Source organism: Micromys minutus, assembly GCF_963924665.1.
Source record: "Micromys minutus genome assembly, chromosome: 12".
NCBI classification, from domain to species: Eukaryota; Metazoa; Chordata; class Mammalia; order Rodentia; family Muridae; genus Micromys; species Micromys minutus.
In genome coordinates this window covers 13,333,751-13,467,211 of record NC_137981.1, presented here as the reverse complement: position 1 = coordinate 13,467,211, position 133,461 = coordinate 13,333,751, and the positions used below count along the sequence as shown (strand labels likewise).

The following is a 133,461-nucleotide window of genomic DNA, read 5'->3' as shown; positions in this document are numbered from 1 at the left end:
ACATGTATGTAGTAAACTGGCTCTCAGATCCCCTGGAACTGGAATTGCAGACAGTTGTGAGCCACCATAGGGGTTGGGAATTGAACCTGTGTCCTCTGCAAGAGCAGCCTGTCTCCAGACACAGCAGTTTTAATTTTAAAAACTCTACACAACCCTAGCTTTTTGTAGTTTCCAACACCAGGCAAGCTCTCAGTGCAGGTCCCTGATCCATTCATTAACCGTGGTTTGAGGATCTGAGTCATTTAACTTCCCTTCTCCAGTTTTCCATCCAATCGAATGGGCTTTTATCGTACTTCTCATCTGCTAAGGTTATGGAGGAGGAATAATTCATAAAAGGAGTTTGGCGTTCTGTTGAATACATCACACGCATCAGTAGTGAACGTAGGCAGGATGGGTTTATGTTGGACTATTTGGAGACATTGACCCATCCGGAAAGAAGGAAGCTTGTGTCCTCCACTGAGCATTCCTTTGTCACTTGTCTCCTGCGTTCCCCTACATAATAGCTCGTTTCTAAATTTGCCCGGCCCTTTCCCTGCCTCCTATGCTGTACTCCTGCATGATCTCAGGCTAGCACTTTATCTTAGAGGCTGGCTTCCCAAACCTGTCATTACCAGGGTGCCTAAGAGGCCATCCCTCCGCCACTGCTCCACTGCTTTCTGCAGTTCGAAGAAAAGAACACAGCAGAGAGAGAGCTTGTGGCCACCGAAGGACAAACTTGAGTTTTGCAGGCTGGCCTAGTAGTCAGCCTCCTTGTTTGATCAGCCTTTATCTTCTCTGACACCATCAATAAGTCCCCCCTCAGACCCAACTGAGAGGGAAAAAAAATACTCTTCCCTACAGGCTAGCTTCCCAACCCTTTCATCAACTCTGAATTCAGTGCTATAGGCTGGGAGGTGCCGGGGATAGACATGTTGGCCCATGGCTCCCACGCCCTACTTCCAATCTGGACATCTTCTTCCGATGGAGAAGGCACTGTGCCTCAGTCTCCCCAGTGGTGCTCTCACACATGCGCTGCTGACTTGGCTCCCAGGTTCTCTCCAGCATACCCGAAGGTGCCAGATGCTCTGGGCTCCTCAGGTTATGACTGGCCAAGTTATGTTCCTGATTGACTTCATGTCCTAACCAACCCACTCTGTCGGGGTCTAAGCAAGAACAGAGAAATCACCAAATGTCTGTTGGCTTCAGTATCAACCACTGGGCTGGTGAGATGCTAAGGTGCTTACCACCAAGTCTAATGACCTGAGTTAGAGTCCCAGGACCACAGAGGGAGAAAACTGAACAAGTTGTCCTCTGATTTACACATGCATCCCATGGCAACCCTTAGCCCCCAACACAATAAACAAATAAATTGATGTGTAATAAGAGTAATTTCTGTTTGCCTTTTGATGGCTCAGTGTGTCTTCCCTGGTTTGTTAATGGGAACCTATTTACTTAAAATATTAACCTAACATGCTCAGTTTTTGCATTAAGTTTAGGGAAATTTGATTTAGTAAATAATAATCGTGTGACTAAAAGTTTCTGGGAAGAAAATCATTACAACCGCAGGCCAATATCTAACTCTGTTTCCTTAAGACTTGGTCCCTGCCAAGTCCCAATCCCTCTCCCATGGTTCTCTAGCAGCCCCATTACTGATAAGTAGCCTGGTCTTTGTGGGGATGTCCTGATCCCTTCTTTACAACGCAGGGCTGTAATTAGCTGATGAAGCCAGGCAGAAGGCCTGGGAAAGCTTCCTGGTAGAGTACTTGCCCTCCATGTGTAAGACCCCGGGGCTAAGCTTCAGTATCACAAAAAGAAAAGCTAAAAGAAGAAAATGTGTGTGTGTGTGTGTGTGCTGAAAGCGGACATCACCTTGAAAGTAATGGCTTTTTCATTTCCTCTGCTAGGGGACAAGGAACCCTGTGCGCATCCAAACTCTCGCTTCTGTGTCCCGGCTCGACAGTGCCCCATCATGGACCCAGCCTGGGAAGCACCAGAAGGTGTTCCCATTGATGCCATCATCTTTGGAGGCCGCAGACCCAAAGGTAAACAGTATGTGAGCACTGAGGTCCCACCTTCCTGTACTTAAAACTCACAAGACTGCTCACTTGAGGCCGACAGCTGCTGTCTGGCCATGTCTCCATAGTGAATGCAGAATGGGCAAGGGCGTGGGGTCTGAAAATGGAAGAAAAAGGTTGCCCATAAGCCTGTTCACTGGTGTTCCAGGGGTACCACTGGTGTATGAGGCCTTCAGCTGGCGTCATGGAGTGTTTGTAGGTAGCTCCATGCGCTCTGAGTCCACGGCAGCTGCTGAACACAAAGGTGAGTTTACACCATCCTCTGTTACCTACCTGCCTCCCGCTGTCTCCCTTTCTCCCATCCCTTCTCCTTACTTTTCCGGAAGCTACTTCCGAACTGTAAATTCTTACCCAGCCTCTGCCAGCTGGACACAGGGCACTCTTCCCTTCTTTCGAAAGGAAGATTCCTTACTCACCCTCCTTCCTGTCCTAGGAAAGATCATTATGCATGATCCCTTTGCCATGCGACCATTTTTTGGCTATAACTTTGGACACTACCTGGAACACTGGTTGAGCATGGAGGGACGAAAAGGCGCCCGGCTGCCTCGCATCTTCCATGTCAACTGGTTCCGGAGAGATGAAGCAGGCCGCTTCCTGTGGCCAGGCTTTGGGGAGAATGCTCGTGTGCTAGACTGGATCTGCCGAAGATTAGAAGGAGAAGACAGTGCCCAAGAGACTCCCATTGGGCTAGTCCCAAAGGAAGGAGCCCTGAATCTCAGTGGCCTCAGAGCAATAGACACAGTTCAGCTGTTCTCCATCCCCAAGGACTTCTGGGAACAGGAGGTTCGTGATATTAGGAGCTACCTGACAGAGCAAGTCAACCAGGATCTGCCCAAGGAGGTGTTGGCTGAGCTCGAGGCCCTGGAAGAACGTGTGAAAAAAATGTGACCTGAGCCCTAGGCTACCAAGAAAGAGAACAGCACTCCCATCTGGGTAGAGAACTCCCAGGCTCACAGAAAACATGAACAAGTTGACATTAAAATGTGTGGGTGTTGGGAGGCCAAGCTACAGACCTCCTCCCATACTGTCTGATAAGAGATGCTGCACACTTTTATACATGTGTGTTGTTTTCACTTTCCAATTGTCCCCAGGCTTCCTTCTAATCAGTAAAACCCAATCCCCCCGACACACACACAAAGGCCACGGGCCACACCAGTGTTAGAGTTAGTATTCTTGTCCCACGAAGACATGCAGAAGCCTCCTTCTCCAGAGGAAGCCACTCCAGAACCAATTCCTCCTCCTGGTTTCCTCTCACTTGCCTGGAACCAAGAGCCACACTTTTTATTTTTTACTTGAGACAAGGTCTCATGAAGATCAGGCTGGCTTCAAACTCACTGCAGCTAAAGATCACCTTGGCCTCCTGATCCTCCGCTCCCTGCCTCTGATAATTGTGCTACCAAGGCCAGACAGCTAACGATTCTAGAACACTAACTGTATTCTAGGCACATTGACAGTGTACCATTTTGCAGCTCAAAATACAGAGTTGGAGTGAACAAAATGACATGTCTTAAAAACCTAGCACTTGGAAGGACCCTATCACAAGTGAATTATATACAGTGACCCTGTCTACAAAAACAAAAAGCACAAACCAAAGAATGGTCCCACATCTTTGTGTATATGGGCAAAGGGGGTTATTTTATTATTTAAATTAAGTTCAGAGGGAAATGGGAAATAGGACCAGGGAAGTGGATTTGGTCAAACAACATGGATAAAATTCCCAGTAATAAAAATATGAGGTGCTTTTTAAATAGGCAGTTGGAACAGTGGCTAAGAGTGTGCACTGCTCTAGAAGAGGACAGTAAAAGAGTGCAGCAGCCACCTGTGCCTGCAGCTCCAGGAGATCTGACACCCTGACCTTCACAAGCACCTCACACGCACGCAATTAAAGTGAATCTTTAAAAAGAAAAGTGGCCTGGAGGTGTAACACAGTGGCAGGTTCCATCCCCAGTTCAGCAGAGAGCAACAGAGCACAGGCCAAGTAATTTGTCCGATGCAAACTGGGAAGCAGGTAGAGCCACCTCCCCGGGGAATGTACCCGACTGCACAGCCTCACCAAGTGGGACAATGACCTGAGCAGGATGGCACACACCAACCCCATGCCTCATGAGGATTCTGCACAGCCAGGACTGTGCAGAAGTACCCGACTCTACATGATACTAACCCCTGGAATAAAGTTCAGTAGTAAGATAACTACGTGAATTCTGAAGTCAATTATGAGAAAAGTAACAAAACAAGCAATGAGGAACTGGAAAGCCCAGTGACTGTCTCCTGCACTTTCAGGGTACCAGAATTCAGGTCCTAGCACCCGCATTGGGTGGCTTACAGCCACCTATAAGTCTGGCTCCAAGATCTCTGGTCTTTGAGGGTGCCAGCAATGTGTAGCATACACTCACATAGACACATGAATTTAACTTTTTTCCATGTATCAATGTAACTACCTGAAGGTGTGTGCACCACGTGTGCACTTGCTGCCCTGAGGGTCAGAATTGGCAGTGGATGCCCTGGACCTATGAGACAACATGGCTGCTGGCAACTGAACTCGAGTTCTGCTCGATAGAGCAAGAAGTGCTCTAAGCCACTGAGCCGTTTCTCCAGATCGTTCATAAAGTGTTAGAAAATAAATCAGGAGCAATGATCCCACATGAACTAGAACATTTGCTAAGGAGAACTTCCCTGCTTAGGAACAAGATGAATATATGAACTTAGAAAAAGAAGAAAAGCTTCAAATAAAACGGGATTCCTGGGAAACCCCTCAGAAGAAACAACTGGATGAGGAAGTGCTGAGTATTCTCCAAGAAAATTCTAGAAAACTGGTCAGGGAAGGAAGGTTTACTAAAGGTCAGGTGGACCACAACATAAACATAGCAATTGGATCCGCAACACATAAAAAGCCAGATGATGGAGAAGGCGGGGAAGGCTGATCAGGTCCTGATATAGCAAGGTTATAGCAACTGAGTTGAATGGACTGTAAGGTCCTTAAGGATAACATCATAGAAGAGCTGAAGGGCCAGGTGTGGTGACACAAACCTCTAATCTCAGCAACCATGAGACAGAGGCTGGAGACTCTCAGAGTTGGAGGCCAGCATGGTCTACAGAGCTAGTTCCAGGTCAAGGGCTGAGACCTAGTCTCAAAAATACAAAAACCTGAAGGATTTTTAATGCTTTCTGGCTTTAGCACAAAGAAATGATGTGTGAGGGGGAAGTTCGTCCTAATTTGAACATTACCCAGTGCATATATGTATCTAAACATGATGCCTCACAAATATGCACAACCTTGTGTCAAAGGAAGCGGTATGATCTAACAGTCAGGTCCTCATCTTCATAAATAGCAAGGGTTAACTGACACAATGCCTTTTGCACACAGTGGTTCTACCCCTTCATCTGTAAAATGGGGACATGCCTCAGTGTTGTCGGGATGTAAAGCACTCCAACTAGCAGTAAAAGCCAAAGCAACACTAGACAGTTAGCTACAGCTGCTCTCCACTCCAATGACTGGAGCTGGCCCTTTAAGTTTGTAGCTGACTCTGCTGTTAGAGGAAAGGAGCAATGAAAAGAAAATGTAGGAGAAAGGAAGATTCAGAAATGGGACACTGCAGGAAAGAGGCAGGGACTGGGGTCCCAGATACCTTTTGCATAGCACCAAGGTCTTAAATATGATTAGACTTAAATATTTTTGCCAGTAAAACTGGCCCACATGGCCAATAATAGATAAATAGAACATGATTAGGATATTTTGAGTTTTAGTCTTGTTTGTTTGCTTGCTTTGGGTTTTGTCTGGCATTTGTATGTTTGCTTGAGACAAGGTTTCCTACACCCCAGACTGGTGTCACAGAAAACGTGTTACAGAAGCTATCAGTGACTTCCTGATCCTCCTGCCTCCACTTCCTAAATGCTGGAAATGCAGGTGTGTTACCAGCCTTGGTTTAATTCTGCCTTCCTCCTCTTTTCCATTCTTCCTTCTTTTCGGTTTTGTTTTGCTTGCAATGCTACAAGTGAATCTAGGGTCCCAGGAATGCGGGCAAGCAGCTTCCCACTGACTTACATTCCAGGGTGGCTCTGTGAGGTAGGGCTCACTGTGTCTACACTGGTGCTCTCCGTGGGATGCCTCGACTCCTAAGGAATTACAGGAATATACGCAACACCCAGCCAACAACACATTGTATGGAAAATAGATGTAGTCAAATAAACTATTATAATCACCCTTGAAAACATTACCCAGAGAAATAGAACTTTGGCAGATTCCAAATGCCCCTGTCTCTGTCGAGCCCTTCCCTCTTGCCACAGAGTTACAATAACCATTTCCTTGCATGTTTCTAGTTTTCTCACCCAAAAGTGGACACTTCTCCACTATGACTTAGCCTGTTTATAAATTGTAAAGAGTTTGGGGTTGAAGCCAGCACCTTGTATGGATGCTAGGACATGTTCTACACACACCAACATCTTCAGCCATTGCTTGCTTTGTTCCCGAAGACAGGGTCACCCTACACAGCTTTGGCTGGCCCTGTTTTTGCTATGTGGCTGATCTCAGACTATCTTCCTGCCCTCCCTTCCAAGGCTGGAACTATGGCTAGGTTCCACCTCGCCCAGCGTTGTATGTGTTTCGTATGTAGATGTCTCATCCCCTCCTTCCTTTTCAAGTTAGCCACTTGGAAGGATCTAGACATGGATGCTGACTGCGTAATTAGTACACAAATATCTACAAAACAGACGTCCTGGGGCCCTGCTGTCAGAGCTGGGATAAGATTTATAAGGCATGCTTTCCTTAATCTTCTACTTGATACATGAACAACTGTTGCTTATTTTCCTTTATCCGCCATCTTTAAAATGACTTAGTCTCCTATTATCTTTGGTTTATTTGTTTTCTGAAACAGGGTCTCATATATTCCAACCTGGCCTTGAGGATTTCTGGTCCTCCTGCCTCCTATCTCCAGAGACAAGCCAAAATCACCGAACTAGGTTAATGCAATGACCAGGTTAATGCAATGACCAGGTTAATGCAATGACCAGGTTAATGCAGTGACCAGGTTAATGCAGTGCTGGCAACACCACCCGCAGCCTTGTGCCAGGTAATGCTGTAACCAACTAAGCTACATTCCCCTGCCTCCTGCCTTTCAAAAGGATAGCCAGTTACTTATAACAGCACGCACACAATGAACTTCTAGATTTAAACACTGCACTAAATAAATTATATGTACTAATGTTCAAGTCTTCCTACCTTTGCCCTTGGAAACTTGGCTGAGCCGTTTTAACAAGATTCTAATAGCTCCTGCCTGTTTCCCTGCTGACATGGATTGTTGTACAAACATCTTGTATATTTAATACCCCAGACCTGAAATCAAGCTGCTAAGAAACTGGAATCTTTCAGTAGGAAAAAGTGTGTAAAAACTACAAGCTCCTGAGCATAGTGACACATGGCTCTAACCTCAGACACGACTGTGGAGAGCTTGAGACAAGCCTGACATGGTGCTCAGCTCTCTGGATGCTGGGATTACAGGAACAGGAACCAGAAACCACACCCAACTTTGACTTGTCTCAAAATAATTGATCAGAAGGCTGGCAAGATGGCTCAGTGGGTGAAGATGCCTACTGCCAAGCCTGAGTTCAATCCTTGAGACTCACATAGGAGAACCAACTCTCCACATTCACACACACATACACACCACACGCATATATGCACACACACATTCACATGCACCTAAATAGCAAAGCGTGTAAAGATTAGCAACTAAAACATGATCTGTGCACTATGTTCATAGAACTGTCATTCTTGCTAGACCTTTCCAGTGCTAGGGAAAGATAAAATACCTGTGTTGACTACCTTCCTATTGCTTGACAATGCATGACAACTTACAGAGGACTGTATTTGGGCTTCCAGTTCCAGAAGGATAGTTCATGATGGGGGCTGGAGGGATGGCACCCCCATGGTGGTTCACAATAATAACTCCATTTTCCTGTTTTTTATCTGATCTCAGTGGATATGAAGTGTGCATGAGGTGTGTACATGTATATGTGGGCAAAATATTCACACATAAAATCAAATATGCAAACAGCTGGTGGTGGTGGCACACTCCTCTAACCCCAGCACTCAGGAGGCAGAGGCAGGAGGATCTCTAAGTTCAAGGCCAGCCTGGTCTACAGAGCAAGTTTCAGGACAGCCAGGGCTACACAGAGAAACCCTGTCCTGAAAAAAAAAATCAAAAGAAACAAACAAACAAAAACAAAATAATAAGAAATAAAAGAGTCCATGATGGGAGGAGAATGGAGGTGTAATCACTGGAGCAGGAGATGTGAGCTCAGCACAAAGCAGGAATCGGCTGGGGAGTGGGGATGGCATGGCTTTGGTGAAGATTAATTCTCAGAGCCAGCCTTTAGTGATTTACCTCCAATGAGGTCACAGCTTCTTCTCCTTTTTTTTTTTTTTTTAAAACCCTGAAGAGGTCTCCTTTGTCATTGTAATTGAAGCACTGCTAATCACTCTTTTTACCCCTTTAAAAGCACCAAGTTTTGGTCAATCTTTACCATAGTGACCATCTTTGGCTTCAGTTTGACAATTTCACACAATATGCCTCCATCTCCACCTCCCAGAATCAGTACATCTTTACCAGTGTGTCGTCTTCTTCACAGTGCCCATGATGGGCCACGTATATGCCAAGTCACTCTCTGCCAGATTAACACCCCGCTGGGGGTGACAATATTCCCAAACTGCTTTGACTGTCGAATTTTAATGTTCTGATGAGGTGAATCTTCATCATACACCACTATGTCCTACTCAGCCATCAGCAGTCGGCCAGTGCCTGTCATCGGCCCCTCCTCGAACTATGGGTGCTAATCGCTTCACCTGCCAGTACCGTCATGACTCAATTCTTTCTTTTTTTTTTTCTTCTATTTTGTTTAAAAGGCTGTCAGTTTCCTGTTTGCCTTGCACATCACTGTCGTAACTCTGAAGGTCCATGTGGATAAATTCTCAAACTGGCAAAGCTGCCATTCTTTGTTTGTGTAAGTTGCTACATCCATGGTCCTGCCAGGTGCGCACTGACTGTCATCCCCTGCTCCTGAAGAAATGGACGGAAGGCCTTTCAATCGTGACCTGAGTGTGCTGTGCTTTGCTGCTGCTATGTGGGGAGATGACCTCAGGCAAGCGTGTCAGGCTTCGGGCTGGTGGGGAGTGCCAAGGCCACACCTTCTAAACCTACCCAAAGAGTTTCACCAACAGGTCACCAAGTATTCAAATACCAGAGATAACGGGAGACATTTATTATTCAAAGTACTACAACACTTGATAATCTTATGTACTTCCTGTCCAGAATAAGGGCTAATAGACTGCTCAGGTGGAGCGCACCTGCAGCTGCAGCCACTGGAAGGATGAAGTATAAGGGCTGCAAGTTTGGGGCCACCCCGGGCAGTTCAATGAGACCTTGTCTCAAACTCAAAAGTAAAAAGAACTAGATATGTAGTTCAGTTGTAGAATACTTGCTTAGCATATGCAAAGCCCTGGGCTCAAACCCCAGAAATAGGGGTACAAGTTTTACTCATGCACACACACACACAATTCTTTTTTATGTGGATAGCTGGTCAGCCTGCACATGTATCTGTATACATACATATCAGAACCGGATTTACAGATGGTTGGGAGTTGCCATATGGATGCTGTGTCCTCCCCAATGCCCCCAAATCTAATTCTTAAGAATGTAAGACAACTTGGAAAGTAACTCAGTTGGTGGAACTCTTCCCTAGCGTGCATGAAGCCCTAGGTTCAACCCACTTCTCTATAAAACTGGGTATAGTGGTACCTAACTTGTAGATCCCAGCATTCACACATGAGAGGTGTGGAGTTCTGGGCTATCCTCAGCTATATAGTGAATTCCACATCAGCCTAGGCTACAAAACAAAAGAGCCACAACATGAGAGTGTTAGAATGTTTCATCACTATCCAATTGTTTTCTAATAAACAGAGTTTAAAGTCCCTAGATAAATTAGCACATTTCTCCCCTTCCATCTTACACAGGAAATTCTTTTTTCTTACAGGGTGCAAACACTTGTGTGGCCATCAGTCAGTTCAAAGACTGAGCTCCTACAATCACCAGGCTTCTGTTGCAGTGAGAGAGAGGCTGTGAAGGACCATCCCCCAAATGAAAACTTGCCATCCTTTCTCCCAAAGACCAGGTCACCCTCTAGTGGAGCTGCCCAAGGGGAAAAAAAAAAAAAAAAAAAACAGGCAAACCTGGTGGAACAGGAAGTTAACCAACTGATATTTACTTAATAATTAGCCAGCCTGATCTTAAAAAGGGTGCTGAAAGAAGAGAAACCTCTCCGTGGTTAAAGTGACTTAGTGTAACTGGGGACAGCGAAGCTGCTCAAATTCAAAGCACTTTACAAACTCAGCAAGCATTGAAAGGCCAAGAACACGTGTGGGGGTGCCACCATCTCCTCCCTGCCTTTTATATACAGATTATTAATTTGTTGATATTTCTCCTCTTCTTAGCACTTATAGATCTTACTTAAACCTAGTCATAGTGTGACTCTGTCATCAAAACAGGTGAATGAGGCTGGGAAGATGGCTCAGTCAATAAAGTACCAGTAAGAACACCTGAATTCTGGTCCCCTGTACCCACCTGAAAAGTTCCACACCGCCCATGTCACATGTCTGAAATGCCTAGGCTAAGAAGCAGAATTCCTTTGCTGGCTAGTGACTATGGCCAATTAGCTAGCTCCAAATTAAGAAGCCCTGTCACAAAAAATAAGTTAGTAAAAAATTTTTAAAGACATGAAAGTAGGAGGGGGCTTGAGGGGGGATATCAGAGGGAGGGGGAACAGCTGGAGTGTATGATCAAGATATACTATATATATGTATGAAATTCTTAAGGAATAAATAAAAGGTACTTTAAAATAAATAATTTGGAAACTTTTGAAAAAGACACCAGACATCCATTTCAGGCCTCTACACCAACTGATACACATGTCTACGTGCACCAGAACACACCTGAACACAAACACACTACACATATACATACACGTACACAAAGATAATAAGGAAAATTTTTTACAGACCTCTTTTCTGGACCTAATCATAATGTTTTGTTCGTGTTACACCTTTCTTATCGTCCATTTTATTATTTAGTCACATAATGATTGGATTTTTTTATTTTAAAAATTAATTTTTTTATTTGGTGGGTATGGGCTACATGAGATGCTGTTTCAAAGGCAGGTATGTGTGTGGAGTTCTGAGGACGACTTGTAGGAGTCCATTTTCTCTCAAGTCTTAGTAGTAAGCACCTAGCAAACACCCTTATCTGCTGAACCATCTCACTGGCCCAAACTTGGTTATTTTTATATTTTATGAAGAACTGCAGCAGCATTGGGGGGTTGTTGTTGTTTAGGGGGAATTCACACATGCAACGGAACCCAGTGTATTCTCCCATACAAACATTCCTAACCCACTACGAAATTCATTTCAGTGGCTACCAGGTATTTTCATATCTATACAAAACTGACCATAATTTATTTAACCAACCTCTTATTGTATATTTGGATTTCTTTTATTTCCAGCGTTCCACTGTTATCAGCAATTGTTAGGCAGAACACAAATATGCAGGTCCAAGTTTGATTACTGATAGCAGTAGCACTAGGTCACAGTTCAGGGCTATGAGGCCAGCTAGGACCAGTTAAAAAGATAAAACATCTCTCAGATAAGACATTCTGAAAAGGTGCACCAATAGAAATAAGACACTTATAGGCACATTTGATTGGCAAACAAATATTTTAAATGAAGTTAGTAAAAAGACAATCAAGAAGTCTGTATTTGAAGAAATAAGAGAAAACGGAAAAATCACTGGTCAGCTCTTAAGAACGAAATACGTGTAAGAGGATACGTGAGCAGATCAAGGAGTGAAAGAAGTCTGAAGTGTGGAAAAATGGCGACTGTGAAAATAGCCTCAAGTAATCAGTTTAAAAATATCTGCAGAACTTGTAAGATTCGAGGAGTAATAAGGAAAAACGCTTTCTAAAATGATTACAGACATTCCAGGCCAGATAACCCAGATACCTAGGAATCCTGAAAGCTCTGTGTATGTTAGAAATACCTGTCCACCACATAATTAATGGAGACCAGCCAGAGAACAAACTGCTCGGCGCTTGTTTACAGCTGAGAATTTTAAGGTAGTGACAACCTATGGACAGTTCAACCATCGTCAGTGTGGATCGGGAGAAAATGTTGGGGTCTCCGGCTTAGAGACCAGGGGACACCTTCACAAGACCTGTCACATGCTCGTCCAAGGAGCTGAGGTGTCCTCGCGATGGCCCAGCTCTGGGACAAGGCTGACATCGCCGGCCTCTCTGCACCCCGGCCAGGGAAACCCAAGTTACTCATAAACCCGCAGGAGGCGGCGTGCTACTGAAGCCTAGGGAAGGTCCGCAAAGCCCAGACCCGGGCAGCGCGTGCGCACTACGCAACCGGAAAGGCTCCGTGGAGGGCCGCGGCATTTAGGGAGCGTCTGCAAAGACCAGGAAAGGAACCCAGGGGTCGTCTAACAAGACCGTCACGGGTAAGCAGGTACACAGAAGGGTGGAGAGGCCTGGGTTCCACCGGTGAGGACTGCTTTCGACAGGCCGCTGGCGCCACAACCAGGGAAAAACGGTTAAACTGGGGTTGCTGGGATCTGAGGGAATAAGAGCAAATGGGCACCCCGGAAAAAGAAAAGCACCCGCGGGCCAAACGACCTTAAGGGACCACCTTGCAGTTCCGCTATCTCTAAATGCAGGCCGCAGCCAATTCCAGTCCGCTACGACTCAACGCCCCTCTTGGGTTAAGCAATTTCTCCAGCCCACCTATCAATCACCGGTCGCGGCTGTCCAATCAGCGGACCAAAGGGCGGGACTTCGAGGAGCGTCGAATGACGTCATCAGGCCTGGCAGTCAAAAGCGTGACGAACGAAGCTCGCGACAGAGGATCTGTTAGCCGGCGCCTCCGCGCTAGTCGATGTAAACAGGGCCTCGCCCCTGTGGGTCCTGCGACTGCTCCTGGCTGGTGGGTGATCTCGCGTGGGGCGGTAACCCCCAGACGCCAGGGGAGGTGCTTTTCCACTTTCCCTCCCCTTGTTGTACACACCCCCGGTGCACCACGTGAGTGTGAAGCTAAACTGGAGGGGGGTGTTAGGCTGACTTCTAACCTCATTGGCTGTTGCTGCTGCCGGCCCTCTCACGAAATTTCTCTGATTGGTCAATAGAGGGGGCGTCGGGGGGTCTGAGTTCTAACGCTTCTGGTTGGTTGTGTAAGATTAGCTAGTGAGGTGCGTTCTTCCGCAAGGGGTTTTGATTGGTCAGTCAGAGAGGTTATCTGAGATTCGGCCACCCCGGGGCCGGGGACTTTGATAGGTGAGTTTTGGTTAGGAAAATGGGAAATCCTTTTTCAGGGACTCTCATTAGTACGGTAGGATTGCACTCGAAGTTTCATGTGGCTTTCTTTGCTTCACAGGATTGAGGAAGGTTTATGTTCCCGAAACCTTGGGAGCTGTCATAGCTAAAGAGAAGGAAGTCTCAGTCTCTCCGAGGGGTCACCCCTCTACAGATAGCTTCTGCCCCGTTTCTGGAAACCCTGGTATTTCTAGAGCAGGATTTGCTTTCACCAAACCCAAGTTGGAGACAGGAGGAGTCTGTGCACAGGACATAAGGATGCTGTAACCAGAACATGGGATCACGGAACAGCAGCAGCGCAGGATCCGGGTCCTTAGAACCCTCCGAGAGCTTGTCCCGAAGAGGGGCTGGCCTGCGTCGTAGTGAGGAAGAGGAAGAAGAGGATGAAGATGTGGATCTGGCCCAGGTACTGGCCTATCTCCTCCGCAGGTAACTTAAACTCTGCTGTGACACTAAATGTCACCACAATATCTTGACCTCAACTTCAGGCAGGAAAAGCGCAGAGGATAGAGAATGTATTGTCCCAGGACAACGGTTATGTTTAAACAAAACGACCTTTCCCTGTTGGATGTCCATACTCTCTACAAAGCTCCAGAATGGTTCTTACCTAGGGCAAATCACCAACACTCTCTCGGTTGAGCCTCTAGGGGAGCCTTTTTGGCTGTGACAGCACAGATTTAATCTGTTTTCCAAGAAAATGAAACAAGAAAAGAGAGAGGGATTATGGAGGAAAGGAGAGCTGTGAGAAGAGGTGGGAAGGGAGTGTTAAAGCACTTGCTATGTGAGATGAAGCCATGTGGATTTACTTGAAAAACAAGTTTACAAGTTTACATCGTCCTTACTAGCCCAGCTCTTAAGAAAAGAATGCCCTGAAGGGGGTGACCACCAGGAACTGACTGAGAATGTGAATACCTGCCTTTGTTTGCTTGCCTATGGTTCCTTGGGAAAAGTTAAACCTAGTGTCCCCTCAGACTCTGTTCTGTGCTGTTTTCCTACAGCGACAGCTGTGGGGGTTGTCATTGTCAGCTTGACAGGGTCTGGAATCACCTAGGGGACAGCACACCTAGGAAGGATGGATTGTTTACCCTCTCTGAGCAGACCTGGAAGGGATTATGGCGATTGGGTTCACTTAAGTAGGAAGACCCACACTGAATGTGGGTGGCACCATTTCCTGAGCAGTCTGAGACTGTATAAAAAGGAGAAAGGTGGGCTAGATGGCTCAGCGGTTAGAGCACCGACTGCTCTTCCAGAGGTCCTGAGTTTAATTCCCAGCAACCACGTGGTGGCTCACAACCATCTGTAATGGGATCTGATGCCCTCTTCTGGTGTGTCTTAAGACAACGACAGTAAACTTACATATATAATAAATCTTTAAAAAAAAAAAAAAAAGAAGCCACAATGTTAGCTTCTAAAAAATAAAGGAGAAAGGCAACATAACTATTCATCCCGCCCTCTTCCTTGTTGTGAATGCTATGTAGCCAGCTGTTCTGGTCCCTGCTGCTTTGACTGCCCTGCTACTACAGGCTCTGCCCTTGAGCTATGAGCCAGAATAAGCCTTCTCACACTTAAGGTGCTTTTGTTGGGGTATTCTTATTACAGGAAAGGATGCTAAGAAGTAAAGATGAAAGTGCTCTCCTAACTCTTAGCTCTTGAACTTGGGACATAGCTTTGTCATAGAAGCTTACCCAGCATGCACTGAGTCCCTGGGTTCAGTCCTTAGCCCTGGAGGAAAATAATATTTAGCCCTGAGAGAAATCAAGTTGGTAGGTCAGTCTTTATAACATGTTAGAACTCTGTGCTCTTACTCTTAAGAGATCAAACTAGTTTCCTACTGTGTCTTTTTGTGTGTTTGTTTTGTTTTGTTTATTTTTGAGGCAGGATTTTTCTGTGTAGCCCTGCCTGCCCTGGAACTCACTCTGTAGACCAGGCTGGCCTCAAACTCACAGAGATCCACCTGCCTCTGCCTCTGCTTCCCAAGTGCTGGGATTAAAGGCATGTGCCACCACTGCCTGGCCCTATAGGAAACTCAAAATCCAACTTCAAAATGAGAACCAAATGTAGATAGCCAGCCATTGACTCCAGCCAGATAGCCATTGGTTAGGTGGGAGAAGGGATCCTCTCCTTTATAATGGGGATCTCTCCACAGAGGCCAAGTGAGGTTGGTGCAAGGAGGAGGTGCAGCAAATTTACAACTCATCCAGGCTCTCTCGGACTCAGAGGAAGAGCATGACAGCGCCTGGGATGGTCGCCTTGGAGACCGATACAACCCACCTGGTAAGAGGAGAGGTAGTTAATGTTTTTTTAGGTTTGTGTTTCCTTTCCTTTTTTAAATTATTTATTTATTTTATGTATACGAGTACATTGTAGCTGTTTTCAGACACACCAGAAGAAGGCATCAAATCACACATTACAGATGTTTGTGAGCCACTATGTGGTTGCTGGGAATCAAACTCAGGACCTCTGGAAGAACAGTCAGTGCTCTTAACCAACGAGCCATCTCTCCAGCCCAAGGCTGGTTTTCTCTATGGCTGGCCCACCTTTCAGGTGTCCCAGTTTGCCTGCTGTTGCTTCTTCAGGATCTTTAGAAGAGCAGTCAGTGCTCTTAACCCATCTCTCCAGCCCCTTATGTTTTGTTTCTAAGACAAGGTCTCTCTGTGTCCCTGGCTGTTCTAGAATTCTCAATATAAACCAGATGTGCTTTCCTCTGCCTCCCGGGTGCTGGGATGAAAGCCATACATAACTGACACTCTAATCTTAATGTTGGAAGATGTTCACTAGACCTTTTTACCTTTAAGTGAGTCAGTCTTCTCACTTGGCAGGTTAAACAGAAAGAAGAGCATTCAGGAGACGAGGGAACCCTTGTAGCCAACCACACCAAGTGGGCACAATTTTGCTAGCTCATGTCTGGGCTGGAAGTCCTATAACAAAACTTCTTTTTTGGTACTCACAGTGGATGCAACCCCTGACACTCGGGAGCTGGAATACAATGAGATCAAGACACAGGTGGAATTGGCCACAGGGCGGCTGGGACTTAGGAAGAGTGGCCAGAAGCATAGCTTTCCTCAAATGTTACACCAGGTAGGCTTTCTGCCTCTAGTCAGCCTGGCAGCTGACCTGTTGAGGCCATTAGTTCTGCTAGCCCTTGAAAAAAGGAAGTAAACTTCCAAGGAAACCTCAAGTGTGTATTATCACCGATAATAACCTCAGGTGTATTATCACCTGCATCTTGGTGCTGCGGGATGTTTGCTCTTGTAGCAAGAGAAATACCCTTGGAAGAGGGGGTGGGTGACTACAGTGGCCCTCCAGTTTTGCTAGCAGTATTCTCCAATCCCTTTCATTTAGAGAGAACGGGGCCTCTGCCACCGGGGAAGCTTCTCCCTTGGAGAACAGTCTCGAGTGATGTCTCAGTGAGTATGGCGTTTGGTGGAGAGACTCTAGGGGCCAGCTAGACCTTATCTCCTGTACTTGGAAGGGTGCAAGTTAAAGGTTTCTCAGAAATATTAAGACTAGTTTGAAGGGGGCTGAAGATGTGACAGTAAACAAAACAGGGAAGTGTAAAGGATGACGGAACAGACAAGGGATTATCCAAGGCTAAAGGGATATTCTATATATGCTGCATTCCATCCTGAGTTCTCACTCATAGTCCCCTGTCCTCCCTTTCTCTAGCTTCTTACCCAATGATCTAAGCTTCACTGATACCTACTCTCAGAAGGCTTTCTGTGGCATCTACAGCAAAGATGGTCAGATCTTCATGTCTGCTTGCCAAGGTACTAGATCCCAGTCTTATTAGCTGCCTTAACCTAAAACAAAATAGTTTCAACTAGACTAGAAAGCCTCTGACCGAGGGAACTCAAAACCTGGCTTAGAGATGCTTGACCCTGAGAAGGCGTATCGAGGGAGAACTCAGATACATCAAGCAAACGAGGTCTGATGTAGAAGGCTACAAGGAAGATAGTCCATAATTTTGCCTGATCTACTCTCTGCAGATCAGACAATCCGACTGTACGACTGTCGGTATGGCCGCTTCCACAAGTTCAAAAGCATCAAGGCTCGGGACGTAGGCTGGAGTGTCTTGGACGTGGCCTTTACTCCTGATGGAAACCACTTCCTGTACTCCAGCTGGTCTGATTACAGTGAGTGTGGACCCCACCTCAGCAGCGTCTCCAGCTTAGGACCTGAGGCCTCTATGTGTTCTCTTCTGAGATAAGATGCCATGCTGTGTCCTCAGAAAATCACTCCCAAAGTGCCCGACATCCGGCCATTTGCTTTCTCCCTTAGTTTCACTTCTATTCTCTTTCCCTCAAACCTGAAGAATTCTTGTCTCTCTTCTCTTAGTTCATATCTGCAACATCTATGGGGAAGGAGACACACATACTGCCCTGGATTTAAGGTATTGGCTTTCTCTTGTCATACTTATCAGAGACTTCTTCAGGAAGGCTTTCCAGGAGTACCTCTTGAACAGGAGCTCCCACCTAGATGAACAAGTGCACCGCTTGCAAATTTCTCTGTGTGGCTTCCTGAGAGCACTACCTGTCCTGTGAGCTGTAGTTTACAGGCTTACTTCTGGGTTCTCAGAGGTGATCTGCATGCTAGCATGGGTTGGTGGGCCTTCTGCATCCCCTTCTTTATCATCTTTATCACGTGCTTGAAAAAAAAAAAGTGAAAGGACATCCACTTAGCCTAGCTCCTCCTTTGCTCCCTCTAGGCCAGATGAACGTCGCTTTGCTGTCTTCTCCATCGCTGTCTCCTCAGATGGACGAGAAGTACTAGGAGGGTGAGCATTGTGGGCAATGTCTACCTTGATTGGTGAGGTAAGAGTTCTGCCAGAGGTAGTTTCTGCTGTTACAGAGATTACAGTACCAGCTGTGGAAAACAACTTGCTTTCTCCAAGGTCAAGGTTTACGAGTTGCTTCACTCTTGCTCACCAGTTCCCTGCACAAGGTGGCAGGTCTCAGGCCTCCTTGAAAGCTAAGCTGCTGCTCTTTCCATATGTGAAAGAACACAAGAGCTCACTTCTTAGTTGAGTCCCTCAGCAGGACTCTCCTGAGAACACAGAACATAGTCTTGGCTCTACAACCCTCTTATCTCATTTCTTACAGAGCCAACGATGGCTGCCTTTATGTCTTTGACCGAGAACAAAACCGACGTACTCTTCAGGTATTTGTGAAACAGAAACCTCTTCCTGATCTTTGGCCTATTTTAAAACTAGAGAAATCCTAAAAACCCTTAGCTTCCTGCTCCTCTAGATTGAGTCTCATGAGGACGATGTGAATGCAGTGGCCTTTGCTGACATAAGCTCCCAGATCCTGTTCTCTGGGGGAGACGATGCCATCTGCAAAGTGTGGGATCGACGCACCATGAGGGAAGATGATCCCAAGCCTGTGGGTGCGCTGGCTGGGCACCAGGATGGCATCACCTTTATTGACAGCAAGGTAGGCAAAGAACAAGACTGCATAGCCAGGCTCTTAAGGTTCTGGTGGCCCAGAAGGGTGTGACTGGACTGGTGTGGAAACTCAAAAGTTCCTTTTTAGAATGTGCAGGAACTGGAGTTTAGGAGAAGTGTTTAAACCAAGAAACACGAGTGTCTTCTATACTCTTCAGTCTGCAAAGACCAAGGCAGGACTTACAAGATGGGGCTAGAAGGACGGCTCAGTGGTTAAGGGCACTGCTGCTCTTCCAGAGAACTCAGATTCAGTTCCTAGCACACACAGCAGCTCACACAGAGCACCCATACCCATGAAAGAAATAAATCACAAAAATAGAAAACCATTTAGTCCAAGTTAGAATGGAGAACATAGCTGGTACTGTGTGAGCGGCATTTTCTCTCCCTCAGTGACACAGATATAGGCAGGATTAGACCAGATTAAAAGTAGATAAAGGCAGGCTTATTAGGAGGCAGCTCTTGGGTGGGTTCATCAGTCCCGCAGGTGGGAGGTCAGTGAAGTCACACATCCAGGCTAAAGAAAAGGGGTTTTATAGAGTGTAGGCGAACAGTGATGATGCTCCAGCTAGGAGCTGGGATTATGTCCATACATGGTCAAATCCTGAGTCCCTATGCAGGACTCTTGGATGGGTTTCTGGAAACACAAAGACTAGCTTCTCCAAGTGAGTTGGGGATTTTCTCTGAACAGGCAGGGTTGGGGAAAGGAGGGAAAATGGGGTTTCCCAGCTGGTTCAGGATTTCCAGCCTAACTCTGGACAAGAACCTGGAGATAAGGAGATCTAAAGCAGAACGTCAAAGGTGTGCTCATCCGGATGATTCAGAACCTCAGAGCAGAGGAACTACGCTGACAGGCACAAGGCCTGGCGAGCTCGTGCATCTGTCCATTCTTGGATTCACAGGGCGATGCCCGGTACCTCATCTCCAACTCCAAAGATCAGACCATTAAGCTTTGGGATATCAGACGCTTTTCCAGCCGAGAAGGCATGGAAGCGTCACGACTGGCTGCCACACAGCAAAACTGGGACTATCGCTGGCAGCAGGTGCCCAAGAAAGGTAAGGGCCAGAAAGAAGCTACGGCCTGGGGTCGAGAGTCAGCTGTGGCTGACGTTCTTAACTACTAGAATGGCCTGGAATGGGCTTGGTAGGTTGTCTGTTGCCAGGGAGTCCTGGAGCCCTCCCCTCAGTCTTTTCTTTTAGACCTTTTATGGGTTAAACCATGAAAGGGGTTCCCAGGCTTGGGGTACATAGGACCCACCAACACAAAAGTATTTTAGTGTCATTGACATTGTCAACTCAGCAGGGCCATATTGGTGACTTTTTTCCGCATGGGAAAGTCAGCCGTTTACGGGTGGATAGCCAGTTGTCTTTGAGTGTTGATCTCCACTCAGAGCTAGTGAGTGGCCCAGGACAGTTTAGCCACTTACTCATCTAAGGCTCACCTCTAAAACCATGTATCCTTACCCAGCCTGGAAGAAGTTGAAGCTCCCAGGTGACAGCTCCTTGATGACCTACAGAGGCCATGGAGTGCTTCACACTCTGATCCGATGCCGATTCTCCCCAGCCCACAGCACCGGGCAGCAGTTCATCTACAGTGGCTGTTCTACTGGCAAAGTGGTTGGTAAGGATTTTGTGAGAGCAGGCCTTAAGAGGGGCAGGCATGTTTCTCTGGCATTTCATCTGTAACTCCAGTGAGCACTTTAACAACAGCTACAAGTAAAATTTGATTTAACTTGGAGCAGGAAGGGCTTAAACAAGGAACTAGGAAGCATTTCTATGCACTTTAATTAAGAAAGGGAACACAGAATTCTAGTTAATAAATAGATTACCAAAAACATAATTCTGGTTTCACCTAGTCAAGGGAAAGGATCACAGATGAAAGGTGGGAGGGCCACAGAGGCAAGCAAATGGCAAAAGGAAAGCATTGGGTTGCTGGGCATAGGAACTCATGCCTGTGATTCCACATTAGAAGGTGAAGGGTTACCATGAGTTCAAGGTCAGCCTGAACTACATCACAAATTTGGGCCAGATCAGCTATAAAGCAAGGCCATCAGCTATAAAAGACAGCATGAATAGTAAATGTCATGGAGGCTCTGAAGCAGGAGGAACACACCAGAAAGATGTAGGCTAAGGAGATGGGTCAGGCAGTCAGGCATCTGCTGTGCAAGCATGAAGATCAGAGCTCAGGTCTCCAGACTTCACTCGTGGTGATGCAGTGAATCCCCAGTGCCCAGGGTTGGGGCAGATACAGGAGGGTCCTGGAACCTGTAGGCCAATCAGTCTAGTCAAATCAGCAAGCTACCAGTTTCACTGAGACTCTTTCTCAGCCAGGCAATGGTGGTGCACGACTTTAATTGCAGCACTCAGGAGGCAAAGGCAGCTGAATCTCTGAGTTTGAGGCCAGCTTGGTCTATAAAGCAAGTTCCAGAACAGCCAGGGCTACATAGTGAGACCCTGTCTCCCCTGATTTGGAGAAACAAAGTAAAACAAAACAAATAAATAAGGAAAGAAGGAAGGAAGATGCATTCTCAAAGCAAAGTAGAGAGTGATCAAAGAGTAGCTACCATTGACCTGTGGTCTCCACATGTACACGCATTCACAGTGTGTACACCTCCTCACACTGCACACTGACTAGAAAAGCAGAGATGTACCTGCCAGACAGTAAACAAAGTGCACACATTTACGCAGGCCGAGAGTCGCTGTTGGTACCTTCCATGCCTTGCTAATAGTGTTTTATCTTATTTTTATGAGACAGGGTTTCTCTGTATAGTCCTGGCTGTCCTGGAACTTAACTATGTAGACCAGGCTGACCTCAGGGATTTACCTGCCTCTGATTTCTGAGTGCTGGGATTAAAGGCATGAGCCACACCTGACATTGGTACAAGTTTTAAATTTCTGTTTTTCATTTTATTTGAAACTGAACAATGATACCTAGGGCTAGCCTTGAGCTCCCGACTCCCCTGCTTTTACCTCCCTAGTGTTGAGATGACCACCATGTATTTTTTTCACAGTAGTCTTTGGGATTGTAGCTAAGGGTCAGGGATACCCACATCCCATTCCATACCTTCAACCCAAGGGAGGAAGTGGAGCAAGAGAAGGAAGCAGGGAAAGTACCACCCTCTGAGGTGGTGTCTGCTCCATGGGCAAGTAGGATGCTGCCAGAGAAGCAACTCAGTGGTACCACTGTGGGGACGAAGGGGCATTTGAAGTTCCTCCAGCAGCCCTGTCTACTCTGGCTTTTCCTCCACAGTATACGACCTCTTAAGTGGCCACATTGTCAAGAAGCTGACCAATCACAAGGCCTGTGTGCGTGATGTCAGTTGGCATCCCTTTGAAGAAAAGATTGTTAGCAGTTCGGTAAGGTTCCAGGGGTTGAGGGTGGGAAGACAGTGCATGCCATGCCTGGAGTTAGGATCTGGGAGGGGCATCTCCTGACTACTTGCCACTTTTGCTCTGCAGTGGGATGGGAACCTACGTCTGTGGCAGTACCGCCAAGCTGAGTACTTCCAGGATGACATGCCAGAGTCTGACATGAACAAAGTCTGTTCCGGTGGTCCTGCTCCGGTGCCCTGCCCATCTGTGGCCTTTTCCTCACCTCAGTAGATCTGACCTCCAGTTTTGTATAGGGTGAACTCTCAGCATATTCTCTGCCTCCTCCTTTCTTTCCCCTTCTGGGGAGTATGTGGAGGAACTGCTGACATTGGGTAGTGAGAAACAGAAACCCAGAGTCTGTGTCCAGCCTGAGCCTGGACTACCTACCCCCAAACTGGGCAAGTGGTTTGTTTTCTCACGCATTCATACCCAGTCTGCTTGGATTTCTATCTCTAGCCAGAGTGCGGCAGGACATCCATTATCTGGGATGCAGCTTCTGCCAACAAGAGTCTTGAGTGTTTTTAATCATGTTCTGATGGTAGACGTTTGCTCATAGTGTAGACACTTGAGGTCTGAATAGACCCATTAGCAGTACCCTTTGCCCAGTTCTTCACACTGAGAGTTAGACAGACCAGTCAGGGCCAAGTATACAGGCCTTTCTTCCTGAGGTTTTGAGGGAGGACAGGATGAGTAGGGAGGTGTTTCCTAAGCACCCTTCTGGGGTGGGAACTATGTCTGCTCTCATACTTGGACTTTGAAGCGAAGAAACTGTGGTCTGAGAGGTATGGGTCTCAGAAGCTCCATGTGGCCCTAGTTGCCATTGGATCCCGTCATTGCTGGTGGCCAGCAGCTTCAACAGGAGAGGATAAAACAGGGCTTCTTTCACCTTCTCTCTGGCTGTGGCTTTCCCAATAAACTGTCTGTGGGAAACTGGCTCCACGTCTGTGTCACTTTCCCTTTCTTCTATTTGGGGTCTGTTGTCTTCTCGCTTCAGGAAAGCAGGGTTAAACTGGCTGTGGCTGTGGCAGTACATACTGTCACCTCCTTACTTGAAACCAAGGACAAAGGGATCAGAAGTTGAAGGTCATCCTCAGTCATACATAATCAATGTGAGGCTAGACCATGTTACATGAGAGCCTAACTCAGAAAAAAAGCAAAAAATAAAAAACTACAGAGTATGAATTCACTTTGATGACTCCAAAAAAAGAAAAAAAATCTACAGGAGCAGGAGAGATGGCTCCAGGTAAGAGTACACTGACTGCTCTTTCAGAGGTTCTGAGTTCAGTTCCCAGCAACCACATGGTGGCTCACAACCATCTGTAATGGGATCTGATGCCTTCTTCTGCTGTGTCTAAAGACAGCTACAGTGTACTCACATATATAAAATAAATAAATAAATATCTCTGGAAGAAAGATCTACAATAACTTAGTAAAGCTAGTAAAAGGCTTTCCTCTCCAACCCAGAAACTGCGTTATGTAGATCTGGAGTCTGGATGATAAGCACATGCTCTGCTCTGGAGCTGTTCCAGTATGGAGAGGGAGTGGCCCATGAACACAGCCAGAGAACCTGAACAGCACTAGCCAGTCCACTCACAGACCCAAGCTCCTTAGGCTGGCAAGATGGCTCTCACCCTGCCACAATACTGATAACTGATCTCAACGCCCAGAGATCACATGGTAGAAGGAGGAAACTGACTTTCAGAAGTTGTCCTCTGACCACCCACAGACACACATGCAAATAAGCATACTAAAAGAACCCCAACAGCCAGGCATAGTGGCTCATGCTTTTAATCCTAGCACTCAGGAGGCAGAGGCAGGTGAGTCTGAGTTCAAGGCCAGCCTGGTCTACAAAATTAATTCTAGGACAGCCAGGGCTACACAGAAACCCTGTAGTAACAGTTTGGGAGTGTTGGTTTCTTTGAAAGACAGAAATGACTGTGGATATGTGTTTTCATTTTGAACCCAGATGTGGGATATGGGGCTGCTTCAGACTGACCACAGCAGCTGCCTATGATTTGTCTCACGCTCTAGGAATGTGAATTTGCCAGCTGCAGATAGTTTCTGCGATTGTGTGGCACTTGTAATTCTGGGGACTTTTCAGAGAGTATATAAATGCTTGGACTTGAGAGGTGGGTTGTTGGTGGGTTATTGATGGTGGTTCTTCAAGGAAGTTGGTTGCAGTTTGTTAGATGATCACGAACAAAGAGAAAAATTAGATATCCCGATAGCAAAGATAAAACTTGTCCCAAGGAACTCAAAGTCCCTAATCAGCAGGAAGAGTCTTAATGATAATGTCACCCCTTTCCAACTATTGATATCCTTTTTTTCTCTACTACCGAGTATTAGGGTGTTGAAAGAGTGGAAGTAAGGGGTTAGAGAAGGGTATAAGAAAGAATTAACCCACAAATTAGCAAAAGACAAGCTTCAAACCCTCGTGGAAAGAAAGAACCAAGCCCTAGAGCAGCCCAAGTTCAAATGAAGTGGCATCTTACACATACCGCAGTAAGTAGGTTTTACCCACATGTCGCACTGTTTAAGGCAGTTTTTAAAATGGGTATGCATTTGAAGGGATGGTCATAGACAAGTGTTGGGGGTGTTTGTTTTCTTGTTTCGGGGAGGGCTCACTCACTGTGTCACCTGGACTGGTCTCCAATGCTTGTGCCAGTTAATCCTCTAGTTTCATTTTTCTCTGAACAGCTAGGATGGGAGACACAGACCCAAAAACAACAGTCCAGGGAAGGTAAAATGACTCAGCAGGTCAAGGCACTTGCCACAAAACCTATTGATCATAGTTCAGTCTCTGAAACTTGCATGATGAGAGAACCAACTCCTGCAAGTAGTCATCTAATCTACACACATACACACACACACACACACACACACACACATGCATAAGTGTGTGTATAAAAATTGAAAACTGTCTAGAGCTGAGGATGCTTGAGTTAGGTCCATCACGAAATCAAACTGGGTATGATACAGCACTTGCCTATAACCTCACTACTTAAGAGGGGGAAGCAGACGAATCACTAATTCAAGGTCTTAGCTACAGAGAAGTTTGGAAGGCAGCCTAGGCTGCATGAGAACCTGTCTCAAGACAAAATACTTCCAACTTGCCTGTGCTTTGGCTCCTTGGCCCAGTGTCCTTTATTTTATGATAACTTCTGACCGGAGCTCAGTGGTTAGGAGTATGTGCTGCTCTTCAAGAGTACATCTGGGTTCAGTTCTCAGCACCCACATGAGAATCACAACCACTTGTAACTCTTGTCCCAAGAGATGAATAACCTCTTCCATGGGCACCAGGCACACAAGTTTTACATAGACATAGATGCATATAAAATATACATAATTAAGTTTAAAACAAAGTACCTTACAGGAGGGAAGAGTTTGGCTTACACTTCAGGTAGTAGTCCATCCCTGCAGGAAGTCAAGGCAGGAATCATGGAGGAGCAGCACTGGTTCATTCTCTGGCTTGTGTTGAGCTAACTTTTCTATAGAACCAGGATCACTTGCATAGGGAATGGTGCTGCCCAGAGCGAGCTGGGCCCTCCTAAGTCAGTTATCAAGACAGTACCCACAGTCATATCCATAGGACAATCTCATCTAGGTGATTCCTCCATTGAGGTTTTCCTTTCAGATGACTCTAGGCTGTGTGAACTGGAAAAAACTAGAGGGCTAGAGAAATGACTCAGTAGTTAAGAGTACTGGCTGCTCTTACAAAAGACCCAGGTTCAATTCCCAGAACCCACATGGTAGCTCACAACTGTCTGTAATTCCAGTTCTAGGAGATATAAATACAGGTAAAACACCAATGCACATGAAATATAAATAAATAAATTTTTAAAAACTGGGCTGGAGGGATGGCTCAGTGGTTGAGGGTACTGACTGCTCTTCCAGAGGCCCTGAGTTCAATTCCCAGCAACCACATGGTGCCTCACAACCATCTGTAATGGGATCTGATGCCCTCTTCTGGTGTCTGAAGACAGCTACAGTGTGTTAATATACATAAAATAAATAAATCTTTTTTAAAGAAACCTAACTATAGCCATGCAGTGGTAGAAGACAGAGGCAGGTGAATGTGAGTTCAAACCCACCCCAGTTTATAGAGTGAGTATCAGGACACTCAGGCTACACAGAGAAACCCTGTCTCAGGGAGAAAACAAAACAAAACAAAAAAGAAAAAGGAAGGAAGAAAAAAATGACTAGGATAGTTCCGGTCTGCCATTTCCCCCCCAAAGATACCAGTTCATCTAGAGCCTGTAGTTCAGGGTTCCAAATTTAGAGAAAAATGTTAGTAATTCTCAAGGCCTCACAGACTGTCCATTCTCTGACATTACCATACAATCCTGTCAACAAAATATAAATAGTACTATTAACAAGAGAAATTTAATCCCAGAGGGGAAAAGTGAAATCAGGGTTTTATGATCTCTAGATTGTTTGTTGTTGGGTTTTTTGGTTTGAGGTGTTTTGTTTTGTTGGGGGTTTTGTTTTTGTTTTGGAGTTTGTTGTTGCCTTTGTTTGAGACAGCCACATTGCAGCCCAAGCTGAGCTAGAACCCACCAGGTAGATCTGGATGGCGGTGAACTTGAGTTGATCCTTGTCTTAGTTGGGGTTTTACTGCTGTGAACAGACACCATGACCAAGGCAAGTCTTATAAAGAACAACATTTAATAGGGGCTGGCTTACAGGTTCAGAGGTTCAGTCCATTATCATCAAGGCAGAGGAGCATGGCAGCATCCAGGTAGGCATGGTGCAGGAGGAGCTGAGAGTTCTACATCTTCATCTAAAGGATGCTGGCAGAATACTAGCTTCCAGGCAGCTAGGACAAGGGTATTAAAGCCTGTGCCACAGTGACACACCTACTCCAACAAAGCTACACTTCCTAATAGTGCCACTCCCTGAGCCAAACATATACAAACCATCACAATCCTGCTTCAAATTGGTTGTTTGGTTTGGTTTAGTTTGATTTGGTTTGGTTTGGTTTGGTTTGGTTTTTTGAAACAGGGTTTCTCTGTGTAGCCCTGGCTGTCCCGGAATTCACTCTGTAGACCAGGATAACCTTGAACTCAGAGAGATCCTCCTGCCTCTGCCTTCTGAGTGCTGGGATTACCACCTAGCTTTTTTTTTTTTTTAAGATTTATTTATTTATTATATATAAGTACACTGTAGCTGTCTTCAGACACACCAGAAGAGGGCATGAAATCTTACTATAGATGGTTGTGAGCCACCATGTGGTTCCTGGGATTTGAACTAAGGACCTCTGGAAGAGCAGTCAATGCTCTTAACCATAAGCCATCTCTCTAGCCCCCCAGATTTGTTTTTTTAATTAAATTTAATTTTTTTACAAAGATGTTATAAATGAACTAAACAATAACTGAAAGATTTTCAGGCATGAAAACATATTGGGTTTGATATGATGGTGCACACCTGTTAATCCCAGCATTTGGGAGGCAAAGGTAAAAGGTAGGACTGTCCCCACATCATGCTAGCCAGGGATATCGAGTGAGACTGTTTCAGAAGAATGAAAAGGGAAGAAAGGAAAAGGCTGAGACATAGCTCAGTTTGTCTGGGTCCCATCTCCATTACTGCATCAAATTGGATATGGGGCCTGGCCAGATGGCCCAGTGTGTTAAAGTACTTGCTGCATGAGCCTAAAAACTGAGTTTGATCTTCAGAACTCACAGTGAGAGTAGGGAACTGATCCAAAAATCTATCGTCTGGTACAGCAGCACTTTCTAAGACCTACCAGCACTATAAACAATGGCATGAAGATTTCTATTACAGCCCAAAGCTTAGGTGTCTTGCTTGGGCAGTCTCCCAGCTAGCTCATCTAACAACCCATCCCCTGTCCTATGACCCACCATGTGGCTAGATCCACATCTTTCTCTGCTTGCTGGGATCCACATCTCTTTCCTCTGGGTCTGTTTTCAGTTCTCCTGCCTCTGCTTTCCTCTGGGTTGCTCCTCTGCCCGGAAGTCCCGCCCTCAACTTTTCTGCCTGGGCTATATCGGCCACCAGCTCTTTCTTACAACAAGTCAGTCATGAGACAGTGTCTGATACAATTCTAGATTTGTATTTAGGCAGGTAAGGAAGGATGAATATTTATAAAATAGAAAATCCCTGTGATGGGCCACAGAAATGACAATTCCAGAATCCTGTCACACTCGGTTCTCTTTAAAAATTGAAAATACAGATGGCTGGAGAGATGGCTCAGTGGTTAAGAGCACCGATTGCTCTTCTAGAGGTCCTGAGTTCAATTCCCAGCAACCACATGGTGGCTCACAACCATCTGTAATGGAATCTGATGCCCTCTTCCGGCATGCAGGTATACATGCAGATAGAGTACTCATATACATAAAGTAAATTAATCTTAAAGAGAAAATACAGAGACACATCTTCACATAATGTGAATGGAGGAGGAGAAAAGAAAAAAATGAGGTAAGTGTAGCTCAGTGGTAGTGCTCTCGACTACCATGCCTGAGACCCTGCATTTGATCCCCAGTAGCATGAAAAGAGGGTTGGTTTTCCCCAGTCACAAGTGGGCCCACGACCTGGGTGTCCTGGCTTATTCGTTCCCTTCTTTACTGTACCCTCATTGCCCCACAACCACCTTTAAGGAAGGAGGAAAGAAACAGATACCAAGTACAGATACCTGCCTGAGAGGCCAGGTTTGTGTGAGTCATGGGGCCAGGCAACTGACTAGGGGGCATATTTAACATTTTGATAGATGCCAGGCTGGATAATGTCTTTTTAGGATCTTCATCCCATCGCCTGAAAGTGTATAAACAGTAGCACTCTGAGTACCAGCCACGCCCACCACCATCCCAGCCACGCCCACCACCATCTTAAATAAGTTGCCTTCCTCGGGTCACATAAATGTCACCTATTCATTCTTAGCATCTTGAAACAAACTGTGGCACACTAGGTGACACCCTGAGCATTCGTTCTGCCGCCAAAGGAAGCTTTTGCTTTTTCCCTGCTTGCTCTCCCTCTCCCTGGAAGTTCATGTATCCTGTTCCTGAGGCATTCGATCCCAGTTCTTGGAGGCTCTAACACAGTGACCAGCTGAGACATCCAGCCTCATGGACTGAACAGCTAGCTACCTGACTGTTAGTCTTTCTGTGGGGAGATGGTTATTTTTGGAATTAGGTAGCCCACAGCCTGTGATAAAACCCTTTAATAAACCCCCTGTTAATTTAGATTGATTCTGTCCCACTCCCTAAGAAAACCCCGATTAATATCGGCATCCAAGGTTTAGTTTGGTTTTATGACCTAGGTTTCCCCGTGCAGGGAAAACACGGTAGAGTTGAGATGAGCGTCGATGGGCTTCAGCTGACCAAAATAAGCAGATACAGCTAACCATGGACAAGGACAGCTCTGAACAGCAGGCCTTGCCCTGAGACAGGAACTAGAACGTGGCTGGAACTGAGAACACAAAGCTAACAAGAAAGGACACAGGCTAGGTCAGGACACACTTCCACCCACCCAAGGCCAGGGCCATGCTGACTGTCAGCCCTCAAACTGGCCTCCTGCTGCCCCCCCTCCCTGCCTGCCAGCTGCCAACAGCGCTCTGCCCTGTATCTACCACACCTGTCACTGCCTATCCTTATCTGAGGAGAGGGGGGGCATTAGCCCCTCCTCAGCCTCCAGCAGAGCAGGCAGTTAGTGGGGAGGGGAGGGAACATGGAGCGGGGGCCGACGGTGGGGGCAGGGCTGGGGGCCGGGACCCGAGTCCGAGCACTGCTGGGATGCTTGGTCAAGGTGCTGCTCTGGGTGGCCTCTGCCTTACTGTACTTTGGAAGTGAACAAGCCGCCCGCCTCCTAGGCAGCCCTTGCTTACGGCGCCTCTACCATGCTTGGTTGGCAGCAGTGGTCATCTTTGGGCCCCTTCTGCAGTTTCACGTTAACTCTCGGACGATCTTCGCTAGCCACGGCAACTTCTTCAACATGTGAGTCCTCTCAAGTCCATAGGAGCTGCCTCCCTACACTCTGGGATTCCAGCTTCCTTCTTCAGGCCTCTCTGCTCTGTTGCCAGTATGGATGCTAAAAATAGGCTAGGAGGTTGAGAAGGTCAGGGGGAGGGGGGATGGGGGGAGAAACAGAGCCTGGGGTGCCGGGGAAGTAAAGGACAGAAGAAATGTGGACCCTAGTTGCCCGGTGGTCCTGTAAGGAGCCGGACAACATTATGATTGTAGGGAAGAGAGTATGGGACACCGCTCAGGATGGGGACGCGGGACACTGGGCATCTCAACTAGCTTTCTCACTTCCTGCCCACAGAAAGTTTGTGAATTCAGCGTGGGGCTGGACATGCACCTTCCTGGGGGGCTTTGTGTTGCTGGTGGTGTTCCTGGCTACTCGACGTGTAACAGTGACCGCCAGGCACCTGAGCCGCCTGGTGGTGGGGGCAGCTGTATGGCGGGGAGCCGGACGGGCCTTCCTACTCATCGAGGACCTGACGGGTTCCTGCTTCGAGCCTCTGCCCCAGGGCCTACTGCTGCATGAGCTGCCTGACCGCAAGAGTTGCCTGGCAGCCGGCCACCAGTGGCGGGGCTACACTGTCTCCTCCCACACCTTCCTCCTCACCTTCTGCTGCCTCCTCATGGCTGAGGAAGCAGCCGTTTTTGCCAAGTACCTGGCCCACGGGCTACCAGCTGGCGCCCCACTGCGCCTGGTTTTCCTACTCAATGTGCTGCTGCTGGGCCTCTGGAACTTCCTGCTGCTATGCACTGTCATCTATTTCCATCAATATACCCACAAGGTGGTGGGTGCGGCAGTAGGCACATTTGCCTGGTACCTTACCTATGGCAGCTGGTACCATCAACCCTGGTCTCCTGGGATCCCAGGCCACGGGCTCTTCCCTCGATCCCGCTCAATCCGCAAACATAACTGAAAGAAATAAAAGCATACCAGGCCTGGTTCTGTCTCCTCCGGTTTGTTGAGGCCCAAAAGGGGGTGGGGGGTAGGTACGATGCTCAAGTTCCTGCCTTGTCATTTCTTGAAGTTGCTGACCTTGAATGTGTTTTCCTGTGCGGGACTTCCACCCTGTTGGTTTTCTGTTTCTCTAGAGCTGTGATGTCAAGGGATGGTGCTACTAAAGCAGCCTTTAGGTATGTTTATCAGCCTCCCTCTGCAGATGCTCCAAATCCAACCTAGTTAGTTTTCCTGCCTTCTTGAGACTCTCCTGCTTTTGTTAGGAGATCACCTATCTAGGTGATCCAAGGCAGAACCTTTTCTACCCCTATTTTAGAACAGTGGCATACATAAGCTTTTAATGCCGGTTTGTTGAGCCAGGCATCTTTCTGTGCTGTGTGAACAAGACAAGCAAGAGTTCTGCTTCAGATGAGTTCTGGAGGAAGCAAGAAAGAAACATACAAATAGCGAATGTTTGCGTAGTACTTGCTCGGGTCAGGCACTGTTCTGTTGCAAGTTATTCATATAAATTAATGTGCTTAGAGGCCCTGAGGGTGCTTCAGTGGGTAACATGCTTGTTCTTCAAGCACCAGGACCAGTGTTTGGATTCCAGAGCCCAGATATTAAGCTCAGCATGGCTACGTGCACCAGTTTAGCCAATGGGTGAGCTCCAGGTTTAGTATGAGAATGAATAAGGCCAAGGGAAGAGAGTGAAGAAGATACCATTCACCTCTGGTTTCCATGAACTCATGCATGGTGTATACACCCTCATGAATATACACACAGACAATTTTAACTCCCACAACAACAACCCAGTGAGATAGACTCACTGGCGTTCCTGTTATTTAGATGTGAAAATGTATGTGTATGTGTGTTTGGACTGCGTGTATGTCTCTTCACCACATGCATACAGTGCCTATGAAGGCCAGAAGAAAGCATTGGATCCCCTAGAACTGGAGTTGCAGGCAATTGAGTGCTAAGAATTGAACAGAGGTCCCCCGGAAAAGCAGCCAGTGCTCGTAACCATTGAGCAATTTTATTTTTCTTGTTGAACAAAAAAATACCAGAAATGATGGTGCAAGCCTTTTATCCCAGCACTGGGGAGGCAGAGGCAGGCCGATTTCTATGAGTCTGAGGCTAACCTGATCTACAGAGTGAGTTCTAGGACAGCCAGGGCTACACAGAGAAACCTTGTCTGGGGGGAGGGGGGAGTGAAAAAATATTTCTGGATTTGACATGAAACTTAAAATCTCGAGTCCATTGGTTAAGTTTGACTGAAACTCACCTGCACTAACTAATTTCGTGTCTGCTTTGCTTTCCTCTCAGAGTTGTTCATTACTACACACATATGAACAGTTCCACAAATTAAATAGCTGTCACTTAGCCCTTGCAGAAAATTTGCCTGGCTCCTGTTTAAAGCATTGCATTATCCTGTCTCAAAAACAAACAACAAAATGTCTGGTATGAGTCACAGGTGCCGTAGAAGTACCGAAACGGTAATGAACTGGGCAGGGAAGGTACTTTCTGAAGAAAGATGGCGGAATATTCTCTCAGAAAAAGTTCACATCCAAGCTGAGAACTGAGTAAGGAACATTGAGGAGAAGGAGTGCTGCAGGTTTCCCAAGGGCAGGGTCCTTGAAGCGGGAATAAACACTATCTACAACTATTTGCTTGTGTAATGAGTGTGCAAAGCAATGGACTCAGAGAGGACGGGTGATTATGAAAGAAGTCTTTACAGATTTTATCACAGAGGCCTGAATCCTTCTATGGGGGAGTGGTTTGTAGGGGAATAGAGGGTGCCACAATGGCTTTGTGCACAGCTGATTGAATCTTTCATAAGGACTGCTGGCAGCGTCTCGGCATAGTGGTCTGGTGGGCGGGAGTATGTTGGTGAAGGCAGAGGACCACGCCGGGAAGTCCCGATCCAGACCACTAAAGACTTTAAACCCCCAATGTAAGGCTTACAATCCGCTCTGTCCCTAGCAGAAGCAGAGGGTGCTGGGAAATGGGAGCCGAGGGTGGGAAGGGGCAGGGGTGATGGCGCTGGCTGGGAGGCGGGCCTGGCTGCCGAGCAGAGACCCGAGCGCCGGGCGGAAACGCTACGGGCTGCGGGAGGAGCCCCCGCCTCTCAGTGGGCTGTCCCCGCCTCCTCCAGTCCCTCCACTCCCCAAACCCAGGAAGGCCGAGCTGGTTTCGAGCTGTGCTTTCGCTTTCCCTTCCCGCTGCCCACCCCAGGCTCCTCGTGCGGCTCTCAGCCCCTGGCGCTCTGGCCATGGCCACACTGAGGGTCCATCCCGAAGCCCAAGCCAAGGTGAGCGTTGTGGGTCCGAGTGGGGACGAGAGGCTTTAGAGAGGCGTGGCTCAGAGCGAACCAGAGCTCTGGGGAGATCGGTCCCTAGGCCCCCCACCCCTGCACCTGAGTTGGGGGTTCTGCTCCCTAGCTTACTGCCAGAAGCACCTGATCCTCTGGGAGTAGGTGAGGCGGCTGTGGTCCAGTGGGGTGAAATGAAGCCTAGAGCTAGTGTGAAGTCTGCTGGCTTGGGGCCAGGGCTACACACACAGACCTGGAGAGGGACTTGCCCTTGCCACTTCAGACTTTCCCTCAGAAAGGGCACACACCTGCACCCTCTCTGCCCACTGTCTGATGGTTTGGTTTTGTCTGAGACAAGGTCTCTCTATTATGTAGCGCTGGCTTTTCTGAAAGTGGATATGTAGACCAGGCTGGCCTTGAACTCACAGAGATCCACCTGTCTGTACCTCTGGGGTGCTTGGATTAAAGGCCTTCGGTACCACGCCTGGCCAGAGAGCTTTCTTATTGATCCTTGCACAACCCTGGTGACCCCAGGGATGTTCTTTATCTCCAAATTCAGCCCCCTTGGGGAATCCACAGAACTCTCCCCAGATTCAGGTGTGCTGAAAACTACCGTACCACCTCAAGCCACCTCAAGCCACCTTATATAGGGACCTATCTAGTTTTCTTCAGGTGTGGCCTTAGAGGGCTCTACTCCTCTATTCACCAGGTCAGGCCCTACACCTAAAGGGAACCCTCCTCAAAAGAACTGGCCTTAAAGCTAGGTTTCTGAAGGGTTGCCTGCCTGTACCCTACAGGTGGATGTGTTTCGAGAAGACCTGTGTAGTAAGGTAAGACCTACCTCATCAGGAACCCCACCTCCACCCAGCACCTACCGCCCTGACCTCCCTCACCGGACGGTGTGAGCCCTTACTTCACGGCTTTGGAAAGGGTGTTTGCTTCTGACCCTGTCCTCCTCCTCCACCTTACACAGACAGAGAACCTGCTTGGGAGCTATTTTCCCAAGAAGATCTCAGAGTTGGATGCATTCTTAAAGGTACCGGGACCTCCCCCCTGCAAGGACTCAAGAGGAGACTGGGGATGGGGGTGGGGGGAGATGAGAGGAACACCCTCATCTCCAGCCCTACCACTAGGAGCCAGCTCTCAATGAAGCCAACCTGAGCAATCTGAAGGCTCCATTGGACATCCCAGTACCTGATCCAGTCAAGGAGAAAGAGAAGGAGGAGCGGAAGAAGCAACAGCAGGCAAGTTGGGACACCTGGGAGGTGGGCCAGCCATAGAGAAAACCAGCCCCGGGCTGGAGAGATGGCTCGTTGGTTAAGAGCACTGACTGCTCTTCCAGAGGTCCTGAGTTCTATTCCCAGCAACCACATGGTGGCTCACAACCATCTGTAATGGGATCTGATGGCCTCTTTTGGTGTGTCTGAAAATGGTGTACTTATATATAATAAATAAATCTGTTTTTAAAAAGAAAACCAGCCTAGTCTTGTCTTCCTCCCTACAGAAGGAAGAGAAAGATGAAAAGAAGAAAGGGGACGAAGAAGACAAAGGTAATTGAAACCGATGTCTGGGGAGAGACCCAGAACTCCCGAGCTTCATTCCTCTTCCCCTTTCCAAACCTCACACGCTGGGTCTCCAGGTCCTCCCTGTGGCCCTGTGAACTGCAATGAGAAGATTGTGGTTCTCCTGCAACGCCTAAAACCCGAGATCAAGGATGTCACTGAGCAGCTCAATCTGGTGAGCCCTCCCGCCTTCACCTCAACATGGCATACCTCCATCTGCTAGGAACCTGGGGACTGGGGTATGGACATAGAGCTCAGGCAAGGATGCGGTGACATGCATGATGCATCCCTTTGTTCCAAGGTCACTACCTGGTTGCAGCTACAGATACCTCGGATAGAGGATGGGAATAATTTTGGAGTGGCTGTCCAGGTGAGAACACTACCCCCTCAATGCACTGACTTCTCCCCCCCCCCCCCCCCCCCCCCGTGCAGCTAGCCCATGCTTCCTCCAAACTGTCCACTTTTCTTCCTCAGGAAAAGGTGTTTGAGCTGATGACCAGCCTTCACACCAAGCTGGAAGGCTTCCACACGCAGATCTCGAAGTGAGTGGCCTCACGTCGCACCCCCAGCAAACGCTCTGGAGACAGGCTTTCCCACTCTTTACAAACTACTTCCGCTTCCCGTAGGTACTTCTCCGACAGGGGTGATGCCGTAGCCAAAGCAGCCAAGCAGCCCCACGTGGTAGGTGAAACCCACATCAGGCTGGGCCAGGGAAGACAGATTTCGAGTCATGGCTGACTCTTGAGTTTCTGCAGGGTGATTACCGGCAGCTGGTGCACGAGCTGGACGAGGCCGAGTACCAGGAGATCCGTCTGATGGTCATGGAGATTCGTAATGCTTATGTGAGGAAGGGAGAGGAGGGCAGGGGTGGACAGAAGCACTTTCCCAAGACCATCCAGTGTCTGACCAAGCCGACCTGGGACGGAGGTTGACACAGAGCTAGAAATGGGATAGAGACCTCCTGGGGGCCTGTGGCTGACCTGCACCACTCTGTGGTCTCACAGGCTGTGCTGTATGACATCATCCTGAAGAACTTTGAGAAGCTCAAGAAGCCCCGTGGAGAAACAAAGGGAATGATCTATTGAGCCCCCTCTCTCATTCCATAATGGTATAGCAGAGACCTTCCTCCTCTTCCCCAGGAACTCTAGACTGTACCCAGTCTTCTTCCTGCTGGGGTTTCTCCCTCACTCTGCCTCCCACACACAATAAATACATAGTTGCCCACCAGCCCATGTCTTTATTGTATTTGGACCCCTCTGGCTTCGGCATTCCCATCGGTGGAGCCCCCCCATTGAGTCATTTGAGTGTTGAGCTGCTGGTTGGTCCAGTCCTGCCGGATGTCATCAAGGTGGCAGTCAAAGTCCACAAGACGCTGGTGGGCCCGGCCCTCCAACAGTGCGCCCACCATCCGTCGTGACTCCTCCCAATCTCTCCACATCACTCTGAAATTCAAAACATGGATGTCAAACAGTGGGGCCAGATACCAACGTAAAGACTGAGTCAGGAGAAGCCACAGGACAGACGGGATTAGGGACAGAGGAAGCCTCCGGGAGACAGGGAACACTCACAAGTTCTTGTCCTTAGGCACCCACTGGAGACCCTGGCTCTCCAGGACAATGACTGGGGGTACACAAGGCTGAGTCACCAGTTTCTTATTATCCAGCTGGGTGAATAAAGGGGTGAGAGTCCTAAGTCTCTCCCAGTCCCTCTCCACCCCCCACCCCCCAGCCCCATCCAAATCCCAGTCTCACCATGATAAGCACTGCTTCAGGGAAGAATTCTGCAATTCGCCCAGCGATTTTCAAGGCCAGAGGCCCAGGGCTGTGTAGAGGGAAGATCAGAGGAGTGAGCAGCCAACCGAGGGCTCCCGGGTGTTCTGGCCTGGGAGTGTCGGGCACGCGTGATGCTTAATGCACGAGTGCTTCATGCTTCAGTGCTGTGGGAAACGGGTCTCAGATACTGCTGCTGAGAGACAGATCTAAAGTAGGCATTGGGGAAGGTAATTTGCCTTCATCATCCAAATTAAAATGGACAGGATTAGAACAATGTCTTAGTGGCTAAGAGTACTAACTACTCTTCCAGAGGACCTGGGTTCAACGCCCTCTTCTGGCCTCCAGGGGCACTGCACAAATCTGAAAAATACACTATACAGGCAAAACCAAAATAATAAAGTTTAAAAATCCAAAAGAAACTATAAAGAATTTTCTGGGTAGGGAGATAGAGAGCAGCAAAAGTGGGGCAGAAGAACAGTGTGGGGTACTGGGGGAGGGACAATTAAGAATAAAGTATGGGCTGGAGAGATGGCTCAGTGGTTAGAGCACTGACTGCTCTTCCAGAGGTCCTGAGTTCAATTCCCAGTAACCACATGGTGGCTCACAACCATCTGTAATGGGATCTGATGTCCTCTTCTGGTGAGTCTGAAGACAGCTCTACTGTGTACTCATATATAAAATAAATAAATCTTTTTTAAAAATAGAAAGAATAGAGCATGCATGGAAATGCCACAGTAGAACCAATGACTAAATGCTAACTTGAAATTATTTAGGCCATCCCTGGGAGCCACCATGAGGTTTGGCTGTGTCTGGGGCCTGAGTTAGAAAGGCATTTTTTTTTTTTTTTTTTTTTTTTTTTTTTTTTTGTTACTTTCAGATGTAGGCCGGAATCTAAGAGTACTTTTTCTGATACTCTGTTTTTTCTTACTCTTTCTCTAAAGCTCTGCTGCTTGTCTGTGATGAGTCTGTTGCCTGCTCATTTATTAAAGGGTTTCTTTCCCCCTTCTTTCTTCTTCTGGAAAGCACAGCTTGCCTGCTCTTGAGTCTTGTCTTTCCAACTTTAATAAAACCATCCTTGAGGCTTTTTTAAATGTATTTTTAATTTTTTTAAATTTTATGTGCATTGGTGTTTTGACTGCATGCATGTGTGAAGGTGTTGGATCCCGGAAACAGGAGTTACAGACAGTTGTGAGTGGCCGTGTGGTTGCTGGGAATTGATCCCAGGTCCTCTGGAAGAGCAGCCAGTGCTAAGCCATCTTTCCAACCCCTGTCACTGAGTTTTTAAAATTCTTTTATTAATAAAACTAAGAATCCTAAAAGGGGACCCCAACTCCCCCGTGTCACCTGCCTACTGTAGTCAAAACAGACCCAGACCCGAGTGACATTGTTTGGCATCCGTGTATGATGAAGGACCTTCATTCAGACCCACCCCACCCCCATCGTCTGTATCATTGTGTATGTGCAGCTTCAAGAGGTTTCACAGTTTTAACAGTTTGCCACGGATGACCTTACAACACAAATCTGAAGCGCAAAGGGGTGGGCAAGACCACACCTTGCTCCTGACTGCTTAGATACAGAAATCCTTGTCCCTTTATTTAAACTTTCTCTTCAGGACCCAGAAGACAGAATTCCCAGAGTGGAAGTGCCTCACTAGGTCTCACTGTCCCTCATATTATGCCCATATTAATATATTTTTCTTCTTCCTGCTGTTAAAAAAAATACATTTTTAGCTGAGCATGGTGGTGCACAACTTTCGTCCCAGCACTCAGGAGGCAAAGGCAGACGATCTCCGAGTTCAAGGGCAGCCTGCTCTCTAGACAGAGTTCTGGGACAGCCAGAGCTACAGAGAAATGCTGTCTCAAAAACCAAATAATATAATTTTAAAAAGATTTTACTGTAATAAGACCTCTGAAATTAAAAACCGGAGATAGCGTCGATGTTTACCGCAGTAAGTAAACTTGTTCACGTTCATACTGTACAGCTGTTAGGATGAGGTAGATCCTGAGTTGGAAAGATATCAAATGTACTGAGTACAGGTAGGGAAGTAAATTACGATAGACAGGACTTAACCCACAGCGAATGCATTTGGTCTGTACAGTATATGTTTGTAATATATACTTTTTAAAGTTACTTTTAAGTTACTGATCGCACTTCCTCGGTTCTTACAGCACCTGAAATGCACCTCAGTCTGTCCGTCCCTCCCCCACTGCAGCTCCTTCAGGGCAGGATTCTGTCATACTCAACGCTACCTTCTCACTCCTGTACAGTGCCTGGTGTACAAATGCCACAATCATCTCTCTTCCCGCCCCTAGCTATCCAACTCACCTCTGATCATCCAAAACTGCATTGGCATGGTAGTACCCAGCTACCACCAGCCCGGTCTGAGCAGCCCACACATCCACCTGTCGCGAGAAAGGGGCCATCAATAAAACTAAATCACGCCCCTGACTCTATCAGTGCACACCGCGACCAACGGGCTGCGCATGCATTTAGGCGGAGGGTCCTAAACGGGGTGGGTGGGTGAAGAGGGACGAGGGGCGGGGTTCTCGATGCCGCAACCTGGTTAAGCGCGACCTCCAGCATGACGGACAAGGCCAGATGGCTGTGGAAGAGGGGCACACAGTCGGTAAGGCAGAGGCATTCTCCGGACCGCGTCGCGGGAGCCAGCAACAACCCGTTGACAGCCGCGTGTGGGTACCGAGAGGCGTGCAGACACATCTTCCCGTAGGCTCGGGCAGAGATCTCCACCTCCCCCATAGCGAGCACGCAGAACCCCGACCACTGAAGCTCCCTGACCACCGGAGGTGAGCTTGGCCTCGCTCTGTGCCTCCCTTCTCAGGGTGTAAGATGCCCCTGCCACCAAGAGACCTCTCTGCAGCCAGCCCCTAGCAGTGCAGAATTCGATCCAAACGCCACCGAGGCACCAAGCCCCGCCCCTCTAATCACTCCGGTTTCTAACCACTCCCGGGCAGGCGCACTAGCTCGCAGGCCAGCTCCGGGTCCTACCCTAACCAAGAGTCCCACCTCCACGGTGCTCTCTGATAGGGTGTGGCGTTCTTATTTTTGTCCAATCCAAAAATTTAAAAATAGTCTTGCCTTGCCTTGGCCTGAAGCATATTGGAAGCGTTAGGGCCAAGGAAACAAAATTGCTCACAGACGTATTAGCTAAATTACCTAGTTTATGCTTTAGTTTTTGCTTTGTTCTGTTTGGGGGAAGGAGGACAGTCTCAGCCCAGGCAGGTCTCAAACTCTCGGAGGTTTCTGCCTCCATCTCTGAAGTTGAACGCCCTAAATTTACAGACCCTGTGCCACCGTACCCAGTTCTGACTTGTGCGGGTTATTGCAAGTTGGCGTCTCCTGTTTACCTGTTCTGCCTGTCCCTACAGGCTTCAGGCAAAGACCTGCCAGGTGAAGTACTGACTCCTAGCTGGGTGTTGCAGGGAAACTTGGCGACAAAAGCTGTCACCTTGTCCCTGCTATAGGAGTGGATGGATCCGCACCATAGATAGGGAGCCTTATCTAACCACCTGCAAGCTCTGACCTTTGGCTTCCTCATTGTAGTGCAGCACCTTTAATGCAAAGTTCAAGTCCCTTTAGGGATTAAATATGAGCACTGTAACCCAAATCGCCAAACTGATAAGAATGCAAAATATTCCTATGCCATATTTTAAAACAGGATAAGAGCCTTAAAGGGAATGTATAACAGAAGAGAACCTTATACACATTCATTGTCTCCACCATCTTCTCGGAAGTGAATCTGAAACTTGCAGTTCCACTACTGAGGTCAAGGCAGGAGGATCCAGGGTTCAGAGTTTGCCTCAGCTACATAGTTTCAGGCCAGTCTAGGCTATGGGAGACCTTGTCAAAAACAGCTCAAAACCAAGGCTGCAGAGATGACTCAGCAGTCAAGATCCAATTTCGGTTACCTACGCCCTGTCAGGTGGCTCACAACCACCAGTGAACTCAGCTCCAGGGGATCTAGCACCTTGTTTAGGCCTTTATGGGCCCCAGCATACATGTGGTATTCACTCACAGACACATACATACAGAAACCAGACAGAAATCCCAACAGATGAAAAGACAGAACTGATCGGGGAGTGAGAGATAAAGGCCAATCCCACCCCAGTACTGTCCAGTAGGTGGCAGTATGTTCCAGTTTGATACCTTTCAAAGACCTCTCTCCTCTCTGCCAGCACTGAGAAATAAATCTCAGGGTAACCGCATTTCCTCTCAAGCTTGCTCTCAGCTCCACAACTGTTCCTTCTTCATTCCCAAACCACAGCTACAAAGCCTGACTCGTCCTACTTTGCCCCAAAACCTCTAACATGAAGCCCTCATGAGATCAGATTGAAATACCCTTGGCATATTCTAAAATAGGGAATTCCTGCATGGTTGACAAGGCATGCAAACTTCTACCTTGTTCATTTTTGGTTTGTTCGGTTTTTTGTTTTGTTTTTTTAATTTCGAGAGCCCTTGCTGGCCCCCCAACTTGATATGTAAACCAAGGTAGCCCAGAACTCAAGAGAACCATTACTTCTGGCTCCAAGTGCTGAGATTAAAGGTATTACCGTGGCCTGCTCTACCCTGATCTTTAGAAGGATCTGTGAAAACCACAGTGGACCTGGGGCCCATCCTCGACTTCCTGGAGCCCTCTCCCACTTAATCTTTTAATTTTTATCTCATATGATGAATGTTTTGCTTGCCTGTATGCCTGTATATTGTGTGTACATATCTGGTATCTGCAGAGGTCAGAAGAGGGTGTCCAGATCCCCTGGAACTGGAGTTATTAGTCATCTTGTGGGTGCTGGGAATCGAACTCGGGTCCTCTGGAAGAACAACTGGTGCTCTTAACTCTGAGCCATCCCTCCAGCCAACCTTCTCCCACTCTCATTACCATACAGACACTGGAGGCTCTCAATGAACAACACAGGTAATATACACAAAGTAAAAATCATTTATTTTCCTTCTAATCCTCAGCTCAGTACATAGATGGCTTTTCTTCACCCTTTGGGTTGACAATTTTCTCTAGGTTGCTGCTGATGATATGATAAAGCTCAGCCTGGAGGAAGGCCAGAAGAATGAAGTTAGGTTCTGGGCTTCCCACACCCCCTCCATCACTTCCCTCAGCTAACTCCATACTTACATAGAAGGCCCTCAGGTCCAGCACCATGGCCCTAAGCGCCCCATAGGCTGCTTCATCTCTCTCATGCACCAAGGCTCGGTAATCCATCTGGGATGCAGGAGGTAAACTGAGTCAGCACCATGGGAAGGTGGGACATTTAACTTTGATTCTCACATACAGGAGAGATAATTGACTAGAAGGTTAGCCCCATCTTAGCACCAACACACACAGAATTAAGAAACGTGCCAGGGACATTGAACCCTAATTGGTTCTCCTTTATGGAATAAGTCAAATTCCACCGCAATTCCACCCCTGGCCAGCCTCAACGAAAGGGCTAGTAGATTGTGCACTCACTACATGGGTGTCCTTGGAGGCCTTGGCTACAGCATCCCCACGTTCTGAGAAGTATCTGTAAGGAGTAAGGATGTATGAATGGAGTTGGACGGCCACATGTACCCCCCTCCCCATCTCCCATTGCTCTGAAGGAACTTCCTCGATTGAGAATACTATGGAAGTGTCCCTATAGGGTCCCTGGGTCCCTGCAGCTGCTCTCACTTGGAAATGGTCGTCTGGAAAGCTTCTACTTTGGTCTTGACAGCATTCACTCTCTCCAGCACCTTCTCCTACAGTGACATGAGAAACAAAGACAATACTTCACGTCCCCTTTATGGTTTCTTCTTCCTCCCACCTCCTGGTTATTGCCTTGCCTCCATCCCTCCCTCTCAAGTCTGTCCCCACCCTGTCTTCAGTCACCAATTCTTACCTGAATTGCCACCCCAAAATCATTTCCATCCTCGATCTTGGGGATCAGGTGCTGGATCCATGTGATTACCTATGTTAAAAGGAACACTCACTCAACAAACCTACTGGACTCCTAATAGCCCACTTCTTTACTTAAAATTTATTATTTTTTAAAGATTTATTTATTTATATGTAAGTACACTGTGGCTGTCTTCAGACACACCAGAAGAAGGCATCAGATCTTGTTACAGATGGTTGTGAGCCACCATATGGTTGCTGGGATTTGAACTCAGGACCTCTGGAAGAACAGTCAGTGCTCTTAACCAGTGAGCCATCTCTCAAGTCCCTATTATTATTTTATCTTTTTACATTTGTATTTTTCATAATACCCTTTAATAGTTTGGCTGTGTGTATGTTTATGTACCACGTGCGTGCCTGGTGCCCTCATGGGCCAGAAAAGGGTGTTGAATTCCCTAGGAACTGGGGTCACAGATGGTTGTGAATTGCTCTGTGGGTGCTGGGAATCAAAAATGGGCCCTCTAGAAAAATCAGACAGTGCGATTAACTTCTGAGGCATCACTCCCTTCCAAACCAAGATGGAGGACTCTTTTGTTTGTTTGTTGATACAGGGTCTCTCTATATAGTCCTGGCTGTCTTGGAGTTCGATATATAGACAAGAATGGCCTTGACATCACAGAGACCCTCTCTGCCTCTACCTTCCAATTATGCTAGTCTTAATAACAGCTATGTCTAACTGAGCACTTATTATGTGCTAGGTGTCATATTATAAATTATTAATTTCATCTAATCACTGGCCACCTTTCAAAACCTCTGCTCTTACTGTATTCATTTAACATAGGAAACAGCTAAGTCACAGAATATCTAAGAGAGCTAGATAAACGACAGAATCGGGATCTGAGTCTAGCTTCTTTCTAGGGCTCACGCTCATAAACCAAATCACTGTAGTACGTCACCTACGCTGTGTACCTAATACGACAGGTTGAGGTTACAGAGGTGGCTACAACTCAGTCTCTCGATTTAGAGGTAGCATTGTGATGCCACACAGAGGCCAAACAAAACGACAAGAGCAAAGGCCATCTAAACCCGAAGGGAGATGACAGTGGGAAAAATGCTTGTTGTGCACACACACATACACAAGGACTTGAATTCCAATTCCTAGCACACCCACGAAAGCAGGGCATAGTGGAGTACACTGTAACCCCAGTGCTTGGGGGCAGATTCTAGGAGGCTCCCTGGTCATCCACTATAGCCAAACAGCAAGTTACAGATTCAATGAGACAGTGCTCCCTTCTGCCCCCATCCAACCTGATGCTCACCTCTGGCTTTGCACTTACACTCGATGGTGAACATACCCGAATATGCCCAGGTGCACACAAACACACACCCAATTAAAAAGCAGGTAGAGAAATCCAAGACACAAAAGTCGGTTTTCTTATTAAAAAGGAGGTCTCGGCATCTCTGACTTGACCACAGCTTTGCTGTGCTTCTCTTCCCGCCTCCTCCAGGCCCCAGGCTTACCAGAATGCACTTCTCTTTGAGGGTCCAGACTTCTGGCTTAACCACTGCAAGGAGGGCCAGCAGCTTCTCATTCCCGGGGAGGAAGCCACACTTAGGGACTAGGAAAAAGATGGGAATGAGGTCTTTTCTGTTACCCACATCCCTGTGCCAGTCTCCCTCCTAGTCACCTAGGTCTCCATTACCTTCTTTCTTCTCCTGCTTGTCCGTTTCCATCTAAGGCAAAATGGAGGAAGGCAGATTTAGAACACTCACGGAGGCTACGGTGGTGTCGCTACCTCTGGCTTACAGTTCAGGCTCCGCACACTGAATGCCTTACCTCATCGTCCTTGGGTGGGGGATCTGGGATAGGGATGTCCAGAGGAGCCCGGAGGGAGGAGAGGTCCACCACATTGAGGGAATCCTCCTGTAGAATTTATGCTCAGACACGGTCCAGCCTCCTCCCTTCACCAGCCACAGTTCACCTCTCCCTCCCAACCCAGGCTCAAGCCTTACTAAGTTCCCAGCGCGCTGATATCACATCAGATGGGTGGCGAGAAGTACCAGGAGATGGAGCAGAGGGGTGTATACTACTCACCTGCAAGAGCTGACTCAGGGATATGATTTTCCGTGGTAAGAAAGTACAGAGGAAGTCATCAGCCTGCAAGTTACATTACAAAAATAATCATGCGAGGTGTCCGGTGAGATGTATGAGAAGTCGGCCCTTGGAAACGACTGGGTCCAAGGCTCACAGATTAGGAAACCATAGCCCTGGAAATAAAGGGACTTGCCCATTCTCATGGAGGGCAGCAGTAGGGCCATGGGGGTTTTCCCTTTGAGCGCCATCTTTACCTCTCCATCCAAGGAGGGCGGGGGAGTGGCAAGAGTAGAGTTCTAAGAGTGATCAGATTACAAGTAGAATCAATTCATTCCAGTTCGCCTTGGGTAACCGTGAAGGTTCGGAGACACCAAAATTTAGGGTGAACTGGTGGATGACTCAGAGGTTGTGGCCCTGGAGTACTGTGCTAAGGCTCTGGGTCAAACCGTTTGAATTCAGAGACTTACCTCCTGGAAAAGATTTTGTCTGAAGACATCTACCTGCACAGAAAGCAGTAGCAGGTTAGAGGTTTCGGCTGTAAAGAATGAGGGCCCACTCCCAACCTGGGTGCCCTCCAACTGTAGCTCAAGCCTGTCCCACAAAGCTACTTTTCACTGGAGGACCCTGCTCAGTGCACGGATTGGCCAAAGGACATGGCACTGGCAATCGCCGAGCAGAAGTGAAAGAAAGCTCTAAAGAAAGAGGCCGGAGGAGTTCGCTCGCAAGGCCTTGGTGCCCAAGAGAACCGAGCTTTACCTCCGTTAGGACTCTTCCCCCCTTCCTGGCTTCGGTTCCCATTTACCTGTTTACGGGCTTCTCCACTCAAGCGAACCCCACAAGGCTTGGCCATGCTTCCCCCTGTTGCCAGCTCTCCAGTCCGGGCTAACAACCCCAGCTTTCGCTTTCACTCTCCAGGCCCAGACCCACCCCCCAGCCACGCCCCCTCCTTTTCCCCCTCCTCCTGGCAGGCCACCAACTGTGAGTAGTACCCCTTCAGCCATTCCCAGCTAGTTGCCACTAGGAAGGGAGGTGTGGGTTTGATCACCGGGGGTTGTCCAAGGGAGGGGCTAGGATAAAGCGTGGGACAGCGGAGTCTCGTAAGGAGGCAGCCTCTCGAGAAGGGCGGAGCTTATAGCACGGACCGTCCAGGGGAAGTACTGGACTGAGAGAGTGGGACAATAGGAAAAGGGGCACCCAGAGGCGGGGTTCCATGAGGTTAGACTTTGAGGAGGGGACCGAGTAGGATCCGAGAGAGTAGAAAGGACAGGAAGAAGGAAAGCCTGGCAGGATGGAAGGGAGCAGCGGGAGCGGGGCTGCCTTCCCTTCAGGACAGGCTAGAGGAAGGCGGAGCCCGCCTGAGCCGGGCTAAGGACAGACAGAGCCAGTCCCCGACCATGTGGGGTTTCCCCGCTGGGCACTGGAACAGAACCAACATTGTAGAAATAAAGATAGGAACGCTTCGGGAAAACTTAACCCCACACATGGGAGGTGGGTCCCTCCGGAAGGGGAGGGATAGCCTGAGGGAAGGCGAAGACCCGAAGCTGACTGAGGAAAAAGGTTCCGTCGCATTATGGGCGGAGCCGGGGCCGCAGTTTCCCCATTGGCGGCCATATGGCCCCCCTTTCCTGATCACAGTTTTTCCGTCACTCTGAACCCGCCTTTTCCTCTAAAGTGGTCCACAGTCCCGCCCTCTCTGCCAGGACTTCCTGTTCCCGGTAACCCTGGCCGTGGCTGGGGCAGAGCGGGGCGGTGGCTTGAGTGACCCCGGCTGCTGTGGCGCCGCGCGCACCTGCGCCCGCCCCTGGAGGGCAGCAAAGCTGAGCCTGTCTCCAGCCTCAGGATGCCGGGAGACGAGGAGCGAGCCTTCCTGACGGCCCGCGAGGAGCTGGCGAGCGCCCTGAGGTGGGATTCTGCGCAGGTATTTCCCCTGGAGCAGCTCACGCCGCTTCTGGCCACCTCTCTGCCACCAGCCTCCCGCTACCTGCAGCTGGACGCCGGACGTCTAGTCCGCTGCAACGCTCATGGGGAGGTGAGGACAAGCCCGCCCGGCGTACCATGGAAGGGGACGTAGGCTCAGAAGCCGGGTGGGCTAGGCTCACAACTCTGCTTTTCTAAATGCTCCCAGCCTCGAAACTACCTCAACACTCTATCCACGGCCCTGAACATCCTGGAAAAATATGGTCGCAACCTCCTCAGTCCACAGCGGCCCCGGTATTGGCGCTCAGTGAAGTTTAATAACCCTGTCTTTCGCAGCACGGTGGATGCTGTGCAGGTGAAACCCTTGGGCCTTATTGGGGAAGGGAGCTAGACCTGTGCTTGGGGTTGGCCAGAAGGGCTTGAGGGTGTGCTGAGTGGGGGACCAGCTCTATTGCCTAGGAGGTCTGTTAGATGGTGACCCGGACCTGAATGTGTGCCAGGGTGGCCGGGATGTGCTACGATTGTATGGCTATACTGAGGAGCGCCCAGATGGATTGAGTTTCCCCGAAGGGCAGGAGGAACCAGATGAATACCAGGTTGCCACAGTCACACTAGAAGTATTGCTGCTTCGCACGGAGCTCAGCTTGCTGTTGCAGGTAAGGTGGCCATCTGACCCTAAGGTCTTTTAAGTACTAGACTGGGAGCCCCACCTGATTCAAGGCACTTTGAAGCCCTCCCCCCCGTGGGGAATTCTGTTCAACAGTCTGGAAGCTTCTGCTACACCTCCCTCTGGAACGTTAGGGGATCAGGACTTACAAGGAGAACTTTGTTCAAGTTGGGAATTCTTTTCATCTTGTTTGCAGAATAGTCATCCAAGACAGAATGCACTGGACCAGCTGCTAAGAAACAACGGTGAAGATGATGTAAGGAAGACAGAAAGGGTGTTGTTAAACAAGGAAACTGAGTTTATGGGATTTTGTGTCCCCCCAACACTTGCCTGTTCTCTGCTCTTTCTTTCTCAGATGCTGCAGCTTTCAGAATTTCACCCCCTTTTGAGGGAGATTGTTCCTGGTCCTCTCCCCTCTGCCCCAGGTATTGTATGGTCCTTTATGGGAGAAAATATTAGACTCGAGTTGACGAAGATTTAGGATAGACTTATTTACTTATGTATATAAGCATTCTGTTTGCACGTAAGTCACCATGACAGAAGAGGACATCAGATGGCTGTGAGCCACCATGTGGTTGCTGGGATTTGAACTCAGGACCTCTGGTAGAGCAGCCACTGCTCTTAACCCCTGAGCCATCTCTCCAGTCCTTGTATTTGCGTTTTATTTCCAGAGATTAAAGGCTCCTCCCTCGCCCCCGTCCGACACTATGGGTCCAGATGTTGTAAAGGACAGTTTTGTGACTTGCCCTAACCCATAGCAGATTTAAGTGTAGCCTGGTCTTTTCTCCTCTAATCTTATTTTTAGTTGTGGGAGGTGGATGTGTGGATATGTGCATGCAGGTGCAGTCGCCATGGAAAGATCCCTCTGGGGCTGGAGTTACAGACAGTGGTGAGCTGCCAACACAAGTTCTGGGGATCAAACTGCAAGAGCAGTGCTTGATCCTAACTGCCAAACCGTCTCTCTCACTCTGTTGACAGCTACATAGTGACTCCATATCCTGGCTGGAGTGTGTATGCTTGCTAAGTTTTACCCTTTTGATTCATGTTTCCAGGCTCTACTCCTGGTCCCTGCTTTCTCTGTGGTTCTGCCCCAGGCACATTGCACTGTCCAGCCTGTAACCAAGCCGCATGCCCCGCCTGTGACCTTTTGTTCCATGGGCATCCGTCTCGTGCGCATCACCTTCGCCAGGCCCTGCCTGGGGCCCACCAGACCACCAACCTAAGCTCTAGGTGAGAGGCTTTCTCTTCTTTTTTTTCTTTTCTTTCTTTTTTTTTTTTTTAAGTATAGAGTTTATTCAGGGCATGGGGAGGGGGTTTAAGAGGGTAGTAGAGGCAGAGAGAGAGAGGAGAGGAGTAGAGGCCGGCCATGGGCAAGTGGGTGGGGGTAAGGGAATGGGGAGAGAAGGGACAAAGGGAAAGAGGGCAAGAGGGGTTTCTCTTCTTGGTAAGAGGGAAATTAAGAAGAAAAATGAACATTACTTGAGTATCTATCATTTGCCAGGTTCTCTTTCTCTTTTTTTTTTAAAGATCTATGTATTTATTAAATAAAAGTACATTGTAGCTGTCTTCAGACACACCAGAAGAGGGCATCAGATCCCATTGTGAGCCACCCTGTGGTTGCTGGGATTTGAACTCAGGACCTCTGGAAGAGCAGTCAGTGGCCATCTCTCCAGCCACCAGATTCTCTATTAAAGAGTGTTTTATAGAGAACAGCCCTCAAGGAAATTATAGACATAAACACTAAGCTAGTAGCAGTCACAATAAGACAGATTGTCATGATACACAGGTAGGTAGGAGATGGATTGTCTGAAGATCACCTCACTCAGTGTTTCAAACATCTAACATGATGTTAAGAGATTGCCTCCTGGAAGAAGTTGTCTATAATCCATCATTCAAACACTGAATCATATGTGGGGATGGGCCTGTTGGAGACAGAACAGCAATCACAACAGCCAGAGCCATATGTTATGACTCGCCTATGGGAGAGGCAGGGGTGAGGGGACTCGGGTACTAACTTTACCTCAGCTGACCGTGTCTGCTTTTCTCTTACAGTTTACCTGCCTCATCCCAACCACGGCCCCACTCCTCCCTGGCCCTGAGAGATAGCTCTCTTTCTTCCCCCGACCCTGCAAATGCTTGTTTGCCCTGGCACTGTCCTGCCTGTACCACACTAAACGAGCCTTGGGCAGTGTTCTGTGCAGCCTGTGGACAACCCAAAGGCTGTAAGGTGCCGGGAATTGAGGGTTCCCAAGGAACTGGGGGCCTGGAACTTGAGCCTGCGCGGGATCAGTGGGCCTGCCAGAGCTGTACCTTTGAGAACGAGGCAGCAGCTGTGCTCTGTGCCATATGTGAGCGACCTCGGCTGGCACAGCCTCCCAGCTTGGTGGTGGATTCCCATGATGCTGGTGTTTGCCAAAAGTCCCTTAAGGTAACCCATCCCTGGCCTTCCCTGCTCCTCTTAACCGCAAACTTTCTAAATCTACATCCTGTCTTCTTTTGGTCTCCCTAGTATTTCTCTGTATCTCTGTCATGAACCTTTGTTACACAGTCAATAGGATAACTCTCTCTACCTTTCCAGCAGGAGGATACTTTGCTCTCTGCTGCCCAGTCTCAGGTGTGGTACTGTGATCATTGTACCTTCTGCAATTCAGGCCCTGTCTGGGTGTGTGCTATGTGCAACCGAACTCGCAGCACCATCCCTGTACAGCACGCCCTTCAGCCCTATCTGAGCTCTTTAGAAAAGGGACTTCCAAAGCCAGGGTCCTCACAGCACCCCAGTTCCTCCCTGCCTGCCTCCTGTGGAGACCCAGAGAAGCAACGCCAAGATAAGATGCGGAAGGAAAGTCTCCAGCTAGTGAACATGATCCAGGTGATGACTGGGCCTGGGCTGGCAGGGAAGGAAGATGCCGTAGACTGTTAACATTCTGTTGTCGATGCCTCACTCTGAAAGCTTACCAAAGGGCAGTCAGCATGCTGTGCACAGGTCACATGATCAGTATTTCCTGGCTGGACCACTGTTGGTCAGGCTAAGGGTGAGCAGAGTTCCCTTCCTGATGTGGCTCTTCTGTTGTCTGGATTCGACTGTTCTTTAGGAAGGGGAAGTTGCAGGCGCCAGTCCAGAAGAGATCTTCTCAGCTTTACAATATTCAGGCACTGAGGTGCCCTTACAGTGGGTGCGTTCAGAGCTGTCCTACGTCCTGGAGATGGTGGCTGAGCTAGCTGGACAACAGGATCCAGGGCTTGGTGTCTTTTCCTGTCAGGAAGCCCGGAAAGCCTGGCTTGATCGTCATGGCAACCTTGATGAAGCTGTAGAGGAGTGTGTGAGGGCCAGGAGGCGGAAGGTACCATTATGCTGGGGGTGGCCTGGGTTGAGAGCACCAGAGTCTCTTTCTTGCTTTATATTTTCTCACTGTTTTGAAATGCAGGTGCAGGAGCTCCAGTCCCTGGGCTTTGGGCCTAAAGAAGGGTCACTCCAGGCATTGTTCCAGCATGGGGGTGATGTGGTTCGGGCCCTGACTGAGTTACAGAGACAGCGTCTGGAGCCCTTCCATCAGCGCCTGTGGGACAGAGAACCTGAACCCACTCCCTGCTGGGATGGGCTGGACAGACAGGTACTGGGAGTAGGCAAGCCCTAGTACCCCACTTAAAGGAAGAAGAGAAAATTTGAGGGGGGAAGATCCTGGGGCTCTGACAACCACTGTGTCTCCTCCTGAATCACCTTGCAGAGCCTGGTCAGACGCCTTCTTGCAGTCTACACACTCCCCAGCTGGGGTCGGGCAGAGCTGGCGCTGGCGCTGCTGCAGGAGACACCCAGGAACTATGAGTTGTTGGATGTGGTGGAGGCTGTAAGGCACAGCCAGGACCGGGCCTTTCTGCGTCGACTGCTTGCTCAGGAATGCGCTGTGTGCGGGTGGGCCCTTCCCCGCAATCGAGTAAGCCTCTTTCTACCTAGTGCTCGGCTTAGAGTGATAGCTCCTGGTGAGCAGCCTCCTCATCCCGGATACCTTGTTCTCCACTCTTACCCATACATACATCGCGCTGAAGCCTTCTGATGAGGATCAGGAGCGCCCCATAAGAGAAATGTTCAAACCTTCAGACATTGTATTGACCAGCTTACATAGAGAAAACGTTTATTTTGGCATGCTGTTTTTTGAGGTTTTAGTTTTTCATCTGGTGGTTTTGTTGTTTGGGCCTGTGCTGGCACGTCAGGGAGAATTTGTGTCAGCAAAAACACCAAGCTCATGGCCAGGAGAAAAGGAAGATAACGGGGTACTGCAGCCCTCTCAGGGCATGTCCTAGTGACAGAAGACTTGGGCCCCCTCCCAAGCACCCCACTTTTGCTAGCTGTATGCTGCACACCTTTGAGCCTAGCTCTCGGGAGGCTGAGAGGCAAGCAGATCTCTGAGTTTGAGGTCATTATGTTCTATATAGAGAATTCTAGACTTCCCAGAGCTACATGGAAAAAAAAAGTTAAAAGATGATCTAAACTATCGCAATAGTATAAAAAAGTCATACTAAGCTTGCTGCTCCTCTCTCGGTGCCTGTTGTCTGTATATGCACAGGGTTATTTTGAGGTGAATCACAAATATCACATGGTCTTTGTAAGTATTTTAGTATATATCTCTAAAAGAGAAATGTTTGAAAATATAACTACAGCAATCACGCCAACAGAGAGTAGCGATTGAAGATTTTTTTTAAACTATGTTTGTGTGTTTGTTTATGTCGTGTGTGTGAGTGCCCGTGGGGGTCAGAAGATTCCAAATCTCTTGGAACTGAAATCACAGCTGTTTGGTAAGAGGTGATCTTAGATGAGCTGACCCTCCTGCCTCCGTGGTCCTAGTGCTAGGCTTACGGGCAAGTGCTGTCACATGACAACGCACTGAGGATTAAACGCCTTCATGTGTGCTTTGTACCCAGCACAATAATCTTGGCTGTCACAGTATCTAGGTGATAGAAACAAGCCTTTATTATATTCCGGGCTCCACGTAATCTAGGTCAAAGGTGGCAGTTCTTCAGGTAAATACAGTCTATCTCAGTCTTTCAGTCTTACTCCATGTGGTTTTGGGGTTTGGGTTTTGAGTGTGTGTGTGTGTGTGTGTGTGTGTGTGTGTGTGCATATATATAATTGCCTTTCACTTTTGATTAAATGTAAATGCCTCAGAGACACACATGCTGCTTTCCTTTAGATCTCACCATTGCTAGCTGCCCTCCATCTTGCTGTCTTTAGGTGGCTGCCTGGGACTTCTAGGCGCTGGAGTTTGCTATTCTCCCCCACTTAATTAGACCTTGGTTTTTCAGTGTATCCCTGAATCATGTAATTATTGTGTATCCTGTAGATTACTGACCCTTCCCAGGGCTGACAGAAGATTCCTCTTTCCCCCCTCTCCCCTCCCCACTGTAGATGCAGGCCTTGATCTCCTGTGAGTGCACCATATGCCCTGAGTGTTTCCGCCAACATTTCACCATTGCCCTGAAGGAGAAGCACATCACAGACATGGTGTGCCCTGCCTGTGGCCGCCCTGACCTCACCGATGACGCGCAGTTACTCAGCTACTTCTCCACCCTTGACATCCAGGTACTACCGGCCACTAAGGTTTAAGTGGACTAGGCTTTGAACCAGTTTCTACCCATCCACCACCTCTGCATCTTGTCCCCAGCTCAGAGAGAGCCTAGACCCAGATGCATATGCCCTGTTTCACAAGAAGCTGACCGAGGCTGTGCTCATGCGAGACCCTAAGTTTTTGTGGTGTGCCCAGGTAAGCCTGGCAAACAGAATCTACTGTGGAGGGGCAGCAGTGTTACCGCGTCAGGTCTTGACTAGCTTTATGCTCTGGTATTCAGTGTTCCTTCGGCTTCATCTATGAACGGGAGCAACTGGAGGCGACATGTCCCCAGTGTCACCAGACCTTCTGTGTGCGCTGCAAGCGCCAGGTGAGTCACACGTACCCTTTCAGATGTGTTGACTAAACTATTGCCAGGTACTGTCTTAGTCTCGGGGAGTATATTGGTAGACAAAATGGTCATGCTCTCTGAGCATCAAAAGCTGACTGGGGACCTAGAGATATAAAGCAATCAGTAAAGTGCTAGATGACCTGACTCACGAGAAATTGAGTACTGTCCGCAGAACCTTTTCACACCAACAAACTGGTCAGGGCTGGAGAGAGGGCCAGGAATTAAGAGGCCTGGCTGCTCTTCTGGAAGGCCTGGGTTCAGTTCCCAGCCTGTGCATGGCATCTCAGACCTGGGGGTAACTCCAGTTCCAGGGGATCTCACATTCTCTTCTGGTTGGGCATGATATATAAGTACACCATAGATTCTTCAGACACACCAGAAGAGGGCATCAGATCTCATTACAAAGAGTGGTGAGCCACCATGTGGTTGCTGGGATTTGAACTCAGGACCTCTAGAAGAGCAGCCAGTGCTCTTAACCACTGAGCCATCTCTCCAGCCCAGTTCTTTTCCCGGGACTCACATAGTGTAAAAGGAGAGAACTGACTTCTACTAGTTGTTGTCTGCTTATTGTTTTTGCTCTTTTCAAGACAGGATTTCTCTGTGTAGCCCTGGCTGTCCTGTAACTTTCTCTGTAGACCAGGCTGTCCTTGAACTCAGAGATCAGCCTACCTCTGCCTCCTAAGCGCTGGCATTAAAAGCAAACACCATCACTATATTGCTAAAATTAATTAATTTTTAAAACAAAAATTTAATCTGGGTAGTGATGGCACGGACCTTTAGTCCTAGCACTTGGTAGGCAGAGGCAGGCAGATATCTGTGAGTTCCAGGACAGCCTGGTCTACAGAGCAAGTTCTAGGACAGTCTAGGCTACACAGAGAAACCTGCCTTAAGCCACCCCTCCCACCTCCACAAAAAAGAAAAATGTAAAGCCACCTGTGGCGGAATACACCTGTAATTCCAGCACTGAGGGGCTGTGTTGACAGGCGGCTCTCTGCACCTGCTGGCCGTCACCAGATCCTGGTTGTGTTCCAGGCCAGTGAGATACCTTGTCCCAAAAAGAGGTGATCCATTGGCCTCCACACACACGCATACACAGGTGTACACTCATACACAGAGAGAACACAAAGCTTCCTAGGTGAGGAGTCAGGCTTGGAGAAGGAGAAGAGCATGGAGGAAGAGAGGAGAGTGGGCATAATTACACACAAAGTCCTGTCAAGATGTGGGTAGACGCTGAGTTGAGAGCAGCTAGGTCCCTGGGAGCCATGGTTGGAGCTACAAGAGGGAAGCCTTTGAGGCCAAGTGACACGGGTGCGTGGCTTTTATTTTGAGACTAAGCACAAAGAGTGACACTATCATTTATTTGTCTTCTACAAGGTTGGCTTGCTACCAGAACCCTTGCATCTGTGTCACAGAACAAAACGATACCCGTGGTCCTGCCCCTTGACCTCGGGGTTAGCATGCTAGCTGCACCACGGAAGCTCCCTGATACCTGCATTGAAAGTGGAGAGTGGGGTGGGGTGAGCAGGCGGTACTGGAAGGAGGATTGACAGTTACCTGGAACGAGGTGTAGCGGTAGGCACAGAGAGGCTAGGTCTGGAGGGGAACAACCAAGGCCTGTGGGTGTGTACTGGTGTGGGGAAACGAAGAAGGGTGGCCCTCACTTTTAGGATCTTAGTGACTGGTGGGCAGCTGTGATGTGAGCAAGCTGGGACCACTGGGTGTGAGTGGTTGGACCAGGGTAGACCAGGGCATGGGCCCAGCGTCTGTCACAGCCTCCTTCCCTCCTGCCAGTGGGAGGAGCAGCATAGAGGGCGGAGCTGTGAGGATTTCCAGAACTGGAAACGCACCAATGACCCAGAGTACCAGGCCCAAGGCCTCGCAATGTACCTTCAGGAAAACGGCATCGGTAAGGCTACCCCCCCAGCCTCCGCTCATAGTCCGACCGGCGGCAGCTTCCCCTGGAGGGCCCGGGTGTTGCGGTGTTACCCTCACCCTGAGCTGCTGCCCTTACAGACTGCCCTAAATGCAAGTTCTCGTACGCACTGGCCCGAGGAGGCTGCATGCACTTCCACTGCACACAGTGTCGTCACCAGTTCTGCAGCGGCTGCTACAATACCTTTTACGCCAAAAACGTGAGTTCCGAGAGCGAGGGAAGAAGAGAGGTGTGGAAGGCTGCCAGGGGGCCTGAGGGGCAGGGGCCAGGGAACAGAGAGAGATAGTAGGATAGAAAGCATCTCTGTCCCCTTCTCCACTTTGCTAGATCCAGACTTGTTCTGTCTCTCCTTTCACGCCCACGCCCCCTTGCACGGGGGTTCTTGAAAGTCCGGGACCCCAACAGTTTCTGACTTCCTTCTCCTATCTGGGTTTTTACCAGAAATGTCCAGACCCTAACTGCAAGGTGAAAAAGTCCCTGCATGGCCACCACCCTCGAGACTGCCTCTTCTACCTACGGGACTGGCCTGCCGCCCGGCTCCAGAAACTGTTGCAGGTCAGAGGCGGCCACCTTGCTGGGCGGGCAGGTTGCTAGGAGACAGTACACGGTGGGCTAAGGGTGGGAAAGACTGAATGCTGGGAAATGGGACAGTGGCTGGATCGAGGGCAACAATGCCCCGTCTCTACTTCTCCCTAGGACAACAATGTCATGTTTAATACAGAGCCTCCAGCTGGGACACGGGCAGTCCCTGGAGGTAAGTGTCAGACGAACCTCTGGAGTGTCGATGGTAGACTGGGCTCCCATTGTGATGGGTAAAGATAGGGGAAGCTTGGGTCTGGGGTCATTTGCCCATTTGTATGGTCCTTAACCTCTCCCTGCCTGTTTCCTCTCATTAAATGAGGATAATAGCCACCTAACGGCTAAGCTGTGTTGTGGAAGGCATCATTAAAGCACTTGCCCCTTAAGTGTCTGCTCATGTTCTTTAATGGTTAAGATTCATTAATTAACTCTGAGTAATTAATGATGCCGGCCAGTTGTTTCAGGTTCGAGGCTACAGTTTTAGGTCCTGTGCTGGTAATAAAAGATGTTGAGTAAGGTTCTAACCTGCCCTGCTCAGGTTGGCTGTGCAGAAGCTAAGTAACAACCAGGAGAACAGTTTTAAGAGCATGTGACGGGCCAGCCAAAGCTACATAGACACACACAAAAATGGTGATTATGGACCATAAGCTGCTTTGGTGAAAAGTAGACAGCAAGATCCTCACCCCATTTCTTAGTCACTGTGCCTCTGAAACCATCTCCAAAGTACAGTGTAACTGCTTCTGCTCAAGCAGAACGTCCTGGACTCTGCGCCCCCACCCAACATGTACTCCTTCCTTCCTTTCTCTTAGGCGGTTGTCGAGTGATGGAACAGAAGGAGGTTCCCAGTGGGTTCAGGGATGAAGCTTGCGGCAAAGAGACTCCACCTGGCTATGCCGGCCTGTGTCAGTGAGTACCTGCCAGCGCATGAGGGCTAGGCTACCCAGGTAGTAAGGTGGGGTCTCTGTGGCCAGTTGGGTCCTTCACAAAGTAGGGAGGGGGCCCCTGGCCAATCACGTGAATGGGTAGTGACGGGCAGCGTCAGGTACTGATCGACACCGGCCACAAGGACAGCAGGCAGAGGAGCTAATAATAGTCTTGCTCATGTACGAATCCCAATGTGGTCTAGGGAGACAACTCTGTTGGTAAAAAAGTTACTTAGTACCAAGCATGGGACCAGGGTTCTGTCCCCAAAACCCACACAGTGAAAGAAAAGAGAAAACCGTCTCACAAGCTGTCCCCCAGCTGGCACGTGCGGGTGGGTGTGTTCGGCATGACTGTAAGGACGAGGTGTTAGGCTGCTGTGGTTAACATTAAACAGGAGAATAAATGCTCTGCCCCCTCATCTCCCCAGGGCACACTACAAAGAGTATCTTGTGAGCCTCATCAATGCCCACTCACTGGACCCAGCGACCCTGTACGAAGTGGAGGAGCTGGAGACAGCCACTGTACGCTACCTACATTTACCTCCCCAGCCCGCGGATGGAGAGGATATGCCCACTTACCAGGCCCGGTTGCTACAGGTAGCGCTGTCACGCCCAGCTTTTCCTCTGCCCTTCCAAAAGTCACTGGGACAGCCTCTTTCTCCACTACAGGCTTCCAATGTCATTGTCCTCTGTCCTTTGCAGAATCTGAGAGAAGAGGTACCCTTGGGACAGAGTATTGCCCGCAGAAGAAAGTAGCTGAGCGCCGGGTCCTGATGGGACTTCTGACCCAGCCCTCAGCAGCAGTTCCAGCACCAATAAAGAAGCATCTTATGGCCTAGGCTTCTTGGTGGTCCTTCTTCCTGGCCTCAGCATCTTAGGGGCATTAGGGAAAGGGAGGGGGCAGAAGAACAATCTTATTAGACCGGCCCCTTGCAGCCTACCATCCACCCACCCCTGGGCTCCCGGCCAGGAAGAAACGGAACGCCACGGGCCAACAGCAGAGACCCTCCAAATCTAACCACCAGACGTGGGCTCAGCTTTCTCCTTAAACGTCACCTCGGCCGCTCTGAGATCACCTAAAATATACTAAGCAGACACTGTAGGGAAAGCACGCGTCAGTCTCCAGGTCGAGCTGGAGGCTGCCTTCCCGGGAAGCAGACACTGGGAGTGGTTCTGGGAGGAAGGCGGAGTCTGACGGAGCCACAGGCCCAGGGCCGTTCTGCCGAAAGCCTCGGATGCTGCTTCCCTCTGGTGGCATCCGCTTGCCCTGCAACTCAGACCACGTGATTTCTAGGAAATGCACCTCCCAGGAGGAGAACTGAAACTTAGGGTGGGGACTGTAGAAAGGGGAGGAGAGATCAGAAACGGTCCACCACAAGCCGAGCCTGGGACAGCGTTGGTCGTTCAGGTAAGAGCAACTCTGTAGGGGGATTAGCTGGAAGCAATGAGGGGGCTGCTGAGGGCTCCCAGGGCCCTGTGCTACAGGGAGAGTCGGAGGCTTGTGAACCAGAAAATAGGTTTCGCCCAAGAGAGAAACTGATACCGAACCTGAGGACCGGGACAGGAGGGACTGCTGCCAACTGTTGAGGAAGGTCCTTTGCTGGGCCTCAGTTGACCTTTGTTTTTCTTGCCTCCGGCCCTGCCCACTTTTACTTCAGCTCCGCCCTTGCCCCCAGCTACTGCCCCACCTACCCCTCTAGCAGAGAGGATGATAGTGAAATGGTCTGTAGGCTGAGGAGATGTTAGAGCAAATGTCTCCTCTGTAGATGCTTGGGCTCTAAACAGTCGATTGCAAGGAACAGGTGATTAAGGGAATTCTCCCAAATAATAAATGTCTGAAACACTTCAACTTACTAAGACCAACGTCCGAGGTTTCCTTTCAGGTGTAATGACTTGGAATATTGGAAAGAAATTTTAAGAAATAGTTTCCACCTCAGAGAATGATTCTAGAGAGAAGGGAACACAGAAGGGTCTTCAAGGAAGGGCTGTTGCCTGAAGCTGCCCGGTGGTCAGGGTTAGCAGGTGCTTCCCGAGTTGTTGGCATGGCGGCACATATCCCAGTACTCGGAGGCAGGTGGATCTCTGCGTTTAAGTCCAGATTGGTGTTTATAGTGAGTCCTAGAACAACGGTGAAATCCTGTCTCAAAATTAAAAATTGTTCTCTTACATATCCCGCTCCCTCTTCTAGGATGGCCTCAGGCAAAGTACGCTGTACCCGAAAGCTGCGGAGCTGGATAGTGGAGCAGGTGGAAAGCGGGCTGTTCCCAGGGGTGTGCTGGGATGACACAGCCAAGACCATGTTCCGGATTCCCTGGAAGCATGCAGGCAAGCAAGACTTCCGAGAGGACCAGGATGCTGCCATATTCAAGGTGAGAGTTCCTGGAGCCGCCATCCCTCCAAGAAAAGGATCTGTACTGGTGTGTGTATCCCAAAGCACTTTAATCTGTCTGGGGTTCGGATGAAGGAAATACTAGAAAGTAGAATCAACTATGTCACTTGGAGAGCTACTGTCAAAAATTTCTAAGGCTTTCAAGCCGGCGAGAAGAGAATGCAAACCCAGTGTAGGCTTATCTGATTTCAAGCCCTGACAGTTGATCAGGCCATTTGGAGGGACATATCTGGGTTATGCAATGCTTTCTTTTCTTCATTTCATCTCTTCCTAGGCTTGGGCACTGTTTAAGGAGAAGCACAAAGACGGGGACATAGGGAACCCTGCTGTCTGGAAGACTCGCCTACGCTGTGCCCTCAACAAGAGTTCTGAATTTAAGGAGGTTCCTGAACGGGGTCGCATGGACGTTGCTGAGCCCTACAAAGTCTATCAGATTCTGCCGGCAGGAACCCTCCCTAGTGAGTGTCCCTTGCCCAGCCGCTCCTGGAAGAAGCTGACCGGCCTTCCTGGGCTCTCTAGTCCTGCCCAGCTCTTTGTTGCTTCAGATACTTACTCCCCCACTAACTTCTTTTTCTGCCGGCAACATTTCCACAGCCCAACCAAGAGACCAGAAATCACCATTCAAGCGAAGACTCAGTTCTGTGTCACCGGAGAGGGGAGAGAATAAGGTAAGGAAGAGGACCACCAAGAACTTGACCCTCACTTATCCCTTCAAGGCGCCCTGGACAATGTGAGTGCTCAGGAAAGGGAATAGGGGGGTCAAAGAGCGGGATAGTATGATCAGAGGGAGGGACGTGCCATCGGGAGATGTTGTGTCTGTAGGAAAATGGGGTTGTAAACCACTCAGCCAGTGGTAACAATGGCGGTGGCGGCCGTGGCGGTGTCAGCAGTAACAGCAGTGGCGGCGGCGGCAGTGGTGGTGGCTGCGACGGCGGTGGCGGCAGCGGTGGCTCTAAGCTAGAGGAAGGTACAGCACCTTCTCCCCTACCTCTATGTCTCTTGCACATTTTCTCTCAGCCTCTTCAGTCCCAGTGATCAGTGCCTTTGCCTCCTGTCCAGGAGCTGGCACAAATGAAGCCACCATTCAAGAGGACCCAGTGTTCATGGACCATCAGCTTCCTCTGAACTCAGGTGTGTGGCCTTTCTGACCCTCCCCTGTTCCCTTCCTCTTGGATCTGCTTCCTCTGACCGTGCCTGTGTTGTCTACTCAGCGAGGCTTATAACAGGGCCCAACAACTTATCCCAGAAGAACCACTTCTACGAATTGAACACTGCGTGTGGCTGAACATACTTTACAGCGCTTTTTCTCCTCAGTAAAAACACCTTAAGTACTGTGTTCCTAGAACAGCCACATTGAAAGGTCTGTTTCTTTGTCATCCAGAAAAGCCAGTCTGTGAGGCCTTCTTGTACACCATGAGCAACTAAGCTCTGACGGGCATGGCTCCTGAGTAGCCTAGAGGAAGGAGGAAACCATCCATGTGGGGAAAGGCACCTTCTTTTTCCTTTTTTTATTTTTATTTTTATTTTTATTATTTTTTTAAAGACAGTCTCATAGAGGCAGACTGACTTCAGACTCACTGTAGTCAAAGATGGCCTTGAATTCCTGATCCTCTTGGGATTACAGATGTGCTGCCGTGTGAGTCTAAGGGTTTATGCAGTACTGGTGACTGAACCTGGCCCGGGCCTTAAGCATGTCAGGAAACCATTCTTTCAACTGAGCCACATTATCAGACAAAAGGAACCTTCTATAACTAAAATGGAGCTGCCTTAGCCCTTCGGCCTTGTGCTTTCTTGGATTCCTGCTCTAGACCTGTTTTCCCGTTAACAAAACAAGGACACGGAGCTACATGGAACTTCACTTTTCTAAAGCCTTGAGTTGCTCAGTTTCCCTTGGGGAGGAGGGCCTCTTAGCAACCTGCAGCTTCCTCCTGGACCTAATACAGCTGGTGCTTCTCTGTCCCCAGACTACTCGCTGCTGCTCACCTTCATCTACGGTGGGCGTGTGGTGGGTGAGACCCGGGTGCACAGCCTAGACTGTCGGCTTGTGGCTGAGCCCTCAGACTCAGAGAGGAACATGGTGGAGGTGGTGTTTCCCAAACCTGACTCACTGGAGCCCATCCAGCGTCTGCTGAGTCAGCTTGAGAGAGGTGTCCTGGTGGCCAGCAATTCCAGAGGCCTCTTTGTTCAGCGCCTGTGTCCCATCCCCATCTCCTGGAACGCACCTGAGGCCCCACCTGGGCCTGGGCCTCATCTGCTGCCCAGCAATAAGTGTGTGGAGCTCTTCAGGACCACATGCTTCTGTAGAGGTAAGGTTGTCCCAGGTGCTCTGCAGAGGCTGGGCACCTTAGCCCCTCCCCTTGTTATCCCCTGGGCCTGACGTGGGTTTCTTCACCACCCTCCCCAGCAACACGTCCTCGCTGCTTGTATGTTCCACTCCGGCAGGCCTTCCCTTGCCAAGGCCATGGTAGACGAGTTCAGCTGGAGTTCAGCACATAAGCGACACATTTTGGGGGAAGCAACATGGATATATGAATGTGTACTGTTGAGTTCACGTGGATTTTTAAGCCCTGTGATCGTCTCCTCATACGTTGGCACACATAGCTCTGTGGAAGAGCCCAGACATCTTACCCACACTTGCCCCTCTGTACCATCTCTGCCGTACTGTAAGCATCTTCTAAGACTCCCCTCCTCTGTCCGCTCTTCAGATTCCAGTTATAGCCGCTAAGTCTGAGCAGAGGAGTGGAGAGAGGACATGGAGGACAGGGTGTGGGTGTCCCTAGGATCATGGTGTCCTAGTATTGGTAGAGTACACAAGCAGCCAAGGGGTTGGTAGGCAGGGCTTCTGCTTCTAAGGACTGTGAGTCTCTCAGCGAGAGCATCTGCTACTATAACCTGTCTTTCCTGCAGCTGCAGAGAGAGCAGCATTGTAGCCTTGGGTGGCCTTGTCACCCCAGCTTTCCATGCATCTGGCTCCCCAGGCCATGTCATTTCACTCATGGTCCTCACACCACTCTGGGTGGCCTGGAACTCACTAAGTACATCAGGATGCTTCAAACGTGGGGACTCTGCCACCCCAGCCTGCGTGCTGGGACTACAAGCTTACCCCATCATGCCTGGCCATGTACCACCATGCCTGTCCTTCTTCCCTCCAATCCTTGGCCCTTTTTCTTTCAGATTTGGCCCAGTACTTCCAGGGCCAGGGACCCCCACCCAAGTTCCAAGCAACCCTGCATTTCTGGGAAGAGAGTCCTGGCTCTTGCCATACCCAAGAGAATCTTATCACAGTGCAGGTAAGTTCAGCCCCAGGACGGAGCTCGATGTTGATTCATCTCAGATAACTCTCCCTGAGGGAAAGGGGTTCCAGGGTGGTGGCTGTCCCTACACTGAGGCCTTTTTCTCACTTCCTCTTGTACAGATGGAGCAGGCCTTTGCCCGGCATTTACTAGAGAAGATTCCAGAGGAGGAGAAAGCTGCCTTGTTCCTCTTACAGCACACATAACACCCACCTGTGGCTCTCAAACCCTGATCCTGGGTCGCCGTTGAAATAGACTTGTTCTCTACACTGTTGGTCTGCCTGCCTTTGTGATGATTCTTTATCACTGTGGGTCATCCAATGTGACCAAGAGAATGTGCAAGGGTAATTTTTACCCTTAAAAAATTATCTTGAGAGCCAAACTTGTTGGTGAATATTTGTAATCTCAGCACTTGGGATTATGAGTTCAAGGGTAGCCTGGGAGAGACTGCTATTTCCTCATTTGAAAGCTGTATCCTCTTTCATCTCTAAGGAACTGGAAAGCTCCAGAATGTGTGATCTCAAAGGGAATGTTGCTCTCCTCCCAATCCCTAACTCTAAATGTACGCACTTTATATGTATATATATTTTTTTCCTTCAGTCCTCACTAGACTGAAATAAAATGTTGCTGGGTTAGGTAGTACACACTCGGGCACATATGAGGCAGAGGCAGGAAGATTGTGAGTTCGAATTCAAGGCTGACGTTGGTGACACTGTCTCCAAAAAAATAAGTCAAAGCTTTCTAAGAGACAGACCAGGGAGAGGGTAGCAGCGGTTATGAGGAGTTTTGAAGGTGGTGACTAAGGTACTCAGCTTCTGTGTTGTCCATCATGGCGTTTTGGGTTTCTTTGCTTTCTTCTGACCATAGGCCTAGCCAGAATGCCATAGTCTCTAACACATAGTGATTCTCCTGCCCCAGCCTCCTCTGAGTGCTGGGGTTCCGGGTATATACCACCATGCCTCCCTTTACTCTTTCTTCACATTGACCTTCCCATCCCCCCTTTTTTTTTCAGACTTGACCTGGTACTTCCAGGGTAAGGGGCTCCCCACCCAAGTTTCAGGCAACCAAGATTGGATGGTCAATCTCTAAGTTTGCCCACAGGCAAACTGCACTAGAGCCACGCACTGGTTTGAATGAGATTAGCCTCCAAACACTCATCTGTTGAATACCTGGTCCTCAGTTAGTGGAACCATTTGGGAATGATTAGGAGGTGTGATGTTGGATGAGTTGTGTCACTGGCTGTGGGCTTTGAGGTTTCCAAAGATCCCTGCTGTTCCTAGCTAGCATTGTGTGTGTGTGTGTCATGTTGTAAATCAGATGTAAACTCTCAACTCCAGTAGCATTTCTGCCTGCCTACCTGCTGCTGTTCTCTGCCATGACAGTCATGGACTCTAACCCTTTAGAAATGTGAGCTCCAAATTAAACTTTTTCTTTTTAACTTGCCTTGGTCATGGTGTCTACTACAGCATTAAAAAGTAACTTAAGAGAGCCACCAGCTTCACCTGGAAGATTCTTGGCTCCAGGTTTTTGCTTCAAGAATGTGCCTACCTAGAGATGATCCCTGGACTAGAAGTCTAAACCAGGAGGAGACACGGGAATTATGGTCCAAACCTTCAGGGCATAAGAGGAGAGGGAACCTGAGGGGAAGAGTTGCAGTACTTCCCGTGTCTGCTGCTGCAGATATTGTAGAGACTGGTAACTACTCACATGAGTGAAGGGCACTCCTAAATTAGATTTCTCTCTACTGCGCCCCACAAAAGGCAATCTGGACTAGGCCAGGCATGGTGGTTCGTGCCTATAACCAACCCTACTTGGGACATGGAGGCAGGCTGCCAAGAACAGCTAGAGCTGGCATCTTCATGGCTGTGACAGAGGTAACACTTTGCCCTGGCAAAGGCACAAGCTGACCCTGTAAATGTGAGAACCGAGTGCTCAGTATAGTTTAACAGCACTTGAGATACAAGGATGGAGGGCAGCGACGCTGGCCAAGTGACAGACAGCAGTGGACGGTCAAGGTCAGCAAGGAACCAAGAACAAGTCAGAGCTGGAGAGAGGGACCCCAGCGACGCCTAACTGGGTGGGCAGCCCAGTATCTCCCTGATTTGGCCGAGCCGACATGCCCAGAGCACGTTTGATGTCTATTGGCCCTAGTGATGTCTATCCCTGAGAGCTGACCGCTCTCAACCAGTTGCCTCACCTTTCATCCAGTTTCTGCTACAGCCCCATGAAAATCCTAGACAAGGAAATTCAGTGGCTTTTTTTCTTCTTAGAATCCCTACCCACACTCAGGACTCTCCCGCTTTTCCTGAATTTCTCTTTTTCATTTTATTTCTTATTTTTATGTATCTCTCTTTTTTAATTTTATTATGTGTATAGGAGTTTTTGCCTACATGTGTCTCTGTACCATATGAATGCTCATGGAGTCAGGGCGAGGACATCAGATCATTTAGAACTGGAATTACAGATGTCTGTGAGCTGCCATGTAGGTCCTCTAGAACAACGTGTGCTCTTAGCCTCCCAGACATCTCTTCATCCCCGCTCTTCTGCGACTTTAATAAAGCTTGCCTCTGCTTCGCATTCTCCCACAAGAGTCTCCCACTGTTCCAACCTGACCTTTGGACATCTTTGAGTGTCTGACATCTTAGGAGCTCGAGCCAAGAACAACTAGGCCAAGAAAGAGCCTGTTGTTCTCCAAAACCATCAGTTCCACTGTTAGCACATTGATGTCATTATCTCGAATCTCTTTGGTTCTTTTCCGGTTGTCTCTGTTCTCACCCTTGTCTGCCTTCAGCCTGTTCTCAGCACAGTGTGCAGAGAACCTCTTAACACTCATCTGGTCATTCCACTCCTGTGTTGAAAGCCCACCTTGTCTCCTGACTCCCTCAAGGTGACAACTAAGATTCTGAAAATGACCCCCAATGTTATCCAGTCCCCAGCCTCTTCCCCAGCCTTACCCTTGACCCTTCTTACCCATACTGCTTCGCTCTAGGCTCCTTGAGTCCACTAAACATTGTTACCTCAGAATTTCATTTGTTTGTACTTCTGCCTATAATACTGTTCCTTGCTGGCTGGGGGTGCAGACCTTTAAACCCCAGCACTGAAAATAGAGGTAAGGGGGCTGGAGAGATGGCTCAGAGCTTAAGAGCACTGACTGCTCTTCCAGAGGTCTTGAGTTCAAATCCCAGCAACCACATGGTGGCTCACAACCATCTGTAATGAGATCTGATGTTATCTACTGGTGTGTCTGAAGACAGGACAGTGTATAACATATAATAAACAAAATTTAAAAAAATAGAGGTAAAAGATCTCTGTGAGTTCAGGCCAGCCAGGGCTACATAGAGAGACATTGCCTCAAAAGTCCAAATAGTAATGATAAAATAATATAATTTTCCTGCAGGCAGTTATGTGACCTGTCCGTTCATTTCAAAATCCACCTCTCTAGAGGTCCCCTAAATGAATCCCACATTAAGTCATCTACATTTTCTTATGGTCCTTCTCCTGTTCCTCATTCAACCTTATTTTTTTTCTTTTTAATTTCTACTATTTTTAAAAAAGATTTATTTATAATTATATCTATATGAGTACACTGTAGCTGTTTTCAGACACACCAGAAGAGGGCATCAGATCCCATTACAGATGGTTGTGAGCCACCATGTGGTTGTTGGGAATTGAACTCAGGACCTCTGGAAGAGCAGTCAGTGCTCTTAACCACTGAGTCATCTCTCCAGCCCTAATTTCTACTATTTTCTAAATATTTATTTATTTTATGTATGTGAGTACACTGTAGCCATCTTCAGACAGAAAAGAAGAGGGCATCCGATCCCATTACAGATGTTTGTGAGCCACCATGTGGTTGCTGGGATTCGAACTCAGGACCTCTGGAAGATCAGTCAGTGCTCTTAACCGATGAGCCGTCTCTCCACCCACACACACACACACACACACACACACACACACACACACCCTAAGGTTAAAACTACAATGCCATCACTTCACACACTTGTATTTCCTTATGTCTCCTCCCTCCCACCCCCTGAGAAGAGAGGTGTTTCCTGTATATCCCCAGTGGCTGAGAGGCGCACTGGAAGTGCTTGTTGAACTGGATGGATGGCAGCCAGATTACCCTACGTTCTGGATGTATCCCCTGAGCCTAAAGGTAGGTGTGGAGCACCTTGCACACTTTATCTCGGAGCAGCAAACTGACAAAGTGATGCTTGTTAGCCACCAAAAGTTCAGTGACAGAAATGACGTGTGTAGAAACCAATGTAGCGCAGCACAGTAAGACGGGGCTGGGACACTAGAGTTCAAGGCAGCACAGTAAGACGGGGCTGGGACACTAGAGTTCAAGGCAGCACAGTAAGATGGGGCTGGGACACTAGAGTTCAAGGCAGCACACTAAGACGGGGCTGGGATACTAGAGTTCAAGGCAGCACACTAAGACGGGGCTGGGGACACTAGAGTTCAAGGCAGCAGAAGTCCGGGTTGCATCACGGGACAGAGGCAGGCAGATCTCTGTTAGTTCGAGGCCAACCTAGTTTACAGAGCAAGTTGGAAGAAAGCCAGGGCTACATAGAGAAACTCTTGTCTTGAAAATGAAAAAGGAAAAAAGAAAAAAGATAGGGATTGGGCTAGGTTCCTTAATCCTTGTGTTGTTATGTTTAAGTGTTCGTGTGTGTGTGTGTGTGTGTATGTGTGTGCGCGCGCGTTCATGCACAAGCGCACACACCTGAGTATATTTTGTATACCTCATTCATGCAAGAGCCTGAGGAAGTCAGCAAAGGGCATGAGATTTTCACCAACTAGAGTTACAGATGGTGGTGAGAAGCCTTGGAGAAATCAAACCTGGACCCTCTGCAAAGGAAGGGGTGTTTCTAACAACGGAGCCACCTCTGCCTCCCTCGGTTCTGTTTCTTTGAGGCAGGGTCTCACTATGTAGAACTGACTGTTCTGGAACTAACTATGCAGACAAGGCTGGCCTTGAACTCACAGAGATCTGCTTCTGCCTCCCTAGTGCTGGAATTAAAGGGCATGCCACCACACCCTGCTTGCTGTATTTTTTATTTTATTTTATTTTATTTTATTTTCGGAGATACGGCCTCAGCTAGCCCAAGCTGAAGTCACCATACAGCTCAGGCTGGACTTGAACTGACAGTCTTCCTGCCTCAGTTTCCCACTCAGTGCTGGGATTGTATGTATGTCGGTTTACTCAGCCTCTCAATCACTTTTGGCTGTGGCCATGTATGTTGTAAATATAGGGCAACTGAAATGACAAATACTGTACTTAACTTAGCTAGAAGCCAGACATACTGGAAAAATTCTACCCTACTCTCAAGCTCCAGACTAAAGGGCTAAACAGCTCAATTGCCAGAGAGAGTAACATCCCAACCTAAGTGAAGCGTGGTGGTGCATACTTTTAGTACTGGCACTCAAGAGGCAAAACTGAGTAAATCTCTAAATTCGGGGCCAACCTGGTCTACAGAGAAAGTTCCAGGACAACCAGGGCTACACGGAGAAACACTCTCTCAAAAAAACCAAACAAATAAGCAATAACAAGTGTATAGCACCCACTCAGAGTGGGTACACCTAGACCTTAAATCATCAATAACTCAAGAGCTGAGATAGCCTTGTGGCAATTTTTGGTATTTAAAAATCATTGTTTAATCTATACACACCAAGAAAACTTTGAAGATTTCCGTGTTACATTTTGTTTTACATGTACTTTATGCTTATGGTAACTAGTAAGATTTCAATGCATACTATCAAACCTTTAAAAAGATCAAGTACTGACAAAAATATCATAGTTTTATTCCAAAATGCTTTTAAAAATCTGTACATGTATCTCTCTTTTTTAAAAATAAAGTTGTAAAGAAAAAAACAAACAAACAAGTAAATTTTAAAAAAGAAAGAAAGGGAAAGGAAAAGAAAGAGAAAAAGAATATGTACTTCGTTTTAATTCTTTGAGCTAGGCCTCAGGATGGCGCAGGCTGGTGTGAAACTCTGAAGGGATGAATGCGGCCCTTCATCTCCTGCCCTTCCTCCCAAGTACTGAGAGCACAGGAGCGCACACACCTGTTTTGTTCTTGGTTTTGAAACAGGTTCTCACTGTCCTAGCCTGAAACTCGCTGTGCAGAGACCATCACGGCCTCAGACTCACAGGATCCGTGGGACTCGGCCTTCCAAGTGCTTGGATCGAAGGCTGGTTTGTTGTTGTTGGTTTATTTTTATTTTTATTTTCCCTTTCTTGCAGTACTGAGCTGAACCCAGGGCCACACACACACACACACACACACACACACACACACACACACACACGTCAGGCCTCTACTACTGAGCTAAATTTCCACATTTCCAGCCCAGTTTTTACTTTTTGTTGTTGGAGGCAGGATTTCATTATCTCTCCCTAACTGGACTGTAGACCAGACTAACCTCAAACTCCAAGAGATCCTCCTGTTGCTGAGAGTAAAGGTGTGCACACCACTCCTGGCCTCTGTTTTTGCTTTTTGCTTAGAGCTAGTGTCTAAGTTGCCTAGGCTGGCTTTGAACTTGCCTCCCTTCCAAGTTGCCTCTTGGCTGGTTTTTGTTTTTGTTTTTTTTTTTTTTTTTGCTTGTTTGTTTGTTTGCTTATTTGTTTGTTTTTTTGATTTCTGTTTCTTGTTGAATAAAAGGCCACCTCATACTGTTTCTTGCACTTAGCACAGCACAGACCCTTCCTGGACACAAAATCGGGTGGGTGAAACTTAGGAGTAAGGACAGGTCCGATGCTCAGGTACCTTTCCTTGCATCTCCGTGTCACAAGCAGCACCAAGACATCTGCCCTTCACGTGACCCCGGCTCCTAAAAGATACTTTTTTTAGCTGTTGCCAGGGATAGACTGGGTTTTCTCCCCGTTTATTGGTCGGCTTAGCACCTTGGAGAAGTCCTTGTTACTACCCAAGAGAACGATACCCCATTGGCCAGGACACCTCACAATGCCATCGTAGTGCTCAGGAATCTCGTGATTGGCTCGCGACTATACTCCAAGAGCCTATAGCCTGGAACTAAGTTTTGCTGCCTGGCACCAGGAGTCATAGTTCCCCACGACGCGGCTCCCCATTGGCTGGACATAGCCTTGGAGAGTGTGCACCTAGTCCCGCTGGAGGGCGACCAGACCTAGAGCGAGGTCCAGAAGCTCGACGCGGACGGACGACGCCGACGCCGACGGCAGCGGTAGCGGTGCCGAGTTTGAGAAGAGAAGGTCTCTTGACAAGGAGAGGACTCAGACTTCCCTGTGTCTCTGCCTGGGTTTCTCTTGGAGCTCTGCATATCTGCCTGGACGCAATCCTGAAGGTAAGTCTCCCGTACTTGTGCTACGATGCAGACCTTCTCAGGGATGGCAGAATGAGAGGTCCCTAGCTCCCGCGTCTCTGGTCATCTCCTAATTCAATTCCAAAAGTTGGTCGTCTTACTAATTGGACTTTTTGCATCCACAACCACCACACCACACCCCCTGTCCAAATTCCTACTCTTCAACGGTGCTGGAAATTTCGTGCTCTCAAGAATCCGGATTGAGATACAAACGGGATTGGTGTTGGGCGAGAACCCCAGAGCGAAGATGTTCTACTACCCCAACGTGCTTCAGCGCCACACAGGCTGCTTCGCCACTATCTGGTGAGCACAGGGGGCTGATGACTATGCCAGGAGCCGGATGGTGGGATCCCACCTTCACAAGCCTATCTATCCCCACCCGCTCCAGGCTGGCAGCCACCCGAGGCAGCCGTTTGGTGAAGCGTGAATACCTAAAAGTGAACGTGGTAAAGACCTGGTAAGATCCAGAAAAGAGGGAGGAATCTCTGGTTTGGGGCTGTTTTGAGTGTTGCACTGACCAGGGTTTCTTGTTCTCCCAGCGAGGAAATCCTCAATTATGTGCTGGTAAGAGTGCAACCTCCGATGCCCGGGCTGCCCCGCCCCCGGTTCTCCCTCTATCTCTCCGCCCAGCTTCAGATTGGTGTGATAAGGGTCTACTTTCAACAGTGCCAGTACCTTGTGGGTAAGGCTAGACTCTAGAGGAGAGCTAGAGCCAGAAGGGCCCATGGCCTGGCTATTTATTTTGCTGTTCTCATCCACAGAAGACATCCAGCATATCCTAGAGCATCTACACCGCGCCCAGCTGCGGATTCGCATTGATATGGAGGAGGCTGACTTGTGAGGCCCTGGAGCTGAGGCCATCCACACCAGGCTGCTTGGCTTCAGCCTTGTTTTGTTTTAAACATTTGCCTGGACATGCAAGAATTGTGTGTGTGTGTGTGTGTGTGTGTGTGTGTGTGTGAGAGAGAGAGAGAGAGAGAGAGAGAGAGAGAGAGAGAGAGAGAGAGAGAGTGCCTTGTATGCATGTGGAGGTCAGAGGACAACAGATAAAGTGGGGTCTCCCCCTTATGTTAGTTCAAATTCAGGGATGAAATTTGGGCCTTTGGGTTTGGTGGCAGCACCCTTACCAGCTGAGCCATCCCACCCACCCTCAGCCTCTGTCTTTTCCATTCCTTGTTCTCCCAGACCTAACATGCTTCTTCCCAACTGCCTGGCCATGATGGAGACGCTAGAAGATGCCCCAGAGCCCTTTTTTGGGACGATGTCTGTGGATCCTGGCCTTCCTGGTCCTTTTGATATTCCTCAGGTAAGGTCACTCTCTTAGAACCCCTCAGAAACCACGATAACAGCATAGAAGTTAGTTGGTGTCCCTGTCCATCTGGAGCTTAGGTTTAGGAATAGGATGCTGCCACAGGTTTCCATGGCAGGCCATGGAACAAGGGGACAGCTGGGTGCAAGCGGCCAGAGCCTCAGCTCTTGCTTACTTAGGGCCAACCTGAGAGGATGGTTTCTCATCAGAGGCCTTCGGCCTCTCCACTGCTCCCCCCGAGACCCAGGCTTCACCTGGGTATGCTGGGTTTTCTTCCGTCTTTTCCCATCTCCCACATCTTAGCTACTATTCCAGCCCCCATTTCCCATCCAAACAGGTGATCCCGAATGCAGACAGTATCAACATCCAGGGACCCTTGGTACCTGGATTTGGGGGTGCTCATTCCCATTCTGTTCTTTTCTCTAGGCACCTTAGCTCCCAATCACCAGCCCACTGCACACGTCCCCAAGTGCCACGCTTACTTTTTTGCTTGTGAAAATGAGCACCCCGCCCCTGCAAGACTGGCCACTCCTCCTTCTCTGCTAGACAGGTGCTGCTTGTCCCTCCGGACTGAGCTCAGATGCCACCCTTTTTCATGAAATCATCATCCCACCTGAAACCAAAAGCAAATGACACTTTACTAAGTCTGCTTTGTCCTCTTCATTGATCTGTTGGAATTGTACACAAATTTGTCCCTACCCCCTACCCAAGAATCTTTTCTCTGTCACTGCCCATGACAACACAAACTGACAAGGCTAATTTGGGGGTGAGCTTAGGGCCGGGACAGGAGGGACACTAGGTGGTAGTGGCTTCTGACATACTGTTGTCAAATGGCACAAACATTTGGTTTAGGGCTGGAGGTGTAGCCTGCTGGTAGTGTATTTAAGATGCACAAGGCTCTAGGTTTGATTCCCAGTTCTGAAGGAAAAACACACATACACTCACACACACACAGATACACCACACACATACACATTCACACTGGATATGGTAATGTAAGCAAGTTAAAATAAGAATTCAAAAGTCTCAAGGAGGGCTGGTGAGACGGCTCAGTGGTTAAGACCACACTGGCTGCTCTTCCAGAGATCTAGAATTCAAATCCCAGCAACCACATGGTGGCTCGCATGCAGATAGAGTACTCACATACATAAAATAAATAAATAAACCTTTTATTTTTTAAGTCTGGGGAGGAGAGCTGTCAAGTTTAAGCAGGACAGGACTGGAGTCATGGCTCAGTGGTTATATGTATGTCCTGATACTGCATAGGGCAGGACCTCACTACCAGTCTTCAGCTACCTATAACTCCAGCTCTGGGGACCCAACATCTATTGCCCTCTTCTGACCTCCAAGGGTGCACACAAACATATATACACAAAATATTTAACAACACTTTTAGGCCAATCTGGGCTACACAGTAAGACCTGTCTCAGAAACAAACAAATAGACAAAGCTAAAATTCCGAGAGGGGAAGTAGACAGGAAGTAGACAGGAAGTAGAGAGGACTGCAGCGGGCACCGAATGTCTGAACAGAACACAGAGGACCAATGCTAAGACCTATCTTCTTTTCCCAATTTCTTCCCAAAGATTCGCCACCTTTTAGAGGCTGCAACTCCTGAGAAAATTCATAAGGAGGCCCTTCCAGAAGCCACTCCAGAGCCCAGGAAGCCTGGTTAGCAGAGAGAACCTTACAGATGAAAGGAGAAGAATCCCCAAGGCCTGAAAAAATACTGCTTTAAAAATAGCCAGGCCCAGTCGGGCCCAGTGGTCCACACCTGTAATTCCACTTCCTTAAGAAGCTGAGATAGGACAACTGCAAGTTTAGTACATGCCTGGCTTAAACACTGAGTTCAAAGCCAGCTAAGACTGGTTAAGGAAATCATTTCAACATCTACTTTTAAAAAGTGGGGAGGGGTTAAAAAAAAAAAGAAAGTCCCAGGTAGACAGTAATCCCAGGATTCAGAAAGTGGAGGCAGAGCTAGGCTGATCTGAGTTTGAGGCCAGCCTGGTCTACAGAGTGAGTTCCAAGATAGCCAGGGCCATATAGTGAGACCCTGTCTCAAAAACAAACGAAAAAGAAAGGTACTTGGAATACTTGCTGGTAACCTGAGTGGGTGTGGCTCTTAGTTTCCAAAGTTCATGTTTTTGCCCCAACAACTTAGAAAGAAGCAGTAGGCCTGGTATGACTTTCCTACCCCTCCAGACAGGACCCTGGTCACCGTACAGTCCTCTGAGGTCATCACCTTACAGGAGGCAGAGCCCATCCACATGCTGCGGATTGAGGTGAGTTTCCCTTAACTGCAGGGTTCCGTCTAGTCCCATTGCATCCCTGTGCTTCTGCCTCCTTCCCATGTCCCCGCTCTGTCCCTTTAGACCCAACGGGCTTCCTTAGGCTCAGACTCCAAACATCCACTCCTTTCCCTTCTCCGTAGGGAGAGCAGGATCTCCCAGAGATCAGCAGAGGAGACTTAGACCTGCTGATTGCGGAGGAAGATGATGCCATACTGTTAGAAGAGCGGCAGAGAGACAGGCTTCTCCGGCGGCGGAGGGCTTCCCCGCCGCTTGATGGTCAGATCCCCACACAGCCAACCTGAGAACGAACAGTGTCCTGTCCTTCTGTCTCTTAATTGTTCTCGTCTCTCTCTCTGCAGAATCCAAGGAAGAACCAAGGGCCCTGGAGGGTAATGGTTTGCTCTCCCCACTCTCGCCTCCAGCCCCTGCACAGTAAGAGGAATCCCTGTACTAGGTAAGGGGTCATTGCTAGGCAACGTTTCCTTATCAGCCTGTTTCTCTTCAGGGTTGAAGGGATAAGAGAACCACTTCCAGGCCAGGTCTTCCCTCCTGAGGTACAGAAGATGACAGGCTGGGAGCCTAGGACCCTACTCACTGGTAAGTGTCCATCACTGGGTCCTCTGAGAATACTTGCACAGTTGCAGAGACAAAAGCCTGTACCTCTGGGTAGCTTCTTGTGTTGGTAGCTGTAAGAGTGAAGGCTAGTCTAGTGTGGAGCTTGTATCTGTAGCCCAGTCACTCCAGAAGCTGGGGTTGAGGCAGGATTGCTATACACTTGAAGCCAATTTGGGCAATAGTACCAGACCTTGTCTTAAAGGGGAAAAAAAAAGCCAAAGTAGTGAGGGCTTGTGGGTGTTGTTGCAGAGGTGACCCCACCTCAGGAGCTGCGTCTGCCTGCCCCACCGAGTATAGAGGTGAGTAGGTTCTTCCCCAAGCCTCCTTTTTACTTTCCCCTCCTACATACTTGTCCTTAACCTCAGGGCCATTACTAGTGTAGGAGGATTCTGCCTCTATCAGTAAAAGATCCCTTTCCCTCCCTCAGAGTATGGCTCACCTCCCTATAGGTGTAAGTTTGAGTAAGGGCCTTACCCAAGCTTCTTCCCCAGACAATTGAGAAGGGGCAGAGTGTGGGCCCACTGGTAGTTTACTGAGAAGAGGAGCACAGCCTGACTCTTGCCTTCCTTCCTACTCCAGAAGAGGCCCTCATCTCCTCAGAGGCCACTTCCCCGCCGGCGCCGGCGCCAGTTATTATTCTGGGACAAGGAGACCCAGATCTCCCGGGAGAAGTTTGAGGAACAACTACAGACCGGAGCTAACTGCAGGGAGTATGTGAGTACATCCCAGGTTTCCCCAGGGAGCAGAGGAATGCAGGTCTGGCTGGACTTCTGAACTCCTACAAACAATGGGAATCTGCCCCCAAAAGGCCCTATTTCCTAGAAGTGAGGGTGTGTGGGCCTGCATACACCCAGACACCAGATTACCTACCTCTTTAGCCTCAACACCGGGGCGGGGGTCCTGGGAGCAATAGCAAAGGAGGGGCAGGAAGAAGTGGCTCTCTCATAAAAGGGCTGCTGGCCTCCTACCATTTTGCAGCCAGTGATCCAGCCTCCCAAGAGGATGTTCACAAGCCCAGTGGAGCTCTTCAGAAGCCCAACTCTCTGTAAGAATGTCAAAACTGGAGAAGGCGGGAGCTTCAGATCCTGGAATCTTCCGTCTCATGATTGAAACGGATTTCCTTTGTTGTCAGCTGGCTGGTTACCCCCAGAACTACTCGCTCTATGGAGCCACTGTGCCCAGGTACCCCCAAGAATGCTCAGACAAAGAGCACAACTGGAGATTGAAGAGACAGTTGAAGAAGATAGAGCAGAAGACAGGGAAGAAAGGAGAAAGACCGAAGCTCTGACCGAGATTGAGGTAGCGCCTCCTCTGTGCCCCTTAATCCCCCTCAGCCCTGGTGAGCTCTGCCCTCTGCCTCATGTGCCCCCACTTGCTCACCAGACTGAGACCTTGCTCTCCCACCTGCAGGTTCTGAGGGAGGCCCAGGAGCCCAGTGGTCCCCTCATGTTGTCTTCAGGTAAGCGCTTGTATGTGAGGCAAGAATGGAGAGTCCTAACCAGGAAGCTAGCACCCCAGTTGCTGAGGCCATTTCTAACAGTGAGGAAGCATCAGAATATTAAAGCATAAATTTGCTTCTCCAGCACTCCCACTTGGTTCAAGTCTGATCTAGACTCCAGGACACAAGGGGAGCTTTGTAGTACCTTGCCATGGCAGACAAGTGCCTCTGAGCTGTACCCTAACCTGGCTACAAGGTCCCAAGTCCTCAGCCAAGCAGACTCCCCTCAGCGCTCTCTCCCTCAACAGAGCTCTCCCTAGAAGCAGCAGAAGAGGAAAAGTCTCGTACTAGCCTCATTCCCCCAGAACGGTGGTAAGCATCCTGATGGTGCAAACTCACACCCTAGTGGCCTTGCCTTTGTCACTGTTTGGTTACCTGACCCCCTCCCTGACCCCCATGGTTTCCTAGGGCCTGGACTGAGGAGGGGCAGCCAGAGCCCCCTGCACTGCCCATGCTGCCTGAACTTCCTGAAGTGCCCATGGAGTTGCCCCCAGAGCCTGAACTACTCTCTTCAGAGGCTGTGCTTAGGTATCAGGGAGGGGTCCCTCCAGGGGTCGAACTAGGCTGTCACCCCAGCTGACAACCCTCTATCCCTGCAGGGCAATAGCCCAGGAGCTGCAGGCCAATAGGGAGCCTGACTTCAGCAGCTTGGTGCCCCCTCTCAGCCCCCGAAAGTTGGCTTCTCGGGTCTTCTATCTGCTCTTGGGTGAGTATAGGTACAAGAAAGGGGCAGGCAGGCCAGAGACTGCTACGACACACTACAGTCACTATAGTGACCTGCTTTCTTTTTTGACCAGTGCTGTCCACACAGAAGATCCTTCTTGTGGAACAACAGAAGCCATATGGGCGCCTCCTGATTCGTCCTGGACCCAAATTCCCCTAAGCATGTTCATTAAACCATATTCTGCCTTACTGGACTTTGCCTGTTTTTTTTTTTTTTTTTAAGATTTTTAATTTTAAATTATGTGTGTGCCTGCCAAATGTGCAAGTGAGCAAAGAGTTGAAGGCAGTCTGAGCCATCCAGTGTGGGCAGGACAGCGGCACCGTCTTCTGTGAGAACAGAATGCTGTCACCAGTGCACAGCACTCCAGCCCTCACGCTGTCATTCTGAGCATACACCTCTAGCCTTTGTGCCCTCAGAGCTAGTGTCCAAGCAGAAGACAAGCCACCTTTATTAGAGTATGATGTCACAGCTCTGTTTTTAATAGATCCAGCCCCAGAGACACCCCTGTTCAAGCAGCACGGTTGCCTTCCAATGGATAGTCTTTGGTAAGGTGAACCAGACCAGTCTTCGGCCCCTGGCCCAGCTGTAGCCTAGAGTCTTAAGTGAGGCCCAGCATGGCCTGAAGTTCCTGAGCTTTATCGTCTGGGAGAGAGCTCAGGGCTGTGTGGAAGATGTCGGTGTGCTGCTTGGCCAGGAACGTCAGGAGCAGCAGCAGTGCCGCCTTGGTGTCTGGGTAGAGCAGAGAGAGGGTCTGATGAAGGACCTGGTTCTATGCCCGTACTGCCCCAGGCTCTTTGAGCCCTGCTTGCCCTGACTCTCTCTTGCCCTTAGCTAGGACTGTCATCCTCACCTGGCGGGATCCTGTTGTCTGGCAGGATCAGACTGCAGATGCGCAAGAGCTCTGAAGCCACATCCACAACCTACGGAAAAGGACCAAGTGAGGTAGTGACAGCAGGGCTGAGAGCAGGTGCTTGAACCCAAGGACAGAAGCCTATGAGGTTCTTTGAACTGACACCCAGCACAACCAGACTAAAGAAAATGGTAACAACTCCTTTGTAGAGGTTAAGATGTGTAACCAAAGATGTCAGCTTCAAGACCAAGTGAAACCCAAAATCCAAATATCCCCCCCAACATACAGGAAAAACCTAAGACAAAGGTAACATAAGAACCCTGGGGCACAGGCCTCAACCTAGGCAGCTGGAAGTGCAAAATCATTCCCAAAGCAAACTATAATCTATGGTGGGTGGTGAGCAGCATCCAGGCTCCCTAGGTAATGGTTTTTTATCCCTGACCTCGGAGATCAGCCTAGGAAAGTTGTGATACTGGCTTAGCCCAAGAGAAGAACCAGAGAAACCCCAGAGAAACAAAAAGGGCTTTATGTCAACTCTGTGGACAAAAAAGAAAAAAAGCTATAGTTCAGTTGGAAGAAGTGCTTGCCTAGCATACATGAAGTCTGGGTTTGATGTTAGCACTGCTAAAATTATGAACAGTAATGCATGCCTGCAACTCCAGCACTTGGGAGGCAGAGGGAGGACACTAGAGGACTGAGGGCTCAAGGTCATCCTCAGCTATGCAAGAAGCTGGGGCCAGGGATGCAGGAGACCATGTCTCAAGAAGAGAAAATGGAAACAAGAGTGAACAGTGTGAGCGGGCAGTGGTGGCTCACATGCCTTTAATCCCAGCAGATGGGGAGGCAGAGACAGGGGGATCTCTATGAGCTCCAGGCCAGCCTGACCTGTACAGTAAGTTCCAGAAATTCATCTGGAAGTCACCAGGCATCAGTTACAAGTAACATCTACTCTGTGTACCCCTTAGGCTGAAGCCTTAGTTCCAGCAGCAGGTTTACCTGCTCAGGGTTGTTCTGGTGCAGGAAGCCGAAGAGGTGACCTATAGTGACCCACTCCTCCATGTCTTCCTTCAGGGGCAAGGCATGTAGCAGGGTAGCCAGCACCTGGGTACACAGAAGTCTCAGGCCCACATATCCTGCCCCCTCTACCATCCTTCGCCTCCCCGCTGCCTGATACCCCGACCTTTACCTGGGGCTCTGTTTTTCCTGCTGGACTGGCCATCAACAGACGGGCGAGAGCCCCACAGATGTTATCACGGACTCGATCATGTCGCTCCCTTGCCAGGAGGGGCAAAAGGAGGCTCAGTAGCTTAGGGAAGTGGCTGGTCCACAGTTAAGGAGTACACACACACATTGGTAGACTTCACCCTGCAGTAGCACCTCACCAAATCCCTGGGCTTACTTCCAACCCCATTTTCCCTCCTGCAAGCATAGGATACTCCTGAGCAGGGCAGCCCCCGTGCTCTGCAAGCACGCCCAGCCCAAAGATGGCATTGCTCCGCACCTCAGGGTCTGCTTCCCGGGCATTGTTTAATAGCACAGGGAATAGCCGAGACACAAACTGGGCTGAGGCAGCACCTAGACCCTGAATGGACTCAGCCAGTGTTCCCACTGCAAAGGACTTCTCTGCCACCGTACAGCTTTGTTTCTATAGGGGAGGTTGGAGGAGTACAAATTGGCATGGTGGCAGAGCCGGGAGGGGCAGGCACTGCATGCATACAGAGGTGTTCTGCAATGTTGGGCTGGAGAGCACTCACCGCCTTACACAGCAACAGTGGCAAGAAAGTGACGAAGAAAGGAGCGAAGGCCTGTCCTCCAGCTGCGGCTGCCAGAACAGGGATGGCCTCTCCAGCATGCTCTAGTAACATGGCATCATACTCTGCCTGTGGAGCCAGGTGAGGAACTAGCACTGGGCAGCTCTGATCACACCCAACCCTACCCCACTCGCTGCAGACTGAGCCGTTTCCAGGGGGGCTTTTTTATAACCCTCACTTATCACTCGGTGCCTCAGTGCCTGCCTGTCCTCTCAACTCCTCACTGCCCTTCTCCGATGAGGTTCGCATTCTGGAAATCACCAACTCTTCTTAGCAGCACTAGCCCCTGCAGGCTAAGCTCTGTGCACTGTCCACTCTGGGGCCCACGGCCTAGGCCCCTCTGTAACTCTCACCTGGTCGTCATCTTCATCATCCTCCTCCTCAGCGTCCTGACAGGCTGTCTGTAGAAAATTTATTCAGCTGAGCTTGGGCTCTTCCACCTTCTCCTTTCCACAGTGGTGGTGAGGTGGGCAGTCCAGCCTCTGACAACCCAGTCTTCCCACAGCTGCCCTTCCCCTCTCCCCTGCTCACCTTCTTCTGCAGCACAGCCTTGAGCATGTTACAGAGCTCACTGAGACGCCCAGGCGGCTGCAGGGTGAGATTGCCGCAGGTACGCAACACCCCTGTCAGGGCCTCCAGCACGGCCATCACCACTGGGCGTTCCCTTTCTACTTTTACCGCCTGCATGTAAGATGGTATCGCTCGAGCCAGGGAGGACTGCAGAGCTGGAGACACAATTGGTGGGAGCCTTGGTCAGGCCCTGCCACTCTCCAGGGCTCCCAGCTTGCAAGCGTCTCCTCCTCACCAGCACTGGTGGCAGCTGAAGGGCTTCTCTGACAGGCCTTGTGCAGCGCACAGCAGAACTGTCCCAGAGCTTCGTAAGCAGATTTCCGCACATTCATATGAGGGCACTGCAATGAAGAGGGCGGGTGTACGCCTGGCGCGTGCAAGCTGAAGCCAGCCCTAACTGCAGGGTGAGGATGCCACTACCTTACCTCCAGCAGTCTGTATACTTCATCAAAGACGGCATCCATGAATGGCAGGAAGGCCACACTATGGAAAGACACACAGAGGTGGGAAAGAGGTCCTGGGTGTGGTTCCCAGACCACAGAAGGGCTGCTGCTCACCAGGTGTTCATAGAGATCTCCCCCAGGGCAGTGCAGGTGTCTTCTTTCTCATCAAAGAAGGCGTTCTCCACACTATACCTAGGGAAAGAAGGGCAGGCAGCAATGATGGCTGCCAGTAGGGGGCAGACCTAACACTGGGGCTACGTCCACGAAGCCTACGGTTGGATTCTGTTTTTTAAGACCGGATTTCTCTGTGTACCTCTGGCTGTTCTGGAACTCAATCTCTAGACCAGGCTGCCCTTGAACTCGGAGATCTTACTGCTTGAGTGCTGGAATTAAAGGCATGCACCACCCCCTCTGGCTCAAAGTCTATATTCTTAAGTAGAAGAGCATCCCTCCTACCCCGAGATCTCATCAGAATCATCCCCCTCCTCTTCCATGTCTTCATCCATGAGTTCCTCTTCCTCTTCAGCTTCGCTCTCATCATCAAACAGAAGGAAGGAGCTGATCCCATCGTACTGAGGCTACACGAATAAAGGAGAGCATGGACTTGACCTCAGCTGGGACCAGGAGATAAATCCCACCACAGGGCCAGCCTGGCCTAACTGCCCAGCACACCCCCCCTCTGCTCACCACAATGCCCTCAGTGGAGCGCAGCGACAGCAGCATGAGCGTGGTAATCTGAGGCAGGTAGGGTCCCAAGCCCTCTCCCATTAACCCTGATAAGGCTGCAAACAGGCTGTACCTGATAAAGGTAGAGAGAATCCAGATGGTGCTGCCTGCTATAGACAGACAAAATGGGAGAGTCCAGGAAACCCCACTGTGTCCAAAACTGAAGGACTGGTATCTGGGATGGGGACTGTCAATCAGCGAGTGGGCAGGAGGAGAAGCAGGGCAGGATGAAAGGTCACTCACGTGCAGCGCCTCACGTCAGGGTCATCTACATGGATACATAGTCCTAGCCCCAGCTGACAGCATTCCTCAGCCAGGGGCTTCATGGACTCCCCTAGAGCTCGTGCTAGCACTCCCAGGGTCTCTGTGGGAGCAAGAGCTCAGTCAGCACTGAGGTGTGGACAGAGACTAGAGAACCAAGGTTGGCAAGTGGAAGGTGTTCAGGAGTCTACCCTACTCTCTGGTATGAAGAACTTCCTTATCAAAGGACGGCACCCAACCACCCTGGTAGAGATAACCAGGTAACCATCAGGTAACCCTGGCCTTACCCAGGCTCTGGATCTGCACAAGATGAAGGTCGTCGTGGCCCGTCAACAAGAATTCCCGGATATGCCCCATGACAGTTGGGAAGTAGGGCAGTAGGGAATCTTGGGCAGCTGTGGCTGCAGAATAGAACCCAACACAGTCAGAGATGGCAGGGAACAGGTCTGCCTAACACAGGCTCTCTGGGTGAACCCTTGGTCCTTCTGCTCACCAATGGCCCCTATAGCGCTCACAGCTAGCTCCTTGGTCCGGGCTTTGCTGGGGTTCTTCAAAGGCTGCAGCATACACTCCATAAGCTCCGGAAGGTAGGGCTGCACTTTGGGCCCTATGAGAACGTTTCTTCACTAACCAACTCAGACGTCCTTTAGCCTGACAGCCCGTGTGACCCTCCCACACCTTGCTCCCACCAGGCAGAAATTCAGGAAGATGCATGCTGTGCCTCCTTTTTAGCCAACATGTTGATCCCCTCCTCCCCGTCCTCCCCAGGCCATCACTACCTAGGTTCTCCACAAAGTTCTCCAGAGCGTAGCAGGCCTTGGCCAGGTGCTGCGTGTTTCCCATAGGCACTGACTTCAGGTAGGTAAGGAGCAGGGGCATCACCTCCTCGGAATAACTGCTGATATGGGGCTGGGAAAGAAAGCAGGGCCCTGGTCAGGCTTACCTGAAGAGTGCCAATGGCAGCAACAGCATCTGAAGGGATGAGAGTTTAAGGGACAAGGGTCCCCAGCCTCAGGTGTGGAGGTTCTCTCATGGGGTAGTCATCTGTATTTAGCTTTGCTGACCTGTAAGTTCTCTGAAAACTGGCCCAGGGCAAACAGAGCCGCATTCCGAACAACCTGTGAGGGGTCGCCCAGGCCCGTGCACACGGTCCGTAGCAGTGGGTGTAGCAGTCTGAGGGCAGGACAGAAGAGCAAAGTCTGAGGGACAGGACCGAAGAATCCTAGCCTCAGCCCCATGGTGGTGGTGCCACACACTTTTAATCCCAGCACTCCGGAGGTAGAGGCAGGTGGATCTCCAAGTTTGAGGTCAGCCCTGGTCTACACAGTGAGTCTCAGGACAGCCAGGGCTATTTAAAGAAACCAGTCTTGGAAAACTTTTTTCCTTAAAAAAAAAGGGGGGGGGGGCTGGAGAGATGGCTCGGCAGTTAAGAGCACTGACTGTTCTTCCAGAGGTCTTGAGTTCAATTCCCAGCAACCACATGGTGGCTTACAAATATCTGTAATGAGATCTGATGCCCTCTTCTGGTGTCTGAAGACAGCGACTGTGTACTCATATAAAATAAGTAAATAAAATCTTTATAAAAAAAAAAAGAAAAAGAAAAAAAAAAAGGCTGGCTCAGGTGTGGTGATCCACATCTTTAGTCCCAGCACTTGGAGGCAAATAGACAGATCTCTATGAATTCCAGGCCAGTCAAGGCTACACAGTGAGTCCCTATCGCAAACAAACAAGCAAACAAATAAACAATAAAACCAGTTAAGCTGAAACTGAGGTACAGGACTTCAGAGGATTTGCAGTCTTCCTCTCTAAGTGATTCTGGGACAGGAACTGAATGATACCTTTGCCTGATGTGGTCACCAGCACCATCAGATAGTACAGCCAACATCAGGAACCCCGCTTTGCGATGGTATGGGTCCTTACTCCGCAAGGCTTCTTCCAGCATGGGCATCTAGAGTACATGGCACATTATGAGAGCCCAGCGAGAGCCTCCTGCTACTTTCTTAACAGACCTATGGATACCCAAATATCCCTGGCTTTAAGGGACTGTACCTACCAAGGACTAGTAAGAGCAAGAGAGTCATACTTACCACATGGGGACAGAGCTTCTCAGGGGGAAGATGTAATGCCAGCATGTCCACAACCTGAGGAAATTCAGGTAGACTGTAACTCCTCTAACCTCCTATGGTCATTTAACACCCAGCCCATAATCCACCTATGATGACTGGTTCTATGTTTGTAGTGACAGGATGGCTTAAAGTTTAAAATTCTACCCCAGTTTCCCAAGTGCTGGGAGCTGAGCTTATAGATGTCTACCAGGTCATCTGGGTGTGATGGTTGATTTTAATAATCAACTTGACTGGACTGGGAAATACTTAGAGCATTTTCAGAGCCAATTAGATCAGGAGGTCTCCAACCTCAAGATGAGTTAATCACTTGACAGGTTAATAATCTAATGCCAGCCACTAGGAGGAGCAAAAGGTAGAAGCAGAGCTCAGTTTGGGGCCACATCCTTATGGGAGCTGTCCTGCTCTGTCTCCTTGTATATCCCTTCTCTGCTTCCTCCAACAATGTGAATGGTTCTGATTGGCTTCTTGGTTGCTGTGGCCTGAACCATTCTGTTTGGGCCATTCCTTTCCCATCACAGCAAATAGAAATCTCTGAAGCCATGAAAACCCTTCCTCCCCTTAAGGTGTTTCTGAGTTGTTTGACCACAGTGATGATAAGGCCAATATATCACCTGCACAGCAAAGTGCTTGGGAGTCTCCCCCATCAGCCCGATCTCCAAATCATCGTCATCAGAGTCTTGGTCTTCAGGATCCAGCTGACCCATGGGTGGCTCAGCAGCCATAATAGGGAAAAGGGCATGCAGCAAGGGAGGCAGGAGGCGGTTCTTTAGCAAGACCTAAGAGGGAAGGGCTATCTTTGAGCATCTTCCTAGAACAGGCTCATGAGAAAATGCCATCCTCCCAACCACAAGGAGGCCAGCCAGATTCCCAATCTCCTAAGCAGGAGTAGAAGGCAGGGCCAGGCCCTGAGCAGGACTAAGACTACAAATACAACTAATGGTGGAGACAGCCAGGTGGGATGACACCCCCAGCAAGGTCTTACCTTACTTTTGACTTTGACCAAGAATGTGAGGCAGCAGAGAATACGTACACGAATTGCTTCGCCAAGAGCCACATTCTTAGCCACCTATATAGACACTAAAAAGAATCAGAAACAAACAAACAAAAAAACCAAAACAAACAAAATATGACGGCAAATCAAGAAGCAGGGACAGCACCCATCTCAGGCTCACCTCCAGGCAGAACGTGAGGACCTCAGAGATGTGGGGGTTGATGATGGGTAACTCTGTCTCCAGCATTTCATCCAGGGCCTCCAGGGCCTCACAGGCCTTTACCTGTAGACAGGTAAGCCACAGGGGACTCTCCTCTAGGGGACCAGGGTGGGTGTGCCTCCGTTTTCCTTCCACAAGATCCCTCCCATCTGTCCTTACCTCATCTAAGGGGATCAGAGTCCTCAGTGCCGTAACGACTTTGGGCACCAACAGCCGTGCGAGAGACTAGAAGACACAAGGTGAGTTTAAACACATAAAGCACGTGTAGCCTAATCCCAGAAGCCAGAAACTGGAGGCTTCCTCATAGCATACCATCTAAGGATCCAGCCAGGCCCAGCTGACACACCATCCCCTCAACCCTTAAGAAAAACAGAGGGCAGAATAAAACTCTAAAGAAGCTTAGGCCAAAACCTGTAAAGAGCGAGGGCATGAAACCAAAAGATACAGGCAGTGACAGGGGTTAGGCTGTGACAGCCAATGTCCTACCAAATCATCTGGTCTGAGGTAACGCGCCACGGCAGTCAGAGTGCGCAGGGAGTAGAAGAGCACTCCTGGGAAGCTGACTTCACTGAGAGTCTCATTCAGAAGCTGAAGGAGCTCCTGCTGGTGGGCGTGGAATGCCTCAGGCTGGGAAGACACCACGACACTCAGCAGCAGAAGTCCCACCTGTCCAGAAGAAGGGGATAAGAAAAACTCTTACAGTCTGTCCTGCCTCTCAGTCCCTCTTTCCTATCAACAGTACAATGACAGTACCTCTTTTTCAGGGCTGTGGGCACTGTGAGTGCTGTGCTGAAGAAGGTTCATGAACTGAGGCCAGCCTTGCAGACCTTCCTTTCGAAAAATGGTGGCTGAGAGCTGGGCCAAGCTGACACTCACATAATGCCTGCAAACATCCATAAACACCCTTTACCACTCTTCCCTTGCAAACAGTGCCCCAGGCTCAAGGAGTGGCCAGCAGAGAAGCATCCAGGTGTGCAGTCTTCCCTAAGGCAGACCCCATAAGATGACAGCTGAGGGTGATCTGGCCCGTTCATTGGACAGGTGGAATTCAGTCTTGTTTTCCCCCATTCTCAAAAACTAGTTTTCACAGGCTCCACCTTCTAGGCCTGAATTAAGTCTCTGATTCCTACGTCCCAGACTGAGGCTGAAAAAGAAGATAGAAGCCCAGAGAGTATCTCAGCCCCAAATCAGTTAGGACCTCCAAGAGAGGGTGCGCCACACTTACTCTGTCTCTTTCTGCAGTGCTGTCAGGACCATGGACTTAAGGCTGGAAGACAAGTGGCAACGGCTTGGTACTCGGCCTGTCAAAGAGCCGACTAGGCCCGGCCCCTCCCATCCTAAATCTAGCTCACCTCTCCCGCTGCTCAGGTGCCAAGCGTCGCCAGCGACTGTTCAGCCTTCTGCGGGTCAGGACCGCTGCAAACTGGCGGATCTAGGGTGAGAAGAGGGAGCCAGCCAAATGAGAATCACTGGCAGCGGGAGGAAGAACAGATTATGACTGCAGGGGGCGGAGGCTGGGGCGGGACCGGGGGCACACTGAGGAATTTCAGAATTTGGGCGAGGAGGGGCGGGTAACTCGCCTGAGGGCCGGTCGCGGTTGCCAGCAGGTCGCAGAGCGCAGGCAAGGCAGCAGGGTCCCGAAGGGCGGTCTGGAGCTGCTCCGTAGCCTGATGGGAGACTGGGGGGTCAAGGCCGGGCCTTTCCCACAGCCTCCCATCCCCCCAGCCTTGTCAGGCCTGCCCATACCCGGCGGATGCGCTCGGTGTCCGGCAGCAGCAGCTCCTTCAGGATCTGTTCCAGACCCGCAGGCTCCATGGCAGCTGCCGAGCCGCCGCCGCCGCCGCCGCCGCCGCTACAGGACCGGGTCGGGAGGGGGAGGAACGGCACGTGGAGACTCCGACAGCAACTTCCGGCGGAAAGGGCGTTACTCTGCGTCTCTCCAGTCGTCTGGGCGACTCAGCTTGCTTCCCTTCAAAAATTCCTGCGGAAAGCTGGTGGCTGGCGTCAGGCTGGGCTTCCGTCTGGCTGAGCACTCGCTAAACCACAGAAACAAGAGTCTCGGCCTCGTGGGTTCCCTGTGCAGACAGTTCCCAGAGTCCAGTTTGTGTGGCAGTAGCGGACTCGGGTTTTCAAAGCAACTGCATTGACAAGCCTCGGGTTTCTATAAGTAGACCAAAACTTGCAACTACAGGATCCTTTTTCTTAATAAATTTTATTTTAATAAGTGTAAAAAGAAAAAAATAAGGACTAAAACGTAAGGCAACTTAAAAAGTTCAAATATATATATTCCTTATATAATAGAGATTTTTTTTTAAATTTCCAGGTTCTCTCTAAAGAACCTGGGGTAAAGAGGGAAGGAAGGCAACAATGCCATCACACAATTCGGTCAGAAGAGAAGCTATCAAGTGAAATCAATGGGGCATGATGAAAGCAGAAGAGCCACAGTTCTGTCATTCAGAACTCAGTCCATCTTGAGATTAACATAGATATAACGGATGAACTTTAAAGAAGAAAAAAAGGAGATGGTGCCCAGCATGAGGAAGAAGACATAGCCAGTCAGTAAAGAGTAGCCAAAGAACTCTACTGTCTGTACTGCCCCTGACATGTTGGACCGCCGAGCATAGTAGAACACTGAGTAGAGGAAGATGAAGAGGCCGGTTGAGCCCACGCTCAGCACAGAGCGCCACCACCAGCGGTGGTCCTCCCCGGACAGCTGGAAGTAGGTGAGTGCAATGGAGATGCAGGCGCCCACGCTCAGCAGGATGGCGAAGACAAAGAACAGGATGCCGTACAGAGTGTACTGCTCTCGACCCCAGACTGTGGCAAAGATGTAGTACAGCTCCACAGAGATGGCACTGTGAAGAGAAAAGAGCAGACATCATTAAAGCATCCCATGTCACACTGTGGGGGTTAAGGCAGTGGGAGGAGTCTTCTGCCTACTGATTTAGTTTCTTAGTTGCTCTCTTTTCATGAACATCTTCCCTTATAGGCTGAAAGCAGAGATCTTAACTGGACCAGGGAACATACATCTATAATACTACTATTTGGGAAGCTGAGGCAGGAGGATTGCCAAATTCAAAAATCAATCTAGGTTACAAAGCAACTTCAAGGCCAACCTGGAAAACCTAAGACTGTCTGAAAATGAAAGGTGAAAAGGGTTGGGATGTGGTCAGGCTCAGTGGTCCAGTGCTTTCCACACAATGCATGAGGCCTTCAATACACTCCAACAGTACAAAACGGGAATAAGGAAGGGGGGGCAGATACTGTATTGTTTACTTTCTTCTGTATCGTAGGTTCGTAACAAACTCTTCATGCCTTCAAACACCAAACAGAAACCAGGATCTCTAGGCTCCGATACCTTTAAGCCCACCTGATCACTCTCTCAGTGTGCTGAGTGATCACCTGAACTACTGAAGCTCATTCCTGACTAGACAGAACCACCCAGTCAGTGAGCTCTGGCTGAATGGAGGGTTAATACCAGGTTATGGTATCGAGAGAGCAGGGAAAGGCAAAGGCGAGCCAAAACACTGCTGAAGGCAAGGTATGGTGACCCCATCTAATTCAAACACCCAAGGCAGGACAACTTTAACAACTTTTTCTTTCCTTTTTGGTTTTTCAAAACAGGGTTTCTCTGTAGCCCTGGATATCCTATAGACTAGGCTAACTTCAAATTTTTAGAGATCTGCCTTTCCCTACCCTCCAAATGCCCATAAGCCTTATGAGAATGCCTCAAAAAAGAAAACAAAAGAAACAGAAAACTCTCTAGTGTATAAAACCAAACCAAACCAAACTCCCCAAGAGTTTGGCCATGGTATAAAGTGAAGATACCTGAAAGGCAGGAAGCCACCAACAGTCATGTGGATGACAGTAGACTTGTACCAGGGTTGGGGTGGGATCTCCCGGGCGATATTCTTCGTGCGACAAGGTGCATCAAAGGAACTAGCGTTGTTCTTCCCGAAGATGCCCCCAATGACAGTGAGAGGAAAGCCTACCAGCAGCCAAACGGTCAGAAGCAGCAGGATGGTTGTGGCCGGCAGAGCCTGTGTTGAACCGTTGGCCCAGTGCACTGAGTTCACCACACTCCAAGTCAGGAAGAAAGGCACTGCAGGAGGGAGGGTCAGCAGTAGGAGCAACATCCCAGTGACACCCCACTCTGACTGGACCTGAAGGGGAAAGGGATGAAGTAGCCTGCCACTTACAGGGCCCACCTATGCTCCCAGATGGCCAGAGTTGATTGAATTCACCTTGAGCCTTTTATAGCTCATTGGTCTTTGTTCTGTATTTTTCAAACACCCTATTCCCCAAACCAATGCCGTCAAGAACTAAGACAGTTCATCGTTACGGTCCAAGAGTGATACAAATTCATCTGGCTACAGAAACCTGTCTTGCCATGGCATTGATAATTCCTATCATGAAATAGTCACTTGGGTTAAGGACCTGTCATCAGAAAGCCATGCTTCAAATATAAATGGATGGGACATAGGTCAAATACATCAAATTGGAAATAACAAGGTTCAGAATATAGGCTACTATTGTCTTTGAAAAGGCAACCTGGTTTGAAGGCCAGAACGAACCTACCTCCAAAATAAAATGAGTATCAATAAATAAATAAATAAATTTGGGGCTGGAGAGATGGCTCAGCAGTTAAGAGCATTGGCTGTTCTTGCAGAGGTCCTGAGTTCAATTCCCAGCACCCACATGGCAGCTCACAACTGTCCATAACTCCACTTCCAGGGGATCCAACACTCTCACACAGACACGTATTCAGGCAAAACACCAATGCACATAAAATAAATTCAAGAATGCTATTTAGGAGGGTTGAGAAAATGGTTCAGTCAGTAAAGCCCTTTCCCTATGAAAGCATGAGGACCTGAGTTGGGTTTCCAGCAATAGAGAAAAACAACAAAAACAGTCAGATTGGTGGCCGGAGCTCATCACAGTGGAGTGAAGACAGAAGACAGCTCGATGACCATCAGGTCTAGTTAACCCAGTGAGTCTAATCTGAGTGACATACCTGCCTCAAAAGGTAAGGGGAGCTACAGGAAGACCCGACACTGACCTCTTCCTTCCAAAGCACATGAATACACAGCACCCACACAAAGTGTATACATACCAAATTATTTAAGCACAATGTCTGAGGGACTGACAGCTCAGTCGGTAAAATGCCTCACAGTCATGAGAGCCTACGTTCAATTCCTGGATCCCACCTGGAAAAAGCTAGGTATAGTGGCTCATATCCCCCTCCCCCCCTTTTTTTGAGACAGGGTCTGTGTAACCCTGACTGTCCTAGAACTCAAGGTGTACACCAGGGTAGCTTGGAATTCAGAGAGATCTGCTTGCCTCTTGAGTGCTGGGATTAAAGGTGTGCTCCACCATCCCTGGTTCTCGTGCTTGTAATCTCAGCATTGGGGCAGTGGAGACATCACTGAAGCATGTAGCCATGCAGCCTAGTCTTGACTGCTTGGTTAATGAGAGGTCTTTTCTCAACAGAGGTGGACAGTGTCTGAGGAACTATACCCGAGGTTGCCCTCTGGTTTCCACACATACAACTGCATATTTGCATAAGCACTTGAGCACATATATACAAATAGTTGAAGCCCAGGTATGGTGATGTGAACCCATAACCCCCAGAACCCTGGAGGCGGGGGCAGGACTATATAACAAAGTTAAAGGCTCATGTGAGCTCCGAGGTGAGACCCTGTCATTGTTTAGTTTCCTCGTCTTGTACAATGGGTACTACATTACCTGTGTCATATGGCTGCTGTGAAGATTAAGTAAGAAGAGGACATATCACGTCTAGCCACTGTCTAGACACTTTCCAGCACTTAAAACCTTTTCAATGATTTAAAAAGAAATGTATATTTTCCTGGGTTATAGTCATAGTACTCAAGAGGCTACACTGGAGGATCATAAACTCAAAGACAGCCTGGACTACACAGGTCAAGATCCTGTCTTAAAAAAAATTAAGATAAAGAAATAGATTCTTTTTGATGGATTGCCTTTTGAACCCCCTACCTCTACCCCCATTCCTACCCAGGGGCTGAAGAATAAAGCTGAGTGGTTAAAAGCACCTGCTGTTTTAACTGAGGACCAGGGTTCAGTTCCCAACACCCACATGGCGGCTCACAACCATCTGTAACTCCAGTTCCAGGGGATTCAACACCTTCTGGCTTCCATAGGGACTATATGCATGTACTGCACAATGTTGTACATGTTGACTATTTGCATGTATTGCACAGTGCTGTGCATGTTGCATATGTGTTGCACATGCAGGCAAAACACTTATAAATGTGAGTATTATAATATTTTCCCTATAGTCCCTGTACCGTGATGTGTTCTATTACTAAGTCTAGGCAGACCCACAATAAAAGGGGGACGTTCTCACCAGAGAAGAGACTGGTGGTGAGAATGATGTTCCAAACCCAACGTTCACCTCCGATTTGCCGGTAGAAGTGGCTGGACACGTAGCCAGAGATGCAGCAGGTCAGGGCATACAACAAGATTGCTGCTGAGTTAATGGCTCCATGACGGTGCACGTTGAACATGCCCAGCAACGCCATGACAATAATGCCTACAAGGTAGTAGCAGAACACTCAGGTTAGGTCTCATTACACTTCTTCTCCATGTCAGAGAAATCATACCCCTTGACCCAGATCCTCAAGTGGTTTTCCTAGTCCTACTAGAGTCAGGAAAACTCACACATCCTCACTAGAGATACTGATTCCCTTAGGTCTTCCTCTCATCTTGAACAGAAGAGAAAACCCACTGAACTCTTCTAATAACCTATCTGCTACCCTTTGAAAACAACTCATATCCCCTCACCAGTGCCAAGGGCCAGGAACTGGGCACCCACTCCAAGCACCGCGCAGAGCAGACCACGATATGGAGGGAAGCGGAAGACATCTGTATGGATAATTTTCCAGCCATTATCACCCTGGTCAAAGTCATCACTAGAGCCTCCAGAGCTGGTCTCTTCATCTAGGTTGTACCGAGCCAGGTCATTTCGAAGCACGCGCATTAGGATGACAGCCACAAAACCCACCAGTAAGAACACAAGCACCATGGAGTTGATGATGGACAACCAGTGGATTTCCAGGGTTCGAGGAAAGAAACCACCATCATCACCTCGGCGCCTGTCACTTCGTTGCTCCACTGACGTCTCAGACCAGCGCACGCTGTAAGTGTGAGTAAGGCCCAGTAATTCATCAGACCGTAGCCCATCCAAGCTATGGGGCTTGACATCCCGAACTGAAACATTGGCAAATATGATTCGATCTCCATGGAATTCTAGGTGGAAGTCCAAATGTGTCCAGAGGCCTATCTTGTGGCTGTGTGGCAGGAAGCCACTCTCTTCCATGTAGCCCACAAAACCACGAATTGGCAAATCATCTATTACAAACTCAAAGTAATACAATTCCTCAATGGCCTGGCGCAGCTGCTCCACCTATAAAGAACAAGCCAGTAGTCAGTTAGCCTCTCAGTTAAAATAGTGTCTCAAAAACTCTGTGGTACTCTTATTTTGGCTTGGATAATTCTGTTTGTAGTGATATACTCATCTGTGTATTGCAGGGGTCAGCATCCTTGATCCCTACACACCAATAGTACCTCTGAATTGTGAGAGTCAAGATTATTTCCAAGATGGTGGTGCACACCTTTAGTGCCAGGACTGGGGAGGCAGAGGCAGGTAAATCTCTGAGTTCAAGGTCATCCTAGACTACAGGATGAGTTCCAGAACATCCAGGGCTGCTGTTACACAGAGAACCCCTATCTTGGTGGGTGGGTGGGGATCTGGTATAGAACATCTCTATTATCCCAGCACTTGGAAGGTTAACATTGGGTTTGAGGCTAGCCTGGGCTAAATAGTAAGACCTTTTCTCAACAATCGAACAAAACAAAAACAAACCCCAAACCAACCAAACAAAATGTCTTTATACATTGCCAAAGTACCTAGGTACAAAACTGTTTCCCATTGAGATTCACTGACTGATTCTGGTATATTAGCCCCCAAAAGAACTAAGTTATCTCTTTGCTAGAATAAAGTCTCAGAAAAATAAATGAAGCAAAGTATTAAAAGACTAGAATGGTTCTTGCTCTCTTCTTTCTTCTCTTGTACCTTTGCGCCCCACCCCCTCCTCTCCCCATCCCCCCCTCCACATGCTCATGGCCGGCCTCTACTTCTCTACTCCTCTCTCTCTCTGCCCCTACTACCCTCTTAACTCCCCTTCCGATGCCGTGAATAAACTCTATTCTAAAAGAAAGAAAGAAAGAAAGAAAGAAAGAAAGAAAGAAAGAAAGAAAGAGAAAGAAAGAAAGAAAGAAAGAAAAAAGACTGGAATTAAGAAGTTCCAAAATTTGCTAAAGAAAAAAGTGACAGGAGAAGCTAGAATGTAAAGAAGCCATGAAAGAGCCGTATGTGTGTTCGGAGGGAAACAGGAGCCTGGGACCTGTAACTGACAGCTGAGCCCCGGGCTCTAATCTCCGTTCTGCATCTTTGTATCCGTGTTATCTTGAAAAGTCAGTTCTGAACATCTAAGCAAGTACACTGGGTTTTGGTTGGAGTCCAAACAGATAATTTCTATAAAGGTACTATGGTGTAAGGCACCCTTAGTCCTTGGCAAGAAGGGCTGAGTGATAACTAATGTGGAGAGCTGACCTGTGCAGAACTGAGTTGCATGTGACACAGAATTCTCTTCTCCACATTCTCCCGAAAGCGGATCTCGTACAAAGATTCGGCCATTCGGTCCCCATCCAGTACTTCACCCAAACTAAGACTTTTGTGGCGGATCTTCTCAGGACAGCAGACTGGAAGCTGATAGTAGTGGTAAGTTTCCTGAGGGTTATGGTAGGGTCCCACTTTGTTGACATATAGAATGACCGGGTCGCCGGGCTTGTAGTGTGTGACACCTTCCACCCATGGCCCATGGCCTATGCCCAGCAACAGTATCAGGACTGGCAAACAATGGCAGCTCCAACTTCGAGGGTGCCCTAGGACTGTCATCCTTAAGGCAGCAGAACCTGTTGGGGGAATCCCGTGGTTACAGAAACTAGGAATCAAATCATGATGCCCCGGGTCTGGTCTCTCAAGTGCCCATTGACTCCACCTCCTCCCAATGGCCTCCCGATCTCCACACCACAGGACTTCTACCCCAAAAACGGGGCTTTGCGTGCACTCAATCGTACTCCCAACTAAGGTTCACGCCTCCAGGCCTCCCCCCCCCCCGGGGCTGCGCGTGCCAACCCGTTTCTATAGCAACGCCAGGCGGGCTCGCTGCTCCGGAAGGGGCACCCGCCGCAGCTCCGGGGTCCTCACTGCGAGGAACCGGCTGGCCAAAGAGGCACCAGTGGCCTCACAGGGCCCCGTAGCTGCTGCCCTTGGGCTTCTGCCCGGGTCTTCCAGACAGTGGCGCCGGAGTGGTAGGCTCGGCGAGGACCTGACGACGGACCTCCTCCGGGTTGTCCGCCGCCGCGCCTGATTGCCGCGACGGCTGCCACGTCGCCAGCGTCCGCACCCGGCTCGTTCCAACGCTCCTCGAAGAGCTCTGGATCTCTCGCGATCCGGCCCCGCCACGGATCCCACGAAGCTCGCTCCCGGAGCCACCGAGCGATGCCAGTAGTCGTCCCGGCGAGCAGTCCCGCAGCCCGGACACGTCAGTCTTACCACTTCCGCCTTCGCCGACGGGGACCTCAGCCCAGGGAAGGCGCGAAGACGGGAAAGCTCCTCTCCGGAGCCGAGAACTCCGCGATGCTTGCCGGCGTGTCGCGGGCGGCTTCCCACGGGGAGCGGGAGCGGGGCCGGGTAAAGACGGGGCCCGCCCCCGGCTGCTGAGGTCGGCCCTGACGCGGAAAGTTGCCCCTGACCGGGGCGGGGCTTTATGCTGCGTTCCCACGCCTGGAACCTGGCCTCCAACACCTCGGTAAAGGTGCCCCTCGGGGACTTTCTGGAGGCACAGACCCGTCATTGTTGGCAACGAGCATGCGGGAGCTGAGTGAGGTGCACCTACAGTTTGCCATGTCACCCTGCAAGTTGTGCAGGTTGACAGCACGGTTTTTGATCCGAAGTAGGTTTTTGTTTTAAGTCTGGAATCCCTGCATACCTAGAACTCAGGGTCCTTTGAGGCTCTGCTTTCAGAGCTTCCAGGTACACACCATCGAACCTCATTTCATCTTGTTCCTACGTATGTCTGCAGGATGTTTGGGCTTCTCCCTAATTTTGCAGGTTACTTTGAACGTGTTTACGTTTGTCTGGCTCAGCCGTTCTGAAGGGGCTCTGTCCTCCGAATTCCCTCTGGCCAGTGACTTGCACTTGGCAACAAAGCAAACGGGAGGAAGCTGACTTAAAAGTTTTCTATCCTGGGGGAAGCAAGTACTGAGGGAAATCACAAACAGCCATTCTTCTCCACACTTTATTTTTATATATGTGAGTACACTGTCGCTGTCTTCAGACACACCAGAAGAGGGCATCAGATCCCATTACAGATGGTTGTGAGCCACCATGTGGTTGCTGGGGATTAAACTCAGGAACTCTGGAAGAGCAGTCAGTGCTCTTAACCACTGAGCCATCTCTCCAGCCCTGCATACCATTTTTTAAGCCTCATATTCTCCCTGTGTAGACTGCTCCCTGCCTTTCCCTACTCACCTGACTAGAGAACTCCATTCTCTGAACAGAGCAGATCACTTTTCACAGGAGCCCTTCCTGTGCCTGTCCTTCCGTGTTTGGATCATTTCATCTCACTGTGCTGGTGTCGTTCATGTGTCTCTTATACTTTGAAACTTTTGAAGAGACTTAACTTATCCTTCTTTTCACCTTCAGAATTTAACAGGGTTCTTGTATGTACTGGGCTGTTTACAATACGTTCCTTGAACAAATTGATGGACCTTCTGTTTGTGATGAGAGATGACCGGTTTGTTAGCAAACCACCTATCCAGGGCTGGTTAGTGGGCAGTGATCGAGCGGTGCTGGGCGCAGCTACTGAGCTGTGATGTGCTCTGGGCAGTTCTTCAATCATACTAGGTTGTAGAGCGGAATTCCAGTAGACTTTGGAACTCTGGTGCCAGCACGTCCATAGGTGGGACGTGACATGTCATTTATGGTGTGATCATTTATATTGGCGGATGTTCAGGTTTTGAGACCCTATCTCAAAGCAAACAAAAATACCCAAGGTATTCGAATGGAAGGCCCCATGTTATCTCAGGCATTTAATTGATGGCTGTGTTTAGGGAGGTTTAGGTGTGGCCTTGTTTGGGAATGCTGGGGGCTGGCTTTGAGAGTCTGCTCAGTTCCCTGCTTGCAGTTCAAGACACCCTCTGGAACTGTAAGTGTGAATAAACTGTTTTCTGTAAGTCGCCTTGGTCATGGTGTTTTAGCACAGCAATGGAAGAACAATACAAAGGTGGAAGTCACCTGGCATCCTCCTAACCTCCATGTGCATGCAAACCCTCACAACTAGTAGACAAAAACCAATACTCTTACCTTTGTCCCCTGAGTGCTCAGATTTCAGTCATGCCCACGTTTACCACACAAAATCATGTAAGAACTGTGCTGCCTGTGCTGGCTAATTTTATGTGAACTTGCCACAAGCTAGAGTCATTTGGGAAGAAGCCTCAGTTGGGAAAATGCCCCCACCAGATGGGTCTGTAGACAACCATGTTGTGTATTTTCTTATCTAATGATTGATGGGGGAGGGCCACTCATCCTGAGAAAGTGTGTGCAGAGGGCTGGGCTATGGTACTGGGAACTAGAAGAAAATAGTCTGAGCAAGCCATCGAGGAGCACTCCTCCGAGGCCTCCACAGCAGTTTCCTCCCTTGCGTTTCTGCCCTGAGTTCCCTGAATTATGAACTACAAGCTGTAAAATGAACTGAACCCTTTTCTCCCCAAGTCCCCTGTGGTTTTGGTGTTTTATTACAGCAGTAGAAACCCTAAGACACTGCCCTTCTCACTTGGTCATTCCCTAACCGTGTTCTTCCTTTCTACTGAGACTCAGAACCCATCTCCCAGCCTCTTCTTTGTTTCTAGCTCCCTTCACTATATAAATGTAGAGTCCACATCCCAGCATTTCAGCCACATTCTTACCTGAGATTTTGTTTTATTTCTTTGTAGCCCTAGCTGGCCTGGAACTTCATATGTATAGACCAGGCCTTGAACTCACTAAGATCATCTGCCTGTACCTCCCAACTGCTGGGATTAAAGGAGTGTGAACAAGTGTGGATGTGAGAGGTTGACCATGCTGCCTGGCCAGCGAACTCCAGTGCTTTCTCTGCTTGTGCTTCCTTCCCTAGTCCTGAGGTCACAAGTGCACACCAGCTTCTTACATAGGTACTAGGAATCTAATTGAGTGCTTGATGCTTATGAAGTACTTTACTGAGTGAGGATTTCTCCAGCCCCAGCTTCTCAAACATGTCATCACTTGAGAACTCTGCATAACCTATTAGGCAGGTGATGTAAGACAAGCGGTTAGGACCATTTGTGGCCGTGTGTGCATATAATCCCAGTACTTGGGAGGATGAAGCTGAATGATTTAGGCCAGCCAAGACTAACAGACCTTCAAAACCAAGAAATCCTAAGTTCTGAAGGGAAGGTTGGCATATGCCAGGGGAGGAAGAGAAGAATGTGTGATAAGCTGGCACAGGCTTGCAGTCTGCACTGCTGCAAAGGCCCAGACAAGCCTCTATTGCAAGTTTGGTGCCTGCATGGTCACGTTAGACTGTCAGTAGAAAAGAAAAGGAATCAGGCATATAGCTTATAGTTTCAGTGACAGGACATTATCTGGCATGTGAGAGCCTCTAGATTCAACCTTTGGCACTCAAGGTGGGTAGACAGGAGGCTAAGGCAGGAGGATCTGAAATTCAGCCTGGGATACATAGTGATACTGTTTCACAGACCAAATAACAAAGCACATAGCTGTAACAGATTTGAGAAGCAGGAGGATTTTGAGACCAGCCTAGGATACATATTGAGACCCTAGACCCCATAGTAAAGGAACAAAAGGCAAAATTGGAAAGGCAATGTTTATCACAGGGCTGATGACAGTCAGCAGACAATAAACTGTTTTAGATTAATTTATATGTTTGCCTGCTTGAGTTTATGTGCACCTCATTGTATAAGAGTCAATGGAGACCAGAAGAGGGTATTAGCTGCCCTGAAACTGAGTTACAGGTGCCCATGAGCTGCACTGTGGGCGCTGAGAACCAAACCCCGCTTCTCTGAGAACAGCAAGCTCTCTGAGCCATGGAAATAAAAATCAGATTTGTGAGGTTAGGGAGAGGGCTCAGTGAGCAAGATGGCTTTCCTGCCAGCATAAAAACCCCATGCACTCATAACCCCAGAATTGGGTGGTAGAGATAGGTGGATGCAGAGAGCCCACTGGCTACCCACACTAGCCAAACCGGCAAGCTTCTCAGGACTATAAGGAAGTGTAACAGGAAGACACCCAGTGTCCTCTCTGGCTTCTGCGTGTATGGGTCCACACGTAAATGCTACAGCTGAGGGGAGCAGCAGGCTTGCAAGCAACCAGTTTAGAGGGTTGTGCTGAGCAGGAACAGCAGTGGGCACAGAGCTGTAAGTGCATTCTTTTTATGTATGGGTAATTGTGTGTAAGAACATACACCCGTGTTCACGTGGAAGCTATGAACACCTTGTTCCTTTGGGGTAGGGTCTTTACTGAACCTGAAATTTGTGTTTCTTTTTTTAAGATTTGTTATTTCTTCATTATGAGTACACTGTTGCTGTCTTCAGACTCACCAGAAGAGGGCATCAGATCCCATTACAGATGCTTGCTGGGAATTGAACTCAAACCTCTGGAAGAGTTGTCAGTGCTCTTATCCACTGAGTCATCTCTCCAGCTGCCCTATCCCTTTAAAGATTTGTTTATTTATTATATTTAAGTACACTGTAGTTGTCTTCAGACACCAGAAGAGGGCATCAGATCTCATTACAGATGGTTGTGAGCCACCATGCGGTTGCTGGGATTTGAACTCAGGACCTCTGGAAGAGCAGTCAGTGCTGTTAACCACTGAGCTATCTGTCCAGCATTTGCATTTCTGGAGTAGGTGGAGAGTCAGCAAACCCCAATGATACTCTTGTGCCCACCTTGTTCAGGGCTGGGACTGCACCTGGCTTTTTTGTAGATGCTGGGACTGAACCTCAGGCTTCCTGCTTGAACAGCAAGGGCTCTATGAATGAAAAAAAATAGGTTAAAGAGACAGGATTTGGTGATACAATAAAGTGGATGTAGATATTTGATGTCTCTGTTCAGGGCAACATGGAAGCCTTAGAGTAGGAAATAACTCAGTTTTGGATATGAACTTGAGGTGCAGGGAGAAGACATGTTCCTGTAATATTTAGTAAGCAAACAGGCATATCTGGGGTGAAACTGGCACAAGAAACCATCAGAATAAATGTGCAGTCTGGAGCCATGAGAGGCGAGAGTCCTAGGGGAGAGTGAGGGTCTGAGAAAAGCAAGCTTGTGATTAAGGCATAGGCAGGGATTGGGGGGATGTGGGTTGACGGTAGAGTGCTGGCCCGGCAAACACTGAAAGCCGGAAACTGATGATGCTCCAGGAAAGCAGTGACTAAAAGAACGAGACAAACCAAGAGCACCCCAGATCATATAAGGCAAGAATGCAGGGCAAGACTGAGCTCAGACTGCTTCAACACCGTGCCGTCCTCTGTGCACCCTGGTATGTTTCTCATGCTCGATGACAGACACACGGCTACGCGGTTGACCTTGGTCATTAGTTATGTGGTATGTTCAGTGTATTGTCTACCACATGGCAGACACTCAGATAAAGGGGCCACAGGGGAGACTCACCAGGTTGTGTCAAGTGCCTTGTGTAATGAATATGTTCCAAACTGCGCTTCATTTCAACCTTTGTAGCCAATGATGAGTTAAGGAGTATGGAACTTGGGACCTTGGAAGTTCTGTAACTAAGACATGGAAGTAACAACAGCCAGCCAAGACAAAAAGAATGTTCTTTTCTTTCCCCTTCCAAGTTCTTAGTGAAGGGCCAAGCCCAGCTTCCCAGACTTGTGTGACTCAGTAATCATTAGGACCCTAACTTCACTTCAGTACCCTCCCTTCAGAAGCTCCAGGTGGCTTCTCTGTAAGTATCAAAGCCCCCCACTGCGCAAGCCCAACATCATGGGGAAGGGAGACACCTCGGAAACAGCATCAGCCACCCCAGCCTATCGCTCTGTCATGGAGGAGTATGGTTATGAGGTGGGCAAGGTTATTGGCCACGGCTCCTATGGAACTGTATATGAAGCTTACTACACAAAGCAGAAGGTCATGGTGGCTGTCAAGATCATCTCAAAGAAGAAGGCCTCTGAAGACTATCTCAACAAGTTTCTACCACGTGAGATACAGGTCAGAAAGGGAGTCAAAAGAGGGAACTGAGGCTTACTAATAAGCTACCTGAGGTATATTAGGGGTGTAACTATAGAAAGAGGTGGATACGAAAACCTGCAAACCAGGACTGAATGTCTTAAGTAGGAAAGTTCTAATATATATATATATATATATATATATATATATATATATATATATATATATATATATATATATATATATGTATGTATGTGTGTGTATATCCTCTTTCCTATGTGCAAACATTCAGCTTATTATCTACCCCCCCCCAAGTAAAAATGCAAACTGGAATTTACCCAGACACCACCTGATGCTGTTATAAAGTAGTAAATAGGGGGCTGGAGAGATTACTCAGTGGTTAAGAGCACTGACTGCTCTTCCAAAGATCCTAAGTTCAAATCCCGCAACCACATGGTGGTTCACAACCATCTGTAATGAGATCTGATGCCCTCTTCTGGTGTGTCTGACACCAATGGGAGAGTGAAGAAAGCACAGCTGGAGTTTGCCAGGTTTGATGATTCCCTCTCTTGGGATCAGGTAATGAAAGTCTTACGGCACAAGTACCTCATCAACTTCTATCAGGCCATTGAGACCACATCCCGAGTATACATCATCTTGGAGCTGGCTCAGGGTGGTGATGTCCTTGAATGGATCCAACGATATGGGGCCTGCTCTGAGACCCTTGCTGGCAAGTGGTTCTCCCAGATGGCCTTGGGCATTGCCTACCTGCACAGCAAGGGCATCGTGCACCGGTGAGGATAGTCACTGGACTGGGCTTTGGGATCTAAGGGGAGTTTTATGCATATTGCCCATTTTCTGCCCTTTCTCTTGACTTCTCTTAATATATAGGTCCATTTGTTCACCATATTGTAGTCATCTGGTCAAGCACACTTGTATCCACTGTGTGAGAGCACTTTATACACAATGGTGAACTAGTGGTCCTCAGATACCATCCTCTCTCCCTTTTGGGCTCTGCTCACAACTCCATGGCTTTGCTTCTGCTTTATTTCCCATAGACATCTCACTCCTACTTGTCCTGTCCTCGTCTCTAGCCTCTGACCCCTTCCTTTCAGCTCCCGGTCTAATACTAAGCCCTCTCCCCAGCCTGACCCCCAGCCTTTCTGCTGCTGGTAGGGACTTAAAGTTGGAGAACCTGTTGCTGGACAAGCGGGAGAATGTGAAGATATCGGACTTTGGTTTCGCCAAGATGGTGCCTTCTAGCCAGCCTGTGCGTAGTAGCCCTTCTTACCGCCAAATGAACTGCCTTTCTCACCTCAGCCAGACCTACTGTGGCAGCTTTGCTTACGCCTGCCCGGAGATCTTGCTAGGCTTGCCTTACAACCCTTTCCTGTCTGACACCTGGAGCATGGGTGTCATCCTCTACACTCTGGTGGTTGCACGGCTGCCCTTTGATGACACCAATCTCAAGAAGCTGCTGAGAGAAACCCAGAAGGATGTCACTTTCCCAGCTAACATCACCATCTCCCAGGAGTGCAAGGTGCTGGCTCCCCCAAGAGGGCTGAGGCTTTAGACGGGACCCATGGGGAGGGGAAAGGAAATAACAAATTTAGGCCTTCCGGCCACACCCCCACACCCCAGGGTTGACTTTTGTCATGCTAGGGCTGACTCTAGCTCCTTCCCAAAGCGGTAGGAAGGCCTTAAGAGCCTAAACCACTGATCTTAAATATGCTTGATAATTAGGTTCGACCAAGGATCCCTTTAGGGCCGAAGGGATTATGCAAGGAGCTCTTCTCTTTTCTTGCAGGGCTCCAGCATAAAACCAGGGCCCCAGCCCCTTTCACCAGAGTAGTGCGATGGGCCTCCTGCTTCTTCCTTAGGTCCAGCTACTCAGTGCCTGTGCTCACAAAGGGGGCCAAGCTCAGCCAAGCCCTCTCTCTCCCCTGCCCTAGAACCTGATCTTCCAGATGCTACGCCAAGCTACCAAGCGTGCCACCATCCTAGATGTCCTCAGGGACCCCTGGATGCTCAAGTTCCAGCCTGAGCGACCCTTGAACGAAATCAGGCTGCTCGAGGCCATGTACCAACCCACCAGCACCGCCAGCACCGCCAATCGTCACCAATCCTTGGAAATCACGACTTGAAGGTGGCTGAGGCAGGAGGCTAAGGAAAACAGCAAGAGACTGGGGGGGAAATCTTTTCTATAAAATAAACCTAATTAGTTTCACCATGTAGGGTCAAGACGTTCTTTCCTCTGGAGTGTTAGTGGAGACCACTATTGAGGGGTGACTTTCTGCCCAAAGCCTGCTCTTGACGCCCATGGCAGTTAATGCAATTGACTTGAGGAAGCTTTACTGTGTCAGCTGTTTGTGAGTTTCAGGCTCTTGTTTCACATTTTTCTTCTCTAATGTTCTAGTGGACAGATGGGACAGAGGGTTCGGGGTGGGGGGTCTTAGTTTTGTTTTGACTTGGGCTCTGCCCCTTTACAATTCAAGACAGCAGCATTGTTCTTTCTGTTTTGTGTTTGCTCCCAACTTGGGCCAAAGTTTTAATTGGTAAGAAGAGTTAAGGGAAGGGAATGGGACAGGCCTGGTTTCTAGGTACCTTCTCCTTCCAGTATCCCTTTAACCACTCCTGAAAGGATGGGCTCTGTAAACCAGTAAACCATAGCTCCTAGATCCGAAGCAACAGAGTTCAAGCCAAGCCCTGTAGTGAATTGTTAGTTCTAGATAATAGAAAGCTACTTGCCCCTGCAAAAGGAAAATGGGGCTAGCTTAGTAGAGGCATGACTGAGCCAGAGCAATGAGAAAGACTCAAATTAGCTCCTTATGATCTGATCTCTTCTCTCCCTCCTTTCTCTTCCCCCTCTTTCAAGTAACTTAGAACCCCCTCTGTAGCTTAGATTAGCTTGAAATCCACAATCCTCCTGTTTTAGCCTCCAGAGTGCTGGGATTACAGGCATGTGCCACCACATCTATCAGTATGGTTCTAAAATAAACAAAAGTTTCCTCTTATTTTCCTTTTTGGGAGGTTGGGGGGACAAGGTATACCCTGGCTGTGTATGCTTGGCTGGTCTGAACTCAGAGATCTGCCTGCCTTTGTTTGGGTCCTGTGATTAAAAGCATGTGCCACCTCACCTGGTACTGATGGCAGTTTCTTTACCTCAGCGCTAGGCAACACTCTGACAAATGCAGGAAGGGTGGGACCGCCCAGAACATAGTTTGAGATATTGGAAACGGTAGGTCATTTGTTTCTTCTCTTTCTCTCCCCCCCCCCCTTTTTGTTGTTTGTTTTCCGAGTCAGTTTCTATGTGTAGCCCTGGCTGTGTGGAACTGTAGATCAGGCTGGCCTTGAACTCAGAGCTCCACCTGCCTCTGCCTCCCAAGAGCTGGGATCACAGGTGCGCACCACCACTGCCCAGAGCCATTTGTTTTTTCAACCCCCCTTGGTTATTAATGAAGTATTTTTTTACTACTTAAAACAAGGCTCTCTGAACCAAGAGGAAGAATCTTGGGTACAGATAGACAAGACATATCAACACTCGGGATCCACCTACCCAGTCTTATTGGGGAGAAAAGGACATCTGCTATCAAAAAGAAGGGAACCCAGGGACTCCTTCTGTAACAAGATTTTTCTCCAAAGTTTGGCCAAAGAGGGGAGACTAATGTGTCCTTCCCTGACAGACAGGCAGCCACCTCAGCAGGAAGACGCAAAGCTGTGCTCCTCCTCTCTCAGCTTGTGGTACTAAGGACAGAGGTAGACAAACTCCCCAGGATTCTCAGCGGGCCCCTTAGAGCTTCTTTGTCTTCATCCTTTCAGGAAGCTCCAGAGTTGAGAGTGCCCAAAACAGAAGGAAGTGTTAAAGCCTCCGAACTCCCACCAGCATCTGCTCTGACACCTATAGCCAGCTGAATTAGTGAGGCTCACCCCCCACAGCACCCCAGAACCAGTAGAGCAAACAAAGCAGGCTTATCACTTGTATTTACAGCTCCAAAAAACAGGGACACAGCTTGCTGAGTGGAACTCTGGGTTTCAGCCTCTACTCCCTTTCAGTCAGAAGCGGTCACACAGTCAGCACCTGCACGGGTGTAGCAGCAGCAGCTTCTACTGGATCCTTTGTGATGAGACCAATGATACTTTGGCTCATATGTTTACCCTCTCAAGTCTTTAACAGTGCATTCTGGGGACCTGGCCCTGCAGACAGATGTGTATAAGGCACCCTAAACAATCCAACTTTGGGGTGGGGTCGTGTCCTTTCTCCTTGTTGCTCACACTTAACAGCTCCTGAGTTAATTCCTTTTGCTCCAGTTTCTCTAGATCTTGCAGCAATTCATCCTGAACATGGGATGACAAGAAAACAACCGGTCCCCAAAGAGCCCACTTTTGAAGTTCTCTCCAAAATTTGTTCCAGTAACTTCTCTTGAGTTTCCTCCAAAGCAGTCCCATGATTTGCCAATACTCTAATATTCTCTGACCCCTCATCCCTGTCATCTCCAAGACCCACAGAAATGGCACCTGAGATCTGCTAGGCCAGCTCCCGTTTTTCTGTGACATTAGCTATCAGTCCCTCTGCCTTTCCAATGTCATTAAGAACAGGATACATGGCTAAGGAATCAGAGGGTACCCCTTCCCTCAGTCTCCCCTCCCTGAAGCCCCTAGCCACCATTGGCTTTCTCACCTCACACAGCAAAGTCCTTCCATCATATGGCCTCACACCGGATACTATACTCCCTAAAGTTTTAAAAATGAATCTTGTTTTCTTAGAGTACCCTGGCCAGCAAAAGGATCTTTCATGAAGAAAGCAAGGAGGTTTTTAACCATTAAAGGCATGACATATATTCTGAGGAGTTTAAAAATTCAAAGTGAGAGCTGGAGAGAAGGTTTAGTTGTTAAGAGCACTTGCTGGTCTTCCAGAGGCCAGCCTGGTCTACACAGTAAGTTCGAGAACAACCAGGGCTATCAAGTCTCTGTACCAAAAACAAAACAAAAGAACACATACAAAACAACAACAACAAAAGTCTTACAGAGGACCCAGCTGTTCCCAACACCCACACCTGACAACTCACAACCACCTGTAACTCCAGTTCCAGTTTCTTGATCAGTGTTTCTTATGTCTCCTTCAGTTTCTGTATTACTTTTTCAGAAATTAAACTCTTTTTTTCCTTCAGAGTCCAAGGAGCAGACACGTATCGTGTGAAGGAAAAGTATTAGCCACCACTCACTGAGTTCACGTTGCTAGGTCATACCAAAGCTGCTCTTCTCTAAATAATTATAATGAATGTGCTGGTGTCACTCAAATATCAAATATGAAGTCAAGCATAAAGATCTAAATGTTTTTGTTTGAAGTCATGTTGAGTAGATTAAGTAGCGATCCAAACATCGTGCTGGGCATGGTGGTACACACCTATAAATACCAACACTGGAAGGCTTCGACAGAAGGATAGCTGCATGTTTGAGGCCAGCCCAAACTACACATGAACTGAGCTCAGCTGAGAATATATATAGCAAAATCCTGTCTCAAAAGAGAGAAAAAGGAGCAAGCAGACTCTTGCACCTGCTTAGCTTCCTTTAAAGTCACATTTGATAACCATTGTCCCACGTGCTGTCTGTCTCAGGAGATGTCAAAGGTCCTGCTCTACATGGCCAAACTAAAGGAAGTTCAAGGGACTCGGGTGCAGGGAAGACAATGTGACCAATCTCTCCCTCTGTCGTCTATGGTGAATGACCTTTGCAAAGGAAAGCCTAGTGGCTTCTGCCTGCTTTAAACCCTCCCATACTCTCTGCATTGCCGACCAGATAAAAATCCAAAAATGCTTCTGGAATATACAAGGTCCTTCGTGACCTGTTCATCTCTCCACCAATGCTTCCACATCCCACAAGCTCAGAATGGCCAGAATCGTTTGTGCTGAACTATTGTACTTGGGCTTCTGTTTCTTGAAGACTCCTTTCCAGAGTTACCTCAGCATTATACCTGGCAAATAGTCAGCCTTTTGAACATGGTGTTCAGAGCCTACTTCTACGCTGCCTTGGTTCCTCTGGATCGTCTCCATAGACGAGCTACACATTATACTGCCGACGGCTTTTTCTAGACAAACCCACATCAGCAGACACAGCTTAAAGAAAATCTTTAGATCTCTTTTGTTCAAACCAAGTAAGCAACCGAATTTTAGAAAACACTGGATGCAGCCTCCTAGAATCCAAACCTCTTAAGCCTGTGCCACCTTCCACTCACCTGAGGCAGGCTTCGGCAAGGCGGTTGGACAAGGTCGGCCTCTGGCAACAGAGTGCCAGGCTCGGTCAAGGTTTTTGGGCCAGTCTGTCTCCTGGGCCTCTTCCTTGGGTTCCCATTCCCTTCTGGCCAGCATCTGCCAGGTGGCCCACTGCCTCCCCTGGTCACACCTCCTGAAGAGTCTGCCCAGCCCATCCATTGTCATTTCTCCCTGCCTGTCCCTACATTTGCCTGTCTTCCTCTGAGATTATCATCATTCTGAGAGCAGCCCCGGCCAGTCCCTCCAGGGTATAGCTGTGACATCATCAGCAGGTGCAATTAAAACCTCGGAGGGGCTCTTGTTCTTACCTTCTTGCTTCTGCTCTCTCCCCATTCCCTTTCCCCCTCTCTCCACATGTTCGTGGCCGGCCTCTACTCCTCTACTTTCTCTGTCTCTCTCTGCCTTTCTCTGCCTCTACTACTCCCTTAACTCTCCTTCCCATGCACTAAATAAACTCCATTCTATACTAAAAAAAGACAAAAACAGAAAAACTTCAGAGGAACAAAGCCTCGTGCTAGGGTTTGCTTACTCCCTACTGCCAAAAAAAGGCTAGTCCCAACCTTATTCCCGAACAGTATTAGCTTTTAGTCCTTACAAGGAAATGTGCAGCGTTATGGCACCCGGTTACTTGTAACAGTTGGAGGAGGACCCGGGAAAGGCTCCAACCTGAAGCTCTATAATCTTTCCCACTCTAATCCAGACACAACTCCAGTTTACACATTAGAAAAATGGAAACAGGCTGGAGAGATGGCTCAGCGGTTAAGAGCACTGACTGCTCTTCTAGAGGTCCTGAGTTCAAATCCCAGCAACCACATGGTGGCTCACAACCATCTGTAATGGGATCTGATGCCCTCTTCTGTGTATCTGAAGACAATGACAGTGCCATATACATAAATAAATCTTAAAAAGAGAAAGAGAAATAACCCATACTGTGGCGAAACTCTGACTGTCACACATGGACACTTTAATATATTACAAGTGTTCCTGACAAGGTTTCTTGATTTCTTTTCAGCTTTACACTGTAGATGAGGCTCAGTCACAGAGTTAGCCCTCAGAGTCCAGCTTGGGCCTTTGCAAATGTCTCTAATCCTTGAGTTAAGGTTTGAAGACTCATTCCATCCTGGATGTGAATGCAAGTAACGCCTGGAATAAAAAGTCACATTTTACCACACATTCGGTGTACCACACTGCTGTACAGTATCCACCCTGCACCTGTTTTCTCTGCCTCCTAGAACATTTCTCCTCACCCCCCAGGAGTTACTCAGTACCAAGTTTGCCAACTTCTATGATATTCCGATTCTCATCATCAAAGAAGACCATCTGGGAGAAAGGAACTTGGGTCTTGTGGTGCAACCTGTGAAAAACAGGGCAGGTGTAACCCAGTGGTCAAGCTGACCTCTTTGGTAGTCCACCGGCTCCCACGCCAGCTGTCTGCCTACCTTTCGAAGTGCGTGACTTTGCTGCCTGGATAGATTTCCCGATGAATAAAGTATTTGCCAAGGTCAAAGAGCTCCAGGAGTTGGTTGGCCCCTTTTATCTCACTTGTCCTTTAAAAAAAAAAAAAAAGAGGTGGAGAAGGTGGTTGGGAGAAGGAGCACCTTCATGGAAGAAAGTGGAGGAGGGGGAATGAGAGCGGGAGGGGGGCACATATGAAATGTAAATACAGAGAACATCCAATAAAAAAGAAAAGAAAAGCTAGACAATACAAACAAATCTAGTGGGACAAAAAGGCAATAAATACGTGCATTAGAGAAGTGCCAGAGATGCAGGAAAAATTAGGTACAAGGAGAAAAGGGGACGACTTTGCCCACTGTACTCGATACCAGAGATTCTGACATAGCTAGCGTTGAACTAACATTCAGTTATTTAAAAGTACGGAAAGCAAATGATAGAAAAACAATGAAAGCCAGGCCATGGATAGCACACGCCTTTAATCCTAGCACTTGGGAGGTAGAGGCAAGCGTATCTCTGTGAGTTGGAGGCCAGCCTGGTCTACAGATCAAGTACAGCCGGGGCAACACGGAGAAGCCTTGTCTCGAAAACAACAGCAACAAAAGCAAACAAAAAAGAAAGAAAAGCAACGAAAATATCTGTACATTTGCACCTCCTAATTTCTGGTACCCAGGGAGCTACGTGCGGTTTCTTTATGCATCTCCTTGAGTCTGCAGAACTGTCACCTATCTCACCGTGAAGCAGCGGCGACCGGCACCCCAAGGCTCTGCAATCTTCCCAAGACCTCGGGCACCTCCGGGTACAACTGGATGTTCTGGCCCCGCCTATCTCGTACAGTTCCATCGCTGGAGAGGATGACATACGCTGAGCTCCCGCAAGGTCCGTCCTGGTCCCATACCTCCCTAGTGTCTCACCTGCTCTTGTGGAAGGGGGGGTCTACGTGAGTATCAACCCAGAAAGGCCAGAGGGTGTAATCTGCAAGAGGAAGGAGGAAGAAGGTTCAACCTGCAGGAGCGCAGATACTTAGCTATCCCGGGGAGCGGAGAAAGGAAAGGCCTTCTAAAATCTCCCCGCCGTTCCTTACCCAGATCAAAAACCGCAAGCTTTGGCAGCCGCGTCATGATCCACCCGCAAACTCAGACTTGGCCCTGAGCGGACTCCAACTTTAGGGTGACCAAGTAGGCGGTGGCCACAGAGAGCCGGCTAAGTCCGGTTACTAGAGCGTCGCCTAGGCCTCCTCAGACAGCGCAAGAGCGCCTTCGGAGGCTCTGCGGGGAGAATACCTGCAGCGGGCGACCACACCTCTAAGGCACGGGCCACAAGAATTCCTTCCTTACACCGCCCAACTCACTTTTCACCACTGAAGCCACGGAAGCTTTCCTTTTGCATCTCTATCCTGGAATTGAAACCTCGTCTCATCAGTTTATTACTCTGCACCCATCTTGTCTTCACGTCAGCCGCTGGACAGTATGAAAACCAGTTTTCAGCAACAGTATAAGCAAAAAGAATGCAGTGTTTGCACCCCAAAGTGATGCGTGCTTCAACCACAGCTACACGGGAAGCCTAGGCAGGGGAGGTTACTGATGCTTAGGAATTGTGACATCAGTATGGGCAATGAATGAAAATCTAGTCTTATAAAGGAGGTGGGGGAGTCCGTAAGGAGACTTTCTCCAAGCCACTGTGAAGGTCCAGGAAAGGATTTCTTCCCTTGGTTTCTACCATCCTTGGCAACAGTATTTTAACAGTGAGTTCGTACATATGGATTTGTAGTGTTTGCCAATTTCTGAAACTACTCTTGTCACAAAGTCTCTCCCTCCTCTCTCCTCTTCCTTTCTCTAGGTAGATCTCACTATGAAGGTAGGGGTAACATTTAATTCACTGGCTCTGTAACTTAAGACTGCTCTGGAATTCTTGATTCTCATGCCTCAGCCTCCCAAGTGCTGGAATTACACGTGAACCACCACAGCTAGTAACTATGTCCGATTTCAAGTTACCAACAGAACCATTTAACACGGAGTCAGTAGGAAACACTTGGCAATCATGAGCTTCTAAGAACAGACTCTCTGGAGTAGGCTTTCCTAGTCTAATGATCCTTTCAGGGGATTAGGAACAAACTGAGTTTATTTCTCAGATGGAGTGCAGAAGCAGACTGAACTGGTATTTAGAACTCTGAAGAAATAATTCCTCTGGGCTCACTGTGCCCATCTATGCAGGAGAAATGGCAACACCCTCACCCAGAATCAACTAGGATAATGGAGTAAAATGTTGAAAAGCTATGCTAAAGCCAGGTGGTGGATCAGGACTGTAACCCAACCTACTAGGTAGACACAGGCAAGAGGATTAAAAATTCAAGGGTGTGGCGGCTTCCTGTAATCCCAGCACTCAGGAGGCAAAGGCAGACAGACCTCTGAGTTTAAGGCCAGCCTGCTACACATACTGAGTTCCAGGACAGCTATACCTATATAGACTCTGTCTCAAAAAAAAAAAAAAATCAGTTCAGGGCCAGCCTGAGATAACTATCAAAAACATGTTTCAAAATAAAGAATATTCCAGGCTGATGGCACATGCCTTTAATTCCAGAAGACAGATCCATGTGAATGTGAAGCCAGTCTGTCTACATAGTTCTAGGCCAGCTGGGGCTATAAAGTTAGACACCTTCCACCCCACCTCCCACCTTCTCAAAACAAACCTAAGAGGAGCATCCTTCCATCGTCCTACTTCTACTGGTTACCATTACATCACTTTGATTTCATTCACTTGTGTCAAGAAGAGAGTCCAGAAGGTCAGGAAATAGTTTATTGACAACCAAAGGATACAGCCATAAGAGAGGGAAACACACAGGACTGCAAACTAAAACCCAATAGCCAGCAAGAGCCATTTGGGCCAGGAACACTGCGCCCCGGGGTTCTCACATTCTCCCACCAGTAGACACACAAGATTGGGCATCCAAGGGAGGGCGCAGTAGCTCTGGTGTCCCGGAGAGTGAGGGGATATGTGATGCCACATTATGAGCGGCAGGACAAGGAGGTAAAACGGAACCAAGTTTCTTCATTGCCCAAGACCTCCTCCTCCTCTCAGAGCCAACACCAGGTGGAGGACGGAACCACCTAGAATCTTGTAATCAGCTGCTGTCTTCTCATCATTCCTACAGGAAGAAAAAGCATTAGACACACCATGTAAAACGGGCTTTGTAACCAGGGTTTGGTGGATCTCTGAGAGGTCTGTGAAGCTATATGAGAAATATAGTCTTTCTTTTACTAACCTCTAAGGGTAATTGGTATTTAATTTTGAATACAGACAAAGAGACCCACAGTGTTACCAATATGGTAACTTACGCAGTAGAAATTAGGTTATCTTTAAGCTCAAACTGCTTCTCTTACAGAGAACCTTAGTGCAGATTCCAGTACCCACTTTAGGAGGGGCACCTGCACTTAAGCGTACATACCTATAAATACATAACTGAACATAAGAAATTTAAAAGTATGTTAATAAAGAAGCACATATATTACTATTCTACGAATTTGTTTTAGTAGTTTGTTAACTGTTTCAACATTAGTTTATAATTCAATATATTTTATTCCATGTCTAAATGTTCTATACCTTCTCTTATTCTGAGAAGACGCCATGTGCTTCATCAGATTGCCAAAGAGCTGAAAGCAGGGACACCCTGAAGTGGAGCCAGCCTGCGGCATCTCTAGCCTTCACCCCTTCCCCTGTGTTCACCCTCACGGACTGCCAGACCCCACTTTCCATCCAAGCTTACATCTGTTTGCCACTGTAGATGAGCCGCTGCTGTTGTGGGGGAATTCCTTCTTTTTCTTCCACACGCTCCTTGATTCGCTCCACCTTTGGAGAAACAAGTGGTCAGAGGCTGCTTGGAATTATACAAAGACTAGCCTTTAGTCCCAGCACTTGAGAGGTAGAGACAGGCTGAGTTCCGGACAGCCAGGGGTACATAAGAGAAAACCAAAATGAATAAATAAACCAACCAACCAATGCTACGAACAAAGTCTGTCTAGACAACTTGAGAACACAAGGACCAAGGTCATAAGCACAGGCAAAGAAGAAACTCAGAGAAAGGAGCAAAGTCACAATGGGTATACATCACCTTGTCTGTGGGTTCGATGTCAATCTCAATCTCCTTTCCAGTCAGCGTCTGAAACAGACAAAGATGTCATAAATCCCACAGCCCAATACCAATTTGTCTTCTGAATGAGAACAGGTTCATGTTTGAATACTCGGTCGGATTAGAGGTGTAGCCTTGTTGGAGGAGGTGTGTCACTGGAGGCAGGTTTTGAGGTTTCAAAAACCCAAGCCATCTTGTTTGTTCTTTCTCTCTGCCTCATGCTTGTGGGTTGAGGTTTAAGCTTTTAGCTTCTGCTCCACCACCGAGCCTGCCTGTCTGCTGCCATGCTCCTTCCATGACAGTATTAGACTTACCCTCTGACACTGTAAGCCCCAAATTAAATATGTTCTTTTATCGTGGTGTCGTTCCTAGCATCCATAACTCAAGTTCCAAGGGATCTAGCACCCCTTTCTGGTCTCCACAGGCACTAGACACACATTAGGTATATGTACATTCCTGGCTGTCCTAGAACTCCATTTGTAGACAAGGCTGGCCCAGGAATTCAGAGATCTGCCTGCCTTTGCCTCCTGAGTGCTGGGGTTAAAGGCATGTGCCACCACATCTGATTCCAAGAGATATTCTGGGTACAAAGTTATACTGTGGTGATGAAACATCTACAGAGTATAGATTGGAGGTTTTTGCTTGTTGTTGTTTTGAGACAAGCTCTATGTAATCAAGGAATGCCACTGCGCTCCAGCCACTGCACTCCAACCACCGCACTCCAGCAACCGCACTCCAGCCACCACACTCCAGCCACTGCACTCCAACTACTGCACTCCAACTACTGCACTCCAATTACTGCACTCCAACTACTGCACTTCAGCTACTGCACTTCAGCCACTGCACTTCAGCCACTGCACTCCAATTACTGCACTCCAACTACTGCACTTCAGCCACTGTACTCCAACTACTGCACTTCAGCCACTGTACTCCAACTACTGCACTCCAGCCACTGCAGGGTGGGAAGGTAAACTGGTAGATCCTGGAGAACAATTTGACAGTTCTTTTAAAGTGATATATAACATCTACATGACCTAGTAATTCCACTCCAAAATATTTATTAAAGGAAGGAAGGAAGAAAGGAAGGAAGGAAGAAAGGAAAGGAAGGAAGGAAGGAAGGAAGGAAGGAAGGAAGGGCTGGAGATAGTTCAGTGCTTAAGAGTTCAATTCCCAGCAACCACATGGTGGCTCACAACCATCTGTAATGGGATCCAATGCCCTCTTCTACTTGTATACATAAAATAAATAAATCTTAAAAAAAAAAAAAAAGACTTGTATCAACAATGTGGACTTCAGAGTGATATTTCCCTCTCCCAACAACTGTCATAACCACGAGCACCCAAGACCATCAGAAAACACATTAGTAACACTTTGATTCATAACAGAAGTAAAGTTACAGCTACGAAATATTAATAAAAAGTTTTATGGTTGGGGAGGCACCAGAACATGGGGAACCATATAAAGGGTCACAGCAATACAAAGGTTGAGAACCACTACTGCATTCAAGGAAGCATGGCTGAAAACGTGGAGCTATCACACAGAAAGTTAATGATATCCCAGATCTGAATAGGAATGGGAAGAAAGGAAAGAACTTGGTCTTATACAAAAAGTAAGCAGATATCTATTATCTATCTATCTATCTATCTATCTATCTATCTATCTATCTATCTATCTATCTATAAAGACTCAAAAATTGTGTTCCAAGGCTGATAAGACGGTGCAGAGGTTAAGATTATTGGCTTCTCTTCCAGAGGTCCTGAGTTCAATTCCAGGCAACCACATTGTGGCTCACAACCATCTGTAACAGGATCTGGTACTCCCTTTCCCCCTATAGGCATACATGCAGGCAGAACACTGTATACATAACAAATAAAATAAATCGTTAAAAAATAAAAATTGTGTTCCAGATACCTGGCAGACTAGCAGGATTACCCATGATCAAGGTGATGGAAAGGTGACTTATGATAGAAGATGCTACATTTTGAGGACCACAGACATTTCATTCAGAAATGGTCTAGGTCAGTAGCTAGCATACACAATGCCCTATCCCATTCCAAACAAAGGACTTAATTGTAAAGAAAGACAGGCAAGAAACCAGCAATATAGAGAAGTAGCTGAAAAATGAATAATTTCCAAAGAGCATGCATATATACACACACATGAAAGAGATGGACAGAGGTATTAATATTAGAAGTGGAGCTAAAGAGATGCCCAGTGGTTAAGAGCACTCTTTCAAAGGAGCTGGATTTGGTTCCTAGAACTCCCATGGTGACTCACAACTACCTGTATAACTCCAGTTCCAGGGAATCTAGTGGCCTCCTCAGTCACCAGTTACATGGGTGCAAAGACATACAAGCACAGAAAGCACCCATATACATACATACAATAAAAATTTGATTAAAAAAATAGGTAGGTATTTCAGAACAGGAGAGGGGCAAATACTAAGACGATGCCTGCCTATAACCCTAGCCTCTGGAGGTTCATATGCAGGCCTGTGAACAGAGGATCAACACACATGGGCAGTGGAGGGCACTGCCATCAGCTTGTCTTAGTCAGCAATTAGAGGGCTAACCAGGTGGATCTCCACAAGCTTGAGAGCAGCCTAGGCTAAAGAGGCTGGTTCAAAAACCCAAGTAATCCTCCTCCACCACTGCTGCCACCACCATTATAGATCCACTGAACAGGGAGGGACTACCATTCTTATGATCCATTAAGTCTGAGAAGCCTACCCTGAACACAGGGTTGCATACATTAAAAACAATGAATAAAGTGGTGTTTAGGACTCAAAGACCAATCGCTAATTCACAGATTACCCACATCTTAAGAACAGTAACCATCTACCTGCGCTCTGGCTTCAATCTTTAAAGTTTTCTGGAAGGAATGGAGAACAAAGGGCTAGCAGCTGACGGATCCGGTAACTGAAGACAGACTTACACAGCAATGAGAAGGTCAAATGAATGCCAGGCCTCCTCGTTATTATCGTTTCTGTGTCTGTCTAAATGTACAAAGGTAAAAACAGAGTACCAAGAACGAACGCACCGGTAAGTAGCCTAAATTGGCCAAAGAAGTGAGGCTAGTTCTTAATGTCCAGTTACGACAGGAAGGTGCCAAGTGGTCACACTCGTAGCTTAGCTACTGAAAGACGGGTAAGACACTAACCTCGGCTAGGCAGCCTATTTTAGGGCCTGAGGGAAGTATACAATTTAGGCATGAAGAATAGGGGACAAAGCTTTCCCCAAAAATTCTGGAGTGAAGAGCCAAGATGCTGCCAGGCCTTCTCTATGACTGCAAGGGCTTGAATATGGTGAGACCAGGACAAACGCTGCCTCCTTCTAGGTCAGAACACAGACCTGGCAAGGAAGTAGGACAGGCAAACACCCGAGGTCTTCAGACTGGACCGGTCTCCAGAGCTCAAAGCCTCCCGGAGTCCCCCTAGTTCCCAGCAAGCCTCGCGCAGGGCCCCGAGGGTGTCAGCTCTCCAAGTTCAGGAAAAGCATGGTTTTCCTTCCCACCTCTCCCCTCAAGCGCAGAGGCCAACTCAGCACTACTGAGTCTTGGAAGTCTGGAAACGCTCCCACCTTCACTTTAATTAGCATCTTCCTCCCAGGTTGGGGTTGCAGGCGGCTAGAGTGCTGCTTCTCCCGCTGTGGTCCGGGCTGCCGCTTCCCAGCACTCCTCCGCAAGGAACACTTCTGCTTCCGGGTCACTCTCCGGACCCACCCTCTTCTCTAACCAACCGGTTCCCCAAACGGTCAGGAATTCCCTCGTGTTTTCTGTCAATGGGGTTGAAAAGAGAAAAGCAAGCCGGCTTAGGAACAGCCAGACGACGCCCTGAGACCCCGCGCTTGTCCAGCGAACTGTTGTTAGCGGTAAGTTGGAACAGAACAAACTACTTTTCCCATCATGCCTGGAGGCAGCTCCGTTCTTTGCATCCTAGGAGTTGTAGTCCTCCAGCCGCTCGCACCCAACGGCAACCTCAATGTGTGGACTCCGTTACCCAGAAAGCCTTGCACAGCGTCCTAAACTAGAATTCCTTGGGCACTCAGGTTTGCAATTAGCGGAACTTGTTCAGAGTCCCCCTGAAGGCTCTTCGAGCTTCACGCGGCTAGTTGCTAAGCAAAAGAATCTTCGGTCAACTGCCATCTGAGTCAAAGCAACAGGAAGTGAGTACTGCTATGCCGGAAGCTGGTTAAAATCTCTTTTCTGCCCCCATTACTAAGTCAGCCTCTTACTAAATTGCCCTTTGCAGGGGCGGAAAAGGAAGATTAGCCGGGCAAGGAAGCACCTTCATTGATCATAGTATCTTTCCAGTTCTCTCTAAAAATCATACGTGGGACTGAAACATTAGGGTAATCCAGACACAGGATGGTCCCAGCGAGAATTCAAGGACCACACCCTGATCTGACTTTACACAATTAAAGTATGAGAGGTGGTTCTTGTTTAGCGTCAATAAGACATTGAGGCTCAGACTTGCTTTAGAACTTTACTTCCCAGTCTTACAGCCCTCATTTGTTTTTAAATCTAACTTCAGCCCTTCATCATGCCTCATATTGACAATGACGTGAAACTAGACTTCAAGGATGTCCTGTTGAGGCCTAAACGCAGCACTCTTAAGTCTCGAAGTGAGGTGAGCCAGCTGTCTTCCTTTTTTTTTTTTTTTTTTTTTTTTTAAAACCTCAAGCTTCTAATGGACCAGGGCCAAGAAATCTGTTGAGTTCTAATATGATACATATTTTCTGAATGAATGACATGCTTAATGTCCTGTTAATGTCTACAGGTAGATCTCACAAGATCATTTTCATTCCGGAACTCAAAGCATATGTACAGTGGCATCCCCATCATTGCTGCCAATATGGATACCGTGGGTACTTTTGAAATGGCTAAGGTTCTCTGTAAGGTGAGATTAACCCTATGCACCCTACCAAATGTTAGCCCAGCAGGCTACAGAGGCACTGCATCTCTACTCTCAAGTCTCTGGCAATTAACAGAATGTTGAGTTTACTATTTTTTTCATTATTAAGAACCCTTTGATCAGTTGAAAGATCTGTCTGAACTAGTGAGATTCAAAATTAGCTTTGTTTCATCTTTTTTATTTATAATTCTCCCATAAGTTATATACTTTACCACCAAATTCTTCCAGCGCCCACTCGGGTCAACCCAATCACATGCATTTCTTCAGTCAGTCATCGTTTGAACATTAAGCAGTCACTGTTTAGCCCAGAAATGAAATACTGTTTTATTTAAAATTTTCTACCTGGAATATCACAGAGAAAATGAGTTTATTAGTTTTCTTGTATGTTTACTAGTCTTTTAATTTTTCACTTCTTTAAGTTCTAGGCTCCTGGGAGTTTCTGAGATCTATCCCAAATGCAAGTTTTTTCTTAAATACAGGTCGTTCCCTTTGAGAATGGAAGATTCTGCTCCTGTCAGTAATATTTGCCTCTAATGCATGTAGCTGAGAAAGTAGATAGTTGCCTGGGCATTTTTGAGAACATAATGTGCTTTGCTAGTTAACCCAAGTAGCCCTAGGTGATGGGTTGTTTGTTTGTGGCTGTTAGCCTTAAAGACTTTTTAAAATTTTTCTGTTATTGTAGAATGCTTGTTGTGCTTTTTTTGAGATTGATAATTATGGAGTTTTATTACCTTATTCCTGTTACATTCACTAATTCTTTAGGGTTCCTGCTGTTATCTTTTGTCTGCCTTCTCTGACAGGTGGATTTGGGGAATTGGCAAATCTGTTAAAAGACATGCTGTAATCCATGAACCTTTCTGAGGACTGGATTTCAATACTGTGGACAAGTACTACAGAAATCAAATTTTAGAAAAATAGCCAAGCCTCAATAATGATAAAAAAGGTTAGATCCAAGCAAAGTTTTTCTTAGGGTTTATATATATATTGGGTGAATTTATTAAGCCAACATATCTCCAAGACCTGCTGACCACCTATAGCTTTTGTTGTTGACAGTTGCTTTTTACTGAGAAATCAGAATACCAGCTTCTAACTGCCTGTGGCTGACTGACAAATGGATTCCTTCTCACTTGCAAAATTTGTGCTGCTTCAATCAAGTACTAACTCTTCAGAGTTACACATTTATGCTCGAAAGCAAACCCACCAGCATTCACAGTGTCTTCTCAGTGCCCTTTTCAGAGTATTGAGATATTTGTAATTTCATGAGTCAGAGGTTTTATTTAGTTAAGACAGTATCTTTGTATAACCTTGGCTGTCCTGGAACTTTGCTTTGTAGACCAGGATCTCCTTGAACTCAAAAGATCCGGTTGCCTCTGTCACCCAAGTACTGGGATTAAAGGCCTGTGCCACCACTGCCTGGGAATCATTGTCTTTTTTGAATGTGCATAAAAAGATGGCATTGATCTTTGCATATGCATGTTTATGTCCCCAACATGAAAAAATCTGTTCTTTTCAAAACAAAAGGGAGAACGGTTGTGATAGTATTTTGTTGCTCCACTAGTCTTAAGCCTTTAACTTTGTATATATCTAGACTTACTGGATTACTACTGCCAGCAAGTAAACCAGAAAAGAGAAATCATAGATTTGAGAACCAGATCCCCTTATAGCTGAGTGCAGACAACCCCCTCTCCATTTAGTTCTTCTAGCCCTGTTGCTTGTTTTACTGTACCTAGAGCATGTCCCTATCACTTTTAAGGTCAAGAGCAATGAATGTGGTAAAGTTCAACCCAGACCACAGTACTTTGGTAGAATACCAGACAAATGCTAATGAGAGTAAAGGCTATACTGGGATTGTAGGATTAATAGTGGCTGAAGTCAGCTCAACCATGAACTTCTTCATACTGTTCATTCACTTTCTCTCAGGGGAGTATAAAGATAAATCGAGATGATCTAATAAAGCTTCTGCCCTTTTGATGTTTTTTTTCTCTTCAGTTCTCCCTGTTCACTGCCATCCACAAGCACTACAACATCCATCAGTGGCAAGAGTTTGCTAGCCAGAATCCTGACTGTCTTGAGGTAACTGTGCCTATCCTGCTCATTAATTTTCCAAGAATCACCTTTAATCTCTATTGGCCACTTACCACCTCATTTCTGTTACAATGCCACAGGTTGGCCTAATGCTTTTTCTCCACAGTATCTAGCTGCCAGCTCAGGAACAGGCTCTGCTGACTTTGAGCAGCTGGAACAGATCCTGGAAGCTATTCCCCAAGTCAAATATATATGCCTGGATGTGGCTAATGGCTACTCTGAACATTTTGTTGAATTTGTAAAGGATGTACGGAAGCGATTCCCCCAACACACCATCATGGTATGTTTCTACTTTTCACTTTGCTGAGATAAGGCTTCAGTACCTCTGCAGGGCTGGGACTAAGGGCGTACACCATCACTGAGTATTACTGCACCTGCTACTTCCATTCTGTCATGTCAGAGCTCGGTCTCTGTGTATTAGTCAGCATCTCTGACCTTTGATCCATAGTTCATTAAAAAACATGATGGAACATTTACACATTGAACATATCTGCTGTACACGTCTGCTTACTGTGGAGCATGCTACAATATAAAGTGTTACATGACACATATCTATAATCCCAGTATTTGGGGGATAGAAACAGTTCAAGACCAGCCCTGAGAGCCTATCTCAAACTAACAGCCAAAAGTATCATTAAAACTATTTTATTTTTTAGAAGCTTATTAGAGACAAAATTCAAAACTTCATTTTCTTCACATCATGGAAGAAATGTCACACTGTTGGGCAGATGGGTATTTTAGCCACATTCCGGTATCTTTCCATTTTTTTCCGAGTTAGACAGCTTCAGAACTGGGCAGTAGTTAGCTAACACCGAAAGGGTACCGAGTGGTGTTTCTGACTCACCAATTGCTCTTTAATGCCACTTTATGTCGTTGCCCTACCTCGCTGACTTAAAGGTCACTCTGGACCTCTTTTACCCTAGTTCATTGTTTCCTCTGTCCTCCACACTAAGTCAAAGTATGTGAGGTGGATGGGTGAAGTTGGTGGAAGGTCCTGTAGAAGGGTTCCAAGTACCCTTTATTTGTAATAGGAAGTTCACAGTCAGGGCATTGTTATATGAAAGCACAAAAGCTGCTCTTTATCACTGACCCTAAGAATGCTGTTTTGATTATTGTCTCAGGCAGGAAACGTGGTAACAGGAGAGATGGTAGAAGAGCTAATTCTATCTGGAGCTGACATCATCAAAGTGGGAATTGGTCCTGGTAAGCTGGTTCCTTGGGGCCACCGTTTCATCTGCCCCATGGAAGGCAAAAGTAAGGCAGTTCACTCTCACTTCTGTCCCTCTTCCCAGGTTCTGTCTGTACAACTCGGAAGAAAACTGGAGTGGGATATCCACAGCTCAGTGCAGTGATGGAGTGCGCAGATGCTGCTCATGGCCTCAAAGGCCATATCATTTCCGTAAGAATAAAGACCTGGGGAGGGTTTGCAGCTGCCCAGCAGCCATTGCTTTCTGAAGTGTGGGGCCCTGATAAAGTCCTGGTCAGGACATGAGTTCTAGTCCTCTTTGACATGGGCAGTTGGGAAGTCTTGAGAAATCGATGCTGTCTCTCACAGCAGTTCTTACTTTGTAGGATGGAGGCTGCAGCTGTCCTGGGGATGTGGCAAAGGCTTTTGGTAAGGAGACTGGGAGGGCACAGCAGGAAGATCCTGTAGAAGATAAATCACCTCTGAGGGTCTAAGGGCAAGATGTCATTTAGATACCTAATATAAACCAGTGACCCTGAAACCCAAAGTGTCACCTGGTATGAGCACTCAGGGAAATCCTGAGATTTTGATGCTCCCAAGGGTGAACCAGTGCCATTTGACATGCCCTAAATTGACAACGTAATGTAGACAGCTGAACCCTATATCTGATGTACAAAATAACAGAGCTACAAATATTCATTTTTCTATTTTTTCCAAGGTGATCTTTAAAAATTGGAAACCTATCATCTTTGAACCAAAATCATACTGAGCTGGGAACTATAAAATGAAGTTACCAGAAGATTGGAAAAGCAGAAGCCAGTCAGGGAACGTCTAGGTCTTTAAAAATCTTGAGAAAGTTAGTCCAACTGGGAAGCAGAGGCCAGAGTAGAGGCAGTCTCAAGACAGCTATGCAAACAGACCCAGAAGGAAGTGAGACTCAGACAAGCTGTTTTTGGTGGTGCCTACATGGGTACCTCGGCCAGATGCATCTTTTCCAACTTCTTGATTTTGGCAGGGGCAGGGGCTGACTTTGTGATGCTGGGTGGCATGCTGGCCGGGCACAGTGAATCAGGTGGTGAACTCATTGAGAGAGATGGCAAGAAATACAAGCTTTTCTATGGAATGAGTTCTGAAATGGCCATGAAGAAGTATTCAGGAGGTGTGGCTGAGTACAGGTATGTATGAAAGGCTAGCACCTGAGTGTTCTTGCTAACTATGATTATGGAAGATGGTACCATACCCTCTGGGAAATGTAGGGTAACATTCTTGAGACAAAAATGGTTAAGGGGTATAAATGGTAGAAATAAGAAGAGTAACTGGGCTTAAAGAATTCTGAAGAAAAAAAAAAAAAAAAAAGGTAATAAAAGTTTTTGTTTTCCAAGGGCCTCAGAAGGAAAGATAGTAGAAGTTCCCTTTAAAGGTGATGTGGAACATACTATTCGTGACATCCTAGGAGGCATCCGGTCGACATGCACATATGTAGGGGCTGCTAAACTGAAGGAATTAAGTCGGAGAACTACTTTTATCCGAGTCACCCAGCAAGTGAATCCAATCTTCAGCGATTCCCAGTAGAGTCCCAAGGAGTCTACTTTCCTGAGGCAGCAACACTGCCACTGAAGCCTCCCAGTTGGGTGTGCCTCACCCATGACAGCCTCTGCGGAGGTGTGTGCTACTTAATTCAGGTCTGGTCCTCACTCCTGAGCTCTCTACTCACGCTTCTATAGCTGCACACACAAAATGCTACAGCCACTATGGGAGGGAGAGGCAAGGAAGATGCTGTAACATTGACAAATGAGAACCTGGGGAAGTCCCCGAAGATTAGGGAAAAGATGCTGATCCATACATAAATGGCAGACCTTGGTCTGGAAAAGGAAGGTTGTTGGAATCATGTTAACCAGATTCATTAAATGAGGTCATCAAATGTCTAAACAGCTTAGAAGTACTTATATATATATTTGAAATGCTTTGATGAACATAGGTGCTGGGATTTCTGCATAGGTTGGCATCTGGATGCGTCTCCTGAGCAGAGGTGGGATCAACCCTGACCCGGTGGGATCAAGAACAATGAATGTTATTCTCATGAAGCATTCATGCCAGCGCTAACTTGGCAGCATGAAACTTTATGAAGTATATTTGGGCATTAGGGGCGATTGTTAGGATAGCATTAGGGACAATTTTCCTTCCAGGCTCTCTCAACCCTGCTACATAAATATGAACCCTTTAAAAAGGAGTAACTATGAAAAGGGCCTCAACCAGTCCCATACAGTCCGATACAAGTCTTAACTCCCCATCTTTCCACCAAAGACAGTGAAACAAATCAAGACTCAGTTTCAACGTGGTACAAAGCTTTAAGCAGTGTGGGCAAGTCTGGGCTTCTCTTCTTTCACTAAACTGTGCAGATCTGCAGAGGCAGATGGACAGAGTGCACAGGGTATTCCAGAGGACCTGAGTGACAACTGTTTAGCCAGGAAGGAACAGGCAAGACACTATGGAATGTAGTCACAAAACATGGGGATATAGGTGTCAAACTTCGTCTTCTGATAGTTTTTCAAAGACTCCTATAGAGAAAAAAAACCATAATTCCTATAACTGGGAACACTTCACATGGATTCCTGCCTCGTTTTGCCCACCCTCTAGCTCGACTTCTGCTTCTTCCCACTCACCTTTTGGTTATTTTCTTCCTCATCAGAGTCCAAAACCAAGTCCCCTATGGTAATAACAGAACTACACAGGGACGGGGACAACACTGCAGAAAAAAAAAAATCACATAATTAAAACCACTTTTTTAACCTAGCTTGGTAGTCCACACCTTTAACCCTAGCATTCCAGAGGCTGAGATGGGGGAATCTCTGAGCTCAAGGCCAGCCTGGTCTACAGATCAAGTTCTAGAACAGCCAGGGTTATGAGGGGAAAAAACCCTATCTCAAAATTAAATAAATAAACAAAAGCAAAAACAAAGCCTAAACCCACTTTTAGGTGAGCACGGGCCTGAAAAGTCCCAAAGAAAGGCTGCCTGATCCAGTCGTCACTCGGCTGCTTACCTGGTTTCTTGACTCTAGGAGATGGTGAGGAGATTGTTAGAGGATCCATGGAGTTCACACACTTCCTGAGATAAAAACAAGGGAAAGGTTGGGTGAAGGGAAGCAGGCAGGGAATGCACTTATGCATTCCAGAGGAAGGAGAAGCGTCTTACAGTGAGGCAGGTCGGGTCTCCTCCAGTGCCCTTTTCCCCAAGGTTTGAGATGGAGTCTGAGACTTCCCAACGCAGACTGCTTCTGTTCCCACAGAATCTGCTGCGTCCATTCCACATTCTTCCCTGCTTTTAGGGTTAGATATGTCTTGAGATGGTACACTTGTGTTCCTAAAGGGGAAGAGCATCACTGTGGGCCGCTCTCTGTGACATGCCTTTCCAGATGTCCACCGTGAGGGGAATTTTCGCTTTCCCAAAGGGGCGAGATTAAAGCGGTTGCCAGCTAAATGTTCTGGGTGCATCCGTGAAGCTGGCTGGCGAGGGCCAAGTTTAGCTTTAGGCAGAGGATGGTGGAGTGCTGGTTTTGTTTGCTGATGAGGACTCTCTTCCATGGGTTCTATCAGATTCACTGAGCAAGAAGTAGAGCTCTCTGAAAGAAAAAAAATAAGATACCTCATAAAATTGCAACCAGGTTAAAACTCAGTTAGGTTTGTGCTACAGGCCCGTGTAACTTCCAATTGGTGGACTCGGGGCTGGTCAAGCTAAACACTAACCTCCAAGTTGCTCACTATCTCAGATGGTTCCCTTACCTGGAAAGGGCCAGCCCATGTCCATACCATACTGGCGCAGAGCAACAGAAGAGGTGATGAGACAGCCAGGCTGAATCCAACTTAAAGCATCCTGAAGCTGTGGGCAAGGTGACAGATATGAAGGTCATAATTCTCAGGAAAGCCACCCAGCATCCCACCCTTAAAGCGTCTCTGTTTCAACAACCTCTTGTGTTTTGACTGCAGGCAGTGCTTTTTCTAGCTGACACAAGTATTCAAACAACAGCTTTTCCATGGCAACCAGAAAGGGTTCCCCATAGTCTTGTTCTAGTTCCTATACGTGAGAAAGAGGCAGGTCAGACGAATTTTAGAAAAAAAACAGGAATCATAACATTCTCCAAATGACCCATTCTCACCTGCAGGCTTGAAGCCGGGTCCTCTGACAGCTGCTTCACAAGCCGGCAAAAATTTTCCTGTGCCTCCAAAAGCTTCCTATCTTGTGTTATCTGTTGAGGATATTGAAGACAGAAAAATTTGGAGGAGGAGGTGTCGCCAGGACCCAGGGGCAACTTGGTTGCATCACGACTAATGAGTTTGGTCTGTCCAAGGTAGCACTCACAGCTTCGGGGTCCTTAATGGTACTTACTGTGCTAGACTCTGGGAAGTGATGATTCAGGGCATTCAGGACCTGGGCCCAGGGTTGCTCCTGCAGGATCAGCTCCACCACCACCTGCACGGTACTGAGCTCAGAATTCCTACCCTTTGACAACGGGTCTTAGTCCCAACCTGTCGTCCTTCCTTAGGTCTTTTCATCCCGCCCCTTTAGCTCCTACTCTTTCTTGTACCTTGGCCTTTAAGCCCATACAAAGGCGTTCATGGTGCCGGTAGCAAACCAAGCCGGGGGCAGCAGCGCGCAGGGACTGCAGAAACTCGACCACTCTTGGGAAGTGCTCGACGTGGCGACGGCTGACAACCAGCCAGCTGGCGGCAGCAGCAAACCGCAGAGACGCGGGACCCATCCCAGGAGGTGCTGCCATGGCCCGCGGCCGCCCTTTCCTCCGGGCCGGCCCGACGCTCCCGTAGGTGGAGCTTCGGTTCTCGCGTCTGTACCAGAAAGTCGGCCGACTGGCTTAACCTGGTTTGGTGAGCCACCGGAATCCTGGAGTCGCCTCCCAGGCGGTAACTAAGCGTTGATAACCTGTCTAAACCGCTAAGCTAAAAATGCCGCCACTTCGCGGGAAGCGCGTGTACGTCACTTCCGACTGGGCGCGCAGCTTCCGGGCCCGAAAGAGGCCGCGGAGGGGGCTGTGACGTCACGAGGCCCCCTGATCTGTGAATGTGACGTGAGGCCTCGCGTCAGTCTTCTCCCTCCTGCAAGCTGTTGTTCTGGAAACCTCGGTGCCGGAATCAGATCCACCCTCCCGGGCCGCCAGCCGCCCTCAGGAACTATTCTGTCATTCCTCTCACGGAATAGAAGAGGGCGCTCGCTATCCAAAACCAAACAGGGCTGGGTGGTAGCTCAGCCCTCCTGCTCTGACTCGCCGGCGCCTAAACAAATTAGTTTGAAGTATCTCAGGGTTAGCCAGGGTTCTCCTGGACGGATTATAGCCGTTTTGTGCTTTTCTGTGCCACATCTTTACTGTTCTGTGTAGTTTAGAATAGTTAAGGCTTCCTTTTCCAAGTTTCTTTTGAGCACTTGTGGGAATCCTGTAGTGAATTGACTCTTACTGCTGTTCTCTTAAGGACAGAACTGGTCACACTGTGTGCACTCTTACTTTGTTGCTTGAATTAGTTATCTGCCTTGCCCACTTTGCAGGCATGCCATAAAACCTGCCCATTATTTGGATAGTTAGTATATGTAAGTATACTGTCGCTGTCTTCAGACACACCAGAAGAGGGCATCAGATCCCATTACAGATGGTTGTGAACCACCATGTGGTTGCTGGGATTTGAACTCAGGACCTCTGGAAAAGCAGCTTGTGCTCTTGACTGCTGAGCCATCTCTCCAGCCCCTATACATTGGTTTTAAAGCTGAGAAATCGATTTCCTTTTAAAAGTTAGCATGTGTTAATTTAATTCTTTTGCGTTTTTATTTATTTTTATTTAGTGTGTACCAGTGTTTTGTCTGAATGTACGTCTGTATACCATGTATGTGGCATGCCCATGGGGGACAGATGAAGATACTAAGTCTATTGGGACGGAAGTTACAGGTGGTTGTGAGCAGCACAGTAAAATTAAGGGGGAAGGGGAGGAAGGGTGGAAGATGGGGGGGGAGGCAGTTTTACCGGTTGTACAGAGACAGATTAAAGAGAGAACAAGCTAGGTACAGGTGAAGACAGAACAAGAGAATAAGAAGGAGCCAGAAGGTTAGAAAAGATTGCTAGAGTTAGTTTGAGTTCAAACAGTAATCTGGAGGCTGAGAGAAAAGCCAGTTTGAATAAGTCAGCTGGGAGAGGAGTTTGAACTAGAACAGCTGAGTAGAACCAGACGGACAGAAGTCAGAAAGAACTAAAAAGAGATGAGCTTATTCAGCAGTTAAGTCTGTGGTGGCTTAAATATTCTTGGTCCTGGGAGTGAGTGGCACTATTAGGAGGTATGGCCTTGTTGGAGTAGGTGTGGCCTTGTTGGAGTAGGTGTGGCCTTGTTGGAAGAAGTGCATCCTCAATGTGGTGGGCTTTGAGACTCTTCTCCTAGTCACCTGGAAGCCAGTTTTCTGTTTGCCTTTGAAACATCTACTCTCAGCTCCTTCTGCACCATGCCTGACTGGACACTGCCATGCTTCCTGCCAATAAGAGAGTGGACGGAAGCTTAGAACCTGTCAGCCAGCCCCTTATAAGAGTTGCCTTGGTCATGGGGTCTTTTCACAGCGACGGAAGCCTAAGACAAAATCTCAGAGGCTGAAAACCTTCCAGCCCTAGATTAGATTGTTTGGAAGCCAGAAGCTTCCAGGACAACGCTTAGATTAGCAGACAGAGCCTAGGAGATGGCAGTCACCCAGGTAAATAAAAACAACTGATACATACAGTCAGAAGAGAGGATGAAGAAATATTTGGAGCAATGATTGAGAATTGTCCCAAACTCATGATAGATACTAAACACAGGTCCAGAAAACTCAGAATAGCAAGCAGAATGAAGACCAACACAACACAGCCGAATGGTACTCCAAGCAGCACACACACTCAAAGGAAAACTGAAAACGCTGAAAGAAGTAGGAGGTAGACCAGAGAGCACTGTCTAATGACCATTGAGGTTAGAGGCTGGAGAGAGGCTCAGTAGTTAAGTGCACAGGCTGCTCTTCCAGAGGACTTGGATTCAATTCCCAGCACCCCTACGACAGCTCACAACTGTAACTCCAGCTCCAGAGACTCTGACACCCTCATTTCAGACATACATGTAGGCAAATAACAATGCACATAAAATAAAAATAAATAATTTTTGAAAATGAAATGAAGGGCTGGAGGATAGCCCAGCAGTTAAGAGCACTGGCTGATATTACAGGAGACTAGGTTCAGTTCCACAAACTCTACTGTGTTCCTGTACTACACTCTCTTCTTCCTGGACTGTCTCTCCCTTAAGTAGCTTCTCTTTCCTTTATCTTCTCAAAAGAGTTGGGCGTATCTTATTCTGTCAAATCTCTGATCCATCACTGTGTCTGCCACTTAGGTAGTTATCACTGTCAAACATGGCTACTTCCTTCAACAACTAACTTTACCTTCATTATTTGGGATTGAAGGTGTGTATGAAGAGCAAGTCTGTATTCCAGCCAGAGGAATTAAAGGTGTGTGCTAAGGGCTATTACTGACTAGTAATAGGTTCAGATATCCTATAACAGTGTGCGTATGTCTTGAATGAACTTTCCTGGGTAGATGAAACAGCATCTGCTTATCCCAAATAGGACAATGACGGACCAAAGTAATAATCCTACCCAAGTGTAGTTTTGTGAGCCAGTGGATATTTCTTTCAGGAATATAGGTGACTCCTAAATAGCACACCACCAAAAGGACCTTGCATGAATGATAACTTCTCTATAACTGTACACAGAGGTTTCTTTTCAGTTAATCTTCCAGGAGAGTGGCTGGAATCTCAGGCAAGGGTCTCAGGACTCTCCCCACTACTTCTCTGGAGGAATATGAGCAGGCTGCACCCCGATGGCTCCCACTGATAATCTTATGGTAAGCTGCTCTGGTTAAGATGACTATGACTTTTCTGCCCAGCAGACAGCATTTCACAACACTGTGTTGTAGTCTAATACTTCTTGGATATTCTATCTTTTTCACTTTTGTCTACTTTTGCATTTCAGTTTTGAAAGCATTTCAGCTTTTTACAGAAGTTCTTATAATCCCAAAGTAGTCTCAAACTTGCTCTGTAGCTAAGGATGTCCTTAAACTCCAAATCCTTCCACCTTCCATCTCCCAAGTGCTGAGATTACAGGTATGCACCACCACTCTCGGCTTATGTGGTGCTGGTATTTTGTGCATGCTGGGTAGGCCCTAGCATGAGCCCTAGATTTGGAAATTTTACTTGATATTGATTTCTTCAAGCTGAGAGATTCAGTTATTCTCCCCAGGAAAAGTTCATGCAACACATACACACAATAAGAATAGATGATGAAGGACTGGAGAGATGGCTCAGCAGCCAAGAGCACTGGCTTCTCTTCCAGAGGTTCTGAGTTCAAATTCCATCAACCGCATGGTGGCTCACAACCATCTGTAATGGGATCTGATGCCCTCTTCTGGTGTGTCTGAAGACAGTAACAGTGAACTCACATAAAATAAATTTAAAAACAGAGTAGATGATGAAGAAATGTTTGAAACAATTGTGGTTCTCTCTTCTCCTGAGGTGGAGGGTGGTTGGCTACTGGCTCATGAGGAGATAAAAACTTTGTACTCAAAATATACAATTCACTGTATAAATTATTAATGGTAGTAATTTGTATAAAATGCATTGCTACTGTCTAGCAAGCTTTTTTTTTTAATCCAAACATAAGGCAAAAAGTATAATTAACTTGAGGAATAGACAACTTACACTACACTACACATTTAACCATGCTGACAATGTTTGTGTTTACTGCCATGTAACTATATAATAATTCAACTTGAAAATCAGTATGCCACTTAATTTAGATGAAAATGCTTAGTTATTTATGTTAGTATCTAGTGAAAAAGCTTTTAAAGATGCTTCTACATGCCTCTTTAAAAATATTTATTGTGCAAATGGAATATATTAATTCATCTTAATTTTTCAATCTTATTCTGTGTTAATACTTTGTTTCACAATTTTGAATGGCTGTGTTTTATCTCTTTAAATAAGTGAATTCAAAGAAAAAAATTTTTAGTATAGTAATTCCATTACATTTGCCATGTCTGAGTCTGGTTCTTATGTTTGCGCTGAAAATTTAAACTTTGTGTGTTTTGCTTGTTTTTCTTTTAGCATGACGAATAATTTTTTTTTTGTGGAACTTCAGATGTGTCGATTAAAGGAGCTGAGGAAATTGGTCTTTAGTCTGTGAGGTTTTTGTTTTTATTTGGCTAGAGGTTAGGTTGTGTTGAAAGACTTGGAGAGCCTATGTATCTGGAAGACCTTCTTCTCTCAAACAGACATGGAGGCAGCAACCTATGCAAAAGCAGGAGGTTTATTGATCCCGGGTATTAGGGCCATCCTACACCCCAAGGAGAGGCGACCCTGAAAGGCTGTTACAAGCAGCTTTTATACTTTTTAGGGGTACAGGTTACGTAACTTATTGGCTAAGCGTATTGGCCTTTGAATCTATTGGCTATCAAGCATGTGACAGAAATTGGAACTCTATCTGGGACCAGAAGGTAGGTGAGTATCAGTCAATACATTCTGCGGTTTTTCTGAGAATCATTTACTCAAGGGTGTTTCTTCTGCCCAAGTTGGATGGGCTGCTGGGCCATTGTTCCCTTTATCTCTATTTGTCTGGCACTATCGAGAAGAATGGGAACTTGGGGAATTTGGAGGGCAGGGGTGTCAGGGGTAGAGAATTTTCCCTTGTGACTTCTTCAGAGTTTAGTGTACACTGCAACTGTAGATGTTAGACTAAAATTTCTCTACGATTTATTAGTGACACATTGCTTGTCTTTGATGTTCTTTATAGATTTCTGGTAGATACCATGCAGGAAAAGCTGAAGCAGATAAGTGAGCTCCCTGGAGATGACCCTCCACCTTGCTTGACTATAGTGGGTGCTCTCTGGTGAGCCATGGCCCCAGGGACTTCGTCCTGGGATTGCTTCTTGCTACTGATGTGCTTTCTCATGTTTGTCATTGCCATAATCCTCGTTTGTTTGGCTTGGTGTGAGTGAACACCAGGAGATTCTCATTGCCTATAACCTGGTGTGATTTCGTCCTGGGTGATAGCCAATGGCAAATTTCCTGCAGATCAACATGAAGATGAACTTTCATAAATTAATGCTGTTTAATGAATTAAAGACTTATAGCATTTCTGATTTGATTCACATAATTTTAGGATGAAAGTTTAAGGAGATGGTTTTAATTGTCTTGCCAGTAATATGTAATAAGGTTAGAATCAAGAATAGAATATGCCCACTCCTCATAGAATAGTGAGTAAACGTTGCATAATAAGAAAAAAATGTGCTTTTATAAATTGATCTAAGAAGAGAAATAGGCTTGGGACATATTTGTGAAAGGAAAAACATTCATTCTAGATCATGTCCAAGCATGTAGCCACAGATGTGCACTATGATAAAGCAAGGCCATATGAAACTGTTGCTTTTAACTTATAATGAGCTTATAGAATGAAACACTGCTCTGAACTTACTATCAACCTCTGTAACTTTCTTTTGTGTAACATTTTATCTGTGAGGTAATTTTATAAACTTTTGTCTAAGAAGGTATAAAAAGGCTGAGAGAGAAAAAAGTGTGGCTGTGGGGACTCTGCTCTATTCACCAAATGTGTATTGTGTGTGTGTGTGTGTATGTGTGTGTGTGTGTGTGTGTAATTATGTATATATGTCCGTCTATATGTATGAGCATACATATGTATGTAGATACATGTGTATGTATATAAGTATGCATGTGTGAAATGGTAAACTGTAAATCTGTTCTTTACTTCCCATCCAGGGTGGCACAATTCTACCCGCCCCAACACCCTCGAGTCCTTAAAGGAAAGACACATTGTACAGTGTTATTTTTAATATGCTTGAACCAGCTCAACAGCTGATCATGAACCTCCACGTGCCCAACACACTCTCCTCCAGTATTCCTTGAGTCATTACATTCTAAAACCTATACTTTATCTCTGCTACCCCAGACCCAATCAGACAGTGGCCCCGGCATGATTGGTTCTCTGTCTTCCACAGCTCTCAAGTTTGTGTTCTCTTCCTTCCTTCTGCCCTGGTGATTCTTCTCCTTGTCCTGCATTTTGTCTGCAGAAATCCTCAAAGCCCCACCTTTGTCCCTCTGCCCAGTCATTGGCCACTGGCTCTTTACTGACCAGTCAAAAAGCCAACTGTTGATAGGGACCTGCATTGGACATGCAGACTCCCATGTGTGAATTTCCTAGTAAGCACAAATCAAATCCCTAACACATGTGCACTTGTGGTCAGGTGCAGCCATGGTGTGTGTGTGTGTGTGTGTGTGTGTGTGTGTGTGTGTGTGTGTGTGCTCGAGTGCGTGCATGCATGCACATGTGCACAACCTTTCCAGGGTCTTCAGAGTTAAAAAGAGTTCTGATGGTACAGGCCGGTAGGACTTGCTGAAGGAGGCAGAGGCAGGAGAATCTGGAGTTTGAGGCCAGCCTGGGATACACATTTGGGCTGGAGGGATGGCTCAGTGGTTAAAAGCACCAATTGCTCTTCCAGAGGTCCTGAGTTCAATTCCCAGCAACCACATGGTGGCTCACACCCATCTGTAATGAGATCTGATGCCCTCTTCTGGTGTGTCTGAAGACAGCTACAGTGAGCTCATATATATAAAACAAATATATAAATCTTAAAAGAAAGAAAGAAAGAAAGAGTTCAGAGTTTCTTTCTGGGCATTCTTGCCCACCCCAGATAATTAAATTTTGTTCCATCAGCAGTGCTAATCCTGTAAATTGTCTGCTGATAGCACCCCAACCATCCCAATCACACGCCTAGACAGCTGGTATTAGCCCCAACCCCAATCTTGGACACTACAGCTACCTGCCTGCCTTGGTTTCCATGTGGCGTTAAAACTGGTCTTTGGCAAAACTGGTCTTTGGCGTCAAAACTTGGTCTTTTTTCTTTTTGCTGCTTTTTTTTTGTTTTTCTTTTCATAGATTTGTCTCTATTTCATGTGTATCGAGTGTTTTACCTACATGTATATAGTATGTGCACCATGAATATGCTTAGTGTCTATGAATGCCAGAAGAGTGTGTCTGGTTCTTTGGAACTGGAGTTACAGACTGTTGGGAACTGACATGTACAGTAACAATTTTGGAGTTTTGGTTTCTTTAAAAAAAAACAAAGAAAGCCTGGAGCAATATTTATTTATTTATTTATTTTAAAAAGCAAAGAAATAATATGTTTTTGTTTTAATTCCAGGTGTGGGATATGGGGCTGCTTCAGATTGTCCACAGCAGCTGATTATGATTTGCCTCACGCTCTAATAGGGGCCTGATTTTTCCAGCTGCAGAGAGTTTCTGCAATTGTTTGATGTTTGGACTTCTGGGGACTTTTAAGAGGTGCTTTTAGGTCATTGCTCACAGCTTGCTAAGTAGTCAAGCACAAAGAAGAAACAAAAGGAAGAAATTAGATATTTTGATGGGGAACTGGACACCCCTGATCAGCAGGTAGTAGTTGAACAAGAAAGTCAGCCCTTTCGGGCCCCTGACTTTATTCAGGGTTCTCTTTCCTTTCTATGCTTTTGTCTCTCTTATTTAGTGTTAGGGGGTTGAAAAGGCAGAAAAGGAGAAGGGTGGAAGAAAAAAGAATCCACAAAGTAGCCAAAGACCAGCTACTGTTATGTGGATGCTGGAAAAGAAACCTTGGTCCAGCAAGTGCTCTTAACTGCTAACTTCTGAGCCATCTTGCCCTACCCCCTCTTTGAGACAGAGTCTCATGTAGTTCAGGCTAGACCTGGAACTAGCTATGAGCTAAGGATAGTCTTGAACTTCCCATCCCATTTCTTTCTCCAAAATGCTGAGGTTGTAGATGTCTAGCATTATGCCTGACTACTAGAAACTTCTTAACATCGAGATGTTCAGCCTTTCTCTTATATTCCTGTTACTGTGCGAGAGCTCTTTTCTGTCTTTTAAAATTGTTTGGTACACATATGGCATGGTGAACATGTGGAGGTCAGAGGACAAATCTGTGAGGTCAGTTCTTTCCACCCACCTTTACATGGGTTCGGGGGATCAATTCACAGCTAATAGTTTTGCCTGCTGGGTCATCTCACCAGCCCTGCAAGAGTTCTTGTGATTAGGGGGTTAGGGGAGGGTGTCTGAGAGGAGCTGGGAGCATTCTGTTGTCCTACATTTGTGTAGGTGTCTTTAGAATTTGTGCTAAGAGTTGGGACTCTCACAAGTGTTTCTTAGTCTCATATATTCCCCATGTCTCCTTAAAGGAAAACATGAAAGCCAGAGTAGGCTGGAATTGAGTAAAGGGTGGGAGGGGCTAAAGCTGGGAACATCTCCTTTTCCAGATTAACTGGGCTTTTAGCCACCAGAGTTGGTGAATTCTCTTCCTTTATCTTTTTTTTTTCCTTTTCTTTCTCTGTCTCGTCTTTCTTCGGGCTTTCTTTTTAAAGGTTTGTTTCTTTTATATGTATGAGTGCACCAAGTGTGAGCCTGGTGTCTGTAGAGGTCAGCAGAGGATGTGCGATCTCCTGGAACTGGAGTTACAAATGGCCAAACCCCCATGTTGGTGCTGGTAACTGAACCCCAGTCCTCTAGAAATGCGCCCAGTGCTCTCAGCCCCTGAACAATCTCTCCAGCCCCAGAGTCAGTTTATGTTGAGGGTGGGCCTTGTCATGAGTGAATGATACCTCCAGAAGTTCTTTTATTGTACAGGGTTTCATTGTACAGGAGCCTAAGTGGCCACCTGCTGTAACCAGGCAGGACTCCCAGTGGAGGGATAAAGACACCAACCCATCCACAAAAATCTTTGACCCAAAATTTGCCCTGCCTATGGGAAATGCAGGG

General features: G+C 47.9%; 16 protein-coding genes across 31 annotated transcripts in view; 9 read left to right on the top strand and 7 right to left on the bottom strand.

The window, feature by feature from the left end:
- Nucleotides 1-3,095, top strand: part of PCK2 (phosphoenolpyruvate carboxykinase 2, mitochondrial) — a 5,744-nt gene extending 2,649 nt beyond the window's left edge. Inside the window, exons 7-9 of the mRNA XM_080925845.1 lie at nt 1,884-2,021; nt 2,203-2,298; nt 2,488-3,095. Of these exons, the coding sequence (XP_080781971.1) occupies nt 1,884-2,021; nt 2,203-2,298; nt 2,488-2,942 (689 nt within the window). The 3' untranslated portion in view covers nt 2,943-3,095. The remainder of the gene's footprint in view (nt 1-1,883; nt 2,022-2,202; nt 2,299-2,487) is intronic.
- A 9,408-nt stretch (nt 3,096-12,503) lies between these two features.
- Nucleotides 12,504-23,208, top strand: DCAF11 (DDB1 and CUL4 associated factor 11). 6 transcript variants are annotated; one of them, XM_080925903.1, is made up of 16 exons: nt 12,504-12,595; nt 12,812-13,077; nt 13,525-13,869; nt 15,610-15,737; nt 16,414-16,541; nt 16,806-16,870; nt 17,130-17,230; nt 17,450-17,596; nt 17,799-17,853; nt 18,169-18,237; nt 18,563-18,620; nt 18,710-18,895; nt 19,806-19,959; nt 20,372-20,524; nt 22,154-22,260; nt 22,363-23,208. In XM_080925903.1, exons 3-16 carry the CDS (start codon nt 13,847-13,849, stop codon nt 22,504-22,506), a joined length of 1,518 nt encoding a protein of 505 aa, XP_080782029.1. In that variant the 5' UTR covers nt 12,504-12,595; nt 12,812-13,077; nt 13,525-13,846; the 3' UTR covers nt 22,507-23,208. The 6 variants fall into 6 exon arrangements, with proteins under 6 accessions (XP_080782029.1, XP_080782024.1, XP_080782027.1 ...); XM_080925898.1 differs by having other exon boundaries at nt 13,525-13,892; XM_080925901.1 differs by having other exon boundaries at nt 12,812-13,122; nt 13,525-13,892.
- A 6,732-nt stretch (nt 23,209-29,940) lies between these two features.
- Nucleotides 29,941-31,188, top strand: FITM1 (fat storage inducing transmembrane protein 1). Its single transcript, XM_080926620.1, has 2 exons — nt 29,941-30,221; nt 30,550-31,188. The coding sequence occupies exons 1-2, from the start codon at nt 29,956-29,958 to the stop codon at nt 31,160-31,162; spliced, it is 879 nt and encodes a 292-aa protein (XP_080782746.1). The 5' UTR covers nt 29,941-29,955; the 3' UTR covers nt 31,163-31,188.
- Nucleotides 31,189-33,205: 2,017 nt separating this feature from the next.
- Nucleotides 33,206-36,281, top strand: PSME1 (proteasome activator subunit 1). Its single transcript, XM_080926576.1, has 11 exons — nt 33,206-33,493; nt 34,291-34,323; nt 34,467-34,529; nt 34,627-34,737; nt 34,998-35,043; nt 35,133-35,230; nt 35,357-35,425; nt 35,530-35,597; nt 35,682-35,736; nt 35,811-35,897; nt 36,060-36,281. The coding sequence occupies exons 1-11, from the start codon at nt 33,455-33,457 to the stop codon at nt 36,138-36,140; spliced, it is 750 nt and encodes a 249-aa protein (XP_080782702.1). The 5' UTR covers nt 33,206-33,454; the 3' UTR covers nt 36,141-36,281.
- On the bottom strand, nt 36,277-39,756 carry EMC9 (ER membrane protein complex subunit 9). Its single transcript, XM_080926577.1, has 5 exons — nt 39,387-39,756; nt 39,153-39,229; nt 36,807-36,876; nt 36,624-36,718; nt 36,277-36,497 (listed from the first exon to the last, which is right to left on the bottom strand). Exons 1-5 carry the CDS (start codon nt 39,582-39,584, stop codon nt 36,293-36,295), a joined length of 645 nt encoding a protein of 214 aa, XP_080782703.1. The 5' UTR covers nt 39,585-39,756; the 3' UTR covers nt 36,277-36,292.
- Nucleotides 39,757-41,761: 2,005 nt separating this feature from the next.
- On the bottom strand, nt 41,762-45,720 carry PSME2 (proteasome activator subunit 2). Its single transcript, XM_080926041.1, has 11 exons — nt 45,606-45,720; nt 45,271-45,303; nt 44,804-44,866; nt 44,546-44,632; nt 44,412-44,442; nt 44,230-44,327; nt 42,713-42,781; nt 42,505-42,572; nt 42,304-42,358; nt 41,971-42,057; nt 41,762-41,886 (listed from the first exon to the last, which is right to left on the bottom strand). Exons 1-11 carry the CDS (start codon nt 45,651-45,653, stop codon nt 41,806-41,808), a joined length of 720 nt encoding a protein of 239 aa, XP_080782167.1. The 5' UTR covers nt 45,654-45,720; the 3' UTR covers nt 41,762-41,805.
- An 825-nt stretch (nt 45,721-46,545) lies between these two features.
- Nucleotides 46,546-57,665, top strand: RNF31 (ring finger protein 31). Of its 2 annotated transcripts, none has more exons than XM_080926657.1 (21): nt 46,546-46,832; nt 46,929-47,075; nt 47,221-47,376; nt 47,584-47,643; nt 47,743-47,812; nt 48,440-48,617; nt 49,440-49,815; nt 49,969-50,256; nt 50,480-50,728; nt 50,813-50,998; nt 51,113-51,319; nt 52,789-52,962; nt 53,045-53,143; nt 53,229-53,318; nt 55,131-55,245; nt 55,353-55,471; nt 55,714-55,827; nt 55,969-56,026; nt 56,661-56,757; nt 57,203-57,371; nt 57,477-57,665. In XM_080926657.1, the coding sequence occupies exons 1-21, from the start codon at nt 46,644-46,646 to the stop codon at nt 57,528-57,530; spliced, it is 3,195 nt and encodes a 1,064-aa protein (XP_080782783.1). In that variant the 5' UTR covers nt 46,546-46,643; the 3' UTR covers nt 57,531-57,665. The 2 variants fall into 2 exon arrangements, with proteins under 2 accessions (XP_080782783.1, XP_080782782.1); XM_080926656.1 differs by having other exon boundaries at nt 49,966-50,256.
- A 327-nt stretch (nt 57,666-57,992) lies between these two features.
- Nucleotides 57,993-63,862, top strand: IRF9 (interferon regulatory factor 9). 2 transcript variants are annotated; one of them, XM_080926659.1, is made up of 10 exons: nt 57,993-58,196; nt 58,428-58,496; nt 58,963-59,143; nt 59,438-59,621; nt 59,758-59,831; nt 59,986-60,130; nt 60,223-60,294; nt 61,128-61,469; nt 62,338-62,453; nt 62,579-63,862. In XM_080926659.1, the coding sequence occupies exons 1-10, from the start codon at nt 58,072-58,074 to the stop codon at nt 62,660-62,662; spliced, it is 1,392 nt and encodes a 463-aa protein (XP_080782785.1). In that variant the 5' UTR covers nt 57,993-58,071; the 3' UTR covers nt 62,663-63,862. The 2 variants fall into 2 exon arrangements, with proteins under 2 accessions (XP_080782785.1, XP_080782784.1); XM_080926658.1 differs by lacking the exon at nt 58,428-58,496 and having other exon boundaries at nt 58,055-58,182.
- Nucleotides 63,863-70,047: 6,185 nt separating this feature from the next.
- Nucleotides 70,048-76,417, top strand: REC8 (REC8 meiotic recombination protein; the record flags this gene model as incomplete). The annotated part of the gene is made up of 19 exons (XM_080926049.1): nt 70,048-70,103; nt 70,189-70,257; nt 70,340-70,482; nt 70,562-70,637; nt 70,986-71,106; nt 72,694-72,778; nt 73,310-73,389; nt 73,539-73,674; nt 73,758-73,830; nt 73,904-73,995; nt 74,263-74,312; nt 74,593-74,727; nt 74,992-75,058; nt 75,146-75,312; nt 75,424-75,472; nt 75,760-75,823; nt 75,920-76,039; nt 76,111-76,217; nt 76,309-76,417. The coding sequence occupies 19 exons, from the start codon at nt 70,048-70,050 to the stop codon at nt 76,392-76,394; spliced, it is 1,776 nt and encodes a 591-aa protein (XP_080782175.1). The 3' UTR covers nt 76,395-76,417.
- A 237-nt stretch (nt 76,418-76,654) lies between these two features.
- On the bottom strand, nt 76,655-86,135 carry IPO4 (importin 4). The gene is made up of 30 exons (XM_080926533.1): nt 85,980-86,135; nt 85,814-85,900; nt 85,586-85,665; nt 85,459-85,500; nt 84,987-85,116; nt 84,720-84,899; nt 84,393-84,458; nt 84,195-84,296; nt 84,005-84,088; nt 83,634-83,798; nt 82,984-83,037; nt 82,735-82,844; nt 81,961-82,069; nt 81,676-81,805; nt 81,390-81,503; nt 81,184-81,297; nt 80,879-80,999; nt 80,597-80,708; nt 80,366-80,487; nt 80,024-80,101; nt 79,892-79,949; nt 79,702-79,807; nt 79,428-79,621; nt 79,250-79,297; nt 78,840-78,965; nt 78,522-78,730; nt 78,272-78,404; nt 78,082-78,186; nt 77,086-77,155; nt 76,655-76,964 (listed from the first exon to the last, which is right to left on the bottom strand). The coding sequence occupies exons 1-30, from the start codon at nt 86,046-86,048 to the stop codon at nt 76,834-76,836; spliced, it is 3,249 nt and encodes a 1,082-aa protein (XP_080782659.1). The 5' UTR covers nt 86,049-86,135; the 3' UTR covers nt 76,655-76,833.
- Nucleotides 86,136-86,384: 249 nt separating this feature from the next.
- Nucleotides 86,385-93,937, bottom strand: TM9SF1 (transmembrane 9 superfamily member 1). 4 transcript variants are annotated; one of them, XM_080926537.1, is made up of 7 exons: nt 93,472-93,638; nt 92,887-93,248; nt 91,359-91,677; nt 91,056-91,136; nt 90,619-90,804; nt 88,062-88,335; nt 86,385-87,088 (listed from the first exon to the last, which is right to left on the bottom strand). In XM_080926537.1, the coding sequence occupies exons 2-7, from the start codon at nt 93,229-93,231 to the stop codon at nt 86,695-86,697; spliced, it is 1,599 nt and encodes a 532-aa protein (XP_080782663.1). In that variant the 5' UTR covers nt 93,232-93,248; nt 93,472-93,638; the 3' UTR covers nt 86,385-86,694. The 4 variants fall into 4 exon arrangements, with proteins under 4 accessions (XP_080782663.1, XP_080782662.1, XP_080782660.1 ...); XM_080926536.1 differs by lacking the exon at nt 93,472-93,638 and adding an exon at nt 93,677-93,937 and having other exon boundaries at nt 91,056-91,677; XM_080926534.1 differs by having other exon boundaries at nt 91,056-91,677.
- Nucleotides 93,938-99,372: 5,435 nt separating this feature from the next.
- On the top strand, nt 99,373-101,699 carry TSSK4 (testis specific serine kinase 4; the record flags this gene model as incomplete). 3 transcript variants are annotated; one of them, XM_080925872.1, is made up of 4 exons in its annotated part: nt 99,373-99,597; nt 100,135-100,349; nt 100,732-101,095; nt 101,508-101,699. In XM_080925872.1, the coding sequence occupies 4 exons, from the start codon at nt 99,373-99,375 to the stop codon at nt 101,697-101,699; spliced, it is 996 nt and encodes a 331-aa protein (XP_080781998.1). The 3 variants fall into 3 exon arrangements, with proteins under 3 accessions (XP_080781998.1, XP_080781997.1, XP_080781999.1); XM_080925871.1 differs by having other exon boundaries at nt 100,702-101,095; XM_080925873.1 differs by lacking the exon at nt 101,508-101,699 and adding an exon at nt 101,363-101,407 and having other exon boundaries at nt 100,702-101,095.
- A 5,072-nt stretch (nt 101,700-106,771) lies between these two features.
- MDP1 (magnesium dependent phosphatase 1) lies at nt 106,772-108,480 on the bottom strand. Its single transcript, XM_080926029.1, has 6 exons — nt 108,361-108,480; nt 108,191-108,251; nt 108,011-108,121; nt 107,264-107,371; nt 107,093-107,178; nt 106,772-106,967 (listed from the first exon to the last, which is right to left on the bottom strand). Exons 1-6 carry the CDS (start codon nt 108,395-108,397, stop codon nt 106,876-106,878), a joined length of 495 nt encoding a protein of 164 aa, XP_080782155.1. The 5' UTR covers nt 108,398-108,480; the 3' UTR covers nt 106,772-106,875.
- Nucleotides 108,481-110,058: 1,578 nt separating this feature from the next.
- Nucleotides 110,059-115,133, bottom strand: NEDD8 (NEDD8 ubiquitin like modifier). Its single transcript, XM_080926030.1, has 4 exons — nt 114,981-115,133; nt 111,385-111,432; nt 111,040-111,122; nt 110,059-110,421 (listed from the first exon to the last, which is right to left on the bottom strand). Exons 1-4 carry the CDS (start codon nt 114,996-114,998, stop codon nt 110,325-110,327), a joined length of 246 nt encoding a protein of 81 aa, XP_080782156.1. The 5' UTR covers nt 114,999-115,133; the 3' UTR covers nt 110,059-110,324.
- Nucleotides 115,134-115,426: 293 nt separating this feature from the next.
- Nucleotides 115,427-121,453, top strand: GMPR2 (guanosine monophosphate reductase 2). Of its 3 annotated transcripts, XM_080926156.1 has the most exons (10): nt 115,427-115,565; nt 115,934-116,029; nt 116,180-116,299; nt 118,304-118,387; nt 118,506-118,679; nt 119,521-119,602; nt 119,692-119,798; nt 119,972-120,014; nt 120,601-120,760; nt 120,968-121,453. In XM_080926156.1, the coding sequence occupies exons 2-10, from the start codon at nt 115,943-115,945 to the stop codon at nt 121,155-121,157; spliced, it is 1,047 nt and encodes a 348-aa protein (XP_080782282.1). In that variant the 5' UTR covers nt 115,427-115,565; nt 115,934-115,942; the 3' UTR covers nt 121,158-121,453. The 3 variants fall into 3 exon arrangements, with proteins under 3 accessions (XP_080782282.1, XP_080782283.1, XP_080782284.1); XM_080926157.1 differs by lacking the exon at nt 115,427-115,565 and having other exon boundaries at nt 115,952-116,029; nt 116,184-116,299; XM_080926158.1 differs by lacking the exons at nt 115,427-115,565; nt 115,934-116,029; nt 116,180-116,299 and adding an exon at nt 116,312-117,257.
- Nucleotides 119,808-124,543, bottom strand: TINF2 (TERF1 interacting nuclear factor 2). 2 transcript variants are annotated; one of them, XM_080926154.1, is made up of 9 exons: nt 124,169-124,543; nt 123,970-124,053; nt 123,740-123,829; nt 123,550-123,657; nt 123,366-123,462; nt 122,779-123,205; nt 122,627-122,691; nt 122,249-122,331; nt 119,808-120,047 (listed from the first exon to the last, which is right to left on the bottom strand). In XM_080926154.1, the coding sequence occupies exons 1-9, from the start codon at nt 124,358-124,360 to the stop codon at nt 119,961-119,963; spliced, it is 1,233 nt and encodes a 410-aa protein (XP_080782280.1). In that variant the 5' UTR covers nt 124,361-124,543; the 3' UTR covers nt 119,808-119,960. The 2 variants fall into 2 exon arrangements, with proteins under 2 accessions (XP_080782280.1, XP_080782281.1); XM_080926155.1 differs by lacking the exon at nt 119,808-120,047 and adding an exon at nt 121,573-122,143.
- Between the last annotated feature and the right edge of the window lie 8,918 nt (nt 124,544-133,461).

Excerpts from the sequence above, each read along its gene's own strand:
- DCAF11 (XM_080925898.1), top strand. The coding sequence starts at position 13,738 with ATGGGATCACGGAACAGCAGCAGCGCAGGATCCGGGTCCTTAGAACCC. Across the intron at positions 17,231-17,449 it reads CTTCATGTCTGCTTGCCAAG|ATCAGACAATCCGACTGTAC; the intron begins GTACTAGATCCC and ends TACTCTCTGCAG. Across the intron at positions 19,960-20,371 it reads GCAGCAGGTGCCCAAGAAAG|CCTGGAAGAAGTTGAAGCTC; the intron begins GTAAGGGCCAGA and ends ATCCTTACCCAG.
- FITM1 (XM_080926620.1), top strand. The coding sequence starts at position 29,956 with ATGGAGCGGGGGCCGACGGTGGGGGCAGGGCTGGGGGCCGGGACCCGA. Across the intron at positions 30,222-30,549 it reads CACGGCAACTTCTTCAACAT|AAAGTTTGTGAATTCAGCGT; the intron begins GTGAGTCCTCTC and ends TCCTGCCCACAG.
- PSME1 (XM_080926576.1), top strand. The coding sequence starts at position 33,455 with ATGGCCACACTGAGGGTCCATCCCGAAGCCCAAGCCAAG. Across the intron at positions 33,494-34,290 it reads ATCCCGAAGCCCAAGCCAAG|GTGGATGTGTTTCGAGAAGA; the intron begins GTGAGCGTTGTG and ends TGTACCCTACAG. Across the intron at positions 35,598-35,681 it reads TTCCACACGCAGATCTCGAA|GTACTTCTCCGACAGGGGTG; the intron begins GTGAGTGGCCTC and ends CGCTTCCCGTAG.
- EMC9 (XM_080926577.1), bottom strand. The coding sequence starts at position 39,584 with ATGGGGGAGGTGGAGATCTCTGCCCGAGCCTACGGGAAGATGTGTCTG. Across the intron at positions 36,877-39,152 it reads GCAGTTTTGGATGATCAGAG|CCCTGGGCCTCTGGCCTTGA; the intron begins GTGAGTTGGATA and ends CCCTCTACACAG. Across the intron at positions 36,719-36,806 it reads CTGAAGCAGTGCTTATCATG|CTGGATAATAAGAAACTGGT; the intron begins GTGAGACTGGGA and ends TTATTCACCCAG.
- PSME2 (XM_080926041.1), bottom strand. The coding sequence starts at position 45,653 with ATGGCCAAGCCTTGTGGGGTTCGCTTGAGTGGAGAAGCCCGTAAACAG. Across the intron at positions 42,058-42,303 it reads CCTCCAAGGACACCCATGTA|ATGGATTACCGAGCCTTGGT; the intron begins GTGAGTGCACAA and ends CCTGCATCCCAG. Across the intron at positions 41,887-41,970 it reads TGGACCTGAGGGCCTTCTAT|GCTGAGCTTTATCATATCAT; the intron begins GTAAGTATGGAG and ends GCCTTCCTCCAG.
- RNF31 (XM_080926656.1), top strand. The coding sequence starts at position 46,644 with ATGCCGGGAGACGAGGAGCGAGCCTTCCTGACGGCCCGCGAGGAGCTG. Across the intron at positions 50,729-50,812 it reads TGAGGGCCAGGAGGCGGAAG|GTGCAGGAGCTCCAGTCCCT; the intron begins GTACCATTATGC and ends TTTGAAATGCAG. Across the intron at positions 50,999-51,112 it reads GGGATGGGCTGGACAGACAG|AGCCTGGTCAGACGCCTTCT; the intron begins GTACTGGGAGTA and ends ATCACCTTGCAG.
- IRF9 (XM_080926659.1), top strand. The coding sequence starts at position 58,072 with ATGCACCTCCCAGGAGGAGAACTGAAACTTAGGGTGGGGACTGTAGAA. Across the intron at positions 59,832-59,985 it reads CGGAGAGGGGAGAGAATAAG|GAAAATGGGGTTGTAAACCA; the intron begins GTAAGGAAGAGG and ends TTGTGTCTGTAG. Across the intron at positions 60,131-60,222 it reads TGGCTCTAAGCTAGAGGAAG|GAGCTGGCACAAATGAAGCC; the intron begins GTACAGCACCTT and ends CCTCCTGTCCAG.
- IPO4 (XM_080926533.1), bottom strand. The coding sequence starts at position 86,048 with ATGGAGCCTGCGGGTCTGGAACAGATCCTGAAGGAGCTGCTGCTGCCG. Across the intron at positions 78,966-79,249 it reads ATGATGAAGATGACGACCAG|GCAGAGTATGATGCCATGTT; the intron begins GTGAGAGTTACA and ends CTGGCTCCACAG. Across the intron at positions 76,965-77,085 it reads AGACAACAGGATCCCGCCAG|ACACCAAGGCGGCACTGCTG; the intron begins GTGAGGATGACA and ends TGCTCTACCCAG.
- TM9SF1 (XM_080926536.1), bottom strand. The coding sequence starts at position 93,231 with ATGACAGTCCTAGGGCACCCTCGAAGTTGGAGCTGCCATTGTTTGCCA. Across the intron at positions 90,805-91,055 it reads GTTCCTGGCCCTTGGCACTG|GCATTATTGTCATGGCGTTG; the intron begins GTGAGGGGATAT and ends ACTACCTTGTAG. Across the intron at positions 87,089-88,061 it reads GGTGGCTTCCTGCCTTTCAG|TGCCATCTCTGTGGAGCTGT; the intron begins GTATCTTCACTT and ends TTCTCTTCACAG.
- MDP1 (XM_080926029.1), bottom strand. The coding sequence starts at position 108,397 with ATGACGCGGCTGCCAAAGCTTGCGGTTTTTGATCTGG. Across the intron at positions 108,252-108,360 it reads GCTTGCGGTTTTTGATCTGG|ATTACACCCTCTGGCCTTTC; the intron begins GTAAGGAACGGC and ends TTCCTCTTGCAG. Across the intron at positions 108,122-108,190 it reads CCCCCCTTCCACAAGAGCAG|CGATGGAACTGTACGAGATA; the intron begins GTGAGACACTAG and ends CATCCTCTCCAG.
- NEDD8 (XM_080926030.1), bottom strand. Across the intron at positions 111,123-111,384 it reads ACATCGAACCCACAGACAAG|GTGGAGCGAATCAAGGAGCG; the intron begins GTGATGTATACC and ends GTTTCTCCAAAG. Across the intron at positions 110,422-111,039 it reads ATCTACAGTGGCAAACAGAT|GAATGATGAGAAGACAGCAG; the intron begins GTAAGCTTGGAT and ends TTCTTCCTGTAG.
- GMPR2 (XM_080926156.1), top strand. The coding sequence starts at position 115,943 with ATGCCTCATATTGACAATGACGTGAAACTAGACTTCAAGGATGTCCTG. Across the intron at positions 116,300-118,303 it reads TGGCTAAGGTTCTCTGTAAG|TTCTCCCTGTTCACTGCCAT; the intron begins GTGAGATTAACC and ends TTTTCTCTTCAG. Across the intron at positions 119,603-119,691 it reads CAAAGTGGGAATTGGTCCTG|GTTCTGTCTGTACAACTCGG; the intron begins GTAAGCTGGTTC and ends CCCTCTTCCCAG.
- TINF2 (XM_080926154.1), bottom strand. The coding sequence starts at position 124,360 with ATGGCAGCACCTCCTGGGATGGGTCCCGCGTCTCTGCGGTTTGCTGCT. Across the intron at positions 122,332-122,626 it reads TCCTAGAGTCAAGAAACCAG|TGTTGTCCCCGTCCCTGTGT; the intron begins GTAAGCAGCCGA and ends TTTTTTCTGCAG. Across the intron at positions 120,048-122,248 it reads AGGAAGAAAATAACCAAAAG|GATCTTCCTGCTGTGCCCTC; the intron begins GTGAGTGGGAAG and ends TATCTTCTACAG.